This window comes from Prionailurus viverrinus, chromosome X (assembly GCF_022837055.1).
Source record: "Prionailurus viverrinus isolate Anna chromosome X, UM_Priviv_1.0, whole genome shotgun sequence".
NCBI classification, from domain to species: domain Eukaryota; kingdom Metazoa; phylum Chordata; class Mammalia; order Carnivora; family Felidae; genus Prionailurus; species Prionailurus viverrinus.
This window is the reverse complement of record NC_062579.1, coordinates 87,533,022-87,677,200: the sequence shown is the minus strand read 5'-3', so window position 1 is coordinate 87,677,200 and position 144,179 is coordinate 87,533,022. Positions and strand designations below refer to the sequence as shown.

The window sequence follows — 144,179 nt, the reverse complement described above, 5'->3', positions numbered from 1 at the left end:
CCTGGCGCCCCACCAGAGGATACCTTAAGGATAAGATTCTATCTTGCTAGCTTATCACATCTTGGCTTTCTGGAACCCCAGCGGTCAGATAGAGATTCTCTGCTGGCCATTTGTGCGGCTCTCATGTTATACACCTACATACATCCATTACCCCCATGCTCGAGAGGCAACTTAGGAAGTTTCACAACTCAACACAAGAAATAAGTGGCAAGGCTGGGGTTTAAGCCAGGATTGTTGATTTTAAATTTTTTTTTTCAACGTTTATTTATTTTTGGGACAGAGAGAGACAGAGCATGAACGGGGGAGGGGCAGAGAGAGAGGGAGACACAGAATCGGAAACAGGCTCCAGGCTCTGAGCCGTCAGCCCAGAGCCCGACGCGGGGCTCGAACTCCCGGACCGCGAGATCGTGACCTGGCTGAAGTCGGACGCTTAACCGACTGCGCCACCCAGGTGCCCCATGTTGATTTTAAAATGTACTTGCTAGGGGCGCTTGGGTGGCTCAGTCGGTTAAGCGTCCGACTCTTGGTTTCGGCTCTGGTCACCATCTCACGGCTTTGTAAGTTCAAGCCCTGCGTCAGGCTCTGTGCTTGTAGCTCAAAGCCTGCTTGGGATCCTCTCTCTCCCTCTCTCTCTCTCTCTCTGCCCTACCCCACCTGCGCTGTCTCTGTCTCAAAATAAATAAATAAACTTAAAGAAAATGTACTTTCTAAACCGCTGACACTGCCCCTCCTTCACAGAACTGGCCACACTGTATTATGACTGTCTGTTTACTCATCTGTCGACCCCTCTCCCTCAGGATGAGAGTTTCCTGAGGGTGGGGTCAAGGCATTGGTATCTAATAGGCATTGAAGAAGTGCCTCTGGAATAGGGGCGCCTGGGTGGCTCAGTTGGTTACGCATCCAACGTCGGCTCAGGTTGTGATCTCACAGTTCATGGGTTCAAGTCCCATGTCAGGCTCTGTGCCAACAGCTCAGAGCCTGGAGCCTGCTTCGGATCCTGTGTCTCCCTCTCTCTCTCTCTGCCCCTCCCCCGCTCATGCGCTGTCTGTCTCTCTCCCTCTCTCAAAAATAAATAAGCATTTTTAAAAATGTTTACAAAGAAGGGTTTCTGGAATAAAAGAATAAAGGAAGGATTGAATGAACCAAAGAAAGCTTTCACAACTGAGTTGCGATCAGTCCAGTCTGGCCCCCAGTTCTGCAGTGTCTCAGGGCCGTGCAGGCTATGAGGTTCTGATCGTACAAATCCACAGGTCTCCCGAAGCAACCACTTAATGACTCCAGAGCCCCCCCGGGACAGCACTTTTCATTTACCCCAACATTCGAGGGGTTGCTGATCCCATAAAGAATCGGAATAGCCGAAGTCCTGGAAATCTGAGACACAGGATGCTTTCTGCCCAAGGAGGAAGAAAGGACCAAACAAGGGGAGGAATTTCTAAGATACGTTTCATCTGGGCGAGTTGGGGGTCGCACCAGGGGCCCGCGTGGTCCCACTGCCTGGAGGCAGCTCCCAGTGTGTCCAGACAGAAAAGGAAATGACAACAGCTTTTGACGAGAATGGAAGGACAAATAAAGATCTTATTGAAAAGCAGGTAAATTGGCCGGGCTCAGGAAGCCTGCAATGACTCAGAGCTGGCAAGGGGCCTGTCTGGCGGCCCACCTCTCCCTTACAGCCGAGCTCAATGGATTCCGTGTCGCTCCCTCACCCCGGACCGTCATGTACAGCGGCGGGCTCAGTATTGAGCCTACGCATGAAGGGCCTCTTTGTTCTCCAACTTTCTCTGCTACGTAGGCCACGTGGCCTTAGGAAGCAGTGATGCCCCGACAGCAAAACAAGGCTTTGGTTCTGTGTCTCTTTAAAGTTCGTGGAAACCAATGCAGCACCCCGCCTGTGTAAAACTGCCTTTCTATTCGCATATCGCGGCTTTAACTGCATAAATCAACCCCACTGGCCAGAAAATCCTTGAGATGTTAATGAAGCTCAGAGAGAGAAAAAATATTATCGTGAGCACTTCTGTTCCTACTCCCCTCTCTGGTAATGGGTATGAAGTTCCAATAAAGATATAGAAGTAAACGACGTGGTTTCTTTATTATTATTATTTTAACGTTTGTTTATATTTGAGAGACAGAGCACGAGCGGGGGGAGGGGCGGAAAGAGAGAGGGAGCCGCAGAATCCGAAGCAGGCTCCAGGCTCGAACCCCCGAACTGTGAGATCATGACCTGAGCCAAAGTCGGACGCTTAACCGGCTGAGCCACCCAAGTACCCCAGTTTATTATTATTTTAACAAAAGTTGTAGGGCGCCTGGGTGGCTCAGTTGGTTAAGCGGCCGACTTTGGCTCAGGTCATGATCTCACGGTTCATGAGTTCAAGTCCTGCATCGGGTGAGCTCAAGCCCCACTCCAGGTGAGCCCTGCTTTGGGTGCTTCCCGCTTCTCTCTCTGTCGCTCTCTCTCTGTCTCTCTCTCAGGCTCGCTCTCTCTGCCTTTCTCTCACTTGCACCTTCTCTCCCACTCTCTCTCTCTCAAAAACAGTTCTGTATATTTAAGGTCTATGGCATGATGTTTTGGTACACGTATACATAGGGAAGTGATTACTATAGTCATGCTAATTAAGGGAACATGGTTTCTGAGTCCAATAGCTCTCCGTTCAGAATATCAGGAGCGCCTGGGTGGCTAAGTCGCTTCAGTGTCCAGCTTTGGCTCGGGTCATGATCTCACGGTTTGTGCGTTCGAGCCCCTCGTTGGGATCGCTCCTGTCAGTGTAGAGCCCGCTGCGGATCCTCTGTCCCCCTCTTTCTCTGCTCCTCCCCTGTTCATGCTTTCTCTCTCTCTCTCTCTCTCAAAAATAAATAAAACATTAAAAAAACAAAAAGAATAACAGCTTTGTCGCTCACTAGCTGTATATCTCTAGGCAGGTCACTTCTTCTCTCCAAACCTCAGTCTGCTCATGTCTACTGTGGGGTTGGGGTGGATACTGAGATATTATATGTGAAAAGTGTCTCATAGCACACAGGAAGCATTTGGTAAGTTTTGGTTAATAGAATTAACGTACCATTACAGACTTCTCTAGTCGTATGTGAAGAAGCCCAAGGCCCGTGCGCAGAACGGACTCCTAGGCTGCTTTGGGGGCCACCAGGCTTTCTCCCATGTGATTCCTGAACAGCTCTGAGGAGAACTGACTAGTCAGGCAACATTCACTTCGGGGCAGCGTGGGGGTGGGAAGGAGAGGAGGAAGCAGATACAAAAAGAGGGGCTGTGTGTTCTTAAAGACGCTTTTATTTATTTATTTTGTGAGTTTATTTCTTTATTTATTTTAAGCGAGAGAAAGCGAGCACTGGGGGGGGGGGTAGAGCAGAGATGGAGGGGGAGAGAGAGAATCCCAAGCCGGCTCCACGCTGTCAGTGAGGAGCCTGGCGTGGGGCTCGATCTCACAAACCGTGAGATCATGACCTGAGTGAGCCAAAGTCAGGGGTGAGCCGCTCAACTGACTGAGCCGCCCGGGCGCCCCTTGAAGATGCTTTTATTTTTTTTTTTTATTATTATTATTTTTTTTAATTTTCAACGTTTATTTATTTTTGGGACAGAGAGAGACAGAGCATGAACGGGGGAGGGGCAGAGAGAGAGGGAGACACAGAATCAGAAACAGGCTCCAGGCTCTGAGCCATCAGCCCAGAGCCCGACGCGGGGCTCGAACTCACGGACCGCGAGATCGTGACCTGGCTGAAGTCGGAAGCTTAACCGACTGTGCCACCCAGGCGCCCCTGAAGATGCTTTTATTTTTTATTTATTTATTTATTTATTTTTATTTTTTGGGACAGAGAGAGACAGAGCATGAACGGGGGAGGGGCAGAGAGAGAGGGAGACACAGAATCGGAAACAGGCTCCAGGCTCCGAGCCATCAGCCCAGAGCCTGACGCGGGGCTCGAACTCACGGACCGCGAGATCGTGACCTGGCTGAAGTCGGACGCTTAACCGACTGCGCCACCCAGGCGCCCCTGAAGATGCTTTTAAAGGCTTAGAGCTGCCAAGCAGGACTTTCTGATTTCTTAGGACCAGTTGTCTGATTCTTTGCCATTATTTCCACTTGCACTGCGACCAGGGCCTCTTGTTCCCAGGCATGCTTCCCATCTGGAAAACAGCAGTAAACATCTTGTGTATTACTAAACCTTTCTACTTTAGTGGCAAGAACTTCTTAGGGCATAAATTCTCTCAGTGTCCGCAATTACAAGTTCAGAAAACCAGACAAAATAACTGACTATAATAAAATCTACTATGTCTCACTGCTCACTATGTGCCAGGCCCCATGCTAAATATTTTATATATATTATTTCATCCAATCTCCACATTATCACCACTTTACAGATGAAGACAGTTAGGCTTGGAGAGGGGACTTCTCTGAGGACATCCATGGCTAGGAGGTGGAGCCAAGGTTCATGTTCACGGAGGTCTGACTTCAACCCCACGCTTTATTTTTGCAGTCTTTGTTATTATTAAAATGTTGAGACAGAAACAAAAGTCGATAAGATAGCATAATGAATCCCATGTGTCCATCAGCCAGCCTCAACTTTTAGCAATTCATGGACAGCCTTGTTTCATCCATACCCCATCCAGCCCCCATCCAACACACACACACACACACACACACACACACACACACGGAATTTTGTATTTTCATTTGTAAATATTTCGATGTATGTCTTCAAAAGAATCGGACTCTTATTTTTTTAATATTTAAAAAATTTTTTTTATTTCAGAGAGAGAAAGTGTGTGCATGGACATGTGCGTGTGCATGAGTCAGGGAAGGGCAAAGGGAGAGGGAGAGAGAGAGTATTAAACAGGGTCCATGCTCGGTGCAGAGCCTGATGCGGGGCTTGATCCCATGACCCTGGGATCATGACCTGAGCCAAAATCAAGAGTCAGATGCTCAACCGACTGAACCACCCAGGTGCCCCAAGACTCTTTTTTTTTTAATGTTTATTTATTTTTTTTGAGACAGAGAGAGACAGAGCATGAACGGGGGAGGGTCAGAGAGAGGGAGACACAGAATCTGAAACAGGCTCCAGGCTCTGAGCTGTGAGCACAGAGCCTGACGCGGGGCTCGAACTCACGGACCGCGAGATCGTGACCTGGCTGAAGTCGGACGCTTAACTGACTGCACCACCCAGGCGCCCCGCCCCAAGACTCTTTTAAAACATATAACAACACCTATAGTAATTAATCATTTCTTAATATCATCAACCATCCAGTTGATGTTCATATTTCCCTGATTGTCTCATGGTTGTTTTTCTTTTGCTTTCTTTCTTTCTTTTTCTTTTCTTTTCTTTTCTTTTCTTTTTTTTTTTTTTTTTGCAGTTTAATGATTCAAACAAGATCCAGATCATAGAATAGCATTTCGTTAATAGGTCTCTGAAGTCTTTTTTCATCTATGGATTTCTCCTCTCTTTTTTTTTTTCTTGCCACTTGTAAAAAGAAATTGAAAGCCTGTGCTCTTAACCACATAAGATAGCATCTTATTTCCATTTTAAAAGTTATGCCTGGGGAGGGAATGCCTTGCTCCCAAACATATTTCTTGTATTTAAATATGACTCCCTATTTTCCTGTAGAATAGGAGGTAATCAAACATTAACAGCGGGTCTTAGAAGTGTTTCAATATTCACTGGAAACACTGCACAATCAAAAAACCGCTTTGTTTCATACATGTTTATTAAGTTATGTGGCTTGAGGGCAGAAAAAAAACCCCAACTCTTAAAAGGTAACTCCTGGGGCGCCTGGGTGGCTCAGTCGGTTAAGTGTGTGACTTCAGCTCAGGTCATGATCTCATGGTTTGTGAGTTCGAGCCCCGCGTCAGGCTCTCTGCTGTCAGCACAGAGCCCCCGCTTCAGATTCTCTGTCTTCCTCTCTCTCTCTGCCCGTCTCCTGCGCGTGCTCTCTCTCTCTCTCAAAAATAAATAAACATTAAAGAAAAAAAAAAGGAACTCCTGTCCCACCGCCCACACCTGGTGTCTTTAAAAGACATCATACGTAACCCTCCCCAGTCACGTACACTCTCAAAAGTCAGGCTCTGACAGCTTAGCCAGGTTGGTGTGATGTAAGGAAGAGAGGAAAAACCTGAGAAGATCCAGCCCCCTATATGACCCCAAAGTGAATGGAGGGCGCCCACCGTGGGGAAAAGACAAGCGATAGGGGTCTACTTCATAGTTCTGCTGTGGGTTCCTCCTGACTCTAAGTCTGAATGATATTAAGAGTATTTCAGTGGGGCACCTGGGTGGCGCAGTCGGTTAAGCGTCCGACTTCAGCTCAGGTCACGATCTCGCGGTCCGTGAGTTCGAGCCCCGCGTCGGGCTCTGGGCTGATGGCTCAGAGCCTGGAGCCTGTTTCCGATTCTGTGTCTCCCTCTCTCTCTGCCCCTCCCTCGTTCATGCTCTGTCTCTCTCTGTCTCAAAAATAAATAAACGTTAAAAAAAAAAAAAGAGTATTTCAGAAGTGGTGGGCCATGTCCTGGAGGCTGACTTTCTCATCACTGGCTAGATGGAGGCACTCAAGGTGGGGGCAGGCTGGCATGCCATGGGCACCCGGGCTGGCTGGCGGGGCCGGCTCAGACGGCAAGGGCTCAGGTGCCCGGGAAGGAGCCAGAGCTCCCGCTAGGGGTGCCATTTCCCGTCCAGCTGATATTATCTCAACTCTGGACCAGGCAGCCACCCGACGCTTTGAACGACTCCTCTTGCCTCCAGGCTGAACATTAAGTTCCAACGTAGGCAACATCTCTGATTTTGGTTTTTAATGTTTTTAATGCTTATTTTTGAGAGACAGAGAGAGAGAGCGTAAGCCGGGGAGGGGCAGAGAGAGAGAGAGAGAGAGGGAGACACAGGATCGGAAGCGGGCTCCAGGTTCCGAGCTGTCAGCACAGAGCCTGACGCGGGGCTCGAACCCACAAACCGTGAGTTCATGACCTGAGCCAAAGTCGGACTCTTCACCAAGTGAGCCACCCGGGTGCCCCAACATCTCTGCTTTTCTGAAAAGAGGTTGGCAGTGCGATGTTCTGCAATGTCTGTTAAGTCTTGGCTCAACCACTACCTTGGGCAGATTATTTAACTTCTTTCGGGTTCACTTCCATTATTGGTAAAGTGGGGATACAACTCGTACTCTGTCTACCTCACAGAACTGGTGTGAAACAAAAGCCCAGATGTGCTGGGGCACCTGAGTGGCACAGTCGGTTAAGCGTCTGACTTTGGCTCAGGTCGTGATCTCACAGCTCGTGGGTTGGAGCCCCGCATCGGGCTCTGTGTGACAGCTCGGAACCTGGAGCCCGCTTCGGATTCTGTGTCTCCCTCTCTCTCTGCCTGTCCCCCACTCACACTCGGTCTCTCTCTCCTTCAAAAATAAATAAACATTTTTTTTAAAAAAAGCACGGACGTGCAAGTGTTGTTTAGCCAACCCTTGGATCTTCAAGCATTACTAATGTATTATTAATCATTTATTTCTTTATTTTTATGATTAAAGCCCCAATGAGTATAACATGTCAACAAATACGCAGAGAGAGCCAATGAATGTTTAGTTGCCTCTTTCTTGGGCAAAACATCATGGCAATGAAATCACCCCCGGAAAGTTTCTGAGCAGACATGAGGTTCACACGACAACCAGCCCCAGAAGTAAACAAAAGCACACCACGGGGGGCGGAAAAGGCATTTACTTTGAAAAGCCTGACCTGGTCCCACCGTCTTGCCACTCGCTCCTGTTTTCCCCTCTTCAGCGTGTGTAACTGGAACAGGGTGGCTGAACTTTCCTGTTCTGATGACAGCTTCCTTGGGCCAGACCCAAAGGCAAGTTGGTTCGGAGCCGGAGATTCAAATAAACATATATCACGGGACAGCTGCAAACCGGAAAGCGAAAGAGGCAGCTCCTGAAATCACCCGACTCCGAAAGGGCCCTCTCCTCGAGCGCCCTGGAGGCCAGGAGTGAGGAAGCCTCCTCCTTCTTGGAAGACGGTGCCTGGTGAACAACAGGAAGGAGGAGGCTCCGTGAGTCCCTTTGAATGCCTGCTTTTCCCAGCGTAGCCACTGGTGGAGGAGGAGAGGAGGCTTTGCAAAACCTAAAGGAATGTGGCTGCTGCTTGTTGTTGACAAGCCCGTCACCCAGAATGGTAGTTTTTCAAAACGAACACTGAGATTTGCGTTCTTCTCGTAAACAAGACCCATTCCCCAGCCATTCTTGTTCAAGAACCGGAAGAGACATCAGAGATTTAAAAAAGTTTTTTTTTTTATTTGAGAGAGAGAGAGAGAGAGAGCACCCCAGTGGTGGGGAGGGGCAGAGGGAGAGAGGGAGGGAGAGAGGGAGAGGGAGAGGGAGAGAGAGAGAGAGAGAGAGAGACCTAAGCAGGCTCCATGCACAGTTCAGAGCCCAACTCAGGGCTCAATCCCATGATCCTGAGATCATTACTGGAGCCGAAATCAAGAGACGCTCAACTGACTGAGCCACCCAGGTGTCCCGAGACATCAGAGATTTTTAACAGAAGGAGATTTCTTATGTGTGATGGAGAGATGAATTAACAATGGCTCCCAATTCCCTTCCTTGTCTACCCTATTTCTTCAGTGTCCCAGGGGAAGGAGAGCTTGAGGACTCAAGAGAAGGCCCGGCTGGGAAAATAGAGTTAGTCAGGACCCCATGGGCCATAGTTTTTTTATCCCTACTTACTAGAGTCAGCAAAAACATATCAACCCCATAGAAGGCATGGAAGGCCTCCTGTCTTTAAAGCTGTTCAAATGAAGGGATAAAGACATTGGCACCTCATCAGCTTTGTCAGATAGAGTTTCATAGTTTTTTTTTTAAGTGTATTTATTTATTTTGAGAGAGACAGACAGTCCCTGAGCAAGACTGGGGGATGGGCAGAGAGAGAGGGAGAGAATCCCAAGCAGGTTCTGCACTGTCAGCGCAGAGCCCAGTGTGGGGCTCAATCCCAAGTACCTCGAGATCATGACTTGAGCCAAAATCAAAAGCCCAATGCTCAATCAACTGAGCCACCCAGGCGTCACTAGGGTTTCATGGTTTTTAAGTCTAGGAGGGTCTTGAGGGATCTTGTCCAACCCTCCCCCTTTTAGGGGTAAGGCAAGGGGAATTGACTCCTCTAAATTTACACAGTGAATAAATGAACGAACTCTTGCTCAAGTAAATGGCACCATCAGGGATGGGGGGTAGGGGTGGGGGAGAAGGTGAGCCGTGGATTGTCAACGTCCACATACCCTCTTCTACCCCACGCAGGCTCTCGTATTCCCCGCCATTCACACATTCTCCTCCCACCACTAGCCGGTCTCTTCTCCATGGCTCACATTCCAACTCTGCTAGTCTTTCCACCACTGTATCCACTGTCAAGTTTTCAAAGAAGAAAAGGGGTCTTTTGCCCACTGGTGTTGCGGGTGTTTTATTGCGTTCTCCAAAGCCACATGATTCTTCCAGTCTGGAGCTCTCTCGGGCATGGCACCTGGGAGAACTTTTCCTGGGGCTGGGCCAAAGAGGAAGGGTGGACAAGCTACAACTTGTGGGCCAAGTCTGGCCTGCTGTCTGTTTTTGTACAGCGCATGATCTAAAAATATTTTCTTTTTTTTGTGGTAAAAACACATGACCTAAAATTTACCATCCTAACCATTTGTAAGGGTACAGTTCACTAGTATTAAGTATTTTATGCCACTGTGCTCCAGATCTCCAGAATTTTTTCATCTTGAAAAACTGAACTCTATACCCATTACACAACCACTCTCCATTTCCCCTTTCCCTCAGCTCCTGGTAACGACCATTCTACTTTGTGTCTTTTTTTCTTTTGTTTTCTCTCTCTCTCTTTTTTTTAAAATAGGATCCACACCCCACGCGGGGCTTGAACTCTTGACCCTGAGATCAAGACCTGAGCTGAGATCAAGAGTTGGATGCTTAACCAACTGAGCCACCAGGCGCCCCATTCTACTGTCTCTGCGTATGAATTTGGCTACGTTACATACCTCATATATGTGGAATCATAAACTGCCTTTCTGTGACTCGTTTATTTCACTTAGCATAATGTCAACGTCTTCAAGTTTCATCCATGCTGTAGCACATGACAAGAGTTCCTTCCTTTCAAAGGCTGGATAATATTCCATTGTAGGTACATACCACAATTATCCATTCATCTATCCATTATCCATTCATCTATCCATTATCCATTCATCTATCCACGGACATTGGGCTTGCTTCATATGGTAGTTCTGTTTTTAAATATTGGAGGAACCACATACTGTTTTCCATAGTGGTTGTACCATTTTGCAATCTCATCCATAGTGCACGAGGGATCCAATTTCTCCATGTCCTCGTGAACATTTGTTATTTTCTGGTTTTTTTTTTTTAACAGTGTCCATCCTAATAGGCGTGAGAGGACATCTCATTGTGCTTTTGATTTGCTTTTATCTACAGGTTAGTGATGTTACGCATCTTTTTATCTGGTTGTTGGCCATTCGTACATCATCTCGGGAGAAATGTCTGCTCAAGTGCCTTGACCATTTTTAAAACGAGGCTATTTTGCTTTTGATGTTGTTTAATTGTTGGAGCTCTTTACATAGTCTGGCTATTAACCCTTTATCAGATGTAGTGACTTAGAAATGTTCCCTCCCATTTCATAGGTTGCCTTTTCACTTTGTTGATTGTGCACTGTGATGTACAGAAATTTTTTTATTTTTTTAAGTTTATTTATTCATTTTTAGAGAGAGAGAGACAGAGAGTGCATGCAAGCAGGGGAGAGGAGAGAGAGAGGGAGAGAGAGAATCCCAACCAGGGTCTGCACTGCAGATCCCGACTCAGGGTCCAAACCCATGAATCTCGAGATCATGACCTGAGCTGAAACCAAGAGTCAGACGCTTAACTGACTGAGCCACCCAGGTGCCCCATACAGAAATTGTTTTAGTTTGATGCAGTCCCATTTGTCCATTTTTTCTTTTGTTGCCTGTGCTTTTGGTTTCATATCCAAGAAATCACCATCAATTCCAATGTCATGAAGTTTCCCCCCTATATTTTCTTCTAGTAAGGTTTTTTAATATTTTTTAATGATTGCAGGAAAAATGAAAATAAGAGAAATATTTCCTGACATGCGAAAATCATTTGGAATTCAAATTCTTTAAATGTTTATTTGTTTTCGAGAGAGTACAAGCGGGAGAGGGGCAGAGAGAAAGAGAGAGGGAGAGAGAGAGAGAGAGAGAGAGACAGAATCCAAAGGAGGCTCCAGGCTCTGAGCTGTCAGCACAGAGCCCGGGGTGGGGCTCGAACCCACGAGATCATGACCTGAGCTGAAGTTGGACACTCAATCGACTGAGCCAGCCAGGCGCCCCTGGAATTCAGATTTCAATGCCCATAAACAAAGTTTTACTAGAACACAGCCAAACTCACTCATTTATACATCATTTATGGTTGCTTTTGAGCTGTAACAGCAGAGTTGAGTAGTTGCAACGGAGATCAAATATCATCCTCTCATTTCTTCACATTACTGCTTAGGGTACTACAAATCACAGCAGCACATTTATAACTCTGCCACATTTAAAGTGTCATGCGTAGCTCCATACTGCACCTCTTTTTTTTTTTTTTAATTACCAATGCATACCCATTACGTCAAACCAAGAAAAGGAAAGTGGATTTTGATTGTCGTGCTTTTAAGGCGCACTGGAGGGTGGATTATTTAGTTATCAAATTAGACGGTGTATGAGTCAGTGCGGGCTGCCGTAACAAAATACCACAGGCTGTGCGACTTAAACAACAGAAATTCATTTCTCACAGTTCTGGTCGCCTTCTCCCTTTGTCCTCACATGGCCTTTCCTATGGGTGTGCATGTGGGGAGAAAGAGCTCTCACTCTCCTTATATGGCCACCAATCGTATAGAATTAGGACCTCACCTTTATGACCTCATTTAACCTTAATTGCCTCCTAAAAGCCCCGTCTCCAAATACAATCACATTAGGGGTAGAGCTTCAACATGTAAGTTTGGGAGCAACGTGATAGTCCATAGAAAATAGCAAAGTATTGCATCCCTCATGCATTGACACTAGAGCTGTGTTAAAAGAATACAACGTATGTTGGGGCACCTGGGTGGCTCAGTTGGTTAAGCGTCCGACTTCGGCTCAGGTCACAATCTCGTGGTTTGCGGGTTCGAGCCCTGTATCGGGCTCTGTGCTGATAGCTCGGAGCCTGGAGCCTGTTCATGATTCTGTGTCTCCCTCTCTCTCTGCCCCTCCCCCCCCACCCACGTTCTGTCTCTGTCTCTCAAAACTAAATAAACACTAAAAAAAAAAATACAACATAATGTCAACATTACCAGACTGAGCACTCATCACAATATTCCCAACCCACAGGAAAGCAATGGTCAGAAAAATTGGAACATTTAAAATGGAATATCTCATCGCAGCAGAATTTCTTGACAAAACTAAACAATCAAAACGAGCCTGCCACCAAAGGAAGTTTCCAAGTGGCTCATTTCTTAGCCAAGCGAAGAGAGCCGTTTACTGAGGGTGGGTTAATTAAACCGTGTTTTATGGCAGCAGTTAAATAAATGTGTCTAGAGAAAATAAATTTGTTTAAAACTATTAGCCTTTTGGGAAGAACAGTTGTTCAAAGAGTTGAGGATAGTGAGTGCAACACCAGCAGTCGAATAAAAACAAGCAAATGATTTTGAGTGGTTTTGCTTTGGTCTTGATGGGTTGACAGAGCTTATCAATGCCACTTAAATGTTTATTTGATGAGGCCATGGTAAGTTTGAAGTGATTGAGGAATTAGCCCTTATGACTAGTCTCTGAGCAACAGCTACACGATAGTGTATTTTCTGTTTTTTTTTTTAATTTTTATTTATTTATTTTGAGAGAGAAAGAAAACACAAGAAGGGGAGGGGCAGAGAGAGGGAGAGACAGAATCCAAAGCAGGCTCTGCACTGCCAGGGCAGAGGCTGGTGCGGGGCTCGAACCCACGAACCATGAGATCATGACCCGAGCCGAGATCAAGAGCCGGACGCTCCACCGACTGAGCCACCCAGGCGCCCCGAGAGTATTTTCCCAAAGCTGAGAATATAGTAATTCAGTACAACTTGAAGTAGAATATGCAAAGATATGTTACAACTGATGGTAAAAATCTGTGTGGAACAGAAAAAGGCACAGGTGAACACATTTACAAACCTTTTGAGAAGGAAAGATGTTTATAGCCTATGGTTATTCGTGGCATTGTTCATCAGCAGGTACTTTGCCGAAAATATCTGAGTCTCTCGTGTGGCATTGAACGAGTAGCGTCGGTGGTGAACTTCATACACTCTCCCGGACTTAGCCCTTGACGGTTCTGTGGATTTTTGTGTTTTTCAAGGATACGAACTGAATATCCTGACTTGCCTTACGATCCTGAAGTTTGATGGCTTTGCAGTGGCTAACGTTTTACTGAGATCTTTTGAGCCCAGCGTGAAGACTGGAATTTTTTTCTGAATGAGAAGGTCGCCTGTCATCACTGTTATTGAACACTAAACGTGAGGAAATTTGTTACAGAAACACCTACATAATATCCTAGATTTTACCTCTTGGCACCCAATGCTCTAAATGTTCACTCCCTGGCCATTTACAGAAACAACTTGCCGACCCCTGCATGAGCATCTGAGTGATAGCCACCTGCGTTTTACTGGAAAACATTCCTGCAATCGAAACCCATGTCAGTGACAAGGCCCCTCCACCCTATTCAACTTTGGGGTTCCCAGGTTATTCTCGGCCACTGCTCGCTACATTCCCCACGGTCGGAGCAACTAATGTCCCACTCCTTTGTTTAAGGGTCTCACTCTCTGTGTCACAGGAACCTACTGGCAGTCAAAGTCATCTCCTGTTTTATCCCCAAGAGATCTGATGAGTATTAATTTGAATAGGATTCCTAGCCATGAACACTGATCCAGATTTTCTGATATAAAGAATCCCCATAAAAATATCACCCAGTGATGAACAGGAATAGGCAAGTGTCTAGAGAGCTATTAGACTGTAGCCTCCAGTTATCTCTGTCTTTGTTTATAAGAGCAGTAATTTAGAAATTGCAGATGTGCTGAGTTACTAAATACTCTTTGGGGGAGGATAAACTTACAATTCAGCAGTATCTAATTCAGTAGTCATGCTACTCTTAAGACCACTTCAGTGCAAGTGATTTTTTCGTGGACCTAGGAAGGGCAAATAATTTGCTTTTAGAAGCATGAGATGCTTGACATGACTTACACATTGGGTATATACGTCGCAAATTGCTTTACATCCTTCCTGCTTATAGAATGTTTATATGTCCTTATCCTAATATCTGTATCCATGGCTAAAAGATAGAAATATAGGCTGCGGGGGCGCCTGGGCGGCTCAGTGCCACCACTCTTGATTTCCGCTCACGTCAGGATCTTCCGGTTTGTAGGACTGAGCCCCGCATTGGGCTCTGCGCTGACAGCACAGAGCTTGGGATTCTCTCTCTCTCCCTCTCTCTATGCCCCTCCCCCACTCCCTCTCTGTCTCTCTCAAAATAAATAAATAAACTTAAAAAAAAAAAGAAATATAGGCTACAAAATGGATATTAAAACAAAGATGAAGCTTAGAAGTCATTTGTGACCAGGAAATGAAAGGCAGAGAACTAGATTCCAGGGCGCATATTATTGTGTTTGATAAAACAAAACCAAAAGACTCCAAAACCAAAAATCCACAGGTATTTTTTTTCTTTTTTTGCAAAACAGACTCACCGACTAAGAATTTATGGCTTAGTACTTGTAGGGATAGTTGTTTATTTTTATTAGCCTTCTCTAGTGGCCATTACACTGACCCTTCGTGGGGCCAGTCATTTGTGGATTATCCAACCTTTTTGAAAAATAGTTTCACTCCCCATCCCAACCCCCACAACCCTTGCCCAGGGAACACCTGTTTCATTAAAAGATGTTTCATTTTGTATTCTTTATTTGGACTCCCCCCTTTTTTAATTACTGACAACCCACAAACATCCATGTTGACTTCTAGATAAAGCGAGTTGACTTTCCAGAAAATTTAAGTAAAGCCAAATATGTGAGGAGTATGCCATCCTGTTATTACCAAGATGTGAGTGTACTCTTTTAGCTTGTTTATATAGTGTCTTTAGCGGGGGGAGAAAAAACCCAAATTCCTGTTGCAATGGTTAATCTGATGACATTCTGAGTCACGGAGGCATCGATAGTCTATCTGATCCATAAACACATTTATAAGCAAAGAACTATCCGAAGATAAACTGAAGCATATTAAAAATTTTTAGGAGGTTTATGTAAGCAAAAACTGATTCAAATTAGTCAGTGCCACGCTGGAAGTGGTTAGGAGCTCTCCACAGATAGGAGCCAGGGGAAAGCCTTCGATAGAGAAAAAGCGGAAGCAAAGCAAGGAAATTATTTGATTGGCTACAGCTTAAGCATTTGCCTTCGCTGGAAAAACCTAGGTGGCTGGTTGTAACTGGTTGTCTTTAGGTTTTGATTTCTTAATCGTGAGGCATTTACGGGGTTTAGGATTTGGTTTGTTTTATGTCCGCTGCTAAGGTATCAGAACCAGCTCAGTCTAATGGCCTTGTTCTTTAATTCGATACAACTGATAACCCGTATCTCATTTGTTGCTTTCCACTTTTTTTTTATAAAGAAGTTCAAGTTGAGTGGCGCCAGGGTGGCTCAGTCGGTTAAGCGTCCGACTCTTGAGTTCCACTCAGGTCATGCTCTCACCATTCGTGAGCTTGAGCCCCCCATCGGGCTCTGGGCTGACAGTGTGGAGCCTGCTTGGGATTCTCTCTCTCTCTCTCTCTCTCTCTCTCTCTCTCTCTTTCTCTCTCTCCCCCCCCCAAATAAATAAATACGCATTTTTTAAAAAAGAATTTCAAGTTGCAATTTAACTACCATGTAAGGATTCATTTTTTCCCCAAAACATCCTTTTTAAAAAAGAACACTTCCTGATGTAAACCACACAGATGGCGTTGGTTTGGCACATCTCAGGCTGGGTGGACCCAAGCCAAAAATAGAGCCAAATTTCTTCAAAGACTGTTCAATTAAAGTAGTTTCTACATTAGCAATAAGCCCAGTTTTCCATTGCATACCACATCAATTTAAAAAGAAAGCAATAGGTTCAGTCAATATTTCCTTGGTTTTGAAGTGTCCCTCCATTTTGTTAATAAGGGTGGTAATGACCTAGGCCTAAAATCATGACCTTCGTTTTTGCTGACAATATCTAAGTGGGGAACAACCCTGTATTAATTTCCTATGGCAGCTGTAACAAATTATCCCAAACTTGGTGGCTTAAAACAATGCACATTTATTCTTCTGCAGTTTTGGAAGCCAGAAATCCAAAATCAGTTTCACTGGGCTGAAATCAAGACATCAGTGGGGCCTTGTTCCCTGGAAGCTCTAGGGGGACGATGTTTTCTTGCCTTTTCCAGCTTCTAGAGCTGCATTCCTTGGTTTGTGTCCCTTTCCTCCATCTATAATGACTGTAGCATAGCATTTCATCTCTCGCTCACTCTCTCTCCTCTCCCCCACCCCCACTCTCTGCTCCGATTGTCACATAACCTTTTCTTTCTCTGTCAAATCTCCTTTTGCTTCATTTAACTTACTTATTTTTAATGTCTGTTAATTTTTGAGAGAGAGAGAGACATAGCACGAGCAGGGGAGGGGAAGAGAGAGAGGGAGACACAGAATCCGAAGCAGGTTCCAGGCTCCGAGCTGTCAGCACAGAGCCCGACACGGGGCTCAAACTCACAAACTGTGAGATAAGGACCCGAGCTGAAGGCGGACCCTCATCCGAGTGAATCACCCAGGCGCCCTTCTTTTTGCTTCCTTTTATAAGGATACGTGTGACTGCATCTAGGGCCCACGTGGATAATCCAGATTAATCTTACCATCTCAAGAGCCTTAATTTAGACACCCACCCGGTCTCTTATGCCCTACAAGGTAACATTCACAGGTTCCAGAGATTAGGACCTGGTTAATTTGGGGGGGGGGGCATTATTCAGCAGACCACAGACTCCAAATTTGCAGTTCAACATTTAGTTTACGACCCGTAGGCCTCAGATTACTAACCAAGTGTGGAGGCCTCCGGAGATTGTATTTAAGTAAAATAACTTACATGCATAACTGGTACCATTTACAAATTCGTGCCCGTGCCATTGTTACTAATAAAACAGAAAATCATTTCATAATGAGATCTAAGGGGCCTTCTTCAGACAAGTTATTTCTTTTTTTTTTTCTTTTTTTAAATGTTTATTTATGCATTTATTTTGAGAGAAAGAGAGAGCGCACGAGCAGGGAAGGGACAGAGAGAGAGGGAGAGAATCCCACGTGCTGGTAGCACAGAGCCCGACATAGGGCTTGAACACACGAACCGTGAGATCATGAAATCAATCAACCTGAGCTGAAATCAAGAGTCCGCCGCTCAAGCAACCGAGCCACCCAGGCGCCCCTAGCAAGTTACTTCTACATAAGATACTTTTTGCATAGCCTTCAGCCCTTTTGACAAAAACTATCCTTACAAAATAATTTACATCTTTATAAAGTACAGCCGTTCCAAAGAATGTATTTAAATCAGGGCATCTGCTAGGCAGTAAGAGTTTCATAAATGTCGGCAATCGTGATTGTGTTGGGTGTTCTGCTGCCTGAATGGAAGAATTCCAAGAGCAGAAATCGAATAACAGTAGGCTTGTCTCACTCTGCAAGAAAAAGAAAGCAAAAAGATGGAATTCAATCACTTTTGGGGGGCTCATAATTTTTGTTTAATACTTTGATACCTGTTACTGCCAGACTGCTAGTGAATGCTAACAGATGTCCGAACAAGAAGCCAAAGAATATTAGGGGGAAACTGGGCATCAGCCATTCATGTCAAGTTCAAAAGCCTGTTTCGGTTAAAGGTGCTCACGGCTGCGCCTTTATATTTTACACTCGAACCGCGGTAGTTTCTTTGTCGCTAAAATGGTTCTTCATTTATATGAATCATTCAAATGCAGGTATACCAGCATCCGAACAAATTCGAGGGTTGCTAATGGAAAACATTTTCTATTATAAAAGAGCTTACCTTCGCAAAGGGCTGAAATGGTGGTTCTCAATCCTGGCTGCACATTAAGGATCTCCTGGGGAGCTTTTCAAAATCCCCATCTCCAGGCTGCAGCTAAACCCGACTTAATAAGAACATCTAGCGGGCCGCCTGGGTGTCAGTGTTTTTAAAGCTCCCCAGGTAATTCTACTGGGCGGCTGTGGTCGAGAACTCTGGACTAAAAGCATCTGGGGCACAGAGACCACTACAAATAATGAGGTCTGAAGTTCCATGGTCCTGATCGGGAATGCAATGTGAATTCAGAGAAGACAGTGTCTTGATTAGTGAAGGGAGGAGGAGATGGAAAATGGACCAGAATGCATCATTGAGGGAGACGCATACTTAACAAAGAGATCAATTTGAACAAAATATGGAAATACCTAGTAGAAATGTGACCTCAGCATCTTTGAAACAAAGGGCAACCTTTTTTCTTTTCCTTTTTCTTTCCTTTTCTTCTTTTCTTCTTTTCTTCTCTTTTCTTTTTTCTTTTCTTTTCTTTCCTGTTTTTCAGAGAGAGAGAAAGAGACCACCTGCGGGGCAGAGGGGCCCAGGGAGTGAGAGAGAATCTTAAGTAGGCTCGGCGCTCAGTGCCAAGCCCAGCACAGGGCTCGATCGCACGACCCTGGGATTATGGCCTGAGCCGAAATCAGGAGTTAGACGCTGAACCGACTGAGCCACTCAGGCGCCCCAAAGGGCAACTTTATAGCCCGAATATGTGGGCGTCTAAATCGCATATCTGTTTTTACGAAGACCAATTTCTATCTACAGACACTCTCCACATACCTCTCCAACAATAGAAAACAAAATAGTACGTTTGAGCAATGCAGGAGACTCTTTTGAAACACTTCTAACCTCTTTTCTGTAATCATGGCAACTTTAAGTTGTGGCGATTGAAGCAACCTGAAACTTGCTTATCAAGCCTGGGACTTTTGATCAATGGTCACATGTTCTTTCAACGATGGGAAGATCATCATGACTTTCTAGTACCTTGTCATGCAATGATTACAAATATTCCATATTTATATACATAGCTAACGTTTATGTAGCACTTACAACGGGCCAGGCACTGTTTTAAGTGCGTTATGTATACCGTCTTATTTACTCCTCACAAGAACCTAGTGAGGTACTTGCTATTTTGATCCCTGCGTTACAGATGACGTCATTGGGGTGCCGAGGGGTGAAGCCACCAACTGAGGATTACAGTTCAGTGATAGCACTGGAATTCGAACCCAGGTAGTCTGGCTCCAGAGCCCATGCTTTTTAAAACATTTTGCGATAGGGGCGCCTGGGTGGCTCAGTCGGTTAAGCATCCGACTTTGGCTCAGGTCATGATCTCACCGTCCATGAGTTCAAGCCCCGCGTCGGGCTCTGTGCTGACTGCTCAGAGCTTGGAGCCTGCTTCGGGTTCGGTGTCTCCCTCTCTCTCTGACCCTCCCCCATTCATGCTCTGTCTCTTTCTGTCTCAAAAATAAATAAACATTAAAAAAAAACATTTTGCTATAGCTATTCTTTTTTTTTTTCAAGATAGTGATTCTTAATTATGACATGGATGAATTTTCTTCATTTCAGTATTTTCTGGAGACAACAGCATTCAGCCCTTCTATTTCTTTTATCAATTTTGCTATGCATGGAAGTTGAAATATGCAAAATTTTTCCACTTTCACTTTGAATTTTCCTTAAATTATTTTATCGGAATCAGTCTTTATAAAGGTCATAATGAGACACACACACACAAGCACACACACATACATATATATTGTTTTACTTTATATAAAAAATATAATATTATATGTATTATATATTATAATAATTAATTATATATAATTAATATAGTAATATTAATATAATATTATTATATATAATATAGTAATATTAATATAATATTAGTAATAAGTAATATAGTAATATAAATAATTAATATAGTAATATTAATATAATATGTGTATATATATAGTTTTACTTTTGTGACCATTTACATAGTCCAATTTGCCTGGATCATTTTAATTTTTTTTAATGTTTATTATTGAGAGAGAGAGAGAGACAGACAGAGCATGAACATGAGAGGGACTGAGAGAGGGAGAGACACAGAATCCGAAGCAGGCTCCAGGCTCTGAGCTGTCAGCACAGAGCCCAACACGGGGCTCGAACTCACAAACTCTGACATCATGACCTAAGCCGAAGTCGGACGCTTAACCGACTGAGCCACCCAGGTGCCCCGCCTGGATCATTTTATAGATTTATATTTTTGCAAGATTCTCTATTCAGTTTGCAGTTAATGACGTATTTTTCTTAGTGTGTTTTCATCCATTTTCCATTTTGTTTCCTTTGTTGTGATAACTTCTACCAAGGCTAATTCCTCAGGTCAATTTTTGCGGTTTTCTCCGCGAAAAGATGTGATTCTTAGTTTTTCATCTATAATAATTTTCTAATCAAATAGGGCCATCGCCCTCTTTTTCAGCTTCATTTTGTGATTTTTTTTTAATCCGTCATAGTTATTATGACGGGTAAAACAGGAAAGTTTTTATATCTATTTGTTATTTAATCCAGGAGAAATTATGAAATTAGATATTCCAGGACTACTCTACGGAGTGGTCTTTATTACGGGCTTTGCCATTCTCAGGGCCAAAATGACAAATTCACCATGTTCCAGATGGGTGAGAGTGGAAATTGCTATTTCAGTTTGAATAGTGGGGCGCCTGGGTGGCTCAGTCAGTTGAACCTCCGACTCTTGATTTTGGCTCAGGTCATGATCCCAGGGTCATGGGATCGAGCCCCAGCCCCGCATCAGGCTCTGCTCTGAATGGGGAGCCTGTGTAAGATTTTCTTTCTGTCTCCCTCTGCCCCTCTATCCTGCTTCTGTGCACGTTCTTTCTCCCTCTCCCTCTCTCTCTCTCTCTCTCTCTTTCTAAACAAAACAAAACAAAAACATTAAATAGCTTGCCTGGAATAAATGGTAAAGGCAAATTGGAGGTAGGAGAATGGCTTCTGGAATCACCAACCTGGCTTGACTCTATACTCAGCCATTTATAGCTGTATGACCTAAGTCAAATGACCTAACGTTTAAGCCCCAAGGCCTCCATCTGTAAAATCGGGATAATACGAGGACCTAATGAATCAGTTTATCAACGGAAGTGAACGAGATAAAGCATGGACAAGCACTTTCGTTTATTGCCTGGCTCCTGGGAACGAATCAGGACGTGTTACCCGTTCAGCAGCATCACCTACAGGAGATACTGACTGAGATAAACAAACGCATATGAAAAAAAATTCTGGAGAGACTCTGCTTGCGACTGCGTTGACAAAAGTTGTGTTAACAAAAGCCAGGGCTGATGAACTAATGCTAGCAGTTATTATCTTCATTGCCTGCTCAGCAAGGTTTCCCTGGATTCGAGTAGAAGGTATCTTGGTTGCATCTTGGGGGGAGTAGTATGTCTCTACAAAGCACGCAGTCACTCAAAATGTATGTCAATAACGGTTCCATAATCACTTCCTCCTTGCGTGTGTTTAGTGGACTAGAAGACCTCGTTTTAGGGGCCACTGGACTGTAATTTCCAAAGATCCTGATGGGCCTCCATCCACCAAATTCTTTTGCCACTCCACTTCTTGGCTCGGGTCCAAAATGACTCCCCAAGACCTTAATGCCTTTTGGGTTAACTCTAACGTATGTTTAAGATGTAAGTTCAGGCAGCGATGGCAGTAATAAAACTCCTCTTACGGAACACCCTCCATTTGCCATCTGTACGTATGTGTTTTTCCCCATTTAATCTCACAAGAAACCTTCCAGACGTAGGTATGTATTAGTAACCCCATTTCCAAATGAGAACATAGAGAGAAGGAACATGGGTATCGTGTCCACATTCAGGTCTTAAGACGGTAAAGCCCTTTCTCCTTCTGCCACATCGATCCCCCCACCATCTTGGCTTTTTGCATTTGATTTCCAGCAGAAATCATGGGATCTGTAGGCCATGTGAGAGTGTAGCTCTTCTGTAGAATAACAATGAAAACGCTTAACGTGCCGCTTTTATCAAAGTTTAATGGGCAGGCTGCTTGCAAATTCCTCATGGGTTCAAGGTCAGGGGTCAGCTTTGCAGAAAAAGACAGACATCGAAACCAGGGAGTCATTTATTAATTTACAGGTGGATCTAGTGGGATAATACACATTTGTCATCTGCCCAGGGCATTCCCTCCGGATGGGCATGTCACTCAGAGAACCAAATTACACATGGGAAGCTTGCTCGGAGGGCACAGTTTGAACAAACGGAAGGGGCTGGTCTGGAGTTCTATAGTTTCATTTTCTTCCGATAAACATAACAAGATGAATATCCTTCTCTACCACAAGGCTATTTTCTCTCAGTAACTCATAGCAAGGGCGAGAGCCCACTCTTCTCTGAAAACTGGCAAATTATTCCCATTTTAATTCCCCCCCTTTTATTTATTTATTTTTTTTTAAATTTTTTTTTAATGTTTTATTTATTTTTGAGATAGAGAGAGACAAAGCATGAACGGGGGAGGGTCAGAGAGAGGGAGACAAAGAATCCGAAACAGGCTCCAGGCTCCGAGCTGTCAGCACAGAGCCCGACGCGGGGCTCGAACTCGCGGACCGCGAGATCATGACCTGAGCCGAAGTTGGCCGCTTAACCGACTGAGCCACCCAGGCGTCCCAGCCCCCCCTTTTTTTTAAGTGAGCTCTAAGCCCAACCCGGGGCTTGGACACAGAACCCTGAGATCAGAGGTCATGTGTTCTACCGACTGAGCCAGCCAGGTGCTCCCCACATTTTAACTTCCATTTCCCCCCACTTCGTTCATTCCTCGTTTGTTATTCCCATCCCGTTTTATATTTTTCACCCTGATCTCATGCCACACCAGGGAAGTTCCAATGCAGTTGAAAAGATCACAGTGTTTTCCAGCACTCTCTTTCCAGTCAGTCCTGTTTCTTCACTGAGCTTGAAGAAGACTGACGCCTTTATTTTTTCTAACTTTTAAACAAATTTTTTTGAGAGCGAGCACACAAGTGGGTGGGAGCGAGTGGGGGAGGGGCAGAGGGAGAGGGAGAGAGAGAATCTTAAGCAGGTTCCACGCCCAGCACAGAGCTTGGCATGGGGCTCAATCTCACGACCGTGAGGTCACCACCTGAGCCAAAATCAAGAGTCCAACGCTCAACCGACTGAGCCACCCAGGCACCCCAAAGACACAAGTCTTTCTTAAAATTTTTTAAATTTTTATTTAGTTTTGAGAGAGAGAGAGAGAGAGAGAGAGAGAGAATGCGAGCAGGGGAGGGGCCGAAAGAGAGGGAGACACAGAATCTGAAGCAAGCTCCAGGCTCCAAGCTGTCAGCACAGGGCTGACGCAGGGCTCCAACTCATGAACGGGGAGATCATGACCTGAGCAGAAGTCGGAGGCTTAACTGACTGAGCCACCCAGGCGCCCCTCAAAGACTCAAGCCTTTCTGACAAGATTCCAGTGACACTTTTCCTATCTATGACACTTTTACAGGGTTTCTTCCTAAGAAAACCCCTTCCAAGGAGGCCAGGGTCACCTATTATGAATCAATTCCACTGAGTTTCAGTTTTCAAGGTTTATTTTTTTACTTGTATTGCCTCACCCATCCAGCTTGGCAGAGAGGAGTGTGTTAATGTTGCTCCTTATGCACCAAAGGGAGGGGACAGCATAAGGCGGACACTAAATAATCAACGGAGGTCAAACAAACTTCACCTATTAATCTGGCCTGAGCTGCAACTTTTTTTTTTTTCCACTCCAGAATCCTGATCAGCAGATATATATTCATTCCTGGGAATGAAGAGTGATTTTCTTTTCCAACTGTGCTGATGCCAGCCAGAGAGATGAAGATATTTTCTAATCATCTGTCTTCTTAACTGATAAAAGTAGCTGACAGCAGTTTGATTCAAACGAGATTTGAGCATCTGCTTTTGGGACACTGAGGCACTTGCCTCAGAGAATCATTGGCTTTAAAGAATTGTGCTGTGGACTTATCCCCATCTGCCCCATAAACAGAGGCAGAAAATGAATAAATGAACTGTTTCCTGTATTTATATCCCTTTCATTCCCATTTGAAGTCAGACCAGGTCTTAGCAAACCAAATCCAAACGTGCAGACAGGTCCTTGAAAATATAGATGCAGGTCTGGATCTAATAAGGGCCAAGCATTTGGTTTTTTAACTGACGGAATTTCTTAGGGAAATAAAGGCTTTATAGGTCTGGGTAAACGGTGATGTTGAACCCAGCACGGTTAAGGGCATGCACAGTCTTTGACTTTAAAACAGAAACTTTGGTGGCTCCGGTCGGTTGAGTGTCGACTCTTGCTTTCGGCTCAGGTCGTGATCTCGCGGTTTGTGAGCTGGAGCCCCACATCGGGCTCTGCACTGGCAGTGTGGAGCCTGCTTGGGATTCTCTCTCTCTCCCTCTCTCTCTGCCCCTCCTTCGCTCTCTCGCCCCCTCAAAATAAACAACCATTTTTGTTGGTGTTTAAAAAAATGAAAACAAAAAAACAGGAACTTTGTGAAGCTCAGTTATTTCTACCGGATGACGGGGACCGGTCAAGATTCCGTTGCCTACCAGACAGCTTTAAGGGTTCGTCTAAGTCTCTCAAAGGGTCTTCACCACCTTTGGAATTCTGGACTCCTCCCTTTGCTTCATCCCAACAAGCTTATTCCTGCAGTCCTCTGTGCGCCTATGTGTGCGTGAGTATATGGATATATGTACATGTGAATGCATTGGGGGGCAGGGCTGGGGTTTGGGAAGGTGGTGGTATAGAGGAGGCAAAGGAAGGGATTGAATTTATTAGAGGAGTTTTAGTTGATTTTTATTCCAAAGTAAGAGAAAAATGGCCCAATCTCTCTGATTTTACACCTCCAGTTCTCGAACTCTTTTTTTTCATCCTGTGCTGTCCGCTGGTGTCCACCTGGCCCTGGGCTCTCCCATTTACAGATTCCAGTCCATCCCAAATCAGAGGTCAAAAGGCTAACCCATGGCATTTCTCAGAAATACCTAGGCACGTGATGAAATCTTAATCTGATCAAATGTGACAAGCTTTGCCCCAAAGCCAGATGGAGGCAGAGAGGGCCCCTCACCACCATAGAAGTCAGACGGAGATGTGACACTGACCCCTTGCCTGTCCCGGGTGCTGACAGAATCACGTGCTTGGGAGACTGTAAGCACAGAAACATGGCTGACTAGAGCTGTAGGCATGTACAGATCATTTAGAATAATGTTATTTTTTCATGTTTATTTATTTTTGAGGGAGAGAGAGAGAGAGAGAGAGCGCGCGCAAGTGGGGGAGGTGCAGAGAGAGAGGGAGACAGAGGATCTGGTAAACAGACTCCAAATTTTATTGGGAGGTGAACTACCCAAGAATATTCAGAATTGTTTTCTCCCCCCGCCCCCAGGTTTATTGAGATATAATTGACCTATTACCATTGTGTAAGTTTGAGGTAAACTGTGTTGATTTGATATCCTTAGATACTGCAAACTGATTACCACCATAACATTAGCTAATACCTCCATCATGTTGCATAATTACCCGTTCTTTGTGTGTGTGTGTGTGTGTGTGTGTGTGTGTGTATGTGGTGAGAATACTTAATAACTACTCTCTTAGAAACTTTTAGCAATATTATTTTTTAAAGTGTTTATTTTGAGACAGAGAGAGAGAGCACAAGCAAGGGAGAGGCAGAGAGAGAGAGAGAGACAGACAGACAGAGAATCCCAAGCAAGCTCCTTGCTGTCAGTGCAGAGCCCCTCACAGGACTTGAACCCATGAACCATGAGGTCATGACCTGAGCCGGAACCAAGAGCCAGATGCTCAACCCAATGAGCCACCCAGGCGCTCCAAATTTTAGTATTATTAACTCTAATCACCATGCTGTACATTGGATCCCCAGAACTTATTTCTTTTCCAACTTAGAAGTTTGTATCCTTTGACCAACATTTCCTCCTTTCCCACAACCCTCAGCCACCATTCTACTCTCTGTCTGTAGGGTTTCGGCGGGCTTTTGTTTTTGTTTTTGTTTTAAGTAGACTTCACACCCCGGCGCGGAGGCCAACCAGGGGCCTGAACTCACAACCCGAGCTGAGATCAAGAGTTGGATGGACGCTCAACCGACTGAGCCACCTAGGCGCCCCATGCTTGGCTTTTTTTTGATTCCAGAACTAGCCTGGTTTAAAAAAAAAAAAAAAAAAAACAGCCGAGCAACGCGGAGGGGTGATTGCCGAAGGCAGTGACTCCCACACGTGATGTGTAGCTGAATAAAATAAGTATTTTTGGACAGTCTCCTCCCCGGTGTTCCCAATGTCATAGCCCTGGCCCTCTGCTGTTTATATAGTCTTTCTTGAAATATCACCCAGCTTCCCTTTTATTAATTAACAACAACAACAACAACAACAACAAAGAATTAGGACTTACACAGAGCAAACTCTTTTGGATACAGAAAACCTACATTCTAATCCCAGGTCTACTGCTTAATTAGCTGTGTGACCTTGGCAAAAATCACCTGCGGTTGGCAAAATTCCACCTTCCCATCCCCTGGTTATTTAACCAAACCCCAATCCCGGTCCGGCTGTACAGGGGCTCCACGAGGAAGAGCAGCCTCTAGAAATTGAGGAAAGCCCTCAGCTGACGGCCAGCGAAGAAAGTGGGACCTCAGTCCCGCAATCGGGAGGAATGGAATTCTGCCCACGTCGTGAAGGAGCTTCGAAGCAAATTCACACCCACGGCCTCCAGAAAGGGAGAGAGCTGATACGTGGGTCACGTTTGCGGCCACTAAGTGTGTGGGGATTATTAGCGGCGGCGGTAGAAAAGTAACACGTCACCTGTTGTTTGTTCTGGATGTCAGCTTCCTCGTATGTAAAAGGGGGGTGAGGCTGATTCTTCTGAGGATTGGAGAGAATGTATTTAATGTCACTTTGGAACAGCACCCGACACAGTAAGCTGTCAGTAGTAAATGGTAGATAGTATTGCTTCCAAATGCCTTTCCTGCCATCTTGGGCTGGTGACGCCTAGAATGATCTCTCTGGCTCAGGTCTTTTGTTGGAAGTCTTTCTCAGGGTTTCACACATTCCTTGGCAACAGGAAAGTTACCGGCACCTTGGTTTTGACAGCCTACTGACCCTGTTGCGCTATGCACTATATCCATAGGGAGAATGGAAGGATATATACGGAGATGTGAATAGTGATTATCTCTGGGAGGTAGGACTTCTGTTTTCTTTCTCACAATTTTTTAATGTATTTCACAGAGACTCTAGAGGCACATGTATTATCTTTATAATAAGAAATATTCTTGAAGTCTTTCTTTCTAAAAAATTTTTAATGTTTATTAATTTTGAGAGAGAGGGACAGAGCACGAGCAGGGGGGAGGGGCAGAGAGAGAGAGGGAGACACAGAATCCGAAGCGGGCTCCAGGCTCCGAGCTGTCAGCCCAGAGCCCCATGGGGGCTTGAACTCACGAACCATGAGATCATGACCTGAGCCGAGGTTGAATGCCTAACCGACTGAGCCACCCAGGCGCCCCTTAAATTCTTTTTTTGTTAAAGTTTGTTTATTTATTTTGGGAGAGAGAGAGCGAGAGAGAGGAGGGGAGGGGCAGAGAGTGAGGGAGACAGAGAATTCCAAGCAGACCCCCTGCTGTTAGCACAAAGCCCGATGCGGGGCTCAGAACCGAGAACTCAGAACCGTGAGATTTTGACCCGAGCAGCAGAAACCAAGAGTCGGATGCTTAACCGACTCAGCCACCCAGGTGCCCCACTCTTCTTGAATTGTAAAAAAAAAAAAAAAAAAAAAATACCATATATAGCCCAAGAACTACCTGTGGCTAGGATGTAAATGGACGGTTCATGGTCTTGGAACTTTCCACTGCATCCTGGCACAGCTAGTAATATTCTTGTGACACATTTAAGCTTACCTGCGATTCAAAGCAGGGACTGTTTTTGCATGATCAACAATGACAGTTCCCCACTTGACCTGCTAGGTAATGAAAGAATGGCCGAGAAAAGAAAGCCATTCCTGGTGAACCTCAGAATCCAAGCCTCAACACGCCTGGGGATTTATACCAGGTTCCTTTTCTTTTCTTGGACACCCACACTTCTTCTTTCTGAACTCTGTATGTGTGGCTGTTGAGTGCTCCTTTCCTGAGACCCTGAAATCCTGCAAAACCATTTCTGTTAAATCCCCCGGACCTCTTAGGTCAACCCTGACGATTTAGCAGTACAGCAAAGTCAGGGGGCCAGTAAATTCCTAATTCTGAGTACAGTTCCCCTTGCCAGAACCCTCACTGATCTAGCTTGATGTGAGGTCCCGACACAGTGAACCTCTAGAACTCGGGAGGCTGACTCCCTTGGCCAGAGGGGAGCCCGGCGCGTTGCCTTCTGAGAACCCATAGGAGCAGCGAGCCTTGCCTACTACAGAAACCCGAGGGATGCTTCACACTGAAGCAAAAGCTTTCTAACCTACTTCTCACAGAGAACACTGTACGACTGAGCGAGACGAAAAAGCGTTCTTCCTCTATGTGTTTATAGTGTCACGAAGGACTAGTGAATGTGCCCGAAGTCATGACAGTTGGTGTCAGGAATTCGTACATGAGACGTGTAATTAGTCTGTCTCCTTTGATGCTTCAAGAGAGCAAGGCCCACGTTCAGCCCACTATGGTGCCCCCGTGCCGAGCACAGTGAACGGCTCATGTCGATGAGCAATAAATATGTGTCAAAGGAATGAACCCATAGGCTAATGAAATAATGACACCAATACGTAATTACGGTTTTGATGAAACTGCAGGGTGTGACGAGAACATGTAAGAAGGGACCTAACCTGTTTCTTTTTTTAATGTTTATTTATTTTTGAGAGAGGGAGAGAGAGAGAGTGCCTGCTCGCACATGAGTTGGGGAGGGGCAGAGAGACGGAGGCACGGAATCCGAAGCAGGCTCCAGGTGCTGAGCTGTCAGCACAGAGCCCGACGCGGGGCTCGAACTTACGAACCATGAGATCATGGCCGGAGCCGAAGTTGGACGCTCAACCGACTGAGCCACCCAGGGGCCCCCCACCCCTGGGCTTGAACTCATGAACCTGAGCCGAAGTTGGGCGCTCAACTGCCTAAGCTACCCTGGCACCCTGTAACCTAACCTGTTTCTGAGGGGCCAGCTGGGCACGGAAACCTGCCTGAGAGGGAACACGGGCCTTAGCGAAGGGAAGATATTTTAGTTCATATGCTCCCCTGAAACTTGGAGCCAGCGGAGGGGAGGGCATGCAACAGCAGGAGGGTAACTGGCCAGGAGCGAGTATGATCCCTGAGAGGACAGAAGCAGTTTCTAAATGTAATGATCACATCGTGCATTACATGGGGCTCTTGAGGACTAACCAGCACTGCTGTCTCCATAGTTCAGTGTTGGATGCTAAGCTTGGACCCTGGCATTTGTGCATTTTCCTCTGAAACTGTTAGCATCCACTTTCATGCCTGGATGCATCCCTTCTCATCAGCTTTTTTTTTTTTTAAGTTTATTTATTTATTTTGAGAGAGCGTGCAAGCAGGGGAGGGGCAGAGAGAGAGAGAATCCCAAGCAGGCTTCTTGCTTTCAGAAGCGTCAGCCCCATGTGGGGCTCAAACCCACGAGCCATGAGATCAGGACCTGAGCTGAAACCAAGAGTCAGTAGCTTCACTGTTTGAGCCACCCAGACACGCCCCTTCTTTTTTTTTTTTTTATTAATGTTTATGTATATTTGAGAGAAAGAGAGAGACAGTGCATGAGTGGAGGAGGGGCAGAGAGTGCCGGAGACAATCGGAAGCAGGCTCCAGGCTCCGAGCTGTCAGCACAGAGCCCGACGTGGGGCTCGAACCCATGAACCGTGAGATCATGACCTGAGCCGAAGTCGGTCGCTCAACCTACTGAGCCACCCAGGTGCCCCCAGACGCCCCCCCTTGTAATCTTTTTACTCTGCACACAGTCATCTAGCCACGGAGTGCTTAAGGTAACACACTTTTTACTCCTGAGAGAAATTATGGGCCTTTCAGTACATGGCTGTATGCTAAATGGTTGGATAAGTGTGATATTACTGTATTTTGTTTTACCCTTAATTGTGTGGGTGGGTGTTTGCACTCTTTCATCCCTGGAAATAGCTTTGAACTCCACTGGGTGTTATGCATTCTGCATCATTGTTCGGGTCAATCCCAATTCTCACTCTTAATCTGAGGAAATTCAGACACTAGGAAGATTGACACCAAGGGAAATGTGTGATTGTAGCTGCAATACAACTAGACCTTCCTCGTGTGCAGCACAATTCCAGGGCACTTCTGGCTGCTGCCTTCTGCCTCTCCTAATGTCTATTCTTCTTTTCTTTCCGATTTTCCCATTCTCTTTCTCAGGTATATGTGTATGGGAGATGGAAAGAATCATAAGAAATAGAGGAGAAATAAATTAAAAAATAGGTATTTTCGGGGCTCCTGAGTGACTCAGACGGTTGAGCATCTGACTCTTGATTTCAGCTCAGGTCATGACCCTGGGGTCGTGGGATCGGGCCCCGCATCGGGTTCCATGCTGTCACAGCTGGTGCTCTCTTTTGTGCTCTCTCTGTGTTGACATGGCTTGGGCTCTCTCATTCTCCCTCAAAAGAAAGAAAGAAAGAAAGAAAGAAAGAAAGAAAGAAGAAAAAGAAAGAAAGAAAGAAAGAAAGAGAAAGAAAGGAAGAAGGAAAGAAGAAACAGAAAGAAAGAAAGAAAGAAAGAAAGAAAGAAGAAAAAGAAAGAAAGAAAGAAAGAAAGAGAAAGAAAGGAAGAAGGAAAGAAGAAACAGAAAGAAAGAAAGAAAGAAAGAAAGAAAGAAAGAAAGAGAAAGAAAGAAAGAAAGAAGAAAAGAAAGAAATATTTTCAATTCGTCTCCAAATGCCTAGCAGGACTTGGAATGACACATTTCCATGAAAGATCACTAAAATGAATTGGCTAGATTATAGCTAAGGTACAAATACTGTATAGAATCCGACCAAATTTTACATAATAGATTTTTTTCCCTGAAAATAAGGGGGAAATTTGATTTGCCAGTTAAACTATTTTAATTGTGACAACATTGCCTCTCATCTAAAGGACGGGAGGGTATGAGTGGTTCAGGCAAATGGCTGACTGGCTGAACTATGTTTGTGTGTGTGTATATATATATATAATATACATATACATATGTATTTTATATATATGGTAATTTTCAGCTCTAACTTTCGGTGATTTTCATCTATAATATTAAATATGGACTTTGTGGGGCATCTGGGTGGCTGAGTCAGTTGAGCGTCTGAATCTTGACTTCAGCTCAGGTCATGGTCCCACAGTTTATGGGTTCAAGCCCTGCATCAGTCTCCACACTGACAATGTGGAGCCTACTTGGGATTCTCTCTCTCTCTCTCTCTCTCTCTCTCTCTCTCTTTCTCTCCCTCTCTGCTCTTCCCCTGCTCATGCATGTGCATACGTGCATACACTCATGCTCTCTCTTTCAAAATAAACAAATATTTTTAAAAATATTAAAAGAAATAAATATGGGATTTGCCAGGATAAACCTGAAATTCCAGAGCATCAAACAGGGACTCGGGAAGGGAAGATGGCATATGGTCTCTGACGTTTGGAGACAAAAGGCAAGTGAGGGGCCATGATGTCTGTGGGTGTGTTTATGTACTTTCCATGCTGGGAGTTGTTCATATTTCCACAAAGGGACAGATCTCCTTTGACCAGACTCCCACTAAAGTCCAACGTAAATACATCTCCTTTATTTAATATGTAAAGATTTTTTTGTTCTTAGAGAACAAAGTGTGCACACAGCCTCATGGTAGGAGAGAAAGCTTATGCCCACTCTCTTGTCCAAACAATTACCAAGCACCATAATTCACCTGAACAATTCTTACCAATAACAAGCATTCCTGATTGGCCTGTCCTTTCTCCAAAAGCCAAGGCCCCATGATTTTATTTTTATTTAATCTACACTTAATGTCTTTCAAAACATACAACGTCAGGATTAATAGAATTTGGAGGGAAAGGCATTTGCATGAAAAGATTTTCACTTCCCCTTCAGGCACGACCACCACGATCACCCAGGAGAGGCTTTTACATTCCTTGATTGTTTTGAGTGCTGCTTTCCAAATTGGCACACAATTTTTTTTTTTATTGTTAAGGCCAATGCAGGTTGAAATTGGAGCCTCCCGGGGAATTAATGGTGGCTCTTTGACTGTATAGAATTCTGATTCTAGACTAAAAGGGCATTCATCAGGAAAATGGAAGTTACTTTTTAATTTTTATTTTATTTATTTATTTTTTTTTTTTTTTGGCTGTATCTCAACTTAACGCAACTTTTCTTCCCCCTTCACTTCCTCGGATTTTCTTCCCCTTCACTTTCTCCGCTGCTTTCTCTTGCTTGGGGTTACTGATTATTCTATGTTTCTGCAGCTTGTCCCTTTCTTTATTGGATTCTTGGCGCGGTCTGTCTCCTCCCCTCCCCCCATCTCTGCGTTCCCTTCTTTCAGCCCCCAAAGGCCACCTGGCTAAGAAATGGAGTTCCAAGACCTAAGGGTAGCCACGCGCGGAAGCGGACTGCTGAACCTTTGCCGTGCTCGCTCTTGATTTATGTGTTTAAAAAAAGAAAGAAAGAAGGAAAGAAAGAAAGAAAGAAAGAAAAGAAAGAAATCTCTGAGTTTTTAAAAACAGCAGATCTGGAAATGCTGTTGAGGACAGTCTTCGGCGCTCGCATACTCTTCTAAGGCAGCGTGTGCAATGACTTCACCCCTTTAAAATGTGGCTCTTATGATAGCACTCACACATGCCTGAGGTCGCTCGGAGGAAACGTCCTCTGATAGTCAATAAACAATACAAGCTTTCTCCATCCTCCCATCTCCGGACGCTTCTTGGTCCACATGGTGTGTCTGGAAATGAGCTTCAAGCTTTCATGGCTTCAGGGAGAAGGGCTGAGTCGTGGGATTGTTGCGAGGAAAAAGACAAGGAGCGCGCGCGCGCATGCATGTGTGTGTGTGTGTTTCTTTCTTTCTTTTTTTTTTTTTTAATTTTTATTTTAGGAACACGCATCAGCAAACCAGACAGCTGCATGGAGGCACATAGGGCGGCTTCTGTAACTCTGCAGTATTATCAGAGTGTGTGAAGGTTAATATGCCAGTGGTTGTCAAGTCTGCCAAACAATGCTGAGTGTCTGCTTGGATAACTTTTCTTTCCCATGTATTTCTGGTTGGCTAAGTGCTACTTAGGCAGTTCTGCCAAGCAATAACGGGGGGGGGGGGGGGGGGGAGGGAGGAACAAACAAATTAAAACGCAGCAATAATTTTGTGCAAATCTTAGTAAGTCAGCCACAAACTCATCCATTTTTTTGTGCGAGTCAGTTTTTGCATGTGCTGTGAGGAAGCGTACGATCCGGGGTAGCCACAACTGCCTAACGAGGTAGAAATGGTGAGATAATACGAAACGACTGCTACTCATAAATGCATGTAGACGTGTCTATTTTTCAGATCTGAAAAAGTCCTGGCTGTATGGAGATTAATCTTATTTTTTAAAGTTTATTTATTTTTGAGAGAGAGACAGAGACAGCGCGCGAGCAGGGGAGGGGCAGAGAGAGAGGGAGACACGGAATCCGAAGCAGGCTCCGGGCTCTGAGCTGTCAGCACAGAGCCTGACGCGGGGCTCGAACTCAGGGAACCCCGAGATCACGACCTGAGCCAAAGTCGGATGCTTAACAGACTGAGTCACCCAGTTGCTTCTACATGGTGATTAATTTTAAGTAATGATTCTCGAGGGAAAGACAAAGGCCAGTGATAAAATATTGAGTTCTTGCTATGTGCCAAATAAAGGACAAAGTGTTTTGCATGTTTAAACTCATTAGAGACCCACAGCAATCCTGTGGGGTAGGTACAATTGCCTCATTTTATTTATTTTTTAAGTTTATTTTATTTTATTTTATTTTAGTAATCTCTACATCCTATGTGGGACTCAAACTTAGGACCCTGAGATCGAGAGTCACAAGCTCCTCCTACTGAGCCAGGCAGGGGCCCCTGATTGCCTCATTTTATTTTATTTTTTTTAATTTTTTTTAACCTTTATTTATTTTTGAGACAGAGAGAGATGGAGCATGAACAGGGGAGGGTCAGAGAGAGAGGGAGACACAGAATCCGAAATAGGCTCCAGGCTCTGAGCTGTCAGCACATAGCCCGACGCGGGGCTCGAACTCACAGACCGCGAGATCATGACCTGAGCTGAAGTCGGATGCTTAACCGACTGAGCCACCCAGGCGCCCCTGATTGCCTCATTTTAAAGACAGGTAGACTGAGGCTCAGAGAAGTTATGTATCTTGGCCAGGATCACACGGCTAGGAAGCAGCAGAACTGGGATCCCAGTTGATGCCTCTATCGGTGTATACTTTATCTCTTAGATGTCTTGACCACATAGCTCGTGTGTCATTACGTAGCAATTCATCACATCATTCTTTCAATTTTTTCATCTATCAAATTTCTGAAGCAAATACAAGGTAAAAGATTATATATGTCAGGGCTCAAGTTCATGAACTGGCTAATATCACCACAGCCAAGAAATGGATAAACTGTGTCCCAGTTGACACTTCTGTTCTTAACCTTACTGATTTATTGAATGGCTTCTGTCTTCACTGAGGGCTTCTCAATATCAAAAACGCACCCCCTCCCCCGGCCGGCCCCAGCTGGTCAGCAACCTTGAGAACACAGACGTTATGTTTCTCATAGGCCTTGAGTTTTTGACATGTGATTTTGTGCATATACTCAAACTATTGCTGCAAAGTGATCGTTTACTCCCGTTCTCTTACTCATGGGCTGTATTGTCTAAATACTGCCCAGAAAACCCGAGATGCATAGTGATCATTTTGGTTCCTTCCCTTATTAGCTGTAGGACTTAAATTCCTTAACATTATTAGTCTCAGTTTTCTTACCTATAAATTGGAGATAATAAGTACCTAGTTCATAGGTTTTAAAAGTTAAAGGGATAAGGAGAGCCAAGTCATTAGCACATTGGTTGGTAGGTAATAAACACTCAAGATGGGTTATTGGTGGGGAGCCTGGGTGGCTCAGTCAGTTAAGCATGTAACTCTTGATTTTGGTTCAGGTCATGATCTCACAGGTCGTGGATTCGAGCCCCACGTTGGGCTCTACTGACAGCTCGGGAGGCTGCTTGGGATTTTCTGTCTCCCTCTCTCTCTCTGCTCCTCCCCTGCTCTCTCTGTCTCTCAAAATAATAATAATAATAATAATAATAACATAAACATTTAAAAAATAAAAAGGAAATAAAAAGATGACTATTGGTATTAATTTAGCTTCAGCTACTAAAAAGCACAGTTGTTAAAAACCCAGACTTTGGAGTCACTTTGAGTCCCAGCTTCATCATTTGATATCTACAGGCTCTTGGTCCTGTTATTTAACATCTCTAAGTGTCAATTTCTTAAATGCAAAGTGGGACAATAGTGTTATTTTCGTGTTTTGGTATTGAGAGCATTAAATGAGATAATGAACATAAAGGAACCAGTGTGTAATTAGTATTCAATTAGTTCTTTTCCCCTCTTCTTTCTAAATGTACAAGCAATCCCTTTTACAAACTCCTTAAAATTAATGCTGTGCTAAAAAAATTATTGCTGTGCTGACCTTAGGTGAGGACAATGACCACATACTGAATTTTCAAATATTAGATTCAGGAAATTCCAGCACCAACGTAATATACGAATGCTTTGACATACACTAATTTCCTATGAAGATCAAAGAACAGGGACATCATTAATACCAAGACCTCTAAGACCAAAGGGGAATAATAAAATTCGTAGGGTTATTTCATAATGATTAAGAAATGTAAACATGGGGGCACCTGGGTGGCTCAGTCAGTTAAGAATCTGACTCTTGATCTCGGCTCAGGTCATGATCTCACCGTCACAAGATCCTACCGCATGTTGGGCTCTGCGCTGGGTATAGGGCCTGCTTGGGATGCTGTCTCTCCCTCTCCCTCTGCCCCTCCCCACTGAAAATAAATAAATAAACATTACAAAAAATGTTAATGCGTTTTATTATTTATTTTTGAGACAGAGAGAGACAGAGCGTGAGCAGGGGAGGGGCAGAGAGAGAGAGGGGGAAACAGAGAATCCGAAGCAGGCTCCAGGCTCCAGGCTCCCAACTGTTAGCACAGAGCCCGACGTGGGGTTCGAACTCACGAACCGTGAGATCATGACCTGAGCCAAAGTCAGACACTTAACCGACTGAGCCACCCAGGCGCCCCTAAATAAATAAATAAATATTTAAAAAAAAAAAAAAGAAAAGCAAATATGTCTTGCCTACTCCATAGGGCTATTGGGACAATCAAATAAAATTAAGTATGGAAGAGCATTTGGAAAAGTATGAATGCGTGACAAAGGCTTGGGTCCTTTGTCACCCGTGATTCTGGTTATTTCTGTGGCATTCTTACCTGCTTTTGCTCACAGCACAGGAACCCAACTTTTTAAAATGCAGTATTCAAAGGGAGATGTACTTACCAGGAAAACTTCTCCCTGAGACATTTTAAGACAAAACCGTCACTCTCTTCGATGGATTGGTGGATTCTGACTAGCTGGGCAGAGAGTTTGTATAAAAGATCCTTATTCTTTGGATGAGAGTTGGGTTTTCATTCCTCTCAAACCAGCTGTCCGGGACCGTAGGCTATTATTATCCCTTTAAACCTATCACCTGCTCCAAATGCACTAGGGTTAACCAAAGCTCAGGAAAGCATTTCTCTTGCTCTTGGCTGAAACCAAAACATCCTTTGTGTGAAGGGACAGAAGCAAGAACTATTTCTGCTTCAGCTCAAATGAGGGCTTATAGACTGAGAAGGATCTCAAGGGGGTCTAGGGAAAAGATTATGAAACATATCCCCTCGCAGCCAGGCAGCTGGGGACTAATGCGGGAGATAACTATTTTCTACAGTAGCTGTCTTCTTTCGAGGGGTTCCAGTATTAGATCTGCTACTTGATAGGTGTTTGACCTTGGGTAAACCCCTCCATCCTTCCTAAAGCCCTAGCGTGCTCATCTGTGAAATGGGGAATAACAGCAGGCCCATGGAGTGATGTGATGAGCACGTAATTCACATGCGTAACTTCGCTCCGCGACAGACACGTAGCAAGCGTGCGGAAAAATCTTAACTGATTTTAATCACTCTAGTTATTATCATCATCATCCTCATTATCACTATTATTACATAATTAGGAGGGTCTCAGTTTTGAATTGGGGTTTGTACCTCATTAATCCTCCGAGAAACAAAGATGTTATTAAATATGCCTTTTTCTTACATCGGACCTTGTAGCTCACATCTCTTTAGAGTGCTTTTGGAGGTGTTCCATCGCTGACCCTCCCAAGTCACCCTTTATTGTATCACTAACTAGCACTTATTTGGGGCATGAAGTAATTCACCGTGCTTAGGCACTGCCTGGAGTCAACTAATAAGGGGTTGGATTGGACGACCTCTCGGCTTCCTTCCATCCCTGAGAAATCTATGATTCTATGAGTCAGTGTTCAGGAAAAAAATGAAGGGCTGTTTAGTGATGAGTGACAGTTCTGTCCTAAAAGAACAAAGAACTTACTCACTATGCCAGAAGCCATGTTGAAGATCACAGGATCATGAATTATAACTCCACTACCGTCTGGCAGGACAGGAAAGGAATCTCGTAGACAAATTGTACCGGGAGAGATTATGGATTAAAGGCTCCAATATTCACGACTTCCAACCAGCCAGCACATAAGACCCTAACAAGTGCCAAAGGCCGCCCCTTTACATTTGCGGGGGGGGGGGGGGGGACAGTGAAAACATCCCTCGGAGAGAAGCAGGAGAACAAAATTCTGGCCAACACAGTGTTTCTGAATCTTTCTCCTTTTCTGGCGACAGCTATGATAGAGAGCTTAAGAGACAATAGAAGCCATCATCTGTAAAGTTGTGGCTTTCAAGAAAAAAGCCATAATGATGGAATTTAAATGCTACCCTGTCTTATTCCATTTACCATCAACTGGGGGTTGCCCAGCAGGGGAAATGAGATCATTTCCCTCTGAGTGGCTAGCCAAGCTTGCCCACATTTATTCTTCTTCCCACATCGTGTTTTAGCAGGCATCAACACGTCAGCTCCTCCTGAAATGTGCCCTTGTTTGCTTGTCAAATGGTAGGAGGAGGTAAAAGGGGCCGGTTTTCGGCTGACACACGGCTCGGCTAGCCTTTGGGGACTGTAGCCCATCAGCTATCCTTCCCAAGGCCGCTTGAAGCATTCCATTTCTTCTTTGCCTTCTTTGTAAACACCCTTTTTCTTGATTCTATTTCCTAGGGAGGCTGGTGATGTGGGGAAGACAGAGGAGGAAAACTGCAAGCACCCTAAGACGTGACGTCGTCTATCATGGGTGATACCAGAAACTTTTGCTACCCCAAACGTTTTAGCTTTCTCAGATTTAATAAACAATTGTCTTTTTTATTTATTTATTTTTTTATTTTGAGAGAGCACGAGCAGGGGAGAGAGAGAGAGAGAGAGGGAGAGAATCTTAAGCAGGCTCCACACTCATCGTGGAGCCTGACACAGAACTCAATCCCACAACCCTGGGATCATGACCCGAGCCACAATCAAGAGTCAGATGCTCAACCGACCAAGCCACCCAGGCACCCCAACAACTATCTTTTTTTTTTTAATGTTTATTTTTGAAAGAGAAAGAGGAGTGGCAGAGAGAGGGAGACAGAGGATCTGAAGCAGGCTCCACGCTGACAGCAGAGAGCCCGACGTGGGGCTCGAACTCAGGAACTGCGCACCGATGATCTGAGCCGAAGTCGGATGCTTAACCGACGGAGCCACCCAGGCGCCCCACGACTGTCTTTTTTTGTTTGTTTGTTTTTAATGAATATCACTTTTATTTCTTTGCACACACTGGGCAACTAGTGTGAAAGGCATTTCAAGACCAAAGACTATTATTTCGGGATTGCCCAGTAAACATATTATCTACAGCTTTCTTTCCAGCTGGACACCCTAAGCTGTGCGCTGTCTTTTACGCCTTAGGGTGAGTGGGGAATCTGGAAACAGGTTCAAAGCCCTGAGCCAGTGAACTGAGGCTGTGTTAAGTACAGGCAAATTGGCCACATTGGTATTTTTTTAATATTTATTTACTTATTTATGAGACAGAGAGAGAGAGAGCTCGAGCAGGGGAGGGGCAGAGAGAGAGAGGGAGACACAGAATCCGCAGCAGGCTCCGAGCTGTCAGCGCACAGCCCATTGTGGTGCTCGAACTCACGCACCACGAGATCATGACCTAAGCCGAAGTCAGGAGTCAGACGCTTAACCGACTGAGCCACCCGGGTGCCCCACACATTGATTTTTTTGAGCTATCCGGCCCCTTTGGGCCCTTCTGGGATTCAGGAGGAGTGATAGAGTTGAGATGAGAAGCCAGGTTTCTCAACCACTAGTTTGTGTTCTTGCCACGTGACCACCTTGATCCACTAAGATTAGTTTTGCCTACATCACAATATTAACAAGAAGGCAAGTGGAAGGAGGTAAGCGTATCAGAGACCCAAGTGATATGGAAGCAGGCACCATCCAAAGGAAAGAAAAGGACAGCCATGAGTGGGAGGGCAGCCAGAGGCTTTGGAATGCCAGGTCCTTCAGGGGTTCACACAGGGCCAACTTTACCTACTGGACCACGTTCACATTCTCACTCTAGCATCAGAAGCCCTGAGTCAACACTTTGTTTAACCCATGTAATCCTTCTGACTGATGGCTGTAAAAGTAGTATCTCTTACTTAGACATCTCTTGCGAGCCACCAATCCCTATTTACTAGAAATCTTTTTGGCATATCTAATTGTCAACTCAAACCCAAACTCGTCATCTTCCCACCCTCCAAATGCATCCCACCTCCCAAACAATCAAATACACACACAAAACCAAACAAAACTTGGCTCCTCTCACAGTAGCTAGGTTGGAAAACTTAAGATCGTCAATGAGACTTTCTTTATCCTCCCCCTGCCCCTCGAACCCCATATCTGGCCAATCCCCAAGCCCTGTCAAATTTCCCCAGGAAAGGTTTCCTTTATCTGTACTGCTTCTTTGTCCTCACTGCCACGGCTCTCGTCCTGGTCCATATGATCTGGATCACTTCCACATCCGCCTCACTGGTCCCCCTGTCTCCATTCTCACTGCCGTCCAACCCAGCTCTACTTATTCTCATCAGACACATCTTCCCTAGACCCACCTTTCCTCATGCTGGTCTCCAGCTCAAAAGTCTGAAATGATTCTTTACTTCTTCCCATTTTGTGCCAACTTCTTCCCATTTTGAATCTGTCATGTCAAATGGAAGTGGATGTCAGCTTATTCCGTGTTATTCTCAATGGCAGAACTAGGGCCAGTAGGCTAAAGATATAGGCAGGTTCATTTCAGCCAATCAAAGGAAATCCCTTTATTATTTTTTTTTAACCTTTACTTATTTCTGAGACAGACAGAGACAGAGCATGAACGGAGGAGGGTCAGAGAGAGGGAGACACAGAATCTGAAACAGGCTCCAGGCTCTGAGCTGTCAGCACACAGCCCGACGCGGGGCTCGAACTCACGGAGCGCGAGATCATGACCTGAGCCGAAGTTGGCCGCTTAACCGACTGAGCCACCCAGGCGCCCCAGGAAATCCCTTTAAACAACAAGAGTGATTGCACAACGAAACAGCTTGCTCACGTTCTGAGCTTCCTGCCCCTGGGGAGACGTAGAGTGGGGAACTAGGAATTACCTGTCAAGGATATTGTAAAAAGGATTATTGCATTAAGATGTAGGGAAACACTGCTGACATTAAAGGCGATGATAACTGACCATTTTTGAACACTGGCTCCGTGCCAGTCACTCTCCTCGTTGTTTTCAGACGTGAACTCATTTGTTCTCCTAACAACCCTGTGGTTGACAACATCTTTATCCCCGCCTTACAGTTGGCTCCAGCCATTGTGTAGATTCTAGAGCGAAACCATGATTTACGTCTTGTCTCTGTCACTTACCGGATGAGTGATTCTGTATGAAATGTGTAGCCTCTTTTGAACTCGGTCTCCTCGTCTGTACGATGGAGGGAATAATAGTACCCACTTCACTGGGAGGGGCTTTGTGAGGATTATGTTGCAAGATAACATGTATGAAGCGCTACTCGGCACATAGTACGTACTCAGTGTTCACCGTTCATCTTGTCTGCATTAGATGATGTATTCTTTGTGGAAAATGGCTACATTTCTTCTCTATCCCCCACCTCAACTAGCTCAAACTCGCCATATCGTAAGTCTTCATTCAATGTGTACTTGTGGCCGATGATGTGGTGGTGAGTACTCCCCAAAGTTTCCCCATGATGCTTAGCACCTTGCTTCACCACAAACTGTGCTCCCATCGGCCATCTTTCTCAGTCTACCCAAGATCGGCCTTCCCTCCTTTTTTTCCGTTCTGTGAACTCCACTTTCATTGGCTTCTCTGAAACAGTTAGGTAGCGGGTCATGATGAACCAGGGCCCGTTTCTCTGCCTGCTATTTTGTAAGGCACAGAGGTGCTGGGCCGCCTTCCTCCCACCCCAGGTACTAATGAAACTGTCCTCCCTGACCACCTCGCCAGGTCGTGAAGCGGAACTTCTGTTACACTGATGTTCCGCTACCCTGCGTGCCTCCTTTCCAGACTAACCCTCGTAAGTCCTGTTCACAGCCTGTAGGTCTCAAAGCATTTCCTTCGCAAAGCTCATTGTTCACTTTGTTCGAGAAAGTTGGCTGAGGTAAACTGACAGAGAGAGAACTGTCTGTCGGGAAGCCTGTTTTGTTTTGTTTTTTCTAGAGCCCTTTGATATCCTTCTTATTTTGGTTTATAAGCTTTACATGAAAGGGGTGGGGAGGGGGGGACCCTCCTTTTCAGCATGAATAAATTGGTAGCTGTCCTAGAGAGCATGCTTCTGAAGCCAGGTGCCGCCACTTAGCTTAATGTTTCATGGTGTCACCCAGCAAATTATGAGTTGTTTGAATTGATTTCCTCCAAACAGCTGAGCCACAGCTTTTGTTCTATTGATGTTTGTCTCAATTCCTGACTGTGTGTTGCTTCCAGCCAGAAAAAAAAAAAAATCACATGTCTTATAAAGAAATGTCATTAACTCACAGAGCCCCGTCTATAATTAGGAGGTTTGAGGGTATGCTTTTCTCATCCAGTGCAACTACTCTTGATGTTTTAAACTTTCACCAGTTCTTAACTCTTTTCTACCTTCTTTGAATAGACAGACGATGCCACACCGTTAGCCTCGTATCTATAAAACCAGGTTATGGTGAGTTTCAAAAATAAAGATTTACTCTATTAGGATCTTTTTGTGTTTTCAAGTGAGCTCTACACCCGGTGTGGGGCTTGAACTCACGACCCCAAGATCGAGAGTCACGTGTTCTACCGACTGAGCCAGCCAGAAGACCCAAGGTTTATTTTTACGTTAAATCGTGTACCTGTTGACCCAGCACTTAAGTACGTGTCTCAATTAAGCCCTTTAGAAAATAGAAGTGGTGTGGATATCGGCCTGGCTCCCAGTCAGTGAGTTCCTAGTCTTTCTGGGGATTGCAAGACAAACACTTATAAAACAAAAAGAGACCACCCTAGGTTATAATATGTGCATTACACAGAATATACTCAAATGCTCCCCGAATAATTATGGCCTTTAGAGGTTGCTCTCTCTGCTGGTTAATAGAGGAACTGAGTGAAGTGGGGTCTTTTCCTTCTGTGTTCTGTTCAGGGGCAGGTGGCTAGGGAAGAGCCACAAGGCATGCTCATCTAGGAATCGTACACCAACCCAATGCCCCCATCACACTCTTATCTAGGCAGTGGATCTTAGGAGGATGTGTTTTTCTCCTGTTATTTCATGGGCATGTTTGGCCTTTCCTCACTTGAAGTGTTAAGCTTAGAAATGGGTGTGGGGATAGAGAGAGAAGTAAAATGGTCTCCCTCCACCCACTTTTTGATTGTTTTGTTATTTCCCAGAAAGGCAAGCTTTCCTTCAAAGCGACCTCAAAAGTAACAGTCACGAGCACCACGATACAAACCAGTAGAAAAGAATAACCGCGCACGCGTATTTGATAAGCTATCAGCAGGAGTCACGTCAATTACCATTAGTCCGTCCACGCCCTGCACAGCCCTTTTGTTTTTTTTTTTCAATATATGAAATTTATTGTCAAATTGGTTTCCATACAACACCCAGGGCTCATCCCAAAAGGTGCCCTCCTCAATACCCATCACCCACCCTCCCCTCCCTCCCATCCCCCATCAACCCTCAGTTTGTTCTCAGTTTTTAACAGTCTCTTATGCTTTGGCTCTCTCCCATTCTAACCTCGTTTTTTTTTTTTTTTCCTTCCCCTCCCCCATGGGTTCTTGTTAAGTTTCTCAGGATCCACATAAGAGTGAAACCATATGGTATCTGTCTTTCTCTGTATGGCTTATTTCACTTAGCATAACACTCTCCAGTTCCATCCACATTGCTACAAAAGGCCATATTTCATTTTTTCTCATTGCCACGTAGTATTCCATTGTGTATATAAACCACAATTTCTTTATCCATTCATCAGTTGATGGACATTTAGGCTCTTTCCACAATTTGGCTATTGTTGAGAGTGCTGCTATGAACATTGGGGTACAAGTGCCCCTATGCATCAGCACTCCTGTATCCCTTGGGTAAATTCCTAGCAGTGCTATTGCTGGGTCATAGGGTAGGTCTATTTTTAATTTTCTGAGGAACCTCCACACTGCTTTCCAGAGCGGCTGCACCAATTTGCATTCCCACCAACAGTGCAAGAGGGTTCCCGTTTCTCCACATCCTCTCCAGCATCTATAGTCTCCTGATTTTGTTCATTTTGGCCACTCTGACTGGCGTGAGGTGATATCTGAGTGTGGTTTTGATTTGTATTTCCCTGATGAGGAGCGACGTTGAGCATCTTTTCATGTGCCTGTTGGCCATCCGGATGTCTTCTTTAGAGAAGTGTCTATTCATGTTTTCTGCCCATTTCTTCACTGGATTATTCGTTTTTCGGGTGTGGAGTTTGGTGAGCTCTTTATAGATTTTGGATACTAGCCCTTTGTCCGATATGTCATTTGCAAATATCTTTTCCCATTCCGTTGGTTGCCTTTTAGTTTTGTTGGTTGTTTCCTTTGCTGCCTGCACAGCCCTTTTGAAGATGAAAACGGGGACTTGAAATTGCTCGTATCTGCTTAACTCAAACATGCACCTAGTTTGAGAAAGGGGGCATGCGCCGGCAACTGTTTTCGGGGATTAGCTATATTATTAAAGTACATTTCTTCCTTTAATGTTTAGTTATTCTTGAGACAGAGCCAGAGCGAGCGAGAGAGAGCATGGGGGAGGGGCAGAGAGAGAGGGAGAGAGAGAATCCCAGGCAGGCTCCTCAGGGTCAGCGCAGAGGGGCTTGATGCCACAAACCACGACATCACGTGACCGGAGCTGAAGGGAAGCATCAGACGCTTTCCTGGCTGAGCCACCCAGGTGCCCCAGAACACATTTCTGCGTTACTGTGACAGTTAATTTAGTAGCGTTCTCGCTGTCTTCCCAGTTTTAAATAGGCTACAGATGTTTGTCACGTTGAAGGTAATGGCGATGTTAAAAAGCCTCGCCTCCTTGACTTCGGAGACATACTTTCGATTGTCATTTACAATTGCCATCGAGACGGATCGGTCCCGTTTTCAGAAGCGCTGGTATATATGCTGGTACTGGGTGCACCGGGCAGCCGGGGGCTTGTTTGCTTCCAAGTTTACCTTACTCCACAGCAGGGCTGCTAGAGAGTGGCCAGTTTGACTTGCACCTTGCCCCAAAGCCACTCGTGCAGGCACGCCACTGTCATATGCCTGCAGCCCGGTGATTTAAGCATTGCTGGGTTCTCTCACCAAATGCCAGTCCACGCCATACTAATCCACGCCGAATCCTCAGCAGACAAGGAGTCTTAGGGGGTGGCAGGAGGACCCGTCAGTGAGGACTGGAATGAGTCAGCAAAGACGGCTTGAAAGACAAGAGGAGGCCTTAAAGCATCAGTGCGATTGGGCTGGAGAGAAGAGATGGGCAGGGCAGTCTGCAAATGGGTGGGAATGGGTCCATGTATTCGCGAATGTAAATGCCCACGTTTGTGGCTCGGATACTGCAGAGCCTTGGGGCTCCCGTCCTGGTTGAAACCGGAGTCAAGCCAAGGAAACTCAAGACTGCGTGTTTTCCGCAGCTGAATTTTAACTTATTCCTAATGAAAAAGACGCAGACAGGAGCGACAGCATTTGCAATAAGGACAACGCCCCAGGTCACTGCTTAAGGTCCTACGGTCTGCGCCCGGCACAAAGGGGTTTTGGGTGGCTGGGCGGGAAGTGGGGAAGTCCCACTGGCACAGGTACTTCCGGAAGCTTGTGTTGAGAGGGGACTCTTTTTCTTTTTCCTCAATTCATCCGCCTACAGGAGGTGCCATTTTGTAATGTGCCAGAGGCTCTAGATATGCCAGTAGTGGCCCTGGCGACACTATAGACCTGTCGAAGATTGCTTTAGAAAAGATTAATGCGGGGGCACCTGGGTGGCTCGGCCGTCAAGCGTCCAACTCTTGATTTCAGCTCAGGTCATGATCTCGTGGTTCGTGGGATCGAGCCCCCTGTGGGGCTCTGTGCTGACAGCAAGGAGCCAACATGAGATTCTCTCTCTCCCTTTGTCTCTCTGCCCCTCCCCCTCTTGCTCTCTCTCTCTCTCTCAAAATAAATAAACAAACAAACAAACAAAAAGAAGATTAATTTGCGGGTGCCTGGATGGCTCAGTCAGTGCAACATGAAACTCTTGGCCTCCAGGCTGTGAGTTCAAGTCCCACACTGAGTGTAGAAATTACTTTAACAAACGGAAGGAAGGAAGGAAGGAAGGAAGGGAGAAAAGATTAATTTTGCCTGCTATGTCTAGGCCAGAAAGTAAACAATCAGTAATCTTTTTCCCTATTAAAACTTTTCTGTAGAAGATACTCTGACTTCGCTGGGCAACACATTTTAGTCTTTTAATATTTTTCCCCTCCTTTCATTCTGTTGGGACTAATAATAACAAGCCTAAAAATCAATAGCTTGTGCCATACTGGTGGAAAAATTAAAGCCAAAATGAAAACTAAGGAACCTCCAACTAGAGTCAATTATGGTTTCGGTAACTCATTTCACATTTAGTAGTTGGACCTCTTAGAGAAGGAAGGAAAACTCAAATGGTACTACTTCTAAGAACTTGTCATGTCATATCATGTGAAATCCAAGCGATGAAATATTCATTGTTGTAGTAAGACTCAGGAGACGGGATTTCTAGTCTCAGTATTTACTACGTATCCCTCTTGGGCAACTCACTTTCTTTTTCTGTGCCTCAGTTTACTTGCCTGGGTTAGTTCTAATACCCCTTTCCGGCTCCAGAGCTCTCTATTCTATTCTTATACAGAATTCAGTTGATGCCATAAAATAGAACAGAAATCATAATCACTGGGTCTAACTATCCTTCAGTATACATATATACAATATATTCAACTGTATACAATATGCAAACAGTATACAATATGCAAAATAAATGCATCCCTAGATATTTTTTTTTCTGGTAGAACAACCTTGAATAAAAGGAATTTTGCTTTACTACTGTCTTCTTATAGCTGAAGGTATGTATCTTGGGCATCACATTTTTAAAGGTCACATTCCCAGACTTGAAAAAAAGGTTGCCCCCAAAAGTAGCCTGGTTTATAGCCTGGTTGCTTAAAAACCCCAGATATTCTGACAATCATATTGGTTGCCCCTTCTGAAGCTTCGGTTACATTATCAGACGTGCAGAATGATAGACCATTCCCCCTCCTCTCACTATGAAACCTTCAATTATTGGGACACCGGGGTCCTCAGTCGGTTAAGCATCCGACTCTTGACCGTGGCTCAGGTCATGACCTTACGGTTCGTGGGATCGAGCCCCACGTCGAGATCCATGCTGACAGCGTAGAGCCTGTTTGGGATTCTCTCTCTGGCTCGCTCTCTCTGCCCTCCCCTGCTAGCGTTCTCGCTCTCTTGCTCTCTCTCAAAATAAATAAATAAATAAATAAATAAATAACATTAAAAAAAAATCTTCCATGACTGTTTCCCTGCCTTATTCGGGTAGAACTTTCCTCGGGTCAATAGTGTCATTCCTTTGCCAATAAAACCGCGGAAGGGAGAACTAGAAGAAAGGAAGGGAAGGAGGGGGGATAACTGCAAATCTTTGTCCTTTCTTCTTCTTCCCCATAACTGCCCCCTCAGACCTCACCGGAGGGCAGAAGAGCCATACATTCCCGCTGCTATTCTGGAGTTTGTTTTTAGCCATACTTCTGACGGTGCCATTAGGCAGTGGGGCTTTGAAGCATTGTGAATGAGCGACTCTTCAAGTAGTGCATTTTACGCTTATTCCCGACTTGATAAATCATGCTATGGAAAAAATGTGGCATTGGAGTTTTCTCATAATGAGGCTTAATTGCAGCCCCTGGGGTAGAGTGATAGTAAATGACTTGCTCAAGGTCAAGAAAGGTATGGGCTGTCCAAAGAGAGGCCAGAAATAGAACTGAAGTCTGCTGGCTTTCAGCTTAGTTTAGCATCCAATAAACCACATTCTCTTGCCTCTGCACATTTGATCTCCCGTGGTTTGCCATGGGCACTGATATTAGACAGCCTCCAATCCTCAACAGTCATAAAGCGGTCATTGGTAGTAAAACAGGCTCCACTGGGAACCAAACGCGTGTGTGATTGTCAGTAACAGAACACAACCGTCAAGTTCACGTCGGCAGGAGAGGTAGTCTATCTTTCTCCCTTCCTTGGGCATCTTTCCCTAACAGAGAGCACGGTTTTTCGTTTGTTGCAGTGAAAACACCAAAACAAAACCATGTTTTGAATGAAAACCCCATATTGCCTTTATATTTGTGCCTGCAATTGAGGTAATGAAGTATGGAGTTCATTTGCGAATGTTTTGAATGGCAATGTCTCCTTGACATTCTTTTGGCTGGGAACTCAAATGAACATTCTTTCAAAATAGTCACACTGTTGTAATTGGCAAACCTCTGAGACGGTATCTTGGGAGGGAGACAACATTCAGTTGGAAAGGAATATAAAATTCATAGGCTTGCAACCTGAATTATCCATTTCATTTACCATAGTTTGATGTTAAAACCATCTCCACATGGAAAGACAACATCGTCGGATCTCTAATTGTGAAAAATGTCTATTAATGTTAGACCCTGGAAGGACGTTACAATTTTATTACATCTTTTGTGTGCCTGTATCTTATTACCTGTTTATGCAGACTGTGCCCCATTATTTTTATTACAAGACCACACTTGACTATTTTTAAAATTTCTGTAAAAGCCTTTTGGAGGAAATAATGTGCTTGTTCCCCACAGAAACATGACATACTTCCTGGTTGTGGCTCAGGCTTCAAGTCTATTTAAGGACGCTTGCGTCACTAAATCCTAAAATTGCTGCCTGACTCCAGATCAACTTGAGAGATTTTATTATTTAAAAAAATTTTTTTAACATCTATTTATTTCTGAGAGAGACAGAGACAGAAGCAGAGAGACAGAGGGAGACAGAGCACGAGCAGGCGGAGGGGCAGAGAGAGAGGGAGACACAGAATCCGAAGCAGGCTCCGGGCTCCCAGCGGTCAGCACAGAGCCCGACGCGGGGCTCGAACTCACGGACCGCGAGATCATGACCTGAGCCGAAGTCAGACGCTCAACCGGCTGAGCCACCCAGGCGCCCCCAAAACAATGTAACTAATTTTTAAACGTTCCTGTAGTTTTCTCTTGCTGACTTGTTAAAGAGTGTGAACTCTTTGTGCAAAATGTCCTTATTCTATTTCCCTGTGATTGAGGCCCCAAATCATTCAGTTGGACTTTCCTAATTTTCTCATTCATATAGGAGGTAATGCTAAGGAAGAAACCCTGTTAAAAAATAATTCTCATATTTCTGTTTTGGGAAGACAAGACTTTTCTCTATGACAAATTAATTATAGGGGTGCCTGAGTGGCTCAGTCGGTTAGGTGTCCAACTCCTGATTTTGGCTCAGGTCATGATCCCAGAGTCTTGGGATTGAGCCCTGTGTCAGGCTGAGCGTGGAGCCTGCTTTGGATCCTCTCTCTCCCTCTCTCTGCCTCTCCCGCTCTCTCTCTCTCTCTCTCAAAGTAAATAAACCTAAAAAGAGAAAGAAAAATTAATTATAAACCATACAATGTTGAAACTGAAGGGAACTGTGAGATAATGACCTACTTTCTCGGTACCTATTTTGTGGTTCTTAGGCCTGTCTACCTTGTATTTCAGTCCTTTGAGTACGTACCTTCTGCCTTCCAGACTTATAATCTTCTCAAGGACAGAAATTCACGTCTGGTCCATCTTTCTGTTCCTTAAAGTGTCTCACACCATGCCTGTCATGTATTCGGTAACCATCAAAGATGTGTAAAATGAATGTATCAAATGTACCACCCCTTTGTGTGACAGATGTGGAAATAGATTCACAGCAAGTATTTATATGACTCTAAGATTATATTGCTAATTCCTGGCAAAACCAAGTCTAGGGGCACCTGGGTGGCTCCGTCGGTTAGGCATCCGACTTCAGCTCAGCTCACGATCTCACGGTCCATGAGTTTGAGCCCCGCGTCGGGCTCTGTGCTGACCGCTCGGAGCCTGGAGCCTGCTTTGGATTTTGTGTCTCCCTCCCTCTCTGTTCCTCCCGTGCTCGCACTCTGTCTCTCCCTCAGAAATAAAGATTAAAAAACAAAGTGGAAAAACAAAGGCTAGAACCCTGTTACTCTGATTGCTAAGCCAGTGATTTTTCCATGACATCTTGTTTCCCGGCTTGCTACAAATGAGTATGGAATTTCTCTGAGTGAGCGTAATCCATCATTTGCTTTCAGCTAAACTCCTGTTGACTCCCTGCAGATCCATTGGGAATATACCTACTGTGGGAACCAGTACAAAGAACAAACACGAAGCACAAAGAGAAGGGAGAGTTATTTGTTCCCTCCTAGTATTCTTGTGCAGAATGGATTGTATATTAGTAGTGATAAGACAAATTTAAGCTTAAAGCACGGAAGGCAAGTCAAAGGTTGTAGATGCAACAATTTCATACTAAGATATGAAAGACTGATCACGTGGAAGGTCCTCAAGGAAACTCAAACGATACAAACGGGATCCTATCCTGAGATTTTGGGCAAAATGCCAGAATAAAATAATGAAGTTTAGGAGAGACTTAGCAAAATGGGCTTCTTGATCATCTTATGGAAACCTGGCTGTGTCATGTAGATCCAGGAGTACGCATTTTTTTTTCATTAAAAAAAATTTTTTTTTAATGTTTATTTTTGAGAGAGAGAGACAGAGCGCAAGCAGGGGAGGGGCAGTGAGAGAAGGGGAGACACAGAGAATCCGAAGCAGCGCCAGGCTCCGAGCTGTCAGCACAGAGCCCGAGGCAGGGCTTGAACTCACAGACCGTGAGATCATGACCTGAGCTGAAGTCGGATGCTTCACCGACTGAGCCGCCCAGGTGTCCCAGGAGTATACATTTTCATGCAAATCATGGAAATCAGAGTAGACAGTGGGCCATATTTTTTTTTTTAAGTTTTTTCTCAACGTTTATTTATTTTGGGGACAGAGAGAGACAGAGCATGAACAGGGGAGGGGCAGAGAGAGAGGGAGACACAGAATCGGAAACAGGCTCCAGGCTCCGAGCCATCAGCCCAGAGCCCGACGCGGGGCTCGAACTCCCGGACCGCGAGATCGTGACCTGGCTGAAGTCGGACGCTTAACCGACTGCGCCACCCAGGCGCCCCTGGGCCATATTTTTAATGTTCATTTTAGGCCACTCCCTTGCCCAAGTTTCCTTTGTCCCGTTGCCTGACTTCTATCAACAGCTTAACAAGTATTTATTTAGCACCAACTCTATATCATGCAGGAGGTAGGTGGCCGTGTTTTAAATATGAGTAGAATACGGTCTGTGCCCTCAAGGGCTTCACAGTGTACTATGAAGGACAGGCACCTACACAGGTAAATTCTTAGAAATCTATTGACAGACATTTTACCCAACTTGGGAGGTGGTTCAGGGAAGGCATTCCCAGACTCAAGCGTCGCCAACCTTTTTAAAGGTCTGTAACCCAGGGCCAGTGTGTGCCATCATGACTGCCCTAAGGTATGCAGTCAGGATTTCTAAAATGTACGTCCTGAACACAGGACATAGATGATTCACTTTTGCAAACCACACCGGTCCCTGCAACTTGCTGAAAACGATCTCAATGGCGTAGATCACCAAAGCCAGTTAGTTAATTGTTTTTACAACCAAGTGTGGAAGGCTATGCCTTTATTCTCTGTTTCATGGGGTATTTTTTAAGAACCTGGCTCTGGATAAATAGTTCTGTCTGATTCGGGTTGTCTCCAAAAGGCAAAACCGTTCATTTCCATGAATTCTAGCCTTCTTTCCTGACTTTCTATAAACGCTGGCTTTGGTTCATGCAAACTGTACATCCGTCGAAGAATTAAAGAGATGTCGTAGCGTAGTAGAAAAAAAAAAAATCCTGCAAGCCTTCTGATTTGGTGGCTGTCTCCCAGTTAGGTGCAAAATTGTCAGCTGAACTGTGACGATAAGAAGAGCCACAGGTGTTTGGGGAGGCTGCAAAACACACGGGAAACAATCCTCCAGTTTCAAAGTACTCTGCCAGGGACTCTCCCGTTCCAAGGGCAAATAATGTGCGAGCTGCACATGCACAGAAAGTGCAGTAGTCAAAGCTGCAGCCACCGTAGCCCTGGGGCCCAGGCAAAGCAGACGCTCATCGGGGAATCGATGGTCTGATCTGTGAATAGTCTGCACTATGTGACTGAACCTGTTGAAAGAGAAAGCCAGGAGCGGGCTTACCCCTTCCTGCATCACACTCACGCAAATTGCCCGCTACTGAAAGATCTCCGTGTGCAAGCGGGTGCTTTGGATGCACAGAGGCACGTAATCAGAGACACGAGCCTTTGGGCCTCCATATTGATAATGGCTGCTTGAACTGTGTTAAGTGCTAACTGGCTGTAATTGGGACCACACACGAATGGAGGTGTTTTATGTTTGCTGGTGTCTCCTTTGCACTCCAACCTGGGCTGCTTGTTGCTACCCTGACGCCTCGCTGGCTGGCCGGCGGTCCCATGAGCAGCAAGGGTAAGAGGACTATACCGTGACATGGCTCGGGGGCACCGAAGCAGAGGTCCCTGTACATGAGTGATGGTCCAGACAGCAGGGAGCAAAGCTGCCGGTGGGTGGGCTGAGTCAGGCGGGAACGAAACTCTGCTTTCCCCGCGAGACGTGACGTGTTCCAGAAGCTTCTAGGAGGTTCTGGACACAGTTGCTAGACCCCTCCCTGTCTCCCACCATTCCCTGGCAAAAAAAAAAATCTCCTTTCTTGCTTTCTGTCCTCAAACTCCTCTCTGTTTCTGTTGACTTCTCTCCTTCTCTTTCCTCTACCCTCTGTTTCTCTATTCTTCCCTCCCCCCTCACACACACCTATATCCGAGGGTCCCCACACACTAATAAGCCTCCAATAAATCTACCGACTTCGAAACCCTGCCCCAAATCCCCAAGTATTACCCATCAGCAAATTCTGGGAAGCGAGTCCTGAGTGTAACCTCTTTTTTTTTTTTTTTAATGTTTCTTATTTTGAGAGGGAAGACAGAGAGAAGTGTGAGCAGGGGAAGGGAAGAGAGAGAGAGAGAGAGAGAGAGAATCCTAAGCAGGCTCCATGCTGTCAGCAGAGAGCCCAATGAGGGGCTCCCTCTCACGAACCGTTGAGATCATGACCTGACCTAAAATCAAGAGCCAGCCACTTAACTAACTGAGCCACCCAGGCACCCCCCTGAGTATAACTTCTATAACCAGCCACCAGGCTACTCTGTGCAGTGCATTGAGGCTGTGTCCCCATAGGCCTTCCTAGTACTCTTTTAAAAAAATTTTTTTAACGTTTATTTATTTTTTGAGACAGAGAGAGACAGAGCATGAACGGGGGAGGGGCAGAGAGAGAGGTAGACACAGAACCGGAAGCAGGCTCCAGGCTCTGAGCCGTCAGCCCAGAGCCCGATGCGGGGCTCGAACCCACCGACCGCGAGATCGTGACCTGAGCCGAAGTCGGACGCTTAACCGACTGAGCCACCCAGGCGCCCCCTTCCTAATACTCTCAAAGGAGCCTCAGTCCCCTGGTAACTCCATCATCATCATCGTCACCAGCATCTTCACCATCGTCATCCTTCCTCATGTGCTGAACAGCCTTGAGGTGGAAAAGTTAAAAGAGGAATAATAGCCCTGCACTACGGTGTTTTGACTGTACGTTTCGCTGTATACCAACGCCTACCAGATTTATATGAAATTTCACGGAATAATTTTTTTCCGTGTTTACTTATGTTGAGAGAGACGATGCAAGCGGGGAGAGGCAGAGAGATTAGGAGAGAGAGACGATTCCAAGCGGGCGCCACACTGTCAGCACAGAGCCCGATGGGGGGCTGAAACTCGCACACCGTGAGATCATGACCTGAGCTGAAATCAAGAGTTGGGCGCTTAACCGACTGAGCCCCCCAGGCGTCCCTCCACTGATTAAGTTTTAAGAGGAGAGAAAAAGTATTGTGTTTGGTGGTCAAATATCTCTTTGCCCTGTAGTGTTGCCACAGAAAACACCTGAAGCCCCACAGGTCATCAGGATTCATCTGTTAGTCTGGAAAAGGGATTTAGTGCACGGCCATAATGCTTACTGAGGCACAGACATGAAAACCTCAGAAATGGTTAATTCTAGGCACAAGCCATCCTCTATTCATTGCAGCTCAGCAATGACTCAGGGAAAGTGTAATTAACATAATACTATTGCCTCTTACTAGATGTCAGCATTGTTCTTTTTTTTCTCTCTCTTAATTATTTTTATTATTTTTTTCTTTCTTTCTGTTTTTAAATATGAAACTTATCGTCAGCTTGGTTTCCCTACAACACCCAGTGCTCCTCCCAACAGGTGCCCTCCTCCATGCCCATCACCCACCCTTCCCTCCCTCCCACCCCCCATCAACCCTCAGTTTGTTCTCAGTTGTTAAGAGTCTCTTAGGTTTTGGCTCTCTGATGTCAGCATTGTTCTAAGTGGAGTACATACATTAGGTCATTTAATCCCTACAACAACCCTAGGAAATATATAGGAATTTTATCTCCGTCGTCCAGATAAGGAAACTGAGGCATGGAAAATGTAAGTGACTTGCCCAAGGTTATACAGCTAATAATTGGCAGAGGTATTATTCAAACCCTACCAATTGTGTTTAATTAAAAAAAAAAAAAAAAAAAAAGACCGGAGTCTCAGGGCACCTGGGTGGCTCAGTTGGTTACGTGTTTGACTCTTGATTTCGGCTCAGGTCATGATCTCCTGCTTCGCTACCTCGGGCCCTATTTCGGGCTCTGTGCTGACAGCATGGAGCCTACTTGGGATTCTCTACCCACCCCCCCTGTCTGCCCCTCCCCTGCTTGTGCTTTGTATCTCCCTGTCTCTCAACAAGCAACAAATGCTAAAAAAAAATTAATTTAAGCATAAAAAATTAAAGTAAAGTAAATGAAAATGAACATGTGGATGCCAGAGACCTATCCCAGACCTACTTTGTTTATGAGGGTAGAGCCCATAAATCTGCATTTGTGAAATGCTTCCCAGGTGATTCTGAGGCACTTGAAAGTTCGAGAAGCAGAACTCCAAACCAACATGGCTTGGTGTAGAAAAGTTACACAGATCAAATGCAGACGTGTGTGAAAGCTATTTAGAGTTTCATAAAAATAACACACATTATTATTATTATTATTATTACGGGTGGGGTCAGGGAGAACAGAGCCGAGGAGGAAGTTCCTTTCTTTTTCCCATCAGAGTCCAGACAATGGATTATAGTTTGGTGGAATTTCAAGGTTCTTTCCAAGTCACAGCCTCCCCCCACCCCCCGCCCCCAGCCCAGCCCCGCCCACCTCCACGCATGCACAGTTTACCGTTAACAGTGAAGAAGCAGGCTCCTGTCTTCCACAATGTTCCTGCAGGTGAAAAACCTATCTGAGCAAGCAAGACACTGAATGCTTCCCCTTACCTAGTCCTTATTATGCCCACATATGTCCTGCTCACTTTCTTTCCTCTTACTTATTAGGGACAAAGGTAATTAAGCAATAGTTACATGCGCATTAGCAGAGATGGAGAAACAAAACACATATTTTTGTGCTCATTCATAACTAGGCTCAGGATGGCGATACCAGCGGTAGTCATCTTAAAAGACGCAGAAAATATCGTGCATTCTTCATGCTTAATGAGTCCAAACATTTCGTTTTCCTTCTCCTACAAAGGGAGGGATCTATTTATTTTCAAGGAGCAGTGCCCTCCTGAGGCCCCCTTCCTTACCTTCCACTCTCTGAAGCTTTAGTCAAAGGATTTCCTAAGGGATTTCAACACTTTGAAGATTCAAATTGGGTCTAGGGTTTTGTCCAAACATCTGGCTTTCAATTTCTGAATGCCTAGGTCATTCCTGCCTCTCGGAAAAGAATGTCTGCCCATTCTTGTCCGGTCCCTGAGTGCTCGATCACAGTGACTTTCTTCCCCTGCTATTTTGACTTTCCGACCGGGAAATGGATTTCATTAACTTCAGCTCGCGGAGCCGAGGCCGGGCCTGGGGTGACCCCAAAAGTCATTCAAACGTTCCATGCAGACGCAGGCAAATGCTGGCCGGGAAATCACAACGCGGAGGCAAAGAAAGAGAGGGAGAGGAGATGAAATCAGGCTTCGACGAGCAGTTGGGCCAGGCCAGCCCCCTGGACGGGAGCCAGCGTTGGTAAAGCAGCAGCGGCCCTGGCCTTCACAGTCAGTCTGGAATGTGCTTCAATGCAGCCCAGACTCCATCCCGTTAGAGGCCTGGCGTTTGATGATTCAGCTGCTTCCCGGCTGCCAGGAGAGATTTGGCCAACTGTTTGAAAAACACTGTCTGCCCCAGACCACACTTGTTTTTCTTCTCTGCCTGTTGTCAGGGGCCTCTTCTGAAATGGAACACCTCAGGAAATCAGACCCAAACTCTGAGGAGTGTATGCTGCTTCTCGCGCCCCCCTTTCCAAAGGCACTTATACCAAAATAGGGATTGTTTGCGGCGGCGTGCTTTCCTAGTGGTGTTGGAAGCCGACAGCGTGTTATCAGGAAATGATCTCTCATTAGATCTCCCTTAGATCAAACGAAAGACATAGGGCGCTAGCGGACTCATCAGACATTAAAGGCACAGCTGAGACCCGCCCTTGCCGAACTCCCTGCACGTCAGTTGGTTTAACGATGCAAGGTAAAGGGTAGTGGAGATGGGCATTTTGGGAAAGAACCGAGCAAGAGACTCAGCTTGTAGGCTGGACTCTTGAACTCTACTGTTGGCTCCTGAGAAGTTGAGTTACCGGCCCAACGGTCTCACAAGGAAGCCGATGCTCAAGGCGGACAAGGCTGGCTCGGACAGAAATGAACATACGCCTCGGGTGTGAGCCTAAGCCGTTCCGGAAACACGCTTGTGATCCAAAGCACTCGTACATCAAAGCGAATTTCAAGAGCCGCTGGCTCAGTTGTGATCTTGTGCTGGTCGGCCTCGCGTACCATACGTATTGCAAGACAGCGCTCGTTCATCAAGTTAAAATTTACGAGAAATGTTTGCTCGTCTTGTGCAACACTCGCAGAACAAGTTCCTCGCGATCCAAGGTTTCACTGTGTTACCTTCAATACAGCTAAGGGTTAAGCGGATGGTCTTTGGAGTCAGACTGCCTCAGCGTTAGCCCAGTGCCATTTCCCAGCTCTGTGAACGTAGGAAATTTTGTTCTCCGTACCTCCCTTTATTTAATCTATAAAATAATAAGTACCGTCTTCATGGGCTTGTGAGATGTACAGGATATATGAGTTGATGCATATAGTGTTTAGAATATGGCCTCGCATATGAGTAGCCCTCAATGATAGAGTTAGCATTGATGTTATTAAGGCTGGGGAGATATTCCTGCCAACGCCTCTCAAGTACTATGATAGTTTATGAGGTCGAGCCCCACATGGGGCTCTGTGCTGACAGTGCGAAGCCTGCTTGAGATTCTGTCTCTCTCTCTCTCTCTCTCTCTTTCTCTCTCCCTCTCTCTCTCTCTCGTTCCTACCCCACTCACGCACGCTCTCTCTCTCTCTCTCTCTCAAAATAAATAAATAAATAAATAAATATTTTAAAAAGTACTGAGGAGGGGCGCCTGGGTGGCTCAGTCGGTTCAGCAGCCGACTGCGGCTCAGATCATGATCTCACCGTCCATGGGTTTGAGCCCCGAGTCGGTCTCTGTGCTGACAGCTCGGAGCCTGGAGCCTGCTTTGAGTTCTGTGTCTCCCTCTCTCCCTGCCCTTCCCCTGTCCACACTGTCTCTCTCTGAAAATGAGTAAACGTTAAAAAAAAATAAACTACAAAATAACTTAGAAAATGACGATGAGGTCTTTGTTAGCTCCTTGCTCAGGGAGGAAGCAGAGTTACCCAAGCAAGAGGAAATCAAAAATGGAATTAACTCCTCCCTCCTCAATCCTTAAATGCTTTATTGGTCTCAATAGTCCCTTGGGCCAGTCAGCTGAAAACGGAAGCAGCTGGAAGCAAAACCAATTGTAAATTGGCAATTACCGAACTCCTGCATTTAATGAAAATGGTTAGTCGTCAGACTTCTGGCCTCCTCAGTATCTCTCAGTCTACCCTTTATTCCCCTTGAATGGTGAAAACCTGGGCAGGAAGGATAACAAGGGAGAGAACCAAACCCCTGGCCCTGAAAACCTCACCTGTGGCCTGACCTTGACAATGGGCTTGCCTTCCCAAAGAGTGAGACCTTGCTGAGAAAAGACGCCAGGCCAAACAGTTACAATGATTCTGTGTTCTCTGATGCCCCAGCATGTTCCTCAGCTGGGAAACATCATGCTTTAGAAGACAAAAAAAAATGCGATGCCTCCCTTCTCTTCACTTGCTGTGTGAAGACACACAAGGTCCCCTCATCGCCCCTGTTCTTCAGTAAATACGTTGAGTTTCAGGAGGACGGCACTGCTGTAGCTCCATCTTGGGGCATAAAAACAAACTGGATCCAAATCGACAGATTCTCAAAGGATGATTTATTGTGTCCCTGGAGAACTTGTCTACACAGTATGTAACCGGACGCTTTGCCTGTATCTACAGAATGGCACCTGCGAGTTGGAACACCCAACTCACCCTTGGATGTGGAACACCCTTGCTTGTGACTGTGGTTCTGCAAAAATCCGAAGGAATTCTCTCCTTTCTCTTCCTCGATGTCTACTGGGGTTTCAAAGCAGCTTCAAGAGAATTCCTGATGTCTGATAACTTTGACCTCCTCAGGCCCTTCTCACCACTCGGTCCCCCCACCCCCTTCATCGTTAACATTTTCACTGGGTCTAAGAAGATACACAGATCGTTAACCCCTTTTGGAACCCTTTTTGGAAGACTTGGTTCCTACAGGTGCAGTCATTAAGAACCACTTTTTTTTTTTCAAGAAGGAAACAGATACAAATATACGCAGGAGCCATTTTCTATTATTATGTAAGAACAGTAAAATACTATAAAGTGGGTTCTCAGCATTTTCACAAAAGCAGCGAACAATACTTGAATAGCGTCTATAAACGACAGCCCACTGGTCTGTAATTCCTAATAGTCATTTATTGGGCACAGCAGAATACAGAACAGACTATTCTGGTGTAGAGATTTCTGTAAGAGCCCGTTCCAAAAACCAGTCTGGGCTGCAAAGTAAAGCTTGCTGGACTGTGGATAAGCGGGTCCTGTTGGCAATGCTTTAAAGAGCAAGGCATCTGAGTAAGGCATCTGGATGGAGGCTTTATAGACATTTAAGCTTGTCCCTGTGGGGTGGGAAAAGAAAAGGAGATGGGCCCTCAAAGCGCTGTGGGTCCAAAACCGTGAGAGTCGACTTGCTCGAGTATGATTAAGCCGCACATAACTGCCTTATACTACTCCAAATCTGAGCTGCCCTAAAACCCAAGCCTGAACTACCTGTTTTCTGCGTAGGGTATCTCAATGGAAGATCCATTGAGAGAAACAACTCACTGCGTAGGTTTTATATCACAGTATAGTTTAATAATAGAAGATCAGAAGAAATTAAGGTAGTGCTAAGTGGTCTCATCATCTCCCTAATGGAACAACTCTACCACGGCAGTATTTCTTGCCAGAGTTGTGGCCGGGTATCTCAAGTCAGAAGATCCTTTCCCTGGCAAGTGCTGGAGATACTTAATGCAAATAGGCATATATGATAACCAAGCAAACAAGGGTCCTTTTTTGCACGTATGCCTGATTCAACTTGAGAAGTTTATTTATGTATTTGAGAGAGAGAGAGAGAGAGAGAGCAGGGGAGGGGCAGAGAGAGAGAAAATCCCAAGCAGGCTCTGTGCTGTCAGCACAGAGCCCGACCCGGGGCTCGATCTCACGAACCGTGAGATCATGACCTGAGCTGAAATCAAGAATCGGATGCTTAACTGACTGAGCCACAAAGGCGTCCCTATATCTTTTTTTAAGTTTATTCATTTATTTTTTTAGTAATCTCTACACCCAACGTGGGGCTTGAACCCATAACCCCAAGATCCAGAGTCGCAAGCTCCTCTGACCGAGCCAGCCAGGCGCCCCTGTTTATATCTTTTAAAGCCAGGCCTAGGTCTGAACTGGGCTCTTTTCTGAGTGACATAAATCTTTTCACACGGCAAAGGGACCTTTTCCTCAAAGATGAGTCAAGTGAACTCACTGGTAGTCTATGGGAGCTTCTCAAGATGTCTATCTTACTCTCCCAACGTTCCTTAGAATAGTATGGCCACCTCAATGGTATGGAAGTGTGAATTTCCAATCATTGGAGTGTAAAACGTAATACGCTGAAAGGTCAAGACTTTATTTTATTTTGTTTTGTTTTATTTTTAAGTAGGCTCCACGCCTGGCATTGGGGCTTGAACTTATGACCCTGAGATCAAGACACGAGCTGAGATCAAGAGTTGGACACCTAACTGACTGAGCCACTCAGGCTCCCCTCAAAAGTCAGGACTTTAAAATGTGATCAAATAAGGAGCTCAAATACAATTATTAAACGAGAAAGACAAACATAGTTTATGTAATTCACATGAGGGAGAAGCTAGGTTCTTCTGCTTAAGTAGCCAGATGTGATAGAAAGAGAACTAAAAGTAGGAGCAGGAAGGAAAGGAGACATAAATATGATTCATTACATATCCATTATGTTCCATGTCATTTAATTTAACTTCCACACGAAGGCTAATATTTGGCCATATGGCAATTATGCATCGGTATGATCAAGCCAAATCATTTTCAGCAGGTGTTGTTTGGATTGGTCAGTGCCCATGCTCTACCAGTCGTCGAATACTTGGAATGTCACTTAAAACTACACCAAGCCTGGGGCGCCTGGGTGGCGCAGTCGGTTGAGCGTCCAACTTCAGCCAGGTCACGATCTCGCGGTCCGGGAGTTCGAGCCCCGCGTCAGGCTCTGGGCTGACGGCTCGGAGCCTGGAGCCTGTTTCCGATTCTGTGTCTCCCTCTCTCTCTGCCCCTCCCCCGTTCATGCTCTGTCTCTCTCTGTCCCAAAAATAAATAAACGTTGAAAAAAAAAATTAAAAAAAAAAAAAAAAAAACTACACCAAGCCTACAAAATAGGTATTATTCCTACAAAGTAGTTATTTCTGTCTACTTTTCAAAGAAAGTCTCAGAGCAATTAAGTGAGCCTACAAGCAGTGGAGCTATCTGCACATGATCTCCTTTGCCTTTTTTGAATGCCCCTTAAGAGGCATCGTCCTGATTTTACCGATGAGGAAGCTGAGGCTCAGAGAGAGGAAGTGAATGGTCCCCAGGCTGCAGATAGAAGAACAAGAACTCCAATTCAAGCTTAGATCTATCTGCCTTGGAGGTCCGTTTCTTGCATTATGCCACGCTGCCTCCCAAGGTCTTTGTCCTAAATTGCCACTGGGCCAGCTCTATGCCCATAGGTAAAATGTTCTGGGTTCCTGGGTCTCAGTGATCTTGAAGTTTCCTTCCAGTCATAGCCATCTATGTAAAAGTGTAAGTCAAGGCCTTTGTTGAAGGATTCAACGCAGCATTTGTGTGAACTCTAATCGTTCTCCTACGGAGAGCGCTCTCCTTAGATGATAGGTCGCCTCAGTTTCCTTGATCAGTTCTCTCTTGTACAAAGAGGAGGAACAGCTCAACAACTCTGGCTGGGTACTTATAATTGTGGCCTGCAGGATCTGAGCATCCTGAAGTTCCCTATCTGACTTCAGTGTCCATGGTGCCCAACATTGCTTCTGAGGGACTTTTCATTATTTTGTACTAGAACCAAATCTTGAGAAGTGTTGTAGTATAGTGCCGTGGAGACCGGATAAGCCTCAACGTCAGAAGACCTGGGTTCCAGTCATGGCTCTTCCATTCTCTAGCTGCACATGCTGAGGTAAGGAGTTCCTTTTCTCTGGGGCGCCTGGCTGGCTTAGTGGGTGGAGTGTGCGACTCTCAATCTTGGGGTTGTGTGTTCAAGCCCCATGTTGGATGAAGAGATGACTTAAAAATAAAAATTTTAAAAATGAATTCCTCTTCTCTTTTTTCCTTTTCTTTTTTTAATTAAGCTCTACATCCAACATGGGACTCAAACTCACAACACTGAGGTCAAGAGCCCCACACTCCACTAACTGAGTTGGCCAGGTGCCCCAAGAATTCCTCTTCTCTTGATCTCACCTTCTTTACCCCCCATATTGTTATTTTGGGTATCAAATGAGATAATGATGTCAAAGTGATTTTTAAGCTATTTTCCTTTAGAAATGCATTATTGCTTTCAATATTTGACTATTAGAAAAATATCTTAGGGGTTCCCGAGTGGCTCAGTTGGTTGAACATCTGACTCTTGATTTCCGCTTGGGTTGTGATCCCAGGGTTGTGGGATCAAGCCCTGTGCCGGGCTCTGAGCTGAGTGCTGAGCATAGAGCCTGCTTGAGATCCTCTCTCTCTCTCTCTCTCTCTCAAATAAAAAAAAGAAAAACATTTAAAATATTTAAAACCCTTATTTCAGTAGTAATATTATTAGAAAAAAGCAGTAAATAAAAGACGGGAGCAGGATTTAGCTGCTCTGGTTGAAGCAAAGGTGGATGTTCTAATTTCCCTGACAATTCTCCTCCTCTTTACCCTCATAAAGTTCTATGAGGCCCTTGCTCATAACCCTAGATTCCCAGAGAAATTCGGTTTGAAAATATGAAAATAACTTATATAATCCACACTCTCATGTTCAGATGGGCCGATGATCCAGAGAGGGAAAAGAATTTGCCTCACATCCTCCAACTCATAGGAGGGAGAGCTGAGACTAGAAAGCACACAACACATATACAACAATGTACTTGTATATTGGCAAACATACAAGGCAATATATTTCCCTCCTGTACTGGAGATAGGTAAGGATACTGTATCAGATGTAAAGTGTCTGAATTAGGGTAAATACACTAAGTAGGTTGTCCTGATTCTGCTGTTTTGATGTGAAAATATTTGGGCCATAAGAACAAAGAAACAACCTTTCAAGCTTAAATAAAATATTGTCAAGCAGCTGGCCCAATAAATATGTTGTTTTTTTTTTCCACTCTACGTCCCCTTTCCCAAGCCTTACCTCATCCCAAACACTCGTTGTATCAAATGGCCGGTCAAAATGGAAATGGGGAAGGAAGGGTTAGGTTCTAGTCTTTTGGAGTCAGTTTCATATTTTACTAATTGTGTTATGAATTTTATCAAAGTAAGGTCAAAGTAATATATGCACACAGTAACAAATCAAGTCTCTCTTCCCATTCCCCCTCCTTAGAAGCAATTTATTTTCCCAGTTTCTGTTTGTACTTCCTGAATGGAGCCAAGGCCAGTGTCAAACTACCTTGGATCACTATGTTCGTTATGTGCTGGAGTACAAGGGCTTACAAGCAACAGTTGCTGGCGATATATCACAGTGTTCTTTCTGTTTCTACCTCTCTTTGGTCCCCCAAGATTGAGGTTAAGGCTATGGTCCTCTGTAAGACTGCCAATAGAGCCCCACCTTCAACTTTGAGAAGCAACAGTTGAACCGGACCCCAGACTATCTTATTTATTCTTTGATTCTAGGACTTAGCACATAGCAAGTACTCAATAGTACCTCACAGTAGGTACTTCAACGTTTGTTGAAGATTTAATTAACTAGTCAACCAGCAAGGGTTCTTAAGGAGCCAGTACAACAGCACTGTTGGCGATCACTGGGAGCGACCAAGGCAGTCTACTCATCTATTATTATCCCTGTGGGCCTAAGCAACCAGCCTGTAAGGAAAGACATAGAAACCTGTGCATGGAAGAAAGTCCTGACACTGACCGTGGCTCAATCCGGGAATCAATCCACAAGGAATAGCTGCCCTAACGACACTCGTTTATTGAGTATCTATACTCAATAAATGTTATATCAAATACTTATCTGAGTCCTATTCACAACTCTATGATAGATTATCCCCATCGCTGATGGGGAATACTAGATTCAGAGAAAGAAAGTCAGGGAAGGAAAGGAAAGGAACTCAAACACTTAAATACGGAATCCGATCATATTGGGGGGCAAAAACAACATTAATACTGTTTTTTAAGTGTATTTATTTATTTTTGAGAGAGACAGAGAGAGAGCATGAGCAGGGGAGAGGCAGAGATAGAGGAGGACAGAGGATCCCAAGCGGACTCTGTGCTGACAGCAGAGAGCCCAATGCAGGGCTCGAATTCACGAACCGTGACATCGTGACCTGAGCCGAAATCAAGAATCAGATGCCTCGCCGACTGAGCCACCCAGGCGCCCCACATTAATACCATTCTTAATCACCGTCCCCACTTCCCACTGCCCTTAGCTTCCCCCCTCCTCCCCTGAAGGCCATCCAGTCTGATCTTCAAGTCAATGCGCTAGAACTGGCTGCCTTCCTGACATAGGACTCCATCCAAAACTACACCCACACAAGCCATGTGTCTACTCCCTCCGGTATCTTATTAAAGGCCATGTTGATGATCCAAACAGAACGGGAAAATTATGTTTGGGGAGAAGATCGTATGCCTGAATATACTTGGCTAGGACAGAACTTGCCGGTCTGTGGCTGTTTTCTAAGGCTCCCTCCGGGAGAGGAGTGAATTCTGCTTCCTAAACTCTCAAGACAGAATCTGTAATAAAGCTGCATTTTGTCGCACTTCATACTCTCCAAAGAACTTGTGCAGATGTTACCACACGGAGTTAGGCTGCACATTCAGTATTTATGCATCCTACTATGTGCCAGGTTTTATACTGGGTGTCAGCTTAAGCAAATGAAGAAGGTTAATGGCTACCCAGCCTTTCAACCTCAACGCGAACGTCACTTTTCCAGGGAGGACTTTGCCCCCCACCCCACTCTTAGCCTATCCTGCTTTGTATCCATCGTAAGACTTATCACAGTTTAATTACAGAGTTGCTTGTAACTTGTCTCATTTCCCTACCTGCGCTGGAAGCTTCAAAAGGGTTGAGACTTGGGGCGCCTGGCTGGCTCAGTATGTAAAGCGTCTGACCGGCTATAAGGTCATGATCTCACGGTTTGTGGGTTCAAGCCCAACGTCGGGCTCAGTGCTGACAGCTCAGAGCCTGGAACCTGCTTCAGATTCTGTGTCTCCCTCTCTCTCTGCCCCTCCACTGCTTGTGCTCTGTCTCTCTCTCTCAAGAATAAACTTTTTTTTTTTTTTTTAAAAAGAGGGTTGAGACTTTGTCTTCTTCCCCACTGAATCCTCACACATAGCACAGTGGGAGTAGAGTTCACAGCTGGGAAAGGGACATAGACAAGTACACACATAACCACAGTAATCTAGTGCCGATGCCTTCGGAAAAGGCTGCTTAGAGTAGGGACCTAACTACGGGAGGAACAGAAAAGGTTTCCATGATGGGGTTACACTTAAGAGGAGCGTTGAAAGATTATAAGGAAACAAAGATGGGTGAATACTCCCCAAAAGAGAAAGCGACATAGACAATATCCTCTGCTAGGGAGCCCCTGAGGGATTTTAAATAAGGAAGTAATAAAATCTGCTTGGCCCACTGAAAAGATCTACCTAGTCACAATGGAGAAGGTCGATTGGAAGGGGCCAGAGTGGAGACGGAGAGACTGGCCAAGACACTATAATGAACGTAGGCCACTGCGTCTCAGGTTTTGATTGCGAATAGAAATCACCTAAAGATCTTGTTAACAGGGGCGCCTGGGTGGTTCAGTCGTTTAGGCATCCGACTCTCGGCTTCAGCTCGGGTCACGATCTCGCAGTCTGTGAGTTCGAGCCCCAAGTCGGGCTCCGCGCTGAGAGCGTGGAGCCTGGTTGAGATTCTTTCTCCCTCTCTCTCTCCCCTCCCCGGCTCGTGTTCTCTCTCAAGAATAAATCAATGAACTTAAAAAAAAAAAAAAAAGATCTTGTTAACGCGCAGATTGTGTTTTAGTAGGTTTGGAGTGGAGCCTGGGATTCTGCATTTCTATCATGCTGCAGCGTGGCCACAGACTATATTTTGAGTGACAAGGGCCTAGGCTAAGGAAGATGAGACCCTGAACTAGGGAAATCAAAGTGGAGCAAAGAGCTAGCAGAAAAAAAAAAAAAAAAAAGACAGAATCTCCTTAGGGAGGGTTAAGGTAGCTCAGATTACATACCTGGGGGGCCTGGTTGGCTCAGTCTGTGGAGCGTCCGACTTCAGTTCAGGTCATGGTCTCACGGTTCATGAGTTCGAGCCCCGCGTCGGGCTCTGTGCTGACAGCGCAGAGCCTGCTTTGGATTCTCTCCCTCTCTCTCTGCCCCCCCCCCCGACTTGTGCACACATGCACACAGGAACACACAAACTGTGAGCTCACGCACACACATGCACTCTCTCTCTCTCAAAAATAAATAAACTTAAAAAAAAAAACATTACATACCTAATTAGCTACTAAAGCGGTGACCAGGACCCAAACCTGCCAATTTCTCACCCCACTTACTTGGCCACCCAAAAGAAGTGACACAATACGGCTACAAAGCCCTAGTGTTCCAAGTAAAATCGAATGATTCCAAGTAAAATAAAAAAAACAAAACAAAACAAATTTCGTTCACATTGGTTCCATCTTAAATCTACCCAGCTTAACTATTTCTTCAGCTTTTTGAGCCTGCCACAGTTTGTTTAGCATCAGGCAGAAATACATATACCAAAAAATGATGTATTTAACTCTCTTAGGTTAAAATACAACAGCATTTTGTGGTGTGTTTAGTTAAGAGTACTGTGATATCAAGGAGTTATGTCACGGAGTCACTGGGTGCTCCTATCCTGAGTTTGAGCGAAGTGTTTACAAGGGGGGCAGGGGTGGGATCCGACCCAGCTCTCAAAGGGTGGGAAGGATCTAGACAGGCCGAAAGAAACGAGAGACGCATTTGCACGGGTAGAACAGCACAAATAAGATCCAGACGCAGGACAGGGCACTCGGCTGGGTCAGTCGGAGGAGGATGCGACTCTTGATCTAGGGGTCGTGAGTTCGAGCCCCACGTTGGGTGTAGAGGTGACTTAAATAAATAAAACGTGGGAGGGGCGGGGGGTGGAAAGATCCAGAAACAGGAAAATACATAAAGTGCGCCTTCTCCGTACCAGTTGGTTAGGAGAGAAGAATTCCCATTGCAGAATAGAATGCTGCCATTTGAAGAAGTGAGGTGGACGTCGGGCTGGAGGATATGACGTGAGGTGACACCAAAGAGATGAATATCATATCCGTATATCTATCCATCTGTCTGAACGGGCTCATGTTTAATGACTATCCCACCGCCGGGGAAAGGAGGGGCTCTCTAGCTATTCTGTTCACACCCTGACCACTGCCCCATCCCCATGCCCAAGAAACATTCGCAAATGCAAGGGCTGTACGTTTAACCATTTCAGGAACTGCTGAACTGCTTTGTGCACCGTATTTCAATCCCACCAGCAAAGTATGAGGGCTCCCATGTGTCCACATCCCCATCAACATGTGCTATCGTCTTTTTTTTTAAGTTTATTTATTTATTTTGAGAGAGAGAGAGCATGTGTGCACATGCACGCGAGACTTGGGGGAAGGGCAGAGGGAGAGGGAGAGAGAGAATCCCAAGCAGGCTCTGCTCTGTTAGCACAGAGCCTGATGCGGGGCTCGAACTCGCGAACCATGAGATCATGACCTGAGCCAAAATCAAGAGTCGGAGGCTCGACTGACTGCGCCGCCCTGGTGCCCCTATCTTTTTGATTATACCCATCCTACTGGCTGTGAAGCAGTGTCTCACTGTGGTTTAGTTTTGCATTTCCCTGCCGGCCGATGATGTGGCATACCTTTCTAGCTGGTTCTTGAAAGTTGACTACAGGCATCTGTTTCAAACCCTGGTGACACAGAGTTACCCTATGGCCCAGCAGTTCTACTCCTGGGTACGTGCACAAGAGCATTCGAAACATGTTCGCACACACACAATTATACGGGAATGTTCACGGTAGCATTATTCATAATAACCAAAAAGTGGAAACCACTCAAATACCCGTCAGCTGATGAACGGATAAACAAAATGCGGTATGCCTGTCACCTGTACCAGAGAATGCTATTCCGCCATAAAGAGGAGTGAAGTACCAATATCTGCTCCGGGATGGATTGATCTTGAAAACATTATGCTCAGTGACAGACGCCAGACACAAAGGTCACAGGATTCCATTTATACGAAATATCCAGAATAGGTAAATCCATAGAAACAGAAAGCAGATTGCTGTTTGCCAGGGGCCGAGGGGAGGGTGAATGGGGAGTAACTGCTTGATGGATGTGGGGTTTCATTTCGGAGTGATGGAAACGTTTTGGCACTTAGATGTATGCCACTGAATCGTTCACTTTAAAACGGTTAATTTCATAGTAATTTCACCTCAAGGCAGACAATAAAGACCCGCGGGAAGCTGGCTTAAGCACACCACTGCCTGAATACTTTGTTCCTCCAAAGTCCGAAAGATCCCACCGCCACCACCGAGGCAATGACTGGCAACTTGAAAGGAAAGGGCGTGAACCCTAAAAGATCGAAGTTCAACAGTATCTCAAGTGTATTCTTCTATATCACCTCTCTGTCCACCTTCCTACTCACATTAATTCTTTAAATTTTTTTAAGTTTATTTATTTAGTTTTGAGAAAGAGAGAGAGAGGCAGAGAGGGGCGGGGAGAAAGAACATCTCAAGCAGGTTCTGTGCCCTCAGTGTGGAGCCTGACGCGGGGCTCGAACCCACGAACCGCGGATCACGACCCGAGCCAAAATCAAGAGTTGGACGCTTAACCGCCTGACCCACCCAGGGGCCCCCATATTCATTCTTATCGTGCTCCTCACAACAATTTTATATATGGGGAAATTGAGAACTGGGAATAATAGCCAAGATCACACACAGCCAGGAAGTGGCAGAAATGGGATTTCAACTTTGGTCTACCACAGCCCGTGCTCTTGTACTCAAATGGAAGCTGAGGATAGCCATGGGAGCGGTACATAGCCATTTGCCTTGGGTACCCCCAGTCCCAGGGGAGACCTCCATGGTGAGTATGTCTGCTTGCTGGTGGCCTTAGTCCTTCTGAAAAACTATAGGGCTGTAGGGTTGCTTAGCTATAAGAAATAATATGGCCAGGGGCACCTGGGTGGCTCGGTCAGGTAAGTGTCCAGCACTTGATTTAGGCTCAGGTCTTGATCTCACGGTTCATGAGATCGAGCCCCACATTGGGCTCTGAGGCTGTTAGCTCAGAGCCTGCTTGGGTTTCTCTCTCTCTCTCTCTCTCTCTCTCTGTCTCCCTTTCTCTGCCCCTCCCCAGCTTGCTGTCTTTCTCTCTCTCATAGTAAATACATAAACTTTAAACAATAAATAAATAAATAATGATACGGCCAAGACCATGGGACTTCTGACCCGAGGCTTCCTTTGGCCTCATTTTCAGAAAATGCAAAGAGGAACTTAAATATTTCAGGGTTCTGTAGGGAGCTGAGATATGTACTGCTTTCAGGGCCCTGAAAGGCCATCTTTTCTAAAGACCTCACCAGATAATTGAAACTTCCACAAGAGAAGCGACTTGCCTAGGATCACACAGTTGGTGAAGTCAAGAACAAAGACTAGGTGACGAAGTAACTGGGAGAAGTTTCTCCTCATCCTCAGCCTCTCCGTTTCCCACTCTTTGCTTTCTGGTATATTCCTTATTTACAAATTACCTATAATGATATTTTACCAACTTGTTATTTATTGCTGGAATATTTTATTTGTTAATTTTTAAAATATATATATATATATTTAATGTTTATTTATTTTCAGAGAGAGAGAGCGCAAACAGGGGAGGAGCAGAGAGAGAGAGGGAGAGAGAGAGAACCCCAAGCAGGCTCTGCATCCTCAGCACAGAGCCCAACGCGCGACTCCAACCAACGAACCTCAAGATTACGACCTGAGCCGAAATCAAGAGTCGAATGCTTAACCAACTGAGTCACCCAGCCGCCACTATTGCTCGGGTATCTTAAAGCCAGTCCTAGACAGCAAAGGTATATATTCTTAAAGAAAAGCAGAATGGTATAGCAAAACACAAATAAACATAAAGCTACACTGGGCTGAAGGTAGGAGGCCTCGCCTTGTTTAGCTCTCAATAGCCAACTTGTTTAAGCCCTTAGTCTCAGACCTCTTTCCCTAAGAAAGAAAAAACAACAGGGGCACCTGGGTGGCTCAGGCGGTTCAGCATCCGACTTGGGCTCAGGTCATGATGTTGCTGTTCGTGAGTTCAAGCCCCACATCGGGCTCTCTCCTGTCAGCACAGAGCCTGCTTCACCGATCCTCTGTTCCCCCCTCTCTCCACCTCTCCCCCTCCCCAAATAAATAAACATTAAAAAAAAAAAAAAAAAACCAGACAGGGTGCCTGGTGGCTCAGTCAGTAGAGCTTGAGACTCTTGATTGGGGGGTTGTAAATGCAAGCCCTACGTTGGGTGTAGAGATTACTTAAGAATAAAATCCTTAAAAAAAAAAACCAAAGAGATAAATAAACAACCTGAAGATCATCTGTCTGAGTCAAACTGAGAAATCTGTGTTAGGCTGTTTTTTAAAAATATCCATTTTCTGAAGTATCCAAACATTCCACAGCTTGTTTAGTCTCTTTCTTCTTCCCCTCCCTTCCCCTCCCTTCCCCTCCCTTCCCCTCTCCTCCCCTCTTCTCCTCTCCTCTCCTCTCCTCTCCCTCCTTCCTTTTTGTTTATGGAGGTTTGCAGTTTTGTGGAAGGCTGTATTTTAGAAGTTTTATGCTGCCATCTGCTGGGTGAGGAGGCAGCACTCAGCTGGAGCAAGGAAATCTTTCTGCCAGACTCACACAGCAAACAACAGGAAACCCACGCAACTGAAGGCACCAGACGCAAAACCCAAAAAGCAACTTAATACTTTTATGGCTCATTAGTTTACTCACAATGTATTATTTCTGACATGAGCGAAATGTGATTATTTCTGAAAATTTGTAAAATCTGGAAAAGTAGTAACACCAACTTCCTGTAGTTCCCAAATTCTAAAAGATGATGGTGCATTTTCTTCCCAATCTTTAATACATTTTTTTTTTTTTTTTGCAATACTCTTTCGGTCAACAAAGGTTTACTAGCACCTTCTATATACTAGGCACTTTGTTAGGCACTGGAGATTAAAACAGTGAAGAAAAAAGGCACCTGGGTAGCTCCGTCAGTTAAGCGTCCCCGACTTCAGCTCAGGTCACGATCTCACAGCTTGTGAGTTCGAGCCCCGCGTCGGGCTCTGTGCTGACAGCTCGGAGCCTGGAGCCTGCTTCAGATTCTGTGTCTCCCTCTCTCCCTGCCCCTAACCCACTCGCATTCTGTCTCTGTCTCTCTCAAAAATAGGTACCCATTAAAAAAAAGAAAAAGAAAGCATGATGAGGGGGCAGAGTGATTGCAGTGCTGTTTTAGATAGGGTGGTCATGGAAGGTTCCTCTGAGGTGGTGGGAAAGCGGTATTTGAGCTTCTCAAATGATCAGAGGGAGGGAGCCACGCCAATGTCTGGAGGAAGAGTCTTGTAGGGCGAAAAGTATCCTAGGCTGATGGAAACGCAAGTGCAAATAGTCTGAGGCAGGGAGCAGCCTACTGTGGTCGAGGCGTAAGAAGGAAGCTGGTGTGGCTGGAAAGGTACGTGGTGGGGGGAAATTGGAAGGAAAAAAGATTAGAGAGCAAAGCCAGGGATCAAATCACAAAGGGGCCAAGTCACGTACAGATAACTCTGTACCCCGTTTAAACCCATTTAACATAGCAGAGCTGTAGCTTGAAGGATGGGCAGGATCCAACAAGGAAGCCCAAGAACCTCCCAGAAAGAGTCCTCCAACCTGCACTCGTATCCACTGGATAGCGTTTCAGAGTGGAAGCGGAGAGGAGGGGAGAGAGTGCAGGTACGGACATATGTAGAAAGTAACAAGCAGAGGGGCGCCTGGGTGGCTCAGTTCTTTAAGCATCTATCCATCTCGGCTCAGGTCGTGATCTCACAGTTCATGAGTTCGAGCCCCGCGTTGGGCTCTGCGCTGACAGCGTGGAGTCTGCTTGGGATTCTCCCTCTCTCACTCTGCCCCTCCCCACCTCTCTCTCTCCCTCTCAAAATAACTAACTAAACTTAAAAAGAAAGTAGTAAGCAGAAAGATCAAAACAGAAGAGAGGGAGATGGGGTAGGCTCTACAGTTTCTACCTGGTTGCGGGTAGGAATTTTAGTTACCACTAAGGAGCAGCGTATTGTACAATCTGACAATTGAGCACGCATCACACAGATTGCTGAAGCCCACGCCCGGAGTTTCAGATTCAGTAGGTCTGGGGGTGAGGCTGGAGAGTTTGCAACTTCCTGAGTGATGCTGACCACGCTGGTCTGAAGATCTCACTTCAAAAATTAATGCTATGGGGGCACCTGGACGGCTCCGTCCGTTAAGCGACCAACTCTTGATTTCAGCTCAAGACAGGATCCCAGGGTTCATGCGATCCAGCCCCGTGTCCTGCTTGGCATTGTCTTTCCCTCCCTCTCTGCCCCTCCTCTACTCATACTCTGTCTCTCAAAATAAATAACTAAATAAACAAACATTAAAAAATCAGTGCTATGATTGTTGCCAAATGAGGCAAACATGGAAAGTTCAGCCTGTCTCTTGGTTCATGTACTGACAAATACCCAGAGTGTTTATCTCTTGGCATGGACCAAACCGGTTGTTTATGCTCCTGTACTCCTAACGTTATTCAAGGTAGAGAGGGAGAGATGTGTGAATTACATGGCTGCTGTTCAATACAGAAAAGAGACCATTTTGGAGCTGGGAAGGTATTACGAAGTCCGTTGACTTACGCCGTTTCTTTTCACCCGGTATTATCCATCAGCAAGCAAGACACTGAAAACAGTACATCTATCCCACATTCTCTGTTGATGAGAGTATGGGAAAACAAGGCTTTTCATATTCTGTACAGCGATTTATTAATATGTGTAACATTCTAAATAAGTACTCTTTAATCCAGCAATTCTACTTCTAGAAAATGGTCGTATGGAACAAATTGGAGATCTGCTGCAAAGATCTAGCTCCATGGATGGTCATCACAAGTTTCATTTACAAAAACTCAAACTAGATGCAGCCCGAATGTCTAGCAATGGGAAACTGGATACCTACCGCGGAAAGAAAGCTTTGCTATGGAAGAAGTCTTTGTGTCAACAAAATACATATGGAGGTAGAGATCACAGTTGTTATGCATGTGGGTTTTTACGGTATTTTGTGTTTTCTAAAATTTCTTCAAGGAACGTGTATTGGTTTTGTGATCTGAAGAAACATCCTCTCCCAAATCACTTGCTGCAAATTACAGTATGAAGCTTCATGCACGTCATCATTCTCCATATTCAAGGTTAGACCCTCGGAGCAAAGCTACCACAAAAGGTAGAGACCTTGGGGGGCGCCTGGGTGGCTCAGTCGGTTAAGCGTCCGACTTCGGCTCAGGTCACGATCTCGTGGTATGTGAGTTTGAGCCCCGCGTCGGGCTCTGTGCTGACTGCTCAGAGCCTGGAGCCTGTTTCAGATTCTGTGCCTCCCTCTCTCTCTGACCCTCCCCCGTTCATGCTCTCTGTCTCAAAAATGAATAAACGTTAAAAAAAAAAAAATGTAGAGACCTTGGGTCAAACTGATGATGGCTTTGCTTTTCAACTCAATGGTTCAACCATTTGTTAATTTGGTTCAGAAAACAATGGTATAAATGAGTCAGACTAGAATCCAACTATTCTTATATTTCTATATTGCATTTCATTTTCTTCGCACAAATAAATGTGAGGGCAAGATTTATTAAATGAGGCTGAAAGTCTTATGGAAGTAGGAAATACTAATAAACCACTATTTTTAGTGTATTATAACAACAGGCTTAGCTGGACACAGTTGACATCCAAATTACACTTCGATAGTCTGTGTGTATCATTATTCAGGATCATCGGTACTTTGGACCCCAAATATCAATGGAAAGACAAAAAGCCACATTTGTATTTAAACTTTATTACCTTAATACATTCACAGCAAATTATAGTAGAACAATTTGAAATTCTTATAAGTTCATATCAAAAGCAAAAGCATAATTTCCCAGAAAAAGTGAAAAGGTTTGGATACCAATTTATCTTTTTCATGAAGAGTACAGTTCAATCTTACTAACTTTTGAGGCAGAGAATATTTTATCATCAAAGATGCTCATCAATAATCTTGCTCTACTGTTGAAATACAATCTATTTAGGATTCCCATGTGGGTTCTTGAACTCAAAGAACAACTTAAAATCAAAGCAACAAAAAATAAAAAAGAAAAGAAATATATTCTCTACCATTGAAGACAAGTCATTCTGAAAACCTAGCTGTCTTCCTAACATGTCTCATTCTAAATCATCTTTCCTACTTCTTACTCATTTCTCCGTTCTTTTATGCACACAAAGTAAACATTTTTTTTCTCTTATGTAAACATTGTTGACAGGTTACTTGCATCAAAGCATACTTAAGAAAAGATCCATTAACAAGAGAAGCAAAAGGTAAATACTGAAAGCATATGTCTATCTTCTAGCATAAACTCGCTACAATATCTTTGTTAACAGCGAAACTTTAAGAGGAAAGGACTTTTTGGTCTTCAGAATTGACAACGGATTCTGGCGTTTTCTTCGTTGTCAGCTTAGAGAATCTTTCATTTAGTGAAAGTTTAGTCTGTGAAGGAAAGAAAAGCTATGGCTTTAGTGGTTTAGCAATATTTAAAAACACTCACGAAACTTGATTGTTAAAGTAGACAGGGGGTGGTTGGAGGAGACTGCGAGCGACCAGAGACAAGATTGTGAGTTTGAAGAAACTATACAGCACTCTGCTCTGCGACCCTAAAAGCATGAGAGACTTTGCCTGCTCTGAGGTAGACCACCAAGGCCACCTCTTGGGTTCTTACAGGCTAAATAGTATCATCAAACGGCTTTAATTGAAGAGGTAATGAAGAAAGCAATTACTCATAGAGTAAGTGGGTAAGCTTCCACAGGATGAGGGTCAGGCTTGCTTCTATGCAGTGGAGCCTGAATGCCTTAACTGTGCCCAGGAATTTGGTAATCTGCCTTGTGAAGACACCCCGGGGGCTAAGTGACTTCCAAGTGGTATTATTAGTCTATAACCAGCTGGAATACCTCAAAGATCTCCCAAGACTTAACTTCCAGTTTCTTCCTTGTACAGACGGTCACTGAGCCTACGTTTCTTTCTCCATTTTCAAGCAATACCCTTTTAACACCACCCCGAAACCTAAATCAGAAGCCAGACTGATACTGCTCTGAGGCATAGGCAGTCTAGCCATTACTATATATTGCCCATTTTCTAATTCTGAGTCATATATGCTTTTATGCAGAACACAATTAATCAGAATATGAGTGGAACAGGGTCCTCTGGTTAATTTCACCTGTTGCTAACATTATACATTAGCATTTTTGTTTTTGTTTTTGCTGTAGTATATAGTTTGGTAAACACATTATCTCCTTGGAAAGGTGCCTCGACCATCTTGAGCCTTAAGGCCACTACAGATGTGAACACACAGTAGACTGAACTAAATCCGTATCTGACTTGAAGTTCACCTTGAGAATGAATAATTGAGGTCAGCTTGTTTTCTTGACCTTTGTGTCCTTAGCAAAAGAAGTGAAATACAGGGAAGAAATTTCTTGTGTATCAAAGGGCTCCGGACAGGCTTTGTTTAACTACTTTTTTTCCCTATACATAACAGATAATCCTTATATATATTTAAACTACGCATGGATTCTTTAACATCTCACGGGCGAAGCTTATGGTGCTATTCTATTACATTTACCTGATGACCAGTTGCTTGAAAGTTGAATTTCGGGCTTATTTCTTTGGGCTCCTGCAGAGAACTATTGGTTGAAGTATTTTTATTTCTTAGGTGTAAAGCTTTAGCATCACATCTCGTGTATCTGTCAATTAAGTATAATATTTAATAAAAATGTATTTGACGGGCACAATTAGATGAGCAACTTTGGGCCATTCAACTTAACCTCTCTAGGTCTCATTTCCACCAGCTGCATAATGAAGACGTTTTACTCAAGAATCTTCAAAGTTCCTTTTAGCATTAAGGTTCCAAGTATTGAATTGAGGAATCTTTGCATAGCATCCAAGAAGATCACTTGTATGCATTAAGCTAGCCTTTTTTTATATTGTTTCTTCAAAACCACAAGACGAGTTTTTCTACTCCTCAAATGCCAAAGCAGCTTTGCTATTATTTCAGTATGGTCATACCTAGAAGCATTTTGGAACAAAAGTAGCCACAGCCTCTATATATAAAGAAAATGGATTAGTAGGTGCCTTGGGCTGCAGTGGGGAGGGAGGTAAGGGAGTTAAGAGGGAGTGACTAGGGGCGCCTGGGTGGCTCAGTCGGTTAAGCGGCCGACTTCACCTCAGGTCATGATCTTGCGCTCCGTGAGTTCAAGCCCCGCGTCGGGCTGTGTGCTGACAGCTCAGAGCCTGGAGCCTGTTTCAGATTCTGTGTCTCCCTCTCTCTGACCCTCCCCTGTTCATGCTCTGTCTCTCTCTGTCTCAAAAATAAACGTTAAAAAAAATTTTTTTTTTTAAAAAGAGGGAGTGACTACTAATGGGTACAAGGAGTTTCTTTAGGGGCTAATGAAAATGTTCTATAATTAGATTATTGGGATGGTGACATACTCTGTTAATATACCACAAGCCACTGAGTTGTATACTTTAAGTGGGTGAGCTTTATGGTATGAAAATTATACCTCAATAAAGTTGTTATTTAAAAAGTAGCTGGGGGTGCCTGGGTGGCTCAGTCGGTTAAGCGTCCAGCTCCCGGTTTTGGCTCAGGTCATGATCTCACGGTTCAGTTTGTGAGTTCCAGTCCCCCATCGGGCTCTCTGCTGACAGCACTGAGCCTGCCTGGGATTCTCTCTCTCTCTCCCCCACTCTGCCCCTCTCCTGCCTGTGTGTGCTCTGTCTCTCAAAATTAAAATAAACTTTAAAAAACAATTTTTTTTAAGTAGCTGGAACATGTGGATACACAGAAATTAATAGAAGCAGCAGCCTGGCTATCTCAAGAGTAGCCACCCTCTGTAAGAAGCAGAGAATAACTAAAGCCTAACTGCTAGGGGATTATCTTGATATTATCAGTTAAGTTGGGGGAGTCAGTGGTTTTAAAATAAGTCAAGTGATTTTTTTCACTGTTGCTCTTTTTTCTTGGTTATAAATATTGTTCCTGCTGGGACCCAATGGGACCAAAAACAGTGTTTGACTTGGAAAAGAGAGAGTGCGGGGCGCCTGGGTGGCTCAGTCGGTTAAGCGTCCGACTTCGGCTCAGGTCACGATCTCGCGGTCCGTGAGTTCGAGCCCCGCGTCGGGCTCTGTGCTGACAGCTCAGAGCCTGGAGCCTGTTTCAGATTCTGTGTCTCCCTCTCTCTCTGGCTCTCCCCCGTTCATGCTCTGTCTCTGTCTCAAAAATAAATAAACGTTAAAAAAAATTCAAAAAAAAAAAGATAAAAGAGAGAGTGCTCTGAGTAATTAAATAGATATTAGTTTCCTAATTAACTTTTAGTCACATGTTCTCTTTCCTTTTCCTTAACATTCCACAGAACGTGTAAATGTTTTTTTTTATTTACTGAACACAATATATCCCATTGCTAATTTTAAAAGCACGTAAGTGTAACATTCTAAATGCGGCAGGCAGAATTCCAAAAATAATCCCCAAAGAACTGCACCAGAACTGCGACTGTGATGAGACAGCACATCCATGAATATATTACTTTATCTGGCAAAAGAGACCTTGTAGATGTAATTCAAGTTACAAGTCAATGGACTTTATTTTTTTACTTTATTCATTTATTTTTTAGTTAACTCAATGGACTTTTAAAATAAGGAGATTATCCTGGTTTATCTGGGTTGGCCTAATCTAATCACGTGATAAAAGCAAAAGAGGGGGCAAAGAGTAAGAAGGAGGGGCACTTGGCTGGCTCACTCGGTAGAGCATGACTCTGGATCTTGGGTTTGTGAGTTCAAGCCCCACGTTGGGTATAGAAATCACTTAAAAATAAAAATCTTGAAAGAAAGAAAGAAAGAAAGAAAAGAAAGAAAGAAAAGAAAGAAGAAAAGAAAGAAAGAAAGAAGAAAGAAGAAAGAAAGAAAGAAGAAAGAAAAGAAAAGAAAGAAAGAAAGAAAGAAAGAAGAAAGAAAGAAAAGAAAGAAAGAAAGAAAGAAAGAAAGAAGGACATGACATGCTGTTGCTGGTTGGTAGATGGAGGGGCCGCATGCAAGGGAATTCAGGCTCCCTCTAGAAGCAGAGTGACCCCTGACTGACAGCCAGGAAGGAAACAGAAAACCTCATTCCCACAACCTCAAGGAACAACTGGAAGGAGGTTGGAAGCAGATTCTTCCCCAGAGCCTCCAGATAGGAGTACATCCCAGGGCCAGCAACTTGATTTCAGCCCCATAAGGCCCTAGGTGGAAAACCAGCCCAGCACCCCTGGACGTCTGAGCTACAGAATTCTGAGATCACAAATGAGTGTGGTTTTCAACGGTTTGTGGTCATTTGGTTAGGCAACAACAGAAAACTAATAAGCTAGGCTTTTAAAGAACTTAACTTCGTCTTTACTTGCACTTGTGGAGAGACAATATACAAGAGCAGAAGGCCCACGGCTTTGTAGCCACGCAAACCAAATTCGAATCAATTACTCAAAATCTGAATTACGTTATTAGTCGTATTGCTTCAAGGAAGTTAATATACTGTCTGGAGCTTATTTTATTCATCTGTAACATGGACATGTTCGTACCTACCTCACAGGATTGCTGGGGATTAAATTATATCACAAACGTAAAAGTGCTAAGCACAGGGCCTAGCACATAATCGGCACTCCGTAAATACTATCTATTATCATGAATCTGCTCCGACGTCCACAGCTCTTTGAGCCCTTCCGCAGATGCTCTTGGTTAGGCCCATTTTAAAGGTGTATAACAGGACTCCTTCTTTCATGGCTGTAGTTCTGAAGGGTTACACAAACGCTCCTGACAATTTCACCTGGCAAAGCCCTGCATGCTTGAAACCAAGATCATCTGGAACACTGAAATTTACTTAGCATGTCTGGTATATATTATAAGGGGCAGGGGGTTTTAATTTTCAGATTAAATAATGAAAATTCTTCATGGTACCGAATTCTTCAGTCTTCAGGTGACAATTCCTGCACGCGTTAAGTAGAAAGGATATAACACCAAGACATGTGTATCCGCCATAGGAAAACGAAGCCGGGACATCTCAGACATAACCGTAAAAATCAAGCCTGGCTGTTTTAATCACGAATTTTCTGGTTCGATATTGGGATTATCAAACAGATTGGCATGGATTGTTCAGGATCATTCTAGAAGCCTCTCCCTGTAAGCTACCTGTATTTATCTTTGTTTCATTTTTTCCCCTAAGAAGAGTTAAATTTATTGTACCGATGTCTATCTGCAATTACCTTTCACGTCTTCGATCGCTTTCGTGGGATCTGCGGCCATTTTCTGGTGATATCTAAATGGGGAAAGTGGAGACAAATCATGCAGAAGCCGTCCTTACTCAGGACCAGATGCTTATTTTTTTATTTATTTTAAATTGACTGACATTTTCAGTGACAATATTCTTGTTGCTTGATCCTCCATCTAACATTCAACTTCAGATTTTTCTCCCCTATTCACAGATGCAAGAATGTCAAAGCCAGTGGGTCCTTAGAGATCAAGCAGTCCAACCCCCTCACATAACAAGTTAGGAAATGGGGATTTGGAAAAGTCAAATGCCACAGTACTGGCCTGGATCTCGGGGAAAGATAATAATTGTAGATAAAATCCACAAAGCGTGTCCTTATAACCTTTACAGAATAAGCCTGTAATATTGATTGTATTGAAGATAGGGGGTGCCTGGCTGGCTCAGTCAATAGAACGTGCAAGTCTTGATCTTGGGGTTGTGAGTTCAAGCCCCATGTTGGGTGTAGAGATCACTTAAAAAATTTTTTTTGGAAGATAGCTAAAACCAGACAAAAACCCCACTAAAAAGGAGAATTACAGGCCCATATCCCTGATGAAGCTGGATGCAAAAATTCTCAGCAATATGCTAGCAAATCGAATTCAACAGCACATTAAAAGAATGATTCAATATGGTCAAGTGGGATTTATTCCCGGGCTGCAGGGCTGGTCCAATATTTGCAAATCAATCAACCCAATATACCACATTAATAAAAGAAAAGATAACCATATGATCCTTTTAATAGGTGTGGAAAGAAGCATTTGACAAAATAAGGCATCCTTTCTTGATAAAAACCCTCAAGGAAGTAGGGATAGAAGGAACATGCCTCAACATCACCAAAGTCATATATGAGAGGCCCATAACTAATATCATCCCCAATGGGGAAAAACTGAGAACTTTCCCTGTAAGATCAGGAACATGACAGGAATGTCCACTCTCACCACTGTTATTCAACATAGTGTTGGAAGTCCTAGCCTCAGCAATCAGACAACAAAAAGAAATAAAAGACATCCAAATCGGGAAGAAAGAAATCGAACTTTCACTCTTCACAGATGACATGACACTCTCACATGGAAAACCCGAAAGACTCCACCAAAAAACTGGTAGAACTGATACATGAATTCAGCAGTCACAGGATATAAAATCAATGTACAGAGATCAGCTGCATTCCTATACACCGATAATGAAGCAGCAGAAAGAGACATCAAGGAATCGATTCCATTTACAATTGCACCCAAAACCAAAAGCTACTTAGGAGTAAACCTAACCAAAGAGGTAAAATATCTGTACACTGAAAACTATAGAAAGCTTATGAAAGAAATTGAAGGAGACACAAAGAAATGGAAAAACATCCCATGCTCATGGATCAGAAGAATAAATATTGTTAAAATGTCGATACTACCCAAAGCAATCTACACATTCAATGCAATCCCAATCAAAATACCAACAGCATTCTTCACAGAGCTAGAACAGTCCTAAAATTTGTATGGAACCAGAAAAGACCCCGAATAGCCAAAGAAATCCCAAATAAGAAAACCAAAGCTGGAGGCATCACAATTCCGGACTTCAAGCTATATCACAAAGTTGTAATCATCAAGACAGTATGGAACGGGCACAAAGACAGACACATAGATCAATGGAGTAGAAGAGAGAACCCAGAAATGGACCCACAAATATATGGCCAACTAATCTTCCACAAAGCAGGAAAGAGTATCCAACAGACAAAACCCCGTCTCTTCAGCAAATGGTGCTGGGAACACTGGATAGTGAGATGCAGAAGAATGAACAGGTACCACTTTCTTAAACCATACGCAAAAATAAACTCAATACGGATGTAAGACCTAAAACCTACAGGAGAAAACAGGCAGCAACCTCTCTGACCTTGGCCACAGCAACTTCTTACTTGACATGTCTCTGGAGGCAAGGGAAATGAAAGCAAAAATGAGCTACTGGGACCGCATCAAGATAAAAACTTCTGCACAGTGAAGGAAACAATCAACAAAACTAAAAGGCAACCAATGGAATGGGAGAAGATATTTGCAAATGACATATCAGATAAAGGGTTTGTATCCAAAATCTATAAAGAACTTACCAAACTCAACACCCAAAAAACAAATAATCCAGTGAAGAAATGGGCAAAAGACCCAGACAGACACTTCTCCAAAGAAGACATCCAGATGGCTAACAGACAGGAAAAGATGCTCAACATCACTCATCATCAGGGAAATACAAATCAAAACCACAATGAGATACCACCTCACACCTGTCAGAATGGCAAACTAACGACTCAGGAAACAACAGATGTTGGCAAGGATGCAGAGAAAGAGGAACTCTTTTGCCCTGCTGGTGGGAATGCAAAGTGGTGCAGCCACTCTGAAAAACAATATGGGGGCTCCTTAAAAAATTAAAAATAGAACTTCCCTATGACCCAGTAATTGCACTACTAGGTATCTATCCAAAGGATATAAAAATGCCGATTTGGGGGAGCCTGGGTGGCGCAGTCGGTTAAGCGTCCGACTTCAGCCGGGTCACGATCTCGCGGTCCGTGAGTTCGAGCCCCGCGTCAGGCTCTGGGCTGATGGCTCGGAGCCTGGAGCCTGTTTCCGATTCTGTGTCTCCCTCTCTCTCTGCCCCTCCCCCGTTCATGCTCTGTCTCTCTCTGTCCCAAAAATAAATAAATGTTGAAAATAAATAAATAAATAAATAAATACTTAGGTCAAACACGTGAGCTCTGTAATAAAGATGGACGTTTCCAGCAAAATAGGTTTAATTGGCTCAGTCAATATACAGCATTTCTTGCAACTGTTACTCACAGCACTCCAATAAGTAAGTAAGTAATAAAATAAAGACGATGCCCTGGGGATTCAAGGACTGTAAAAGAATGTTTAAGGTAACGTATGCTACTGGGGTGTCTGGGTAGCTCAGTTCAGTGGAGCATGTGACTCTTGATCTCAGGGTCATGAATTCAAGTCCCACGTTGGGTGTGGAGCCTACTTAAAAATAAATAAATAAATACTACGAGTAAGTTTCATTTGTAACCCAACTCATTTTTGTCTAATGCCCGCTTCGAAGCTAAATTAAATAATATAAGGTAGAAATGCGGGTAACGGAAGGGAAGGGGGAACCTTTTGCAAGCACCTGTACTGCAAGGCTGGAAACATGCAGACACGGTTGACATACAAGGTTTCTTCCTACACTGATGTTGGTAGACAGGTTTTACCACATATTACAGTAATCATCTAGTCAGTCAGGGAAAGAAAAATATCGCATGACTTCACTCATATGAGGACTTCAAGACAGAGAACAGATGAACATAAGGGAAGGGGAACAAAAACAATACAAAAACAGGGAGGGGGACAAAACAGAAGAGACTCCTAAATATGGAGAACAAACTGAGGGTTCCTGGAGGGGTGGTGGGAGGGGGGATGGGCTAAATGGCTAAGGGGCATTAAGGAATCTACTCCTGAAATCACTGTTGCACTGTATGCTAACTAATTTGGATATAAGTTAAAAAAATAAAATTAATAAAGAGTAAAATAAATAACTAAATACTAACTAAATAAAGTAATCATCAATATAAGCAGATGCCAAGACTAACTACTAGAAGAAAAATGGCTACAAAAAAGAAAGCCGGTTCAAATGAAAACGGCATAAAAAAATCTACATAGAATCTGTGCTATAAAATCGCAAAGGCTGATACTTACCCTTCGATTCCTGTTCATTTGATCATGTCTTCGATACACCTGTTTCTGGAAGTGTTCACGCCTTCTTTTCATTGTTAAAAACCTGACACAAATCATAAACGGTGATATTTTAAAACAACAACCTTTTATACTGAGTGAAATTATGTAAAATGTATGTCTTCAAGCAATATTGTTTTATTATACATATTTAAACATCTGATTGAAGACCGAATGCTAGATGCGATTAGAATACAGAATAGTGTTTCGCTAAGTGATTTTCAGCTTAGGGGTGCATTTTTATTCACCGCATGCATAGCAAAGATCAGAAGTTAACCAGGCAATTGAATATTTCTATTTAAATTTTTATTTCAGAATAACGTCAGCAAGACAGCATTTACAGACTCAGTGTTTTGTTTCCTCGAAATTCATACGCTAAAGACCTAACCCCCAATGCGACAGTACCTGGAGGAGGGGTCTTTTGGGAAGTAATTAGGCTCAGGTGAGGTCATGAGGATGGGGTCCCCATGATGGGATTTTGTGTCCTTATAAGAAGAGGAAGAGCCCAGAGTTTGCTCTCTCTCCACCATGTTAGAACACAGAGACAAGGTGGCTAGACAGGAAGAGAGCTCTCACCAGAACCCGACCATGCTGGCACCCTGATGTCAGACTTCCAGGCTCCAGAACTGTGAGAAATAGATTTCTGTTGTTTAGAGTACCCAATCTGTGGTATTTTGTCATGGCAGCCCAAGCTGAGGAAGACAACAGCAGACTAGGAAGCTATAGGCCCCTTTTTGCCTAAGATACACACTCTATTAAAAATAACATATAGGGGCGCCTGGGTGGCGCAGTCGGTTAAGCATCCGACTTCAGCTCAGGTCATGATCTCAAAATTCATGAGTTCAAGCCCTGCGTCAGGCTCTACGCTGACAGCTCGGAGTGGAGCCCGGAGCCTGCCTCGGATTCTGTGTCTCCCTCTCTCTCTGTCCTTCCCCCACTCACACTCCGTCTCTCTCCCTCTCAAAAATAAACGTTAACAAAAAAATTTTTTTAGTAAAAAATCAATAAATAAAACCAACATATAGACTAGACTACCTCTGTAAGAACTCCAGGGACCAGCTGAGAAACTACAGCACTCTGGCTATTGTAAAACCAAGAAGGGATTCCAGTGAATGGGGGAGGAATGTTCCCCGCGTTTACTGCACCTATTTTTGTCCCTCCCCCTATGCAATGAGCATAGAGCAACCGCGAGGAAACCCCTGGACTAGGGCTCCACCCTTGGGATGGAAACTAAAGAGGAGACCATGTATCCAATGTTCTGGTTTCTCTGGGGGCTGCCTGAGGGGCTAGTTTTTTTGTTTCACCAGACTCAGAGCATTAATGAGACCAAGGCCAGAGTTTGGAAGCTACTGAAAACAGAGGCAAGCAGCATATCAGAGCTGCAGTTCTGCAGGCAGCTGCCAAGGGGAACAAGAGGTTATAAAAGGTTTGAGAGGTGCTAGAACTCCCCAGACAGTAGATTTCCCCTGCGCGAAGCCAGAACGTAAAGACTGGGAAAAGTGTTTGTTTTTTCAAATGCGCAAATCCCGGCAAAAATTATAAGACGCACAAAGAATCAGAGACTTGGTCCAATCAACCAAAATACAGCTACAGAAATCAACCTTAAAGGAATGCAGATCTATGAGCTACCTGACAAAGAATTTAAAATAATGATCATAAAGATGCTCAACGAGCTAAAAGAGAACACAGATACACAACCAGAGGAAATCAGGAAGATGATGCGTGAACAAAATAGGATTATCAGCAAGGAGATAGAACCTATAAAAAAAGAACGAAATAAACTCTGGAACTGAAAAATACAATAGCTGAAACGAAAAATTCATTAGAGGGGTTCGACAGAAGATTGGATTAGGCAGAAAAAAGAATCAGCAAACTTGAAGAGGTCATTTGAAATCATTTCAAGGTCATTTGAAATCACTGAGTTGGAGAAGCCAGAATAAAAATGAACAAAGAAAAATGAAGAGAGCCTAAGGGATTTATGGTATATTATCAAGCAGGCCAATACATGCATCATGGGAATCTCCGAAGGGGACGGAGGAGCAGAGGGGGTATCTGAAGAAATAGAAGCAACCCAAATGTCCATCAATAGATAAATAAAGTATATACACACAATGGAATATCGTTCAGCTTTCGAAAGGAAGGAAATCCTGTCACAGGCTACAAACATAGATGAACCTTGAGAATATTATGCTAAGTGAAATAAGCCACTCACAAAAACAAAAACAAAAAGGAACACTACATGATTCCACTTACAGGAAGGATCTAGAGTAGTCAAATTCACAGAAACAGAAAGGAAAATGGGAAGTTATTAACAGGTATAGAGTTTCAGTTTTGTGAGACGAAGACGTTCTATAGGTCTGTTTCACAGCACTGTGAATATACTTAACATCACTGAAGCGTAAACCTGAAAATGATGAAGATGGTCATTTTATGTGGCTTTTTACAATTTTTTTAAATAAAAAACCCAAAATTCATAAACTTGTAAGATGTTTCCAGTTGGTCTAGACCTTGAGGCATGTAGCCCAAATTTCTCCTTGCACTGATTAGGGAACTGAGATCCAGAAATATTAAGTAATTTGCCCAATGCCCTTAGTGACAGAATTGGGACATAAAGCCATGTTTTCATATTCTTATGTTGTCTCTACTCACTCCAAGAAGGGCCGTTTCCTTAAAACTCACGGACCAGATTCTCACTGGCATCATCTTCCAAGAAGTAAGAAAAATACTAACAATTGAGTAACAAATGAGGCTAGGGAATAGTGAAGAATCTGGGAACAAAAATCGGGGAATCAAGTAATTAGTCTGAAAAGACTCCTGTTTTTCAGAGTGATGCATAGTCAATTAGGGATTTTAGACTCAAAGATCTGATCTGTCAATCATCATCAGGTTTGAATCTGTTTCAAGAATGACTTGGAATGGTGGAGTCGTAATAAGATGTCAGTGATCACTCTGTAGTTGGAGTTTAAATGGCAAGCACTCTGAAACTAAAAGGCTCATATCCTCTGAAGCTGTTATCTGTATTTAGAAAAGCTTTCATCAGGTGGACAGCCCAGCTCATGTAAAGATAGGTGCACTCTGCCATTCGCTTCATGGAAATTACTTAGTGGAGGGTACAAAAGACAGTTTTTCTGCACGCTTCTCTATTTACGTATCACTTCAGCCAAGAAAGAAGGCATCTGTCTATGGATATAATTAACCACATCAGAAAAGTACTGAAAGCTGAAATCTGGTATTTTTGGAGTGTCACAAATCCAAACCCACATCCTGCTTACGATAAATTCTGTTTAGAGTTTTTGAGAATCATATTGGTTTTTTCAGAATTGAAACTCGTTATTGCGAGTCTCCATAAATAAATAGTATTCTGAATAGGCTCTCATTCTTTATTCCAGAGATTTGCACAACTACCTTTTATCCAAACCACACTGGGCTTGTACGTTGGTGACGTATTTGAGGCAGGAGTGTACTAAACACTTCTGGTTTGTCTTTATCTTCTGGTGAAGTTGGCCTGAGGGGAAAATTTCACGTGAGGGCATGAAATTACTAAAGTCTTCGTTTCATACTTGGTGCAGAAGCCAACTCCAGGTCTGAAGAGTATTATTACACCTAACTGGTCAACTCATGTATAGTATTAGAATGGAAAATGATGGAGTTGAAGAATTAATCTCCAAGGGATCAATTATAAGAGTACACGAATTTTCTGTACTTTATACGTTCTTTTATAACAGTTCTGCATTTGATAACTTTAATGTTAACCAAGCAAATACTCTTATTTGTGCTGAGAATACAAGAAATTGTAATAATAGAAAATAAAGGAGAAACAACTGAACAGAATTGTGCATTAAATTTTAAAATGGACAGTGACAGAAATAATGTCATCGTAAATGGAACTGCAGCACCTCGGTGGAAGTATTATGCCACTTGACAGACAAAAATGACCATATAAAATAAAGCAAAACATAAAAATCTTGAAGAAACGCAGAAATATTAATTGCCTACCATCAATGTTAAGCATATTTTAATTTTTATAGCAAATTATTCGTGTACTGTTAATGTAAGTAGGATGAGGCCATTAGCATTAAAATAGTGCCTACATCAGTCATTGTCTATATACACAATAACCTATCCCTACATTTTGGGGGGAAAATGTAGCTGAAACTAGCAATTCTGTGCAGTTGTTAATATGTGCTAAAATATCTGACTAGACATTTATGGGCAATGAAAGCTGAAGGCAATCACTGAGAAGTTTGAACTGAATATAAACTTTTACTCAATTACCTAATCATACTACAAGCGTCTTGTCGTTTTTAAAACTCAAATAATTTGCAATACTATTAAATTTCTCTCTCTCTCTCTCTTTTTTTTTTTTTTTTTTTTGCTAGGGCAGACAGACCTAACCTATCCGTTGTATGAGGCAAGTAAATGCACATGATCTATTCTAAATGTATTCAGAAGGTGAGTGTTGCATCTATGCACAGAATAGCATCCTCTCCTATGGTCTGATTCAAGAAAAGCAGAAAACTTCAGCTACCCAAAGACACGCCTATCATTTGTATGCCGAGGACTCTCTGAAGACTTTTCGAGAAGGAGACAGAGAAGGAAAGATAGAAATTCATTATCAGAGATTATATTATCAATGTAGCATAGTCTGTTGTTACATTAGCTAGCCTAGAAACCGGACAGTTTCAAAGGGAATGGGACACCAAGTCAATGTATTTTGATTGTTGGGAAGGCTCAGTAGGAAGGGCTGAGTACATGGGGCTCTGCCAGGGAAAGCCCACCTAGATGAATCAAGTTAATGAGGGCACATTGGGAATCTGGATGATACTAGAGATGAGCAAGTTGAAAGAATATTGATGCCATGTATACGTTACCTCCATTCTATTAATACCTTAGTCCCAATGCAACATCTATTACAAAAACATATTCACCCATTAAAATATAGATATATAAAGTACATTTCCATATTACTCTACACATTATACTAACGATTAAATATTTATTATGTCTTTACCTGTCAAATTCAGACTCAAATTTGGGTGATGTTTTGAATCTTTCTACTGGTGAGTATCTTCGATATCTCCCTGATTGGCCATGATATCTCCCTGGTAGGAGATGAGATCTCTCTGAGGAGAAATAAGATCTCTCTGATGGGACAGGAGATCTCCCTGATGGGAAATGAAATCTCCCTGACGGGACAGGAGATCTCCTTGACGGGAAATAAGATCTCCCTGACAGGAAAGGAGATGTCCCTGATGAGACAGATCTCCCTGACCAAACAGGAGATCTCCCTGATGGGAAATAGCTCCCTGATGAGACAGGAGATCTTCCCGATGGGAAATAAGATCTCCCTGACAGGAAAGGAGATCTCCTTGATGGGAAAGGAGATCTCTCTGACGGGACAGGAGATCTCCTTGACGGGAAATAAGATCTCCCTGACAGGAAAGGAGATCTCCTTGACGGGAAATAGGATCTCCCTGACGGGAAAGGAGATCTCCCTGATGGGAAATGATATCTCCCTGATGGGACAGGAGATCTCCTTGATGGGACAGGAGATCTCCCTGATGGGACATATCTCCCTGAGGAGACAGGATATCTCCTGGATGGGACAGGAGATCTCCCTGATGAGAAATGAGATCTCCCTGATGGGATATGAGATCTCTTTGAATGATCATGAGACCTCTCTGAGTGACCATGATATCTCTCAGTGTGGCCACGAGATCTCTTTGATCGGCTAGGAGATCTTTCTGGGTAGCCATGAGATCTTTTTATTTGGGCATGAGATCTCTCTGGCTTGTCATGAGCTCTCTCTAATCGGGCATGAGATCTCTCTGGCTGGTCGTGAGCTCTCTCTAATAGGGCACGAGATGTCTCTGGCTGATCATGAGCTTTCTCTAATTGGCCACGAGATCTTTCTGTTTGGGCCCAAGATCTCTCTGACTGGTCACACGATGTCTCAGATTGCTCATCAGAACTCTCTGACTGGCCACGAGATCTCTCCGACTGGCCAGGAGAACTCTCTGACTGATCACAAGAACTCTCCGACTGGCTTTGAGATCTTTCTGAATGATCTTGGTTTTCTGACGATTGGCCTGGAGATGTTTCCAATTGTTGCTGACTCTCTTCCGACAGGCTCCCACTCCTCTCTGTTTGGGAGCTGGAATTGTCATTGCACTTCTCCTGCAAAAAATCACAATTTTGCAAGACAAACATAATACTGTTTTGTCAAAGCCATTTCTACGGACAATTTTTTTTTTTTTTTAAGAATTTCATTGCTCCTACTTTTATAAACAGTTTTCAGAACTAATTTGCAGAGAAAACTCAGAGCCCATGTCACTGGCACAAAGAATATCACGCGTATAAAAGTTTAATAGAATTAGGGACACCTGGGTAGCTCAGTTGGTTAAGCATCTAACTTCAGGTCACAATCTCATGGTTTGTGAGTTCGAGCCCCACGTGAGGCTCTGTGCTGACAGCTCAGAGCCTGGGCCCTGCTTCGGATTCTGCGTCTCCTTCTCTCTCTGCCCCTCTGCCGCTCACACTTTGTCTCTCTCACTGTCTCTCAAAAATAAATAAATATTTTTAATAAAAATATAAAAGTCGAATAAAATGTTTTAAATATAGGGGCGCCTGGGTGGTTCAGTCAGTTAAGTGTCCAACTCTTGATTTCAGCTCAGGAAATGCTCTCACTATCGTGAGATCGAGCCCTGCATCAGGCTCTGCACTGAACGTGGAGCCTGCTTGGGATTCTCTCTCTGCCTCTCCCTCTGCCCCTCTCCCGTGCTCGCTCTCTCTCTCTCTCTCTCTCTCAAAACAAACAAACAAAAAAAAACGTTTTACATATAGAAAATTTGTTACTTTGCAAATCTGGATATATTCCAAGGTGTTTTATGTAAAGAAACAGATTCTGTGACTTTACAGCTGAAGAGAGACAGAATATTTAATATTTTGTAGGACAAATCCCTCGAACCAAAGGAAAGTATTCAAAATCGTTCTATTTATTCCTCACTTGCTTGGGCTCATGAAAAAGAAACTCTCTCTTCAACATAAATTAATACTTACTTCTAGAGAGAAAGACAAATACGTGAGGGGAAAGGTAGCAACAAAGAAAGCAGAAGGTTGACTTAATACCGTTCCATAAATGAATCGGCCTGGCAACAAGTCAGCCTTTCTGCCTTTTCCATTTTTAAAACAAAAGGGCAGCAGAATGAACCAGCCACGTGGAAATAATGAAACCTTTCACAAATCTCTACGATGTTATATAAATGCAAGAGGATGAAACCATATGGACCGCGCTGAGAAATCAAGCTTTCCACTAGGAAATATTGCCTGGCAAACAAAACATGCCCTAGATGCACCATTATGACTTTCTAACAGAACACGAGCGGAAGCTGAGAGCAGCTGTTAAAAGACAGGAAAGTACTGATACAAAGAATATTATTCACATAAAACTTAAGTAAAATGAAAAATATGACAGGGGACCCCAGGTGGCTCCAGTCGGTGAAGTGTCTGACTCTTGGGTTTCAGCTCAGATCACGAGCTCACGGTTCTTGAGTTCGAGCCCCATATCGGGCTGTGCGCTGACGGTGCGGAGCTTGCTTGGAACTTCTCTTTCTCTTTCTCTGCCTCTACCTGGCTTGCTCTCCCTCCCTTAAAAACTAAATCAACATAACAATTTTAAAAAACAGCTCTTCACTCTCACTTAAAAAAGGAAAAGAAAAAAGACAAATTTGTTACTCCGCGAAAGCACAAAACCATACTTACTCTCCAGCCTTTCTACCATAAAACAGAAGGAGACTGGGTAAAATGCACAGGTACCTCTTCCCTTTTCTAAGCGATTAGTGTTGGCAGCATAGAGACGGCAGGAAGGATTGAGACCCATCTCCTAAAGACCCACATGCAGCAAATACTTCCAAAGGAGCCTGCACGATTTTTAGAAATGTTTTCATCCACTTGGCTATGACAAATTTCCCCCCTTCAAAAATGAAACGCACGTTCGTTTTCTTATAAACAACAGGTACTATCAAAAGAAATTCTGCAGAATACATACAATTGTATTCCACTGGTATCGAGACTAAATCTTGTGCGGTATAAAACCAGGTTATTAGAATTTCAACACATGATTGAAAACTATAATTGTTATTCAATTAATCGGTGAAATAATCGTGCTTAAATTTTAATATATTTCTTGACCTCAGAGTACTTTTTTTTTTCTGGTGAGTTCTGCTATAATGACGGTCTCAAAAGTCTCAAAAGTATGAGAGATAGAAAGGTGCCTTAGGGGCACTTGGGGGACTCGGTTGGGCGTCAGACTCTTGATTTCAGCTCAAGTCACGATTTCACGGTTTGTGAGTCCGAGCCCCGCATCTGGCTCTGTGCTGACAGTGCGGAACCTGCTTGGGATTCTCTGTCTCCCTCTCTCTCTGCCTCTCTGTCTCCCTCTCTCTCTGCCTCTCTGTCTCTCTCTCTCTCTCTTTCAAAAGTAAATAAATAAGCATTAAAAAACAGGCTTTAAATTTGAAAATACTGAGAATTTTTGGATCACTATATTCTGCACCTGAAATTAATATAACACCGTTGTTAACTATACTGGTATTAAAATTAAAAAAAAAAAAAAAAAGGCAGGGTGGGGGGCGCCTTCGTGGCTCAGTCGGTTAAGCGTTCGACTTCAGCTCAGGTCATGATCTCATGGTTCATGAATCTGAGCCCCAAGTCGGGCTCTGTGCTGACAGCTCGGAGCCTGGAGCCTGCTTCAAGTTCTGGCTCCCTCTCTCTCTGCCCCTCCCCCGCCCCTGCTCACACTCTGTCTCTTTCTCTCTCAAAAATAAATAAACATTAAAAAAAGAAGTAAATACTGTTTTACAATAATTCTCAGTTCATTTATGCACCTCAGACATTAGCAGATATAAACTCATATCCTTCTTTCCAAACGTTATGAAAAAACTCCTCACCCTACAGATTTATAGGTCACTTGTTAAACCAAACTGTCTCAAGTCCTCCCAATTAGAATGATCACAATATACAACGTACACATTAGAACATATATTGCAAGTTGCCTGGCACTAAATTCTTTTATCTTTTTCTCCTATCCCCACATATAATATTTGAAGCAGGCTTGCTCTAATATCTTGCATAGCACCTGCACAGGGTGGACATTTAGTCAGTATTTGCTAAATCAATTTAAATTAACCCTTTATTTGAAAATGCAACATGATGCCCTCCAAAAAAGGAAAAGACTGGTGTTTATGTAATCTGACCCAAAATGGTTTAATTTCCCAGAACCACCATGCTTTTTACTAAATGGCCACATAATGCCTTAAGAAGAATCTGCTTAGAGGCCCAGCCGAAAGAGTGGCATGAATGTTAGCTTATGAATCTGGAGAGGAGGATCTCGCAAACTCTTGTCCAGTGACTGGCTCACTTACACAAGTTCAGAGGTGATGAATTTGTACAACTATAGTATGCCCCACCAGTTGGACCCAGAGTGTATTTCATATCCTGTATCATCTGACTTCTCGGGTTTTTTTTTTTTTTTTGTAAGTAGAGTTTTTCATTTCTTTTCAGGTTTTTATTTATTTTCGACAAAAAGAGAGAGCGAGAGCATGCATGAGCTGGGGAGGGGAAGAGACAGAGGGAGACAGGATCCGAATGGGGTTCTGCGCTGGCAGGAGAGAGCTTGATGTGGGGCTCAAACTCACAAACTCAGCCGAAGTCGGACGCTTAACCTACTGAACCACCCAGGCCAGGTGCCCGACTTCTAGTTTTTATGATTCATTCACAAGTCTACTAAAGCTGTTTTATACTATACCCAAAGATCAAAGACTCTAGATGAGGGCAAAAATGAGAATGATTATGCAAGACAAGTCACAAAACCAATCATCTACTTTGGCGTTTTGTAAATTCAAAATTTCTCGCAATGACTGAAAATAGCAAAAATTAAGTGTTTATTAAAAGTTACGGAGGACAAAAATCAATGAACAAATATTGGGTTTCAATTATGTTCAAGGCGCCATGTACTATGAAACAATCTCTGCTCTCAATGGAACTGAAAATAATCTTTAATATTAAGAATTATATTAAATTTAGGACCGTTTATATTGGTTAATTCTCAGCATTTACATTTACCTGATTATCTACAGGCTGCTCGTTTGAAGTGCTTTGTTCAGACTTGAACTCAGAAGATTCTTGGCAAGGTTTTTCATCTTGATTTCCTTCGTCAACGTTGTTTGTGAATTGTGAGAGTCCTTGAAAAATGATTATTTTCTGTATTTTCAGTCAGTAAATTCAACATACTGTTCAGAAGTATTATCTGCAATCTCACTGTTTCAAGGCTATGCCCTGGGTTTTGCAAAACGTGACATTTCATTAGTGTGATATCATCTGAGAGTCTCACTGAATTCTAGAACAGTCTTTGCCCTACTGTTCCTATTTGCGTATCTTAATGTACTAGTCTTCGTTGTATGCAATACCTCAAATTTGTTTTCATATGACAACAAAGTTGGGGCATGGTATCTGAAATTAACTGCAAGAATACCCTAACTAGAAGAAGGAGAGATGGAAAAAAAACTATCTGCTTTGTATTAACCATACGAATATTCGCCTCAGTTGTCTGCTGTGCTTTGGGTGTAAAGACAGGTGCAGAAACAAAGAATATGGATCTCCAAAAGGCTCACAAAGATCAATTTTACATTTAGTTAGAAACAGGAGAATGGGCTACCTCCCCATTCTTAGCAGATTGGTTCCTGTAATAACCACCATCCCTCCTTTTCTCAGAACCCATTAAGCCACTGAAAGTTTCAGACAAGGACCGTAATGACGCTGGGTAGGAACTGGTGGGGGCTTAGAGCATGCACACTGTCAGGATGGTTCCAGGCTGCTGACTAAACCATGGAGATCCGTAACCGCTGAACAGACTTCTCTACAATGGCAAACTGCAGCACGTTCTTATTAAAATATGCACACTGCACTAACCGATGGGATTGGCAATACAAAAAGAAGACCTTTTTCATGCTCTTCTGTACTCTGCTGTACGAGCGTTCATTTTTTTCAAAATCTGGATGCCATGGTGCTCAGGTTACTAACCATGCCTTTATGCCTCCTGTGTTACCTCCCCAAAGCAGAACGGGACCAACAAGCCAGGCTTGTGAACTGGCGCAAAATATTTCTTATTCTCCTCGTGCTCTCCCTTAAGGAAGTAACACATAGGAATTAAAATTTTGTTTTCAGGGGCGCCTGGGTGGCGCAGTCGGTTAAGCGTCCGACTTCAGCCAGGTCACGATCTCGCGGTCCGTGAGTTCGAGCCCCGCGTCGGGCTCTGGGCTGATGGCTCGGAGCCTGGAGCCTGTTTCCGATTCTGTGTCTCCCTCTCTCTCTGCCCCTCCCCCATTCATGCTCTGTCTCTCTCTGTCCCAAAAATAAATAAACATTGAAAAAAAAAAATTAAAAAAAAAAAAAAAAAAAATTTTGTTTTCATTTGTCATGGCATACATTCTTACCGAACCAACATGCCTATTATTTTCAAGAAAAATCAAACTAGCAGCATAAGGCAATTTTAGAATACGTCCCAAGCTTGTGAATTGGCTTACCTAGTTATTCACAAATATTTCAGACTCTTCACAATGTTTGAGTTTTAGTAAACTTTTACCTTTCTGCTGGGGACATCTACGAGCATTTGATGGCTGTCTTGAAGTTGGGCTCCTTTTCTCATCGCTCTCTTTCCCTTTCTTGCTTGATTCACTGTTTACATCTTCTACCTTATTAAGCGTTATAGTGTCATCTGTGTTAGAAAATACAAAAAAAAATGAAGACAATAGAAAAAGCCGAAGTACAACGTGTCTCAAGTGAATAATCTATATTCTACCTCATCATACGTTAGAACACCGTAAAAACTGGAAGCCCTAAAACATGACACCTGTATAATACGGAACTTGTAAAACCATAACAAAGATCAAACAATGCAGACATTTTAGAGTCAGTTTCCTGAAACAACAAAGAGAAAGATTCCCGTTAAACAGATTTACAGTAACATCATTTATGCAAAAATAAAATTCCTTCACAGTGACGTAGCCTAAAGGGGAAATCATTTAAATGAATGATTTTACCAAGTGTTGTTTTAGCTTGAGAGAAACACAGAGCAGTAGAGTCATTCCTGATTAAATGTCAGTGCTAGACAATTAGTTACATTCATTTTTGTGACTTGTAAGAAAGGAAATAATAGTGATGGACGTTCACAGGAAACACCAAAGAGGCAAGGAACCAAGATTAGCATAAATAGCAGGGAGCAATCAGACTTTACCTTGTAGTCAGGCATGTTCTTAACGCTCTCAGATAGACAGCACTTACATGGCACGATTTGAAGGATGAGAGACACATACAACCTGCCTTAAAATCTCTCTCCTGATATCTGCGATGGGAAGATTTAAAAGTTGGATGTTCTATCAATGGATGCAAGCTTACTTAGGTCAAGTTATCTTTGGAAATGGGCACAAGCTGGGGCACCTGGGTGCCTCAGTCGGTTAAATGTCTGACTCTTGGGGCGCCTGGGTGGCTCAGCTGATTGAGCGTCTGACTTCGGCTCAGGTCATGATCTCGCGGTCCTGGGTTCGAGCCCCATGTCAGGCTCTGTGCTGACAGCTCAGAGCCTGGAACCTGCTTTAGATTCTGTGTCGCCCCCGCCCGTCTCTCCACCCCACCCCTGCTTGTGCTCTGTCTCTGTCTGTCTTTCAAAAATGAATAAACATTAAAAAAAAAAAAACTCAACAATCGAGTATCATTTCTTGACAAACGGGTTTTAAGCCCTGGTTCTGTCTGCCTGTCAGGAACCAATGGTTGTTAACGTCTCGCAAAGACATAGCCTTTAATTTTCGGTTCCTTGTATTCCTTCTGCATTCTCTTACCTTCTTCTTTTTTTTCCCCTCCGTTCTTTCCCCTGTTGTCTACATTTAAAGTCTGTACAGATCTCTGGGCAGAGTTTTTTTCTCATTACAGAGTAAGCGAGTGCACGAATCAAAACATCTTAGAGGACACCGCAGGAAGAGTTTTTCATCTCCAACCTCTCGCCCTCATCAGCCCTAAAATGGCTGCTACCCAGCTCTCAGGGACCCAGTGCAATGGGTGACTTCCTAAACAGGAGAGCAAAACTTCAGAGAGGAGAAAGGGAAGAGCAAGCTCCTTCCTGAGTCAGAGGTACGTTTCACAATGACACGAGAGAGTGCTCCGGGGCCAGTCTGCCTAGTGGCACTCCTGGACAATTCTCAGTGACTTAATTTTTCCTGGACAATTCTCAGTGACTTAATTTTTCCTGACCTCCCAGTCACCAAAACTAATGGCAAGCTCGGTCTTAGAGTCACAGAAGGATTAAACAAGGCAGAAAATGTCTTGGGGCGCCTGGGTGGCTCAGTCAGTTGAGCATCCGACTTCGGCTCGGGTCGCGGTCTGTGGGTTCGAGCCCCGCGTCTATCTCTGTGCTGACAGCTTGGAGCCTGGAGCCTGTTTCAGATTCTGTGTCTCCCTCTCCCTGCTCCTGTGCCTTGACACTCTCTCTCTCTCTCTCTCTCTCTCTCAAAAATAATGAATAAAAAAAAATTTTTAGTATCTTAAAAACTGAACAAGCATTTGTTGAGTGTCTCATGTATGTCAGGTCCTACAACCCGGTGCCCCTAAAAAGCATAATTATATTCCTTTGTATTTTAGAACGTGTTGAAATCACTATTTTACTCTTTGTGAACATTTAAAATGTACTCTGGTTTTTGTAGACACTGTCCTGTCATTTTTTAAATACTTAAAATACTAGAAACCTCAAAACGCGTGACTTAGGTTCCCCTCCATTTCTGACGGACTTTGTATATGCTTCCAGAACACTGAACGCAACACAGAACTGCACATCTGTACTTAGCTGTCGCTGCAACTGAATCATGAGCCACTCGAGAGGAGGCCACTGTTCGTCAGGGTACCCAGTGCCCAGCCCAGGGCTCAATACAGAATGGATGCTTTATAAACGTTTATGGATCTGGGACCCAATGCATCTAGCAAGCAGAAAGTAGTCATTTTTCTCTGACACTACAGTACTTTTGCCTTAGTCTCCTGTAGACCGAGCAGCGCTGTGGCCAGTTCCAATTCTGGTCATATTTTTGCGTGACCTGAGCCAGCCAGGCGCCCCATATTTTTGCCTTTTATTTCTTAATTTTTTTTTAAATGTTTATTCATTTTCGAAAGACAGAGGGAGACACAGCACACGCAGGGGAGGGGCAGAGAGAGAGGGGGACACAGAATCCGAAGCAGGCTCCGGGCTGTCAGCACAGGGCCCGACGCGGGGCTCGAACTCACAGACCGTGAGACCATGACCTGAGCTGAAGATGGACGCCCAACCGACTGAGATACCCAGGCGCCCTGCCTTTTATTTCTAAGAAAACACTATAATATGTTCTGAAAATGTTTACTGGGACAAGGACAAAAATAAATTTGTACAGCCTTTTCCTATTTTATCACATCTTCTTACAATGAAAGTAGTAATCTTGCATTCAGTATACATGATACAGATAATATAAAATTATATATAATATGTGAATGATATAAGTAACATAAAATTTTTCTTTTTTTAATTTATTTATTTTGAGAGACAGTGCGAGCAGGGGAGGGACAGAGAGTGAACGAGAGAGACAATCAGTAGCAGTTTCCGTGCACTGTCAGCTGGGAGCCCTGTGTGGGGCTCGATCTCACGAACCGTGAGCCCGTGACCTGAGCTGAACACGAGAGTCCGCAGCTTAACCGAGTGAGCCACTCAGGTGCCCCCAAATTGCTTTTCTAAGATACATGTGCAGCTATCCAAAGACAAGTATGCATTGTTAAGAGTAATATTTTCACCTTAATAAAATCATGGGGAAATGTACTAGAAAAGTATGGATCTCTCGTCAACTCATAGAAGCAACATGTATTTGCTCCCTCGCGATGTATTTTTCTTGGCTTTGAACTGGAAGGGCCTTTCATGACTAACCAGTTTTGCCTGTTCCCCGTCTGTCTGAAATGGTATAAATATGGATCTGGGGAACCAACGTTTAAGAGTATAAGACAGCGAAATCAACAGCGAAAAAAGCACAGGAAGCATTAGGTTTGATTTCAGTGCTATTGATTCTCCTTGGCTCTGGAATTTCCACCCCCCCATTCAGGCTCCGGGTGACAGGGCAGAGCCTAGACTAAGGCAAATGAAGCACTCACCTCACGCATAATTTTTAGGACGCTCCAAAAAAAAAAAAAAAAAAAAAAACCTTCAGTATTTATAACACAATATTTTTAAAAATAAAAATTAATGCGGGCGGGGGTGGGAGAGCTCAGTTGGTAAAACATTCGACTCTCGATCTCGGGGTTGTGAGTTTGAGCCCCACACTGCGTGTAGAGATTACTTAAAAATAAAATCTTAAAAATGTTTTTTTTTTTTTAATTTTTTTTTCAACGTTTATTTATTTTTGGGACAGAGAGAGACAGAGCATGAACGGGGGAGGGGCAGAGAGAGAGGGAGACACAGAATCGGAAACAGGCTCCAGGCTCCGAGCCGTCAGCCCAGAGCCCGACGCGGGGCTCGAACTCCAGGACCGCGAGATCGTGACCTGGCTGAAGTCGGACGCTTAACCGACTGCGCCACCCAGGCGCCCCAAAAATGTTTTTTTTTTTAATCAACAAAAGAACAATCCCTGATGAATAAAATATCAACAACAGAAACCAGATCAGACCGTGTGGGTGCAACCTTGCCCCACTTACTTCATTCCAGTTACTTTCCTTACAGAAATACACGACCAGCCAGAGGGCTGAAGTTTGTCCATTTGATTTTTTAAAATATTTCATTAAAAATATCATCTCAATCATCAAATTTGTATTGCCTCCCTAAATTTTGCACCTTTGGCAAGGGCCTCACTTGTCTCACCATAGTCCCAGCCCTGCCCAGTGACCCAGTATTCTTTTTTAACAGTCATTTTAGGGATGTCTGGGTGGCTCAGTCACTTGAGCATCCAACTCTTGATTTTGGCTCAGGTCCCAGTCCCAGCATGGTGGGATCGAGCCCCACATCAGACTCCACACTCAGTGTGGAGCCTGCTAAAGATTCTTTCTCTCTCTCTCTCTCCCATCAAAAAATAAAATAAATAAAAGTTACTTTAACGCCACAAAATATTTCAGAACTCACAGTGGAGCCTGTGGCGGAGGGCAAGAAGCCAGACTCTGCAGTCTGGAATCCACACGGATTACGTCTTAGAAGAGTAAAGCTTACCGATACCCATCATTAAACAGATTGTTAAAAACACTTTAAAGGAAAAAAAGCAAGAAAATGTCTTAGGTACTATTCTGGGCCATTCCCCCTCAGGGGTAAAGGGGGGATGGCAGGGAATAGGAAATTTCCTCAACCTTATAAAAAGCATCCAGGAAAAACCCACAGCTAAAATGATGATTGACGGTGAAAGACTGAAAACCTTCCCCCTAAGATCAGAAACGAGTCAAGAATGTCCACTCTTAGCACATGTATTTAACATTTCATTGGCAATTCTAGCCAGGAGAATTAGTCCAGAAAAAGAAATCAAAGGCAACCAGATTTGAAGGAAAGAAGTGGAAATATCTATATTCTCAGATGTCATTATCTTACATAAAGAAAATCTTAAAGATACACACACACACACACACACACACACACACACACAAATTAGAGGCAATAAACAAGCTTGGCAAAAGTGTGGAACAGAAGATCCATACACAAAAGTAAATCCTATTTCTATGCACCAGCAATGAACTATTCAAATATGAATTTTTTTTTCCAAATATGAAATCAAGAAAGCAATTCTAGGGGCTCCTGGGTGGCTCAGTCAGTTAAGCTGACTGCAGCTCAGGTCATGATCTTACGGTTCATTGGTTCTAGCCCCAGTTCATTGGTTCTAGCCCCGCATCGGGTTCTGTTTGGACAACTCAGAGCCTGGAGCCTGTTTCAGGTTCTGTGTCTCTCTCTGCCCCTCCCCTGCTCGCATGCTGTCTCAGTCTCAAAAATAAACATTTAAAAAAAATTAAAAAAAAAAAAAAAAAGAAAGCAATTCTACCAAGACCATCCAATAGAGGAAACAATAGTCTTTTTTTTTTTTACCAAATGATGTTAGAGGACCTGTACATGCAAAAGAATGAAGTTGGATCTTAGCTCAACCATTTGCAAAAAAAGCAACTCAAAATGGGTCAAAGATGTAAATGTAAAAGACCAACCCGGAAAACTCTTAGAGGAAAACCTAGAGGTAAATCGTCATAATTTCTTATCTATGATACCAAATCATGAACCACAAAAGAAAAAAACAAACTGGACTTCATCCAAAGTAAAAATTCTTGTGCTTCAAAGGACACCATCAAGAAAGTAAAAAGCCAACCCAGAATACAGGAGAAGATATTTATGAATTGTATACCTGAGAGGGGTCTAGTGGCCACAATATGTTAAAAAAAAAAAAAAACTATTACGCCAATAAAAAGGCAAACAATCCTCTTTCATTTCAGAAGTCTACTCCGCCGGCTCCCTGCCACTTACAAGATCCTCCCTGACTGATCGTTTGTCGTTCTCGGCATTTCTAACAATTGCCCTCACAGCTGCTCCCGGTCTCAGATTTTAGATCTGAACCCCTGCTCCTTCCTCATTTCTGAAGTCCCCCCTACCTCCCCACTTATAATAAGGTCACCTCTCCCCCGCGCTGTGCCTTTCCATTTCAAAGTTTCACCCTCACTGCGCCCCAGCCCCCCACTTCTAGGATCTTCCATCCCTGCTCTACTTCTTCCGTTTCTAAGGTCTTTTGCTTCGCTCCAACCCCACTTCTAACGTGGGCTTTTCTTACTCCTCCCACCCCACTAAGGTCCCCCCCCCCCTTTCCTTGCTCCGCTTTCCTCTCTTTTTCTGGAAGCCTGGGTCTCTTTTCTCCTCCTCTACCCCACTCATCTCTAAATCCCCCCCACGACGTGTTCTGCTCCTCCCACGTCTAACATTCGCCTCTCCTGCTCTTCTCCACGCGCATGGCTGTCCCCTCTACTAATAAGGCATGCCCTCCCTATCCTTACCCACCTCGTTTTTTTGGCACTCTCTCCTCCCCTGCTTCTCCCGCCCCCTCCCCCCGCTGCAATCCCTGCGCTGCATCTACCCTCCCCCTTCCCCCACCCCACCACTCCCCCATACCTCCCCCCTTCCCCCACCCCACCACTCCCCCATACCTCCCCCCTTCCCCCACCCCTCCCCCTCCCCCACCTCTCCCCTCCCCACCCTTTCCCCTCCCCCCTCTTCCTCCTCCTAATCCCCACCCCCGCCCCCCCCCCCGCTCCCCGTACCGCATCCAGCCTGCCGCCATTTTTAAGTTTAGCGGTCCCTGCTCAGCTCTCCCAACTTCGTTTACGAAGTCCGCCCGTCTCCCCCTCCCCTTCCCCATTTCCAAAGCGTAAAGAGTTCTGAGGTTAGGAGGTTCGAGGGTGCCAATAGAGAGGAAAGGTGCAAGCGAAGAAACAAAAAACAAGCAAGAAACAAGCAAGCGAATACACCACCCCTTTTCTTGCTGCCCATCATCACTCTTCGAAAACTAGTCCCTAGAACCCAGTGATTTGCGACAGGCTTTCGGACTTCCAGGAGCATGTGGCCCCACATACGAAGTGGGCAGGTAGCTAGCTATCCACCCTTAAGAGAACAAAATATATGGAGACGGCTGGCTTTTTTATTTCCCTCAGCCTGAACCTTTGCAGCAATCGTGCCACACACAATTTCTGTCAGCTTCCGCCAACTTCCCACCTATTGGCTCTGTATAAAATGGGAGCAGAAAGGTCTGGGCTTGACCCAACGTACTTTACTTGGGGGCCTGGAACGGAGCTTTACCCAACTGGGGACCCGGAATGGGGCTTTACCCACTTGGGGGCCCGGAATGGCGCACAGAGCACTAGCCTCGTCTCGCCCAGCGGCATGTGCCTCATGGCGCCCACCACTCGAGGTCTTCTGTCCGAAACCAGTGAGCCCTGACTAGTTGGGGCTGGGGGCTGGGGTCTACATACCTAAAGCAAGAAAAGCCCTCTTTCCCCCATCGTCAGGTTCTTCCAGCACAATTCCAGAAAGCGTTGGGTTGAAAATCGAAGCCATCTTCACAGAGTAACCGCACACGGCTCTCAGCTAGTCTTATGTAGTGAGTGCGCCCCCTCCCTGCTCCGTAGGGTTCTGGCGAAACTTGTCACCCAATCACAGTCCTTTCCGTCACTGTTGCTAAGGCTCAGGGGGTGGAGCTTAGCAATTACCACGCCTTCCCCCACAGATCTCTGGACGGGATCTTGGCTCATAACGACAACAACAAAAAAAGACCCTCGCTTTTTTTTCCCCGATCTTTCTAAGAACCGTCTCTTGTCTTGTGCGTCCACCGTCCTGTCAGGAACAACTCTTTTTCTTCTGTGACACCTTGACCTTCGCTTTTCAGAACTCAGAAAAACCCGTTTGTCCTCTTTGCTGTTGGCATTCTTGGTGAAGAAAACGTTATGTTCTTGACGTGATAGGGTCGCCGCTTCCCTCAAATCTGAAGAGCTACCACAAATTTAGCAGTTAGGATCCATCCACAGGCTTGCAGTACCACATACCTTTTTTTTTTTTTAATTTTTTTTCAACGTTTATTATTTATTTTTGCGACAGAGAGAGACAGAGCATGAACGGGGGAGGGGCAGAGAGAGAGGCAGACACAGCATCGGAAACAGGCTCCAGACTCCGAGCCATCAGCCCAGAACCCCACACGGGGCTCGAACTCACGGACCGCGAGATCGTGACCTGGCGGAAGTCGGTCGCTCAACCGACTGCGCCACCCAGGCGCCCCAACCACATACCTTTTCATGACTTCCCTAAAGATGTGGCCGTGAGGGGCGCCTGGGTGGCGCAGTCGGTTAAGCGTCCGACTTCAGCCAGGTCACGATCTCGCGGTCCGGTCCGTGGGTTCGAGCCCCGCGTCGGGCTCTGGGCTGATGGCTCAGAGCCTGGAGCCTGTTTCCGATTCTGTGTCTCCCTCTCTCTCTGCCCCTCGCCCGTTCATGCTCTGTCTCTCTCTGTCCCAAAAATAAATAAAACGTTGAAAAAAAAAATTAAAAAAAAAAAAAAAGATGTGGCCGTGACATGTCTTAAGAAAAAAAAAATGTAACTATTCTTCTTATCACCTCAATACTGCTCGGTATACACTATTTTTAAGTGTGGGAAGAATCCGGGGTGTCACTGGTTCTTCAGAGGAAATAAAAATAAAATTAATACATTTTGAGAGCTGAAAACGTGCTCAAGCTGTCACAGAAATCACAATATAAATATCTGGGTTCCTTACTATATTAGTCTCTGAGGATACAGGTATCTATAAAATATATGTGAGACCTACAGGAGAAAATCACCTAAGGTATCCAGAAAAATTCATTTAAGACTTGAAAAGATAGGGAATAATTCTAAGGGTGGAAAGGGTATTTCCTGACAGGGGACACTGTGCTCCCAACACTCTGAAAAGGTCAAGTCACTTCATGTGGTGAGGTACTGAAAGACGAATCTGAAGAGATCAGCAGAAAATAGATTATGGAGAGATTTGTATGCAAACGGTTTGGAGCATTTTTTAAATTTTTTCTGAAAAATATTTATTTTTGAGAGACAGAGAGAGAGAGAGATTGCGAGCAGGGGAGGAACAGAGAGAGAGGGAGACACAGAATCCAAAGCAGGCTCCAGGCTCTGAGCTGTCAGCGCAGGGCCGGACGCGGGGCTGGAACCCACCAACCGTGAGCCCATGACCTGAGCCGAAGTCGGTTGCTCAGCTGAGCCACGCAGGTGCCCCTGGAGCATTTTTTAATATCGGATTTATTGCATTATAGAATAAGAAGGGAGGAGGACCAAAGACAGGCTCCCAAGGAAATTACAAAGGAAATTGAGTAGAAAGTGTCAGAGAGCTATGGGAAGAACTAGCAAAGAAGCATCCAGGAAATAAAGGGAAAATTCTAAGAGGGACCTAGTGGTCCACCAAGTCAAGGATTGCTGAATGATCAAGTTAGCTAAGAACCGGAGAAGTCATTAAATTTAGTAATTAAGAGCTGGTTGGTTGTTTTCCTAACCTTCAGCAGACTTTTAACAGGCCACAAGTTGAAGACTGATCAGTTAATTATTTTTTATTTAATGGACACTTATAACATTTGCTATCTGCCAGGCACTGTTCTAAGAGCTTGGCAAATATTCATTTGTTTAAACCTCTGGGCACCTGGGTGGCTCAGTCAGTTAAGCATCTAACTCTTGGGATCAGCTCAGGTCAGGAACTCATGGTTTGTGAGCCCTGCATTGGGCTCTGGGCTGACAGTGCAGAGCCTGCTTGGGATTCTATCTCTCTGGCTCTCTTTGCCCCTCCCCTGCTTGTATGTGCACGCATGCATGTTCTCTCTCAAAAATAAATGAATGAACTTAGAATAAAAAAAAAAAAAGAGAGAGAGAGAAGCACCTGAGTGGCTCAGTCAGTTAAGCGTCTGACTTCGGCTCAGGTCATGATCTCGTGGTTCATGAGTTGGAGCCCCGCATGGGGCTCTGTGCTGACAGCTAGGAGCCTGGAGCCTGCTTCGGATTCTGTGTGTCCCTCTCTCTCTGCCTCTCAGCCACTCACGCTCTGTTCTCTCTCTCTCTCTCTCTCTCTCTCTGTCTCTCTCTCAAAAATAAACATAAAAAATGTTTCTTTAAATCAATTGTAGAACATTTGGGTATCTTTTAGTCAAGGATCTTTTGATGGGAAACAACAGAAGTCTACTCCCACTAGGTTGAACAAAAAGGAAGATTTATTAGAAGAATCCAGGGAAGGTCAACAGTGTGAACTTTAGTTTACCCTCCCAAAAGAGCAGAACTGGTTAATTTATTTGATACACCAGCAGGATTTGATGTAGTTGATTACTTTTTCGTCCTTGAAACGCTTTGTTCTCTTGACTCCTAAGATACCATTCCCTCCTGGGTTTCCTTTTACCTTACCGGCTGCACCATTTATGTTTTCTTTTCTGGCTCCTCCTCATCCTGACCTCTAAACCATTGGTGCTCAAACTTTAGCATACATTTGAATCACCTTACTAAAACACAGCTTGCTGGGCTCTACCCCCAGAGATGCTGATTTCAGTAGGTCAGGAATTGGGAAGAAAAATGTGTATTTCTAGCAAGTTCCCATGTGATGCTGATGTTGCTGGTGTAGGGACCATGCTTTGAGAAGCAATGCTTTAAACACAGGAGCCAAAGCCCAGTCCTTAGAGAGTTTCTGTATTTACATATATACTGCCTCAATGATCGCATCCAGTCTCCCGACTTTCAAAAGCAGCTGTACAGAGATGACTCCTAAATTCGAATCTCTAGCTCAGACCTCTCCATTGAAAGTTTGTGTAACTGATATACCTACTCAACATATCTACTCAGATATACAATGGTCATCATGATCTTAAGTTTTCAAGACCAGATGCTTAAAAAAAAAAAAAAGTGTATTTATTTTGAGAGAGAGAGAGAGAACAGGCACATGTACTAGAGCAGGGGAGGGGCAGAGAGAGAGAGAGGGAGAGAGAGAATCCCAAGCAGGCTCTGTGCTGTCAGCTTACAGAACCCAGTGTGAGGCTTGATCTCATGAACAGTGAGATCATGACCTGAGTTGAAATCACGACTCAGACGCTGAACTGACTGAGCCAGCCAGGCACCCCAGGACCAAAATCAAATCTTCCCTCACAAAACCTGCTCTTCCTATGTTCTGTCTCATTTCTGTAAATGGCAACTCCATCATTCTTTTTCTTTTTTCCAAGTTTTTATTTAAATTCCAGTTAGTTAACGTACAGTGTAATATTAGCTTCAGGTGTAGAATTAAGTGACTCATCACTTACGTGTTACACCTGGTGCTCATCACAATAAGTGCCCTACTTAATCCCCATCACCCATTTCATCCATCCCCCCCCCCCCCGCCCCCCCAGCAACCCTCTGTTTGGTCTCTATAGTTAAGAGTCTGTTTCATGGTTTGAATGGCAATTCTATTCTTCTATTTGCTCGGGACAAAAGATTTGAAGTCATTCTTGACTTTTTTTCTCCTATCATGCCCTATATCCAATCCATCTGCAAATTCTGTGAGTTCTACCTTCAAAATATATCCAGAATCTCATCATCGCTCACCACATCGACCATGACCATCTTGATTCAAGCCATCATCATTTCTTGCCTCCATTATTGAAATAACTTCCTAACTAATCTTCCTACTTCTGTCATGGTTCTTATGTTCATTCCCCACACAGAAGCTAAAATGAGTCTTTTAAAACATTAGTCAGCTGCTCAGCAAATGAAGTCCCTTCCTATTTTTTTGCGAAACTCTCAGCATTAGAATCTTTTTTTAATAATTTATTGATTTTTTAATTTATATCCACATTAGTATATAGTGCAACAATGATTTCAGGAGTAGATTCCTTAATGCCCCTTACCCTTTTAGCCCATCTCCCCTCCCACAACCCCTCCAGCAACCCTCTGTTTGTTCTCTATATTTAACAGTCTCTTATGTTCTGTCCCCCTCCCTGTCCATATTTTATTTTTGCTTCCCTTCCCTTATGTTCATCTGTTTTGTATCTTAAATTCCTCATATGAGTGAAGTCATATGATATTCGTCTTTCTATGAATGACTAATTTCACTTAGCATAATACCCTCTAGTTCCATCCACATAGTTGCAAATGGCAAGATTTCATTCTTTTTGACTGCTGAGTAATATACTCCATTGTATATAGATACCACATCTTCTTTATCCATTCATCCACTGATGGACATTTGGGCTCTTTCAATACTTTGGCTATTGTCGATAGGTCTGCAATAAACATTGGGGTGCATGTGCCCCTTTGAAACAGCACACCTGGGGGCGCCTGGGTGGCTCAGTTGGTTAAGCGTCCAACTTCGGCTCAGGTCATGATCTTGCGGTCCGTGAGTTCGAGTCTCACGTCGGGCTCTGTGCTGACGGCTCAGAGTCTAGAGCCTGTTTCAGATTCTGTGTCTCCCTCTCTCTCTGACCCTCCCCCCATTCATGCTCTGTCTTTCTCTGTCTCAAAAATAAATAAACATCAAAAAAAAATTTTTTAAAGAAACAGCACACCTGTATCCCTTGGATAGTGCAATTGCTGGGTCGTAGGGTAGTTCTATTTTTAATTTTTTGAGGAACCTCCATACTGTTTTCCAGAAAGAGAGCCTCTTTCTCTGCATCCTCGCCAACATCTGTTGTTGCCTGAGTTGTTAATGTTAACCATTCTGACAGGTGTGAGGTGGTATCTCATTGTGATTTTGATTTGTATTTCCCTGATGATGAGTGATGTGGAGCATCTTTTCATGGGTTGGTTGGCCATCTGGATGTCTTCTCTGGAGAAGTGTCTATTCATGTCTTTTGCCCATTCCTTGACTGGATTATTTGTTTTTTGGGTGTTGAGTTTGATAAGTTCTTTATAGATTTTGGATACTAACCCTTTATCTGATATGTCATTTGCAAATATCTTCTCCCATTCCGTTGGTTACCTTTTAGCTTTGCTGATTGTTTCCTTTGGTGTGCAGAAGCTTTTTATCTTGATGAGGTCCCAAAAATTCATTTTTGCTTTTGTTTCCCTTGACTCTTGAATAAGAAGTTGCTGCAGCTGAGGTCTGTCATAGACTCTAAGTCTAAAGTTCTCTTTTGGCCAGCAAAAGAGCGGACACAGGATTAAAGCAAGAGATGGCTAATGTCCAGGAGAAGACAAGAGCCCCGTATAAGGGTCCTTGTCCCATATTTATTCAGATCAGAAGGCTTACAAATTTGATGGGATGGGTGTGCACAAAGAGACAAAGAAACAGTGAACATTAACTTGTGGACGTGAAGGAAAGGGGGGTTTTGAAGACATACGGTGTCTGGGGTTTGGGTCAATATAAAACAAAATCCTGGAGCCGGGCAAATGGGCAGATAGCTGTTAATGGCAGACATGAGGCAGCACCTCTGTTTATCTTAGCTAGCCTAGGGGATGAGACAGATAGGGGGAATAACCTCAGGGTTAATAAGGCACCTTTTCTTTTGTTAACCATCTCTTCTCTTTGGGCTGCTTCGCCTGCAGCTCAGTGGTCCATAGTCCAATTCACCAGTTTACCTAACCTGGCCCTATCCTCCTGTGCAAGCAGCTTTTCTGCTATAGTACTAAATTGGGGATGCTTCCACCCTGAACATCTAATCTTGTTTATTTCATATTCCTATGTATTGGGCACCTTTGTGCCTGTTCCTTTTCTGGGCCTTTGCCTCTTCCTCTCTATTCTGCACCCCCTCTCTAGTTTGGGGTGCTGTCGCACCTCCCTATTCCTGGCACCTTTGTACCTCGCTATTCTTGGGGTGCTTTTTCCACCCCCATATTCTTGGGGTGCCAATCTGGTTTATCCAAACTTGGTTGTATTTTATGACTTTGTAAGTCTTTATGCCTTGTTAACCCATTGGTGTAAGCCCCAGGGGATTCCTAAGCTTATCCCCCACAGAGGTCAAAGAGGTTTTTGCCTGCTTTCTCCTCGAGGATTTTGATGGCTTCCTGTCTTACGTTTAGGTCTTTCACCCATTTTGAGTTTATTTTTCTGTACGGTGTAAGAAAGTGGTCCAGGTTCATTTTTCTGCGTGTTCCTGTCCTGTTTTCCCAGCACCATTTGCTGAAGAAACTGTTTTTTTCCTCCCACTGGACATTCTTTCCTGCTTTGTCTAAGATTAGTTGGCCGTACGTTTGTGGGTCCAGTTCTGGGTTCTCTGTTCCGTTCCACTGATCTGAGTGTCTGTTTTTGTGCCAGTACCATACTGTCTTGATGATTACAGCTTTGTGATACAGCTTGAAGTCCGGGATTGTGATGCCTCCAGCTTTGAGCTTTTCTTTTTCAGGATTGCTTTGGCTATTTGGGGTCTTTTCTGGTTTCATACAAATTCTAGGATTGTTTGCTCTAGCTCTGTGAAGAATGCCGGTGTTATTTTGACAGGGATTGTTCAGCATTAGGATCTTATTGGGAGGCAGAGCCTGTCTCCAATTACAAACCAAGAAAATTTCCGAGAAACTGAGTGGAAACATATGACCTAGACTTGGCCTGCATGGAAGCTGGTATTAGTACAACACAGAAGCAGGGACAGTGTCGCATTCATTCTGGCCACAATAAGTCAATCTCTAGGGGCATCAGTGGCAGTGCTGTGTTTCCAGCAGCAGTGTATGGCACTCATCAGATTAATTCTGAGGTACGATTTTAGTTACAACTCTGAATTTCTTTTTTTTATTAAATTTCTTTTTAATGTTTATTTTTGAGAGCAACAGAGAGACAGAACATGAGCAGCAGAGGGGAAGGGGTAGAGTGAGAGGGAGACACAGAATCTGAAGCAGGCTCCAGGCTCTGAGCTGTCAGCACAGAGCCTGACATGAGTCTCGAACTCACAGACCGTGAGATCATGACTGGAGCCGAAGTCGGACGCTTAACCGACTGAGCCACCCAGGCGCCCCAGCAATTCTGGATTTCTAACTATTCTTGGTTCCTGTCTTTTTTTCTTGAACCTGGTTCTCTAGAGTCTTTAGCTTTCTTGAGCTACCCAACTGACTTTCAGTAAATTCCTTCCATTCTTAAGACAACCAGAGTCAGTCCCATTCGACTAAGAACGCTGTTCCTGCTGGCGTCAGTTGAACATCCAGTATAAGAGAAATAATACATTGAATTTTGCTTTAGTATTGGCCGCCATATATTAACTGACAAACTAGAATGAAACAAAGGAACTCAACTAAATTTGCGGGGAGATTTAAATCATGTCCTGTGAAGCATGATTGAAGAGATTGTACACGTTTCGTCTGTAGAAATATCAGGGGACCATAACTGTTTTCAAATAATCCTAGGAAGAGGGAGGAAAGTTATCACTTTGTGCAGCACTAGAGGGCAGTACTAGCCCAAGTTACAGGAAAATTGATTTCCGCGTACTATATATACAGAGACACTCCAATAAGTAAACCACAACAGTGGGACAAAACTACAACAGTAAGATAAACCGCCTTGAATTGAGGTATTGACACTGGAAGCACTGAAGCGGAAGCTAATGTGTTACATTAATTAATGTGTTCAATGTGTTACAATCAGTGATCTCTGAGGTTCCTTCTAAGTCTGAGGCTATTGGAAAAACAAACACATGGTGACCTCTGGCCAATTATTGCAGTCATATGATTTAGAGACCATTGATCAGTCCCTCAGATTTTTAAAATAATGGGTAGAGGGGCGCCTGGGTGGCTCAGTCGGTTAAGCGTCCAACTTCGGCTCAGGTCATGATCTCACGGTTCGTGGGTTCAAGCCCCGCGTGGGGCTCTGTGCTGACGGCTCGGAGCCTGGAGCCTGGAGCCTGTTTCAGATTCTGTGTCTCCCTCTCTCTCTCTGCCCCTCCCCCGTTCATGCTCTGTCTCTCTCTGTCTCAAAAAATAAATAAACGTTAAAAAAAATAATAACAGGTAGAGATGATACTAGAAGAAAAAATAGGTAATCATTCCCACCTAGAGAAGTGAGAGCAACATAGGTTTTATGTACCTAGAATGGAGATTAAGCACTATACTTTAGAACAAAATTAGGTATTAATTTACATATACTTAACTATTCTTTCTTAGGCAAATTTCTCTGGCAGAGTACCATAACAATTAATTTATTTATTTTTTAAATGTATTTATTTATTTGAGCAGGGGGGGTGGTGCAGGCAGAGAGAGAGGGAGACAGAGAATCTCAAGCAGGCTCCAAGATGTCAGGGCAAATCCCGAAGTGGCGTTGAACTCATAAGTCGTGAGATCATGACCTGAGTGGAGATCAAGATTCTGATGTTAAACTGACTAAGCCACCCAGGCGCCCCACAAATTATTTTGATTTAAAAGTTAAGTGCTTTATGGAAAGAGTTCTGTTATAATGTTTTCTTTTTTAGACTTTATTATCAAGTAATCTCTACACCCAATGTAAGGCTTGAACTCACAACCCTGAGATCGAGAGTTGCATGCTCTTCCAACTAAGTCAGCCAGGCACCCCTGTTATATTGTTCTTAACAGATAATTTTGAGAATGCAATGATTCCTATCACTTGTGTTAAACAAGTTACATTCCTGGCATGGGGCACCTGAGTGGCTCAGTCAGTTAAGTGGTTAAGTGTCCAACTCTTGATCTCAGCGCAGGTCACGATCTCATGGCTCATGAGATTGAGCCGGGCTCTGTGCTAACAGAGCAGAGACTGCTTGGGATTCTCTCTCTCCCTCTTTCTCTGTCCCTCCCTTGCTCGCTTGCTCTCTCTCAAAATAAATAAATAAAATTTTTAAAAAGACTATATTCTTGGAAAAGGCTGAAACTCCAATTAGATTAGGTATTAAGTCTCAAGTTTGGTGATGTGGGACCTAGCATCAGTGACTCCATTTTGGGCAGGTTGTCTCTTTTTTAACCATCTTCAGCCCCTTTGATCAAACTCTTAGCTAAGCTGAGAGATGTGACCAAATTTTAAGGTTTTAGTGCCACTTCCAGCCGCCTCTCAAGTTCTCCCAGTTTTTGTTGATTCTTTGCGAGGTACTCACAGGTCATGACGATTTTGCTGACTCTGATATTCACAGGTCACAACAGCAGGCTCACAATTTTTTAGTGGGTGATTTTCTTTATTCTTTTCCTGGCATTCCAGTTTTAGGGACGTCATTTTTGGGGGGTAGTTAGCGGCTGCAAACATGCATTTAAATGTTTGAGAGAGTATAGCACACCAAGGAGATGACTATGATTATTACAAGTGAGATAATTACCGATGTCTGGAGTTCCCTTCAAGCCATGGTCTCCAGGCCCCAAACCAATTAAAATCAAATAAGTCAAAGAAAGACCACATTGAAGGAGTCACCTTTTAAAGCCAAGTGGCTTGCTCAGTGAGCTTATGTAACTGAGTTCCAACTTCCCCAGAAGTGTTAATCCAGGTACAAGAGGTAGTATTGGCCACAGCACAAACACCTCCTTGTGCAGCTAAAACATAATCAAGGGTTATCCCTACCCACAAGAACAATTTTGGCCAGAGGGTCTAAGGATTTTTGTCAGACAGCTGTTGCGTTAGCAACAGATTCTGTAATATTTTCAAGAATTAAGGAGAGATTCCTGATCACAGCCTTATGTACATTTATTCCTAAACAGGGAAGTTGGGACCCACCAAAGGGAGCTAATTTTCAATCTGCCTCTGGTACAGACGTGGGGGTAAGTAAAATGTTAGGGTCTACAGACGACACAAGTGGTTTTATTCTCTCTCTCCTTTTTTTAATGTTTATTTTTGAGAGAGAGAGAGAAAGAGTATGAGCTGGGGAGTGGCAGAGGGAGACAAGGACAGAGGATCCAAAACGAGCTCTGTGCTGACAGCAGAGAGCCTGGTTCGGGCTTCAAACTCATGAACCCTGAGATCATGACCTGAGCCGAGGTCAAGAGACACTTAACCGCTTAACGGACTGAGCCACCCAGGCACCTCCAGCTGGTTTCCTTCTGATTACCTTTGCTTGTTTTCTTTTCTCTGTATAGAGCCCAGACCCAAGGTTCCCTGCATTTGGAGTTGTTAACTAGAGATGGGGGAATGGATCCCCAGGTTAGAAAGTGTGACCCAAGAGTGAAAGGGCGGAGTTTGTTCTAGAGAAACTGAAGCAGGGGCATCGTGCAAGCCCAACAAAGGTTGTTCGGAGGTTGGATTACCCTTTTTAGCAACTGCCTGGGAGCAACAGATGATGGCATTATCTTTTCAGGCCAACGACACTCTAAAGGAAAGAATGAGAGAAAAAGAACAGTTTCATGTTTACTTAAAGTATGCAGTCTTGATCTAGGGTCTTGGGAGGGAGCAGCCTGCCTTGAGGTCAGCTACTTCTTCTGTTAGCCAATTTGATTTCGAAGCCTCCGGCTGTGTGGAGGACCAGCTATCAGGTGAAGACTCCTTTAGCTGTGAAATACATATCCAGGGTTCAAGTCCCTGAAATTCAGCTCCCGTCCGGTCAGTGGGGAAGACCTGGTCTAGTCTTTTCCAAGGAGATTAAAGGGCAGTCTTTGTTCTGAGCGATTCCAAACTCGCAGGATGGGAGAAAATGGGAAATGTTAGTCTGAAAATTTGTAGCCAGATATTTGAGGAAACCAGAAGAATTCAGGACCCAGTTCTGTTATAGGTCTATAACAAAACCCTAAGGCAATTAATAGGATTAGAATCTAATATTAAAAAGGTGCTAGCATAATTCTTCTTAATACAATTACCCCCCTTTTTTTCACCAAAGATAATTTATTTGCACTAAATATGCTATGATTATTTACACAAGTGCGGCAAGAATAGTGATCGACCATGTGAGCTCTTTTTAAGACTGCTCTGCTGAAACCTCATAGGCAAGGTACCAGGCCGATTTTTCCAAAGGGCATATTGGTTTCATAAAGTTAACCTTAGTTTTTTTTCAACTCTCTGGTCATTTTTGAGTCTGCACACATCTCTGTCCAATATGGCATTTCAAAAAAATATGACATTTCAGTCAACGCCTTGGTAATATAAGCAATGTTTCTAATTGTGTCTTGTTACAAGGAAAACAGATTCTTATTGAACTTATGTAAATGACTATTTTTGCCATAAAAAGACCCAGGAATCTCTGGATTTTGGAGGAATCATGTAAGAGAGAAAGGACATGTGTCATCATTGTTTACAAAGGTCTACTTTTATTTCTGGAATACTTATATACCTATACAAATACAACATAAAGAAAATATTTGTTTTAATTTCAGTATAGTTAACATGCAGTGTTATGTTAGTTTCAGGTGTACAATATAATGATTCAACAATTCTGTACATTACTCAGTGCTCATCATGGTAAGTGTACTCTTAATCCCCATCACCTATTTCCCCCATCCCCCCACCCTTCTGCCCTCTGGTAACCATCTGTTGTTCTCTGTAGTTAAGAGTCTGGTTTTTGGTTCATCTCTTTTCTATTCTTTGATTTTTTTGTTTGTTTGTTTCTTAAATTCCATATATGAGTGAAATCATATGGTATTTGGCTTTTTGTTTCTGACTTATTTTATTTAACATGATGCCCTCTAGTGCCACCCATGTTGTTGCAAATGGCAAGATCTAATTCCTTTTCGTGGCTGAGTAATATTCCACGGCATGTATGTATATACACCACTTCCTTATCCATTCATCTATCGATGAACACTTGAGCTGCTTCTGTATCTTAGCGATATAAATATTGATGCAAGAAACATAAGGGTATATACGTCTTTTCAAATTAGTGTGTTTTTGTTTTCTTTGGGTAAATACCCAGAAGTGGAATTGCTGTTTTTAATTTTTTAAATGGTGTTTTCCACAGTGGTTGCACCAATTTGCATTCCTACCAATAGTATATGAGTGTTCCCTTTTCTCCACGTCTTTGTCAACACTTGTTCCTTGTGTTTTTGATTTTACTCATTCTGACTGGTGTGAGGTGATATCCCATTGTGATTTTGATTCACGTTTTTTTTAGACAGATTATTTGTTTTCTTGGTGTTCAGTTGTGTGAATTCTTTATATATTTTGGATATTAAGTGTTTATTGAATATATCATTTGCAAATATCTTCTCCCATTCAGTAGGTTGCCTTTTTTTTTTAATGGTTTCTGTTGCTATGCAAAGATTTTTATTTTATATATATATGTATATATATATATATATATATATATATATATACATACATACATATTTTTAGTCATCTCTACACCCAACATGGGAATCAAACTCATGACCCTGAGATCAAGAGTTAGATGTTTTACCCACTGAACCAGCCAGATGCCCCTCTATGAATTTCTTTTTTACATTCAGATTTTGTCCTGTTTTTACTTTTTCCCATTCTGACATAGCCAGCTTCACTTTAGGACAAATTAAATTTCTTTTTCTTCAACAAAATGCATCTCATACCTTTTCTTACTGAAAATACAGATTCTACTTTCCTTGAACACAGAGGTGCTTCCCCTATAATTTCTAGTAGCTTTAATTTACATATATTTATATGTAAATATATTTTACCTGCGTTGAAATTAAATGAAATACTTTAAATTACATATATTAAAATTTTTAATCCTTAAAAGCCTTATTTTCTACTGAAAATTAAGATGTGAACAATTCTGGACTATCTCTTACACTAGCATTCTGTGGCTTGACAAATACAGAAATACTTTTTGTAATTTGTAGAAATACATGCTTTCTCATAGTACATTTTTCAGTATGGCACAAAACATGTTTACTAATGCGCCCAAATATCACTAGTTCCTCTGTAAAGGAAGCCAAAAGTGGATAAATCTATTTTTAGTAATGTTTCAGTATTTTATTTTATTTGGAGATGACCTAGATATTCAATATATTTGTTCTAACTCATCATTTAACCTAACTTGCCCAAACTTTAACTTTTGAGTATCCAAAAGATTTTGGGAACTCTTTGCTGGAAAGTTCACCTAGAAACTCTTATGCATTTATGTCCATTTAAAGCATTTGCTCTTGATAATGATGTTTAGATTACTTATGAAAGCGTTATTACACGTTAGACAAAGTCATTCAATATTCCCCGCTGTTTTTCTGACTGACAAATTTTGTAACAGAGGCAACATCTACTTATGAGGTTAGGAAAGCCAGGTGTAATAAAAGTTGTATGTCTGTATTGCATTCATTTAATGTTGACAACTCTACGGACAGTCCATTTTGTTTAAAACACCAACTTAAAGTAGCTTTTATTCACTGAAGATTGTCTTAGGCCATGTGAACTTGAAAAGAAACCCAAAACCTTTGGCTCAGTTTTCCTAGTTTTAAAAACTTTTTGTAATGTTTACTCATTTTTGAGGGAGAGACAGAGAGATAGAGAGAGACAGAGAGAGACAGAGACAGAGGGCAAGTAGGGGAGGGGCAGAGAGAAAGGGAGACACAGAATCCCAAGCAGGATCCAGGCTCCGAGCTGTCGGCACAGAGCCCGACATGGGGCCCAAACCCACAAACTGTGAGATCATGACCTGAGCCGAAGCTGGCGCTTAACCAACTGAGCCCCTCAGGCACCCCTAGTTTCCCTATTTTTAAGAGCTCTAGGAATCCTTCCACAAAGGCTTTAGAAAGCTTTATTTTTCCTCTTGTTACATAGTTTTGTTTTAGTTGAGGGGAGAGGGCCTAATAAAAAAAAATTCCTATCAGGTTCTGAATATCAGCTTCCAATTTAGCCAACTGCTAAAAATAAAATAAAATAAAATAAAATAAAATCTCTTTCAATATCTCATCAGTTTCCAGCTGGGACGAACAGTAAATATTTCTGGCAGTATTTAACAATCCCTTGGGCTCAGATATTTAGAAAGAGGATGCAAAAGATATTTTGTTTTCCTTTCTCTACTGGGTTCTACTGATAAAGATCTGGGACAGCCAAGTCTGGTAAGCATTCTCACCCTTAGCCAGTTTTCACTAGCTTCCCCAGGATCCCATCTATAGGCCAAGAGGGGTTTAGAGTGTAGCTCCAGTATCTACTAGAATTCACCAAGGTTTCTCATTAATTTTTAGTTTGTAGTTTAAGAGAATAATGTCGCATTTTACCAGAAAATTCCTGAGTCTCATCCACGCTAGAAGGGGCCCATATGAAGTCCCTTCTTTGAGGGTACAGTTAGAGCCCCACATCGGGCTTACTGCTGTCAGCCTGTCAGCACAGAGCCCGCTTCAGATCCTCTGTCCGCCTGCCTTTGCCCCTCCCCTGCTTGTACTCTCCCAAAAATGAATAAACATTTTCTAAAAAAAAAAAAAAAAAAATAGTGGGCGTACCTAATTTGAACATTCCTCAAAATGGTCGCTGTAATTCCCCCTAATGGCTGGAAGTGGTTAGGTAGGAACCCAGCCACAAGGAGAATTTCGCCCACATTTTGGTCCAGTCATATCTAGCCACAAATAGGGTACAACTCACATTTCTGTCTAGCCATATTTTGGAACCCTCAGCCTCGCAGTTACCAAGCCCAGTTCTCAGGACACAAACACTTAGCAAGATTTTGCCATCTTTGTAGCTATCTATAGCTTCTGGAACCGTAGTTCTTAGATATACCTAGTCTTGGGGAGGTATGCTGGAAGGTGGTGTCCTTAATTCTTTTGCTTTTAATAATCTCATTTTTTTTTTTTTTTGGCTAAGTTTTTGGGTCTCTTGGAGCCAACCTAATACCTAAGAGGGATGTGCCCCTGGATTGGGAATTATGTGGAATTTTACAATGTACTTTGTTGCCCGGAAATTCTCGTAAAGTTGGCGGGTGACCTCGTGCCCATCTAACTGTTTTGTAACCGACTTATCTAACATGGGAGTCTTTGAGTTAGGTGCCAGGCATTCTGTCAGCTTCTAACTGCTTGACCCATGCTGTCTAATTTTGTAGCTCCTTTTATTGGCCTCCAAGATTCCCATTAGCAATAGCCGTTACTTAAAACAAGGCCTCTCACTGTACCCTGTCCAGTGTAAATTGAGCTCAGTCTGGTTCCAAACCCAGTCTGGTTTGTAAGTTGGGCCCAGTCTGATCCTGGACCAAATCCAGATTTCAAGTTGGGCTTGGCTCAACTCAACACCCAATCTGGTAACCACAATCAGTTCCCAGCCTGAAGTTTGGGAGAGTAGGGAGAGCGTTCAGGGAGGGATTCCATTCACATGGGGGAACTGTGGAAAGTCACTTAGATCGGGAGCTCCATGCAAGGAGAACAGAGCTCAGAACCAAGAAGAACTTACCCATGGCCCTCAGAAATAGCAAGAAAGGAAACTCAAAAGGGTTTTCAGGTATCATACCTTTGACTCTCATTGTCTCTGAAGTTGTTGGAAGTCTCCTTCAGCCCTGGCTGCCACGAAACCTGTTAAACAACAAAACTCAACTAAGTAAATTTAAAGATAAAATTGGTTTATTCAACAATACACGAATCAGGCAGTATCCCATCTAGCAAATAGAAAGGAGGTCTGAAGGACTGTAGAAAAAGAAAGATTTTTTAAAGGCAGAAAGGGGGGGGGAATAATTGGCAGTTTATTAGCAAAGAGTGCATTGTTTCAGGCAAGGTTGCCTTCCAAAGAGGGATGGGAGGTTTGTAACAGGCAAATTTATTCACTAGTGCTGACCAGGGAATTCCAGATTGATTGGTTAAAGGTTACATTCCCAGGAGAGGCTGAAACTGCAATTAGATTAGGTAGTAAGTCTTGGTTTGCTGACATGAGGCTTAGCATCAGTGACTCCATTTGGGATTGGTTATCTTGTAGCCAGGGCATAGGGATGCAAAAGCACCTAGTTTTGGGGACCCTACACAGACTGACACTGACAAAATCCAAAGGCAGAAAAACGAGCGGTGGTGAAACCAGAAAGGATTTTATTTCAGTGAGACCAACACTGGGAAGACGGTGGACTAACCTCTCAAAACTGTCTCCCAAGGGCTGAAAATACCTCTAGATTTATATAAAGAAAATGTGGGACAAAGGTTGGTGGGTACAGGCAGGTGGGCAGTAAAGGTCAGGTCAATCGTTGTCTTGGGGGCAATCATGAGTGGGGTCTTGCTGACTTAGGGCAGTCCTCAGAGCTGGAGGGGGTAGTTTTGGTTCCCATCAGGTGATGCTATGCCCACAGGGTCTTTCGCCTGTGTTAGAGACTAGCTGGAAGGAAGAACTTAATCAATTAGAAAGTTTGAGGACATAATGGAGGTGATCCTCTGTCAATTCCTTTTTTACCACCAGGTTATGTCTTTTAGAACACAGTGTAATTTATTGTTTGGTAGGTAATTAGTTGATCCTTGAGTAACTAAAAGTATGTTTCAGCAATATTTAAGGCAAGCTTAAGTTTCTTCTTCTTAAAAAGACAAAGTTTAAAAATTCATTTGGGGCACCTGGCTGGCGCAGTTGGTAGAGCAATGCGACTCTTGATATCAAGGTTGTGAGTTCGAGCCCCATGTTGGGTGTAGAGATTAATTGAAATCTTAAAAATATTGTTTACTTAAATTATCAGTTTCATTCACATATTTGTAGACACAAAAAAAGGAAAGAAAAAGGAAAGAAAAGAGAAGAAGAATAACCAAATTTTCGAAAATTACTCTAAACATTTTGTATATTTCTTTCTAGCTATACTTTCTTTTTTTAAATGCTTATCAATTTATTTTGAGAAAGAGAGGGAGAGCTCGTGTGTGCCCGTGTGCAAGTGGGGAAGGGGCAGAGAGAGAGAGGAAGAGAGAGAATCTCAAGCAGGCTCAGGACCATGAGCCAAAATCAAGAGGTTTAACTGACTTAGCCATCCACGCGCCCCTAGCTATACTTTCTGTGTAAAAACTTTTGCGTAGTTAAAAGTTACATGGTTAAAAAAATATGTGTGTGTATACATATACATATACATATACATATCATATACATATACATGAATATATATGTTATAGGGGCCAAGTACAGGCTGCCCCAGGAAGGGCTACTTTGAAATGAAGATTATTTTGAGTTAGAAGCAATCAAAACCCAGCAGATTCAGGAAAAGCTCTTTACCACCCCCTCAACTGCCTAAATTTACATTGAAAAGGAGAGCCTGTACCAGAAAGAGAGCTATTAAAAGAGATTCCTCTTTACCTAAGAAACTTATTTGCATAAGAGAACACCCTTTGTTTTCCAAACCTCTCCACTCACCTTCTTCCTGTCTTCTTCCCCTGTTTATCCCCAGAACCCTAAGCCTCACCTTAGCTCAGGATGTCATAGAAATCTCCTGTTGCCTGACTTGTCTTTGGCAATTCATGTTTCTATGGATTTCTTGTACATACAAAACTAAATTTTTTTTTAAATTTTTTTTTCAACGTTTATTTATTTTTGGGACAGAGAGAGACAGAGCATGAACGGGGGAGGGGCAGAGAGAGAGGGAGACACAGAATCGGAAACAGGCTCCAGGCTCCGAGCCATCAGCCCAGATCCTGACTCGGGGCTCGAACTCACGGACCGCGAGATCGTGACCTGGCTGAAGTCGGACGCTTAACCGACTGCGCCACCCAGGCACCCCCATACAAAACTAAATTTTATTTTCTCCTGTTAATCCGTCTCATGTCAATTTAATTCTTAGTCCAGTTACAAGGACTATATATATATACATATATATGTTTATACATATATATGTTTATATACATGTTTATATATATATATAGTTATAGTTATATAGTTACGTATATTGATAGGGAAAAATCTGTTATAAGATGGCCGACAGGATTGATAGGGTAATTCCAGTCCTGCCTGAAGACTCCCCTTCTGGGTTCTTCTTCCTTGCTTGCCGCTGGCTCCAAATTACGACTAATGAGGAATGCGGAAGTAACAGACTATAAATTGTCCCCTCTGCTTATGCTCTGGGCTCAGACCTCTGGAGAATGATCTCTTTTGAGCCCACCAGTGTAAAACAAACCTCCTGCCTTCCAAGATCTCCAAGTGCCTCTTGGTTCTTCTGCTGGCTGATCCAGACCAGTTTCCATAATAATATAATTATTAGGTACATAAGATTATTATATATAGTTATATATATATATATAATTATATACTCATGTTTGTTATATATAAAATTATTGCATTATACATTTAGCATATTTTGTCATGTAAATATGTTTCCAGTGTAAGTTTTCTAACAAGACTTTCTTTTTTTTTAATTTTTTATTGTTTATTTATTTATTTTGAGATGGAGAGAGAGAGCATGAGCAGGGGAGGAGCAGAAAAAGAGGGAGAGAGGGAATCCCAAGCAGTCTCTGATGTCAGCACAGAGCCCGACACAGGGCTCCATCCCACAGGCTGTGAGATCAAGACCTGGGCTGAAACCAAGAGTCAGATGCCTAATGGAATGAGCCACCCAGGTGCCCCTTTTAAATGATCATTTATTCATTCTTTTCAGAAAGCTCTACACTTAAGGTGGGGCTTGAACTCACAACCCCGAGCTCAAGAGTCACATGCTGTACCTACTTAGCCAGGCAGCCCCCGGCAGAGACTTTCATTAGAGGTTAATATTTCTTTTCTTTTTATTATTTCTTTTTATTTTATTATTATTTTTTTTAGAATGGGAGGAGAGGGGCAAAAGGAGAGAGAGAGAGAGAGAGAGAGAGAGAGAGAATCCCAAGCAGGCTCCACCCTCAGCACCAAGCCTGATGTAGGGCTGGATCCCACAACCTGGGAATCATGACCCAAGTTGAAATTAAGAGTGGGACAATCAACCAACTGAGCCACCCATGACCGCTAAAAGTTAATATTTCTAACACGATTACTAATTATACTGTGAGATTATTTCAAAAAACACTTTCTTCTAAGTACTCTTTTTTGCGGTATAGCCAAATATATTCCCAAATATTTAGCAGTATGTAAGGAGAGGGTCACTTAACTTTTAAAGAAAATAATAGAATTTTTACACTGCACTCTGAAATTGTATCAGAGCTTGTGTTCATATTTATCAAAATTGTACAGAGAGTATCTTCCTGGAGAGTAAATAATCTGTTATTTCCTGTTATGTTGCAATTCTAGATTGCGAGCCTGGTTAATGGTAGATAGCAAATACAATAGACATAAATGAGGAAAACATTTAATACCTAGAAGGTTTTTTTTTTTTTCCTGTTCCAGTTTCTTACTTTTTCTGACATTCCACTGAGGGCATGAGGGCATTAGTGGTAGGGGAATTTAAACTCTAAAATACAAAAGAAATGAAATAATTTCTGTAAAAATGTTATAAATTTATACAAGCAGAAGTTGCAAAGGAAGAGAACTCAACCTCTGCAGCTGTGCTAATGTTTTTCACACAACTGAATTGAATGTAACATATACTGAAATTTGCAAAGGAAATTGGTGGGGGGTGGATTTCATCCAAATTCCACTTGACATTTTCAAATGTCAGTTGCACTTTTTTGAAATTGCCTTTCAGAATGTTGTGTATCACTATCTTGAACTCAAAATATTAAGCATGGCAGGAATGTCTTTGAGGCTAAATACAAAACAAAGGATTTATTCATTCGCTCATTTAACATTTGCTGACTACTATTATCTCCCATGTACTTGATTAGATTATATCGTGCAAAGAAAGCTGAAACACAGTAGGGAGAGAGACAGGTACAATATCATAATAGTGATGGTGAATTGTGACAAATGATATAATAGACTAACGAGCATTGTGCTATGCCATCACAATTAGAAACACATATGCATTGCACGCCTGGGTGGCTCAGTCCGTTAAGCGTCCGGCTCTTGATTCGGGCTCAGGTCGTGATCTCACAGTTGGTGAGTTCAGGCCCCACGTTGGGTTCTGTGCTGACAGCATGGAGCCTGCTTGAGATTCTCATTCTCCCTCCCTGTGCCCCTCCCCTGCTCATGCTCTGTCTCTCTCTGTCTCAAAATAAATAAATAAATAAATAAACATTAAAAACCAGAAAGAAACACATATGCATTTAACAACAGAGCCCCCAAATAGTTTAAACAAAAATTGATGAAACTCAAGTGAGAAATAGACAATTCAACAGTAACAATTGGAGGTTTCAACACCACACTTTCAGTAATTGATATAATGTACAATTTAAATGAATGAATTCTATGGCATGTGAATCATATCTCAACACATCTATTTTTTTTTAAGATCTGGAAGGGCTAGGGCTCCTGGGTGGCTCCATTGGTTAAATGTCCAACTGTCCGACTCTTGCTTTCTGCTCAGGTAATGATCTCATGGTTCACAGAACGTAGCCCTGTGTTGGGCTCTGTGCTGACAGCATGGAACCTGGTTGGGATTCTCTCTCCTTCTCTTCCTGCCCCTCCCCCACTCTCTCTTTCGTGTGTGTGTGCGCGCGCTCTCTCTCTCTTTCCCTCTCTCTTTCTCAAAATAAATAAATATTAAAGAAAACAAAGATGTAGAGGGTTGCCTGGGTGGCTCAATTGGTTGAGCGTCCAACTTCGGCTCAGGTCACGATCTCTCGGTCTGTGAGTTCGAGCCCCACGTCGGGCTCTGGGCTGACGGCTCAGAGCCTGGAGCCTGCTTCCGATTCTGTGTCTCCCTCTCTCTCTGCCCCTCCCCTGTTCATGGTCTGTCTCTCTCTGTCTCAAAAATAAATAAACATTAAAAATAAATTTAAAAAATAAATAAATAAAATTAAAAAGAAAAAAAAGAAAAGAAAGATGTGGAAGGGCTTTGGTAGGAAAGACTTCATAGGGCAAATGAGCATCTAAAAATAACTCAGCATTTCTGATTTTCTAAAAGAATATTATCACACACTTAAAAAAAATTTTTTTTTATATTGAGAGAGACAGAGAGTGGGAGCAGGGGGGAGCAGGGAGAGAGAGGGAGAGAGAAAAATCCCAAGCGGGCTCCCTGCTGTCAACGCAGAGCCCAACTCGGGGCTCCAACCCACAAACTGTGAGATCATGACCTAAGCCAAAACCCAGAGTTGGACCCTTAACCACCTGAGCCATCTAGGTGCCCTTCACACACATTTTTAAAATGACAGAGGTAGGGGCGCCTGGATGGCTCAGTCGGTTGCGCGTCTGACTTTGGCTTAGGTCACGATCTCGCCATTCCCAAAATTTCTCAAAAGTAAACAATAAGAAAAGTATAAAAAATAAAGTAGGAAAAGGGTCCTTGGCTGGGTCTGAAAGTTAGACTGCAAAGACAGATTAACAGGAGAAAAGCATACAAATTTATTTAACGTAAATCTCACATTATACAGGAGTCTTCGTAAGGAAATGAAGACCCAAAGAAGCAGTTAGACGCGTATTTTATGCTACAATTTTTTTAAATATGTGGGCATTTTAAATTATTTTCTATTACTTTTTTTTTATTTTTGAGAGGCAGAGAGAGACAGAACATGAGCTGGGAAGGGGCAGAGAGACAGATGGAGACACAGAATCGGAAGCAGGCTCCAGGCTCTGAGCTGTCAGCACAGAGCCCGACGCGGGGCTCAAACCCACGGAACGTGAGATCATGACTGAGCTGAAGTCGGATGCTCCACGTACCGAGCCACCCAGACGCCCCTATTTTATGCTACATTTGATGAGAAGTGGACAGTCATGGAAGAATATGTTAACGAATAGGTCGTAAGAAAAGGTACATTGAGGCATATTAAAATTTGAAAAGTTTCTTTGAGCATTTGTCTTTTTGAATCAGGCAGCACCAAACCGGGAGTGGTTAAGAGTGTTCTGCTGACCAAGACCAGGGGAAATACATACAGAGAAATCACGGAAGGGAAAAAAAAAAAGGAAATCATTTGATGGTCTCTAGCAGAAAGCCTACTTGGCTGTTTGCGATTGGTTGCCCTTAGCATTTTGATTTCATAACCTCGAGGCAGTTAAAGGCTTAGATTGTGGTTTGCTTAGGTACACGGGGCAAGCGGTAGACCCACCTGAGTCTAACAGTTTCCTTGTTTCATTAATTTAATAGGACATGATTATAGTAGAGTGGGGGAAATTTAGAAGGGTCTGGTAGAATTCTTCTTGGTGTCCCTTTATCTTCTAAGACAAGGATGGTCCTTTCCACTGGGTGTAGACAAGGCATATCTCACGGGAGGGTTTTATGCCCTGTTTGGGGTGGAGGCAGGGTGAGTCCAGAGTGAGCTTCCTGCTTCTGTTTTCAAACTCCTTCAGCTGAAAATATTCCATTTGTCAAGATTCCACATTTTGGGGTAACTTTTCGGAATCCCATCAGTTAGGAATATTCATTTACCAATCCAAGTTTTCAAAATAACCTCTTTGTAAACTAGTTAGAACATATAACACGTTTCAAGCCAGTACTGTTTTTAAAATGTACTTTTCTGGGAGGGGAGGGTGGGTGATGGGTACTGAGGAGGGCACCTTTTGGGATGAGCACTGGGTGTTGTATAGAAACCAATTTGACAGTAAATTTCATATATTGAAATAAAGTAAAATAAAATAAAATATACTTTTCTTTGCCAACATGTCTCATACTATTTTTTTTTGCATAATTAACATAATGGAATATCCTGGGTGCAGAATAGCAAAAATAAGGTTTCATAAGTTACGTTATATTTCATTTTATTTGATCCAATTTGTATTGCAAACTACAGATTTTAGGGGTTCCTGAGTGGCTTGGTCCGTAGAACACGCGAATCTTGATCTCAGGGTTGTAAGTTCAAGCCCCATGTTGGGTGTAGAGATTACTGAAAAATAAAATCTCGGAAAAAAAAGAACACTACAGATTTTAAACATTAATTTTCAGCACATCTCCTTTGTCCATTCATCTACTGATGGACACTTAGGTTGCTTCCATATCTTGGCAATTGTAAATAATGCTGCAATAAACATAGGAATGAATGTATCTTTTCAAATTCGTGTTTTCATTTGTCTTGGGCAGATAACCTACAAGTTGAATTACTGGATTTCATGGTACTTCAATTTTCAATTTTTGTGAGGAGCCTCTGTACTGCTTTCTATAGTTTCAAGAGCCTCTGTACTGCTTTCTATAGTCCCAAGCAGGTTCTGCACTGTCATTGCAGAGCCTGACGTGGGGCCCAAACCCACAAACTGAGAGATCATGACCTGAGTCAAAACCAAGAGTCAGACGTTCAACCAACTGAGCCACCCAGGTTTCTTGTCTTATTGTTTTTAAGTCCATTTGTTTATTTTGAGAGAGAGAGGGAGAGAGGGGCAGGGAGAGAGAGAAAATCCCAAGCAGGCTCCGCACTGTCAGCACGGAGCCCGAAGTGGGGCACAAACTCACGAATCTCGAAATCATGACCTGAGCTGAAGTCAGAGGCTTAATTGACTGAGCCACCCAGGAGCCACTTTTGTCTTTTTGATATTAGTTGTGCTGACAAGTGTGAGGTGATATCTCATTGTGGTTCTGATTTGCATTTCTCTGATGATTAGTGATGTTGAGCATCTTTTCATATGTCTGTTGACCATTTATATGTCTTTGGAAAAATGCATATAAAAAAGAATGGAATCTTGCCATTTGTGACAACATGGGTGCGGACCTAGAAGGTATTATGCTAAGTAAGATAAGTCAGACAGAGAAAGGCAAATATAATACGATTTCACTTATATGTGGAATCCAAAAAACAAATGAACACCCAGCAACAAGAGGAAACAACCTCATAAATATGGAGAACAAACTAGTAGTTGCCAGAGGAGAATGCGGTATGGAGATGGGTGAAATAGGTGAAGGGGATTAAGAGGTACAAACTTACAGTTATAAATTAAATAAGTCACAGGAAAGAAAAGTACAGTATAAGGAATATAGTCAATAATATTTTAATAACTGTGTGGTGATAGATGGTAAGTATACTTATGATAAGCATATCATAACGTACATAATTGTCAAATCACTATTTGGACACTGGAAACGAAATATGTCAAGTATACTTCAATTAAAAATTAAAAAGAATTTCGGGGCGCCTGGGTGGCTGGGTCGGTTAAGCGTCCCACTTCGGCTCAGGTCATGATCTCACGGTTCGTGGGTTCCAGCCCCACGTCGGGCTCTGTGCTGACAGCTCAGAGCCTGGAACCTGCTTCGGATTCTGTGTCTCTCTCTCTCTCTGCCCCTCCCTTGCTCACGCACTGTCTCTCTCTGTCTCTCAAAATTAAATAAATGTAAAAAAAAATTTTTTTTAATATTTCATAAAAATTAAAAAGAATTTTGAAGTCTAATATTTACTTATTTATAAAAATTTTAATTTTTAGAAAATGACACTCCCCAGGGACATACTTACAAGTTGTTTTTCTTTATTTAAAAAATTCATTGAGAGAAAGAATGAACTATGGCCTTTTGTAGCAACGTGAATGGAACTGGAGAGTGTGATGCTAAGTGAAATAAGCCATACAGAGAAAGACAGATACCATATGGTTTCACTCTTATGTGGATCCTGAGAAACTTAACAGAAGTCCATGGGGGAGGGAAAGAAAAAAAAAAAGAGGTTAGAGAGGGAGAGAGGCAAAGCATAAGAGACTCTTAAAAACTGAGAACAAACTGAGGGTTGATGGGGGGTGGGAGGGATGGGAGGGTGGGTGATGGGTACTGAGGAGGGCACCTGTTGGGATGAGCACTGGGTGTTGTATGGAAACCAATTTGACAATAAATTTCATATTAAAAAAAATTCATTGAAATCGTGCAGACAATTTAACTAAGTTACCATTATTTCAATCAGATGTATTAGTTTTATTACTTCAATCTTATATTGGAAAAAATAATTTATTCAATTTATTCCTTTTGGCATTATCCGTTTTCATAATGGCAAAGGAGCATTTACTTTCATTTTATTTAAAAATTCTTATTTATTGGGGCGCCTGGGTGGCTCAGGCGGTTGAGCATCCGGCTTCGGCTCAGGTCATGATCTCACGGTCTGTGAGTTCGAGCCCCGCGTCGGGCTCTGTGCTGACAGCTGGGAGCCTGGAGCCTGCTTCGGATTCTGCGTCTCCCTCTCTCTCTCTCTCTCTCTCTGCCCTTCCCCCGCTCATGCTCTGTCTCTCTCTCTCTCTCTCTGTCAAAAATAAGTAAACATTAAAAAAAAATTTTTTTTTAATGCTTATTGATTTATTTCGAGAGAGAGTGTATGCATGGAGCACATAAGCAGGGGAGGGGCAGAGAGACAGAGGGAGAGAGAATAACAAGCAGGTTCCACTCTGTGAGCACAGAACCCGTCATAGGGCTTGAACTCACCAACCGTGAGACCGTGACCTGGCCGGACATCAAGAGTCGGCCGCCTAACCGACTGAGCCACCCAGGGGCCCCCAGGGTGGATATTTTAAAAGAGGGATTCTCGGGGACCCCTGGCTGGCTCAGTTGGTAAAGCGTGCCACGCTGGATCTTGGGGTCACGAGTTCAAGCCCTTACGTAAAAAAAAAAAAATGAGAGATCTTCGTCATCATATGTAGAGATGGGCACAAGGTCACGCATGCATCTTAAGGAAAAATGCCTATACATACATTGTGTGTTATGTAAATGAAGCTTGTGCCCCTCCTTGGGTGGAGATTTTAGTATTGTAAGGATGTAAAGGTAATTGTCATTCGTTCTAGAGGTCACTCCATGGTCCATCTGAGCAGGTGCAAGTCACGGTGGGGAGGGGGGCGGAGTGGGGGAGTGGAGGGAGGTTTTTAGTCATACTGGTCAGGGCCTGTTGGAGTTCTTGTCAGGGCAGTTGCTATCGCTTGAGGTGGGTTTTCATTTGCCTGAGTTAAGAGGTAATTTGTCAAAGCAGAACTTCAGGAAAGAATGTGGGACCAAGGTTGGCGAGTGCAAGTAGGGGCGCCTGGGTGGCTCAGTCGGTTAGGCGTCCGACTTCGGCTCAGGTCACGATCTCGCGGTCCGTGAGTTCGAGCCCCGCGTCGGGCTCTGTGCTGACAGCTCGGGGCCCGGAGCCTGCTTCGGATTCCTTGTCTCCCTCTCTCTCTGACCCTCCCCCGTTCATGCTCTGTCTCTCTCTGTCTCAAAAATAAATAAACATTTTTAAAAAAATTAAAAAAAAAAAAGAAAAAGCAATTCTGCCTCAAGTGTTGCTACTGGTCACTGATGTGGGAAACAAAGACAGAGGAAAATGGCAGATAAAATTAAATTTCTTTGTAACCTGCAGCCCACTGACAAATACTTGAGGCTGGCAGACTAGAACATTCCTCCGGGAACTCCCTACTGTCTTAATGCTCTGCTAGAGGGAAACACCACTTAAGCTTGACAATAGCTAGGCCTCAGGGATCCTGGGAGTCTTCTTTAACACATGAAAATCCTTCGGAAATTTCCCCTTTTCCTCCCCCAACTCCCAAGTATATAGCCAGTCTCTCCTCACAATCCTGGGGCAGCTCTTCCTGCCCACGGGTCCTGTTCCAGGTTTTAATAAAACCACCTTTTTGCGCCAAAGATGTGTCAAGAATTCTTTCTTGGCTACCGGCTCCCAACCCCCCCCCCCCATTTTGCCACATGAGTTTGGCACCTTCACATGAGGTTAAGCTCTCTCATCTGGACTCCGAACCCCAACACTTCAAACCACAACCTTTTGGCGTCCTTGCGTGGGGCTTTGAGTCTTTTCGTGTGCACCCTGAGCCTCATGCAAACGTGGTGAGTACTTCCTCTCTCCCTCTACTCTCATTTCAGGGGCTTTTCGAGGAGTACAGTCTTAATTGGGACACTTTCGTGTCCATTGCTCAGGCTGCAATCCTCTAGCCGGTGGCTATTCTACGGGGAGGAGAAAGCTTGCCTTTTGGCTGGAAGTTAGTCAGGAGGGAGCATAAGGCAAGGTGACAGGCCGCAACCCGCCCCCCCACCCCCAGGTGGGATCCAGGTGATGTTCCTCTCCTGTTGGCCCAAGAACAAAGGAAAGGGGAAAAAACAGAGGGTTAACTGATAAGGATCAAAGTCCTGCGGGACCTAAGTCTCCATCACTCCTCCACAGCGACGTGGGAAACAAAGGCAGAAGGAAATGGCAGATGGAACTCAATTTCCTTCTAACCTGCAGCCCGTTGGCAAATACTTGAGGCTGGCCGAGTAAAACGTTTCTCCGGGGAACTTACTGTCTTAATGCTAATTGAGGCTTTGCTAGAGGGAAAAACAACCTTCGCTTGACAATAGCTAGGCCTCCGCCATCCTGGGAGTCTTCTTTAGCATATGAAAATCTCACTGGAAACTTCCCCTGGGCCTTACCTCCCCCCAACTCCATAGTATACAACCAGTGTCTCTTCATGGTGCCCGGGCAGCTCTTCCTGCCCACGGGGTCCTGTCCCGGTGCTTCATTAAAATCACCTTTTTGCACCAAAGACGTCTTCAAGAATTCTTTCTGGGCCGTCGGCTCTGGACCCCATGAACCCCCCTATCACCCCCAAAAACCTCACCAGTTAGCACCCTGTCTGGAATGGTAATAAGAGCTAGAAACTTGAGGCCCTCTCTTCATCTCTGCCCTTATATAAAGTTGTCTGTCTTGGGCAAGGGACAGCCAACTAAGTCACCAGGAGAGCAGCCAAACCGAAGGCCCCCTTGTGAGGTATCCCACTCATTGGTCGATTGGGATCTCCGCATCTCTGGTCTAGCTGCTTCCGGCTGCCAGACCTCTGTCCAGAGCTGGTTGAAACCAGTACCGGACTGAAGGAAAACCTGAGTGGGAATCGTTTGCTGGGAAGTGAAGACGACACGTGTTGGAAACGTCACTTAGACCATGCTGCATTTTTATCTTTCCTGTTTCCCGCTAATGTCTTCTACTAACTACTTCAACTACAAGATGGGGTAATTTCACCTTGTAAAACTTTTCCAGCATTTTCCATGGGTTAAAAATGGCAGGTTCTTCACGGCCTTCTCAGCAAGGCAAACTCAGTCCGTGTGTGGGCACCCATTGTAGTCGGGAATGCAATGGGGAAGCCGGGGGAGGGCCGGCCTCCCTCCTTTATGGCAAGCAGTAATCATAGCGGTTTTGTTCCAGGGACACCTCGGGTTGCTTTTGATGGGGTTCTTCAGCAAACGGCTAAAGAAAGAATTCTTGAGACGTCTTTGGTACAAAAAGGTGATTTGATTAAAGCACGGGGACAGGACCCCTGGGCAGAAAGGGTTGCTCTGGGGTTGTGAGGCATGACTGATTATATACTTTCAAGTTAATGGGGGTTAGGGATTAGGGATTTCTTTTTAAAAAAAATTAAAAAAAAATTTTTTTTTTTAACGTTGATTTATTTTTGAGACAGAGAGAGACAGAGCATGAACGGGGGAGGGTCAGAGAGAGGGAGACACAGAATCCGAAACAGGCTCCAGGCTCCGAGCTGTCAGCACAGAGCCCGACGCGGGGCTCGAACTCACGAACTGCGAGATCGTGACCTGAGCCGAAGTCAGACGCTTAACCGACTGAGCCACCCAGGCGCCCCCCTAAAAATTTTTTTAATCTTTATTTTTGAGAGAGAGACAGAGCGTGAGCGGGGGAGGGGCAGAGAGAGAGGGAGACACAGAATCTGAAGCAGGCTCCAGGCCCTGAGCAGCACAGAGCCCGATGTGGGGCTCCAACCCACGAACTGTGAGATCACGACCCGGGCTGAAATTGGATGGATCACGACCTGAGCCGAGATTGGATGCTTAACCGACTGAGCCACCCAGGTGCCCCGAGGGATTAGGGATTTCAATGGGGGTTAGGGATTTCAAACTCTAAGGAATTTGAAAGCAAGGCTTTTAGGACCTTGAAGGGCTAGCTACTGTTAAGGTTACTTTTAGTCTTTAATAAAACAAAAACATTAATGCAGTAAGGCAGACACGAGATGCCTGAGGAAGGTCACACACTGCGTGTTTCAGGTGTCTATCAATGGGCTGCAAGCTGTGCGGAGATTTAATTTCAGCTACATTGCTCTTGCCTTTGTTTCCCTCATCATTTCCCCCCCCTGAACAACGCTGACCAAGTCTTTAAGGTTTTTGAAGGTGGAAAGTCTCATCTTCTGTACCTTCTTCTTGTTGAAAAGGGGCGTAGGGATGTTCCTACGTATGGGCCAAGGTTGGTCAGTTGAGAATTTAATAGGAGTTAGGAAAGCCTGAGGCAGCTGTATCTAGAGTTGATAATGAGTAACAAAGGATCATCTGTTGACTTGCATTTAGGGCCCTGAAAGAGTCTTGGCACCAGATAGAGAAATGTGGGAGAAAACAGCAAAACATGATTAAAATAACAAAAAGAAGCTCAAATAAGAGTCCTTCGATAGTCAACAAATAGCTTTCTTTGGTCCAGGAATTTAACCAATTAGTAAAGGAAAAAGAGGGATCATTTAAAGCTCCAATTTGAGCATTTGTCAGAAATCCAGAAATATTTTGATGATGATCTGGAATGTATACCCAGCATTCTGTTTTTATGAGAGCTCAAGTTCCGCCTTGTGCAGCAGCTAAAACATCTAATGCCATTTTATTTTGTAGAGCTGTTCTATGCATTTGAGTTATTTTAGTGTTTAGTAATATAATGTTATTTTGAGAGTCATTTAAGGCCTTGATTGCATGGTAGGAGGTGTTAACCATCATATAGACTCTGTTTTGCTTAGTAAGCAATCAGGTACTTAATATGAGGCACTTTAAAGAAACAAGAAGGGGCGCCTGGGTGGCGCAGTCGGTTAAGCATCCGACTTCAGCCAGGTCACGATCTCGAGGTCCGGGAGTTCGAGCCCCGCGTCAGGCTCTGGGCTGATGGCTCAGAGCCTGGAGCCTGTTTCCCATTCTGTGTCTCCCTCTCTCTCTGCCCCTCCCCCGTTCATGCTCTGTCTCTCTCTGTCCCAAAAATAAATAAACGTTGAAAAAAAAAAATTTAAAGAAACAAGAAAAATATGGGTTAATGGTTAGAGCAAAATTATAAATTGAGTGTCTGAGTCTCAAACACAGCCAGTGAGAAGATTTCTAGATGTCAGGCTTGAAGCATCCTCAGAGGGAGTGGGAACAGGTAGCGGGAATCAGATGGGTTTTTCTGGCTTGTAACTCAAATGTCTGTGGCGATCCTTTGGAATGGCTCGTAGAGCACCAGGCACAAAGGTTGTCTTTACATGAGATTCATGACAATTTCTCTGAAGTTTATCTCAAGTTGTCTAGTGTAGGCAAACCGCAAACATTTAATGACAATCAGATCTAGAATTTAACATCCATAAAGGTGCATTGTTGAAACATAATCTTTCTCTTTAATAACCCTCTATTTCCAGAGATAGCCAAATTAAGGCTAGTCCGTTTGTAGAACAAGTCCAGTTTTAACAAACTCAGCTTGATTATTGACATAAGCTCGGCAAGAACAGCGATCGGTCTTACAGATCTTGTAAAATTTGCTTTGCTGTAACTTTTCAGAAGGAATCTCTAGATTGAACTTTTAGTAGCTTCTCCAGGCCAGAAGCTAAGTCAAGTACTTGCCATCAGACAGGACTGCAATACCTTTAGATTTGGGTGAATTCCTTCCACGAGATATCCTGAGGTTCCTGCACCTGCCAGGAAGTGACACTTTTTACTCACCTGGTAAGGCTGCTGGGAACCCTGTAAACAAGGTATCAGGCCAACATTTCCAAGGGGCCTTATAGGCTCCAGGTTTCATAAAGTCAACCTTAGTTTCTTAAAAATGTCTGGTCATATCTGAGTCTATGTGTGTCTCTCAAATAGGACGTTCCAGTCAAAGCCTTGGGAAAATAACTAGTATTTCCATTGCTGTCCTGTTTCAAGAACAGACTCTTACTGAACTTGTGCAAATAACTTCAATTGCCATGAAAGAAAGAATACTCACTGAGAGCGTTTGAATTTCAGAGGGTTCAGGTAGAGAGAAAAGTTAAACGCTTCAGTTTGTTCACAAATGAATACTTTGTCTGTCACATTTCTATATATCATGGATATTTGAAGAGAACGTTTCCTTAATCTGGAACAACAAACATTAGAGAACCAGCAATATTTCCAACAAGAGTCACAAAAGCTATGATCTTCTTCCTTAATTTACTTAGTCCCATGTCACTAATTCTTGTGCAGTTTGAATGCAGCTTTTTAGTTCAGGAAATTTTTTACCCATTTGTTTTACGATCTTAAAGTTGTCAAATTCCTGTATTTGTCCCAAAAGTCCTTTTTATAAATCTCCTTGAAGATGAAACACATTTTATAAGAGCATCAGGACAATAACTATAAATGACAAAAGACTCAAAAATGGACATGATTAACAATGCAATATGAGAGTTCTTATGATGCAATTGACAAGGAAATTCAGTTATTTCTGTGACACATAACCCTTCGATAATTAGAAGGCTAAGTAACGACCTTATACCAAAATGTTACACTTTAACTTTATACTAAAACCTTAGGAATTCCACATATATATATATATATATATATATATATATATATTTGAATAGTTATAGCCTTTACCCAAGCAATACAACCTAAGGTTTACCATTATTTGTTTGACAGGGCTTTCCAAGTAACATACCAAATAAAAAGGCCCAATTGTTCAAAAAGATTTCATTTACAATTTAAATCCCGGGAAGTTTGTTAAAACCTTAGAAAGTTATAAAGCACATCCTAAATAGGATTACAGATCATTACAAACCTTAATTATTTATTTATTTAACCTAGGTGGCAATAAGAGATTCTAAAGGCAAATATGTAGGGTTATGTAGTTGTTAGCAAAACCTAGCTCCTTTAACATTGAGAAGTTTTAACTAAGCAATCAAAGGCTTGATAAAGACAAAACATAAAGTTTTGGTTTTCCCACAGACAAAAGAGAAAAGACCTTTGTTTACATTTTTTTTTTTTTTTATCAAGAGCAGATTAACAATCCAAGAAAACTTTGTCTTTTGAACAGAGAGAAAAGCAGAATTTCAATCTTACACCAGTGTATTTAGAAACAAATTTTTTTAAGGTTTATTCATTTTTGAGAGACAGAGAGATACAGAGCAGAAGCAGGGGAAGGACAGAGAAAGAGACGGAGACACAGAATCCGAAGCAGGATCCAGGCTCCAAGCTGTCAGCACAGAGTCTAATGTGGGGCTCAAACCCATATACTGTGAGATCATGACCTGAGCTGAAGTCAGACGCTTAACCAACTGAGCCACCCAGGGGCCCCACCTGTATATTTTTAAAATCCACTCATTTCAACCTTGGTCCATCTTAACCACGCATAAAATTCCTTTCCAAAGATTTCCCTTCACAAACCTTCTACAACTTTCCTTTGCATTCAGATATTGTCCCAAGGCATTTCTCTCCAAACAACTAGTCTCATTTAGGACAAAATTACTTTCTTTTACCTTCAATGAAAATGTATTTCCATTCCTTGTATCTTTCTTACATATCTCTTACTTTTCTACATACAGTATTCCTTTCCTTATTTTCATCAGTCTTAATTACATTTAGCAGAATTTCAACTCTTAGAAACCTTAGTCTCTAGTGAAAACCCAGTAGTAACCAATTGTGAGCTGTGACACCAGAATTTTTTAGATGGCAAATTTATGAATCAATTAAGCACAAAGCAGGTTTTCCAACCGATCCAAATATCCTTACTTTCTCTACAATAAGTCAAAAGTACAAACTTATGTCTAGTAATTAATGCTTTAGTAATTAATTTAACGTCTTATCCTATTTGGAAAAGACCTAAATGTCCAATGAATTTAATTTAAATTTATCATTCAAACAAAACGTTCATGTTTCAGGTTACCAAAGACTTCGAAAGCTATCTTAACAATGACCCATAAAAACTCTTGAGACAGAATTAGCCATCATTTTAAGTCATCTTTTTGTTACCGAATTGCAGTAGAGATATTCACGAGCTTATCTGATCATCAGTAAACCTAGGTAGACAAGGTTTTATATTTAATGCCAATAGCTCTAAATATATGTCTACATTAATTAAACCAACAAACTTAAATTAGTTCAAATACCAAATATGTTCCACTTGGGTCCACTTTAAAAGGCAATCACTTTGTTCACCATCGCGAATTTTTACCTGGGGCCCCAGTGGGGGGGGTGGTCCGTAGTGGACGGTGTAAGTCCAAGGGGGTGTTCTTCACTCCTTGACAGAGAAGGCAGGAGGAGGGACTGATGGTGGCAGAGGCATGGAAGATGTAGGCCACTCCCAAGACGGTGCTAGATGCAGGAGGAGGGGCAGGAGGAGACAGAAGAGGTGAGGTAACTCCAGGAAGGCTGGAGGTGGATAAAAGCCCAGAGGACAGAGAAAGAAATCTCGCCGTCCTAAAGCCCATCAGCTTCGACAGATGAGCAGATTTTTTTTTTCCCCACCCACAAGCAGAAGTGGGCAGTCCGTGTGGGGCCAGAGAAGACAGGGGACTTCCCCCAGACACAAGGAGTTTCGGGATAGCTGCTTGGGAATATTCCATAAAGTCTCCTTCCCAAGGTAGACTAACCAGAGGCAATAGGCTCTAATTTTAATAGTCATTAACCCAGGGAATGAATGAGGGAGAAGCCCCCACATACAGCTAGAGGAACCTGAGTCTATTAGGAAGGAGGAAGGGTGAGAGAGAGTGTCGGAGTCCCCTTCATCAGGGCCTGTGTTTGCTCCAGCAACGTGGGTTTATTCGGAGGAGGCCTGTTTAGAGAATCATCCAATATATTAGGAGGGAGTTTAGCAGCCTGGTTAGTGGCCAAACACATTCTGCCAGAGGCAGACCTGATTTAGGGCCATGAAAGCCTGGACATAGGGTACTTCAGTCCATTTGCCCTGTTTCTTGCAGAAGAGATCTAACTGATAGATTATATTAAGATTTAATGGCCCCTTAACGGGCCATTTTTTGTCATCTCCTAAGGAGTATTGAGGCCAGGCAGTATTACAAAGTATCAGTTTTTTCTTTCTTAGATCTTGCAGTCCAAATTGATTCCAGTGGGTTAAAAGGCATCCCCAGGGAAGGCCGTTGGGGACTGAAGAAGATCCTATGTTCCTAGAAACATAGAGAAGGTTCATTACCAAAAATCCCCCTGACTCCCGGGTGGCACCCACACATGATATGTCAGAGCTTCCTGGTGTCAAAGCAACTGGAGGTGTCCCCCAAACAAAATTGCTATGATCACTGACCAGCCACTGAGGGCCCCGGAGAAGGCATGCTAGAGACCCGCCGCTTCCCCATTGCATCCTGGGCTACAAATGGGTGCCTGGCGTGTGGTCCGAAATACCGTGCCTTGAAAGCCATGCCATAAAAGTGCTGTAAAAGTCCATACCTTAGTTTACCTTGTCTTGAGGAGCATGCCATGAAGGTCATGCCTTAGTTTCCTTGAAGGCTGTGCCATTTTTACCCATGGAAAACACTAGAAAACTTTTATAAAGGGTATTCCCCAATTCTGTAGTTTCAGTAGTAGGAAGAGGACATTGACAGAAAACAGTAAAGATAGAAATTCATCATGATCTAAGTGACATTCTAACACATGTAGTCTTTATAGCCAACTTCCATAGGAAATGGTCCCCAGTTGAGTTTTAATTCAATCAGGTACTGGTTTTGGCCTGCTCCCAGTGGAAATTTCTCGGCCAGAGGTGGCTAGACCAGGGATGTGGAGGGGATCACATTAGACCAACGAGGAGGAAACTGCAACACAGGAGTCTTAAGATTGGCAGCTTTCGTGGTGATTTAGGTGGCTGTCCGGTGCCCAAGACAGACAACTTGGTATAGGGACAGGAATAAAGAGAAGGCATCGAGTTTCTGGGTCTTACCGTCATTCCCACGAGGGTACTAACTTCCAGCCAAAAGGCCGGCTTTCTCCTCCCCGTCGAGTAGCCACGGGGGAGAGGACTGCAGTCTGAGCAATTGACATGAAAGTGTTCCGATAGGACCATCCTCCTCGTAAAGCCCCTGAAATGAGAGTGAAGGAAGAAAAGAAAAAGTACTCACCAGGTTTGCATCGGCTGAGTCCACAGGAAAAGACTCAAAGCCCCACCTAAGGCACCAAAATGATGCGGTTCTTGAGCAAACAGCTAAGAAAGAATTCTTGAGACGTCTTTGGTACAAAAGGTGATTTGATTAAAGCACGGGAACAGGACCCCTGGGCAGAAAGAGCTGCCCTGGGGTTGTAAGGAGTGACTGATTATATACTTTTAAGTTAGTCGGGGTGAGGGAGAGTGGAAGTCTGTAAGGAATTTGAAAGCAAGGCTTTAAGGACCTTGAGGTGCTCGCTACTGTTAAGATAAGGTTACTTTTCGTCTTTAATAAAACAAAAACATTGAGGAAGTAAGGCAGCCATGAGTTCCTTGAGCAAGGTCACACTGCATGTTTCAGGTGTCCGTCAGTGGGCTGCAAGCTGAAAGGAAATTTAATTTCAGTAGCATTTCTCTTGCCTTTGTTTCCCTCATCAGCTTTGACACCAGCAACCTCTCGCGTGTCAAATATCCTGCGTGTGGGACACTGCCCAGGAGTCGGGGGGATTTTTGGTAATGGAACTTCTCTCTTCAGTTCCCAAGGACTCTCCCAGGGACTTGGCCTTTGGGATGCCTTTTGACCCACTGGAAACAGTTCGGATTGCAAAATCTGACAGGACTGATCTTCTGTAACACTGCATGGCCTTCGTAGGGTCGTCAGTTGGAACTCTCCTCAAGGAAACCGGGCAAATGGACGGAGGTACCCTCGGTTCAGGTCTCCATGGCTCTAAATCACGACCCGGACCTAAGGGCTTCTTGCAGAATGTGTTTGGCCAGTAAACCTCCTCCTGATCTATTGGCTGATAATGGTCTAAATAGGCCTCCTCCAAAGAAACCCAGGTTGCTGGAGGAAACAAAGGCCATCCCTGACGAAGGGGACAAGATCTCTGACTCTCGCTGTTCTCCCATTCGGGCCCAGGTTACTCTAGTCGTATCTGGGGGCTTCTCCCTTATCCATTTCCCGGGCTAATGGCTATAATTGGAGCCAACTGTGGTTAGTCTACCTTGGGACAGAGCCTTTAAGGAGTAATGCCAAGCAGCCGCCAAAACTCCTTTTGTTTGGGGGAAACGCCCTGTCCTCTCTGGCCTGATACGGACAGCATATTTCCACTTTGGTAAGGAAAAAAAACAAACATGGCGTCTGCTCATCTGTCTGAACTGACAAAGCTTAGAACCAGGAGCTCTCTTTCTCTGCCATCTGGTGGCACCTCACCCCTTCTGCCTCCTCCTATGCCACCCTAGGTGCCTCTGGCACCATTGGCTCCTCCTCCTCCCCTTGCTGTTGAGGAGTGAAGAGCACCCCCCACCTTGGACCACCCACTTCAGATTTCCCTAGCAGTGTCCCCGGTAAAAACTGACATTGGGCAACAAATTGATTGACTTTTAAGTGGATGCAGGTGGAATATATTCAGCATTAAAATTAATTTAAGCTTTTGGCTTAATTAAAAAATAGAGGGGCGCCTGGGTGGCTCAGTCGGTTGAGCGTCCGACTTCAGCTCAGGTCATGATCTTGCGGTCCGTGAGTTCGAGCCCCGCATCAGGCTCTGGGCTGATGGCTCGGAGCCTGGAGCCTGTTTCCGATTCTGTGTCTCCCTCTCTCTCTGTCCCTCCCCCATTCATGCTCTGTCTCTCTCTGTCTCAAAAATAAATAAACGTTAAAAAAAAAATTAAAAAAAAAATAGAGTCATCAGGGCACCTGGGTGGTTCAGTCAGTTGAGCATCCAACTTCAGCTCAGGTCACGATCTCATGGTTCATGAGTTTGAGCCCCCATATCGGGCTCTCTGCTGTCAGTGTGGAGCCCACTTTGGATCCTTTGTCTCCCTCTCTCTCTGCCCCTCCCCTGCTCTTGCACGCACACTCTCTCTCTCTCTCTCTCAAAAATAAATAAGCATTTAAAAGCTAGAGTTATCAGCATTAAATATGAAACTTTTTATTCTCTCTGGGTTTACTGAAGGTCAAATAAGCTCATGTTATTTCTGTTGCTATGTGTCAGCAAAAAGATGACTTAAAATGGTTAAGTCTGTTTCAAAGTTTTCATGGGTAATTTTCAAGGTAGTCTTCAAAGTCTTTGATAACTTGAAACTTTAAAGTTTTGCTTGGATGATAAATTGGATTGAATTCATTGGACATCTAGGACTTTTGCAAGTGAGATAAAATACCAAAATGTTGATTGCTAAACATTTGGTTTATCTGCTTTTGACTTCTTACTGAAAGAAACTAACGATATTTGGGTCTGTGGGAAAGCATGCTTTGTGCTTAAATATATCCATTAATTTGCCATCCAAAGAATTCTGGTGTCACCATTCACAATTGGTTACTACTTAGTTTTCACTGGAGACTGATGTTCCTAAGAGTTCAAAATGCTGCTAAATGTAACTAAGACCGATGGAAATAAGGGAAGCAACTTTAAATTAAAAAGCTGTACGAGGTTTATAAAGGGAAATCTTTGGAAAGGAATTTCATGTGTGGTCAGGACAGACTAAGGTTAAAATAAGTGAATTTTAAAAGTATACTGATAAAAGATTGAAATTCTGCTTTCTTGCTGTTCAGAAGACAAAAATTTTTTTGTTGGTTTATGCTTGATAAGAAATTATAAACAACTTTTTTTTTTTTTCTTTTGTCTGCCCAGAACATCAAAGTTTCTCGTTTAGTCTTTATCACGTCTTTGATTACTTGGTTAAAACTTCTCGATGTTGGGGCGCCTGGGTGGCACAGTCGGTTAAGCGTCCGACTTCAGCCAGGTCACGATCTCGCGGTCCGTGAGTTCGAGCCCCGCGTCGGGCTCTGGGCTGATGGCTCAGAGCCTGGAGCCTGTTTCCGATTCTGTGTCTCCCTCTCTCTCTGCCCCTCCCCCGTTCATGCTCTGTCTCTCTCTGTCCCAAAAATAAATAAACGTTGAAAAAAAAAATTAAAAAAAAAAACTTCTCGATGTTAAAGGAGCTAAGTTTTGTTAACAGCTATATAAACCCTACATATTTGCCTTGGGAATCTCTTATTGCCACCTTGGTTCAATAAATAATTAGCTTTTGTAATGATCTGTAATCCTATTTAGGCAGGTGCTTTATAACTTTCTGAGGCTTTTCAACAAACTTCCCAAGATTTAAATTGTAAATGAAGTCTTTTTTGACCAATTAGGCTTTTTTATTTGGTATGTTTGCTCTGAAAGCACTGTCAAACAAATAACGATAAACCTTAGGTTGTATTGCTTGGGTAAATGTTATAACTGTTCAAATATAAATATGCAATTCCTGAAGTTTCAATACGTTTTGGTAAATAAGGTCATCACTTAACATTCTGATTATTAAAGTATTACGTGTGACAGAAATAATTGAATTTCCTTGTCAATTGCATCATAATGAAATCTCCCATCAGATTGTTAACAATGCCCATCTCTGAGATTTTTGTCATGTATAGTTAATTGTTCTGATGCTCTTACAAAACGTGTTTCATCTTCAAAGAGATTTATCAAAAGGACTTTTAGAACAAATACAGGTACTTGACTTCTTTAAGATCATAAAATTAGAATGCATAAAAATTTCTACAACTAACTACAAGCTGCATTCAAACTGAACAAGAATTAGTAATATGGGACTAAGTAAATTAAGGAAGAAGATCATAGTGTTTGTGACTTTTGTTTGAAACATTGCTGGTTCTCTAATGTTTACTCTTCCAGATTTTTTTTACGTTTATTTCTTATTTATTTATTTATTTATTTTTAATTTTTTTTTCAACGTTTATTTATTTTTGGGACAGAAAGAGACAGAGCATGAACGGGGGAGGGGCAGACAGAGAGGGAGACACAGAATCGGAAACAGGCTCCAGGCTCTGAGCCATCAGCCCAGAGCCCGACGCGGGACTCGAACTCCCGGACCGCGAGATCGTGACCTGGCTGAAGTCGGACGCTTAACCGGCTGCGCCACCCAGGCGCCCCTCTTATTTATTTTTGAAAAAGATACAGAGAGCAAGTTGGGGGGGGGGGGCAGAGAGAGAAGCAAACAGAATCCGAAACAAGCTCCATACTGTCAGCGCAGAGCCCAATGTGGGGCTCAAACTCACAAACCCTGAGATCATGACGTGAGCCGAAATCAAGAGCCAGAGGCTTAACCAACTGAGCCACCCAGGGGCCCCTCTTCCTCCAGATTAAGGAAATTTTCTCTTAAGATATCTATGACTTACAGAAATAAGATAAAGTATTCCTCTGTGAACGAATTGAAGTGTTTAACTTTTCTCTCTACCCGAACCCTCTGAAATTCAAACTCTTGTTGAGTGTTCTTTCTTTTGTGGCAATCATGGGCATTTGCATAAATTCAATAAGAATCTGTTCTCCTTGTAACAGGACACCATTGGAAATACTGGTTATTTTACCAAGGCTTTGACTGGAATGTCCTATTTGAGAGACACGCATCGACAGATATGACTAGACAGCTTTAAGGAACTAAGATTGACTTCAGGAAACATGGAGCCATAAAGCCCCTTGGAAATGGTTGGCCTGTTACCTTGATTACAGAGTTCCCAGTAGCCTTACCAGGTGAGTAAAGAATGTCACTTCCTGGCAGGTGCAGGAACCTTAGGATGTTTGGGGACCTCAAGAAGAGGAATACACCCAAATCTACAGGTATTACAGGCATGTTGGATGGCAAGTATTATAAAAGTTCCAGCAAAGCAAATTTTAGGAGACTTCTATAATCAATCACAATTATTGCTAAGCTTATGTAAATAACTAGGCTAAGTTTGTTAAAATCGTTTTACAAATGAATTAGTCTTTGGCTATCTCTGGAAATGAGGCTTATTACAGAGAGGAAAATCATGTTTCAATAACGCATCTTTGTAGATAAAGACAATAGTGCTTTGTTAAATTATTCACTTGCGGCCGGGTTAATTCATAAATGTCTAAATGAATATGCAAACCATATCCTCCCTAAACCCGATCTGGCAGTTACTAAAAACCTACCCCATATAAACCCAGGAGACCGGGTTTATTTAAAGAATTGAAAGCCTAATACAGGGCGCCTGGATGGTTCAGTCGGTTAAGCGTCCTACTTCAGCTCAGGTTGTGATCTCACGGTCCGTGGGCTGGAGCCCCGCTTCGGGCTCTGTGCTGGCAGCTCAGAGCCTGGAGCCCACTTCGGATTCTGTGTCTCCCTCTCTCCCTCTGCCCCCTCGCTGCTTGTGTTCTGTCTCTCTTTGTATCAAAAATAGAATAAAACATTTTTTTAAAAATTAAAAAAAAAAAAAAGAAGGAAAGTCTAATACAGTAGGGGACTTATCTCCAAAATGGAAAGGCCCCTACCGCATCATACCATGTACTCCCACTGCAGTAAAATTAGAACGACGTTCGTCACGGACTCATATATCAAGAATTAAACCTGTACCTTCCTCGCAGGAATCTAACATGCCAGCTGACGTGCCGTATTATTCCTGTGAACCTGTGGAAGATCTCAAATTTCTCTTCAAATGGCAATAAAGGGCTGGAGGAAAGTTTTAGGTAAGTATCAAAGGTCTTTGTACTCGGGCTTCTTTTCCTTCTTTTGTCGTCTTTTCTTGTACGTCTCCCTGCCTGGTGCCAATAGTCCTTCCCTGCCATAACTTGTAGCTGATAGATGATCTTTTCTACTCAAGGAGGTTCATATATGTTGGGTTGGCTGTCTCTGCCTTTGATAGCTCCTATATATGTATGGTTTGCCAACTGACCAACGCTGACCCATTCATAGGTAGGGACATCTCCACGCCCCTGCAAACTTAAAGATTTAAGGGTCAAAACTGCTCAGGGGGAACTGATGTGGGAAACAAAGGCAGAGGGAAATGGTAGATCAAATTAAGTTTCTTTATAACGTGCAGCCCATTGATAAATACTTGAGGCTGGCAGACTAGAACATTCCTCCAGGAACTCCCCACCGTCTAAATGTTAATGCTCTGCTGGAGGGAAACGCAACTTTAGCTTGACAATAGCCAGGCCTCCGGTATCCTGGGACTCTTCTTTAACTTATGAAAATCTCACTGGAAACTTCCCCTGGACTTTACCTTATGTAATCAGTATCTCCTCACAAGCCCAGGGTGGCTCTTCCTGCCCATGGGTCTTGTCCCTGTGCTTTAATAAAACCACCTTTGTGCACTGAAGATGTCTCAAGAATTCTTCCTTGGCCATTGGCTCCCAACCCCAACATTTCCACATCAGTAACCATCACATTTGCCATTTTAGTATTTTTAACGGTGTTTTGTGTTTGTAAAAGAAGTGACGTTTTGGTAAAAAAAAAAAAAAAAAAAGTTTAAATTAATCTTCCACAAAATGGAGCCATTCTGAATATTATTAATTGCATTACAAAATAATGTAATTATGCACTACAAAGTGAAGGCAAGTTTAAGAAATTATGTCTTTTAGGTGCGTTTGGATAATACGAGTCTACAATTCTATCCTGGCCTAAATCGTTGTTTTTTAAACTCATTTTCTTCTGGATCTTTCTTTTGCTCTATACCAAGTAGGCCCAGCTCCAAAATAGAAATAATTCTTAAAAAGGATAGAATTTTAGGGGCGCCTGGGTGGCTCAGTTGGTTACACTTCCGACTTTGGCTGGGGTCATGATTTCGCGGTTCATGAGTTCGAGCCCCACATCGGAATCTCTGCTATCAGTGCAGAAACCACTACGGGTCCTGTCTCCCTTTCTCTCTGTCCCTCCTCCTCTCTCTCTCTCTCTCTCTCAGAAACAAATAAACATTTACCAAAAAAAAAAAAAAAAAAGATAGAAGTGGAGAAGAGCCCTGAGTAGAGTCCAGTCCAACCATGTTAGTTTAGAGGTAAAGACACTTAACTCCAGCGAGGTTAGCTTTTTGTCTCACACAACACAGGTAGGAATTGGCAGAGGAAAACTAAAGAATTAGTTTTCTGAGTCGCATTACCTATCAGGGAAATCATGGCAGAGGAAGGCGGTGGGATATTTTATTGTCATTTTTTTGGTTGTCAGAACACACCTAGAGCATCTTAAAATGTAGAAACTTAAGCAGTTTACATTTGCGATGAGAATTTT

The 144,179-nt window shown here is 43.5% G+C and overlaps 1 protein-coding gene across 2 annotated transcripts; it reads right to left on the bottom strand.

Moving 5' to 3' along the window:
• Positions 1–73,655: 73,655 nt before the first annotated feature.
• Positions 73,656–135,353, bottom strand: LUZP4 (leucine zipper protein 4). 2 transcript variants are annotated; one of them, XM_047843903.1, is made up of 9 exons: positions 135,243–135,353; positions 117,682–117,743; positions 94,539–94,670; positions 93,020–93,138; positions 87,909–89,074; positions 82,862–82,943; positions 79,117–79,169; positions 75,459–75,579; positions 73,656–74,332 (listed from the first exon to the last, which is right to left on the bottom strand). In XM_047843903.1, the coding sequence occupies exons 2-9, from the start codon at positions 117,692–117,694 to the stop codon at positions 74,234–74,236; spliced, it is 1,785 nt and encodes a 594-aa protein (XP_047699859.1). In that variant the 5' UTR covers positions 117,695–117,743; positions 135,243–135,353; the 3' UTR covers positions 73,656–74,233. The 2 variants fall into 2 exon arrangements, with proteins under 2 accessions (XP_047699859.1, XP_047699858.1); XM_047843902.1 differs by lacking the exons at positions 117,682–117,743; positions 135,243–135,353 and adding an exon at positions 101,930–102,038.
• Between the last annotated feature and the right edge of the window lie 8,826 nt (positions 135,354–144,179).

Coding starts and splice junctions, on each gene's coding strand:
- LUZP4 (XM_047843902.1), bottom strand. CDS start 102,014: ATGGCTTCGATTTTCAACCCAACGCTTTCTGGAATTGTGCTGGAAGAA. Junction 82,944..87,908: donor TTTGAGTCTGAATTTGACAG/GTAAAGACATAA, acceptor GATTTGTGTCAG/GTTTTTAACAATGAAAAGAA. Junction 75,580..79,116: donor AGCGATCGAAGACGTGAAAG/GTAATTGCAGAT, acceptor CTTAATTGACAG/ATACACGAGATGTGATGCTA.